This window comes from Scardinius erythrophthalmus (assembly GCF_964197995.2).
Source record: "Scardinius erythrophthalmus genome assembly, chromosome: 10".
NCBI lineage: Eukaryota > Metazoa > Chordata > Actinopteri > Cypriniformes > Leuciscidae > Scardinius > Scardinius erythrophthalmus.
Genome location: NC_138230.1, coordinates 26,641,419 through 26,785,597, shown reverse-complemented (window position 1 = coordinate 26,785,597; position 144,179 = coordinate 26,641,419). Strand labels below are relative to the sequence as shown.

Below are 144,179 nucleotides of genomic sequence, written 5' to 3'. Positions count from 1 at the left end.
GAGTTTTAAAATCCTCCATGGGAGCACCTACGTATGTCAGCACTTTACCATAGAGGACATTATGTACATCAGCCAGTGGACGAACCAGGATTAAGAAAGGAGCAACGCCGTCTAGATTCTCCTGGAATGACTGGGGTAAAGGTAGGACACTAATCTCTGATCAAACAAAACCATGTTTTTAGTAATAACCATAATTTCACCATAGCAGTTGAAATAAAACCATAGTAGCCACAATGATGTACTATTGTCTGACTACAGACTCCATGAAATGTGCTTTAAAATCATAAACCATAAAATGTAATATAAATTTATTATAATAAAGCCATGGTTAATTTTCATAGGTACACATAGAGGTCACAAGTTAACACGGGCATTTTTTTTTACCATACTTCAGCTGTTATGGGTGATCTTACCAATAATTTGTCCTCTTTACAAGAATACCAATATCATGTAACGAGCAAGTCTGCATTTATTAGACAGTTTAATATCGTGTAAGTTTGTGCTTTCAGAATCGATGAATCTTCTGCAGTCATTCCATCACATCTGGACTGGAGCAGAGGACCTGAACCGGAAGTTGGTCACCAGTTAACATGGTCACCAGAAAAACCGTAACACTGGCACGTGCATGCACTTCAAATAGACAGAGCAGATCACAATGGTAGCGCAATAATTCTAACCATATTCTAAAATATTTTACTAACGGAAGTCACATATATTTAAATATATTAGTAATAAATACATTTCCATGTATTTAAATCTAATAATTCTAAATAGAAGAAAATAGATATTTTACCTCTATGTAAATATATTTTGAAATATAGTAAAAATACATTTAAATATTAGATTTTGGCCCCTTTTTTATATTTTTCACAATAGTAAGCATTTGTTAATATATTTTTATTGCAAATATTTAAATATATTTATTATCTTAATATGTAAATGTTTAGATATCCATCTATATGATTACATTCATTTTCAATATATGTGCATATATTAATTTCTAATATGTTAATATATTAGTTATCTGTATTCGTAAATGTATTTTGAAAGTGTATTCAAATATTTAAGTAATGCCCCATAGTATGCATGTCTTCATTAGGGCGTAGAACCAGTAAAACTCAAAAATCTGAAAAAAGATCCACACATGAAAATCTGCCAAAAAAAAAAAAACTCACACGATTTTATTAACCAGAGGCCACAAATAAAGTGCAAAAAAGTGTAAATATTTCAAATCAGATTCCGGTATATCACATCGATAACGGTAATAAGTTTGTAAATGACCGTAGGTGTATGCTTGGAAACACATGGCACTGATTAAGGGTTGAACCAGAAAATGTTTTTCACACCTTGCATTTTTTTTTTTTTTTGCACTTTTGCACTTTATTTGTGACAATAAAATCTTGTGAGCTTTTTGGCCAATTTTCATGTGCAGATCTTTTTTCTGATTTTTCATTCACACCAGCATCATAAACTGCAGTGTATATTGCTGCCGACTGCAGCAATAGTGACAGACTTTGTTATTTAAAGAAAGACAGACATAAATAAACTATGCGTGTTTCAGGGTATATGTACAGGTACACATAATGTCTGAATACAAGTACTAATAAGAGTTAGATTCACACACACACACACAAAAAAAAATATTTTTTCTTATTATTCTTTAACTTAAAGGTAGATTAGGCAACAGTATTGTTATACTGGTTGAAACTTTCTTCACATTCTCATTATGCCGCCCATTGATCGAATGCGAGACTCCAGTTCCGTTAACAGATGTTTATTACACCATAGAACTAAAAGTTCAGATAAACAAAATAGACAACATTAAATATTGCAATCGTTATATAAATAACAAAGAATACAAAGTAATACTAACCACTTTAGCCTGCTTATCAACCAACGGCAGAGTACTTTTCCAGAAGCAATCTTCAGTCAAAAAATGTATTTTTCAGCTTATACACAGTTGAAGTGAACACCACGAATCATGTATTATAAAGAATAAAAAATGAAAATAGACAGGTGTCACTGCTACATGTGCGCTTGGTCTCTGCGCTTTGCTTACTGAGCTTACCGAAACTTTCAGCCGCTACTTCCGGTTTTCGGCATGTCAAAATAAAAGTACGTGCGCATTTCAAAATAAATTCAAAAAAGCAGCTGCATTTACACTCCCACCATCACACAATGTGTGATTCTCAACAAAAAATATATATATTGTCAACAGATCTCTGGAGGTAAATACACCTTCAAATAAAAAACAAAACAATGTCATTGAAGAGCTAACCTACTTATTCTGCCTCAAGCAATAGTACTGTTTTGTGTATTGACCTTTCTAAGTAAAGTGGCTTATGTTAGCGTGTGCCTTTACTGTCTAGTGTTGTGTCACTAAGTAACAGTTTGAGTTTTCTGACTCTTCCGTCAGCTCCATGGACGACTTCAACTACCTTCGCCAGCTTCCACTGATTTCTTGGTGTGCCATCTTGCAACAGGACAATATCATTCACTTTAGCATTTCTCCTGTCCTTGCTCCATTTGCTCCTCTGCTGCAGATTCAGCAAATACTCCTTTCTCCACCTGGTCCAAAATTCATTGGACAAGAACTGTACTCTCTTCCATCTTTTCTGAAGATAGAGATCTTCCCTTATAAACTCACCAGGTGGTGGTGCGATTATTGACGATTCCATTGTCAATATGTGGTTTGGAGTTAGGGGTTCAGGTCCTAATGGATCATTGAGATGTTCTGTAGTCAATGGTCGACTGTTCACTGTAGCCATCACTTCGTACAGGAATGTTCTTAATGAAGAGCTGTCTAATCTTCCAGCAGACTGGTCTAGGATGGATGTGAGGACACTTCTCACGGTCCGAATCTGCCTCTCCCAGACGCCGCCCATGTGACTGGAAGCAGGTGGGTTCATGACAAAGTTGCATCCCAGCTCTTTCACACGTTCTCGATCCATTTCTTTCATTAATTCTTGGAATTCATTGCGTGCACCCACAAAGTTTGTGCCTTGATCACTTCGTAGTTGACTCACATTGCCTCTTATAGCAATGAAACAGCGCAACGCATTTAGAAAGGCATCAGTGGAAAGGTCATCCAATACCTCAATGTGGATGGCACGTGAACACATGCAGGTGAATAGAAGCCCATACCTCTTCAGTTCTTTCCTTCCGTCTTTGACATAAAATGGTCCGAAGCAGTCCATACCACTATAGGTAAATGGAGGGGTAGCTTCCATCCTCTCTGGTGGAAGGTCGGACATTTTTTGTCCTTGATTACACTTTCTGAGCTTTCTGCATTTGATGCACTTGAAAATGAATGATGACACTTCACTACTACACCCCAGGATCCAAATCCCACTGGAACGTAGTTCATTGATGGTCATTCCACGACCCTGATGCTTCACCTTCTCATGGTAGTGCTTTATCAACAATCGAGACACATGATGTCCTTTGGGGAGGATAGCTGGGTGTTTGACATGAGGGTGGAGTGCTGCTTGTGTCAATCTACCTCCCACCCTCAGGATATCTTGGCTGTCCATGAAAGGGTTCAACTTGTGCAGTTTGGTTGACTTGTTCTTTTGTACCTCTTTCTTTTGTTTAAGAGCCTTGATTTCATCACTGAACGCTTCTACTTGAACTGCATGGATTATGAATTGTTCAGCCTCCATTCTTTCTTCCAGTGTCGTAGCTTCATTGGATCTTGTTTTAAGACCTTTCACCTCCTTTGCAAAACGCTTAAGTCTTGCTATGGCTCTTACAACTCTCTTCCAATCAGAAAACTTCTGAAGTCGATCTGATAGGGACCTTTCCTCATTTGCTTTCGTTGTGTGAACTTGTGCTCTTTTGATTTCTGGATCGTCCTCATTGAGGTCTCTCATCTTAATCTCTTCTTCCTTAGGGAGCTCCTTTTGCCACAAGAAACTAGGTCCCGTGAACCAGTTAGACTCTACAAGCTCCTTTGCCATGAGTCCGCGAGAGGCATGGTCAGCCGGGTTATTTTCTGAGGCAACATATTTCCACTGGCTTGGCTCTGTGCTCGATTTGATCTGTTGGATCCGATTGGCTACGAATACATGAAATCGCTTTTCATCATTGGTAATGTAACCAAGGACAACCTTGGAATCGGTCCAAAAGTATTCCTGCAGATTTTCAAACTCCATTTCTCTCCTTAGCAGAGCACTTGTCCTTGTGGCCACAACCGCAGCTGAGAGCTCCAGCCTTGGGATTGTTGTTACCTTCGTCGGTGCAACCCTTGCCTTCCCCATAACAAAAGCGCAATGGACTTCTCCAGACTTTGAAACAACCCTAAGGTAAGAACACATTCCATAGCCAGAAACACTGGCATCGGAAAAATGGTGAAGTTCACACTGTTGAATTTCCTTGGCTGCCAATGGTATGTAGTGCTGTGGTATCTCTACCGAAGACAGATTATGAAGGTCTTGGAGCCATGCTTCCCAACGCGGCATGAGGTCGTCAGGAAGTGGCTCATCCCATCCTACCTTGTCTTGGCACATCCTTTGTAGAATCTGTTTACCTTTCAAAATGATAGGTGCCACAAATCCAAGAGGATCAAAAATTGAGGCCACCGTTGACAGTACTCCTCTTCTGGTAAAAGGATGCTCTTCTACCTTCACTCTGAACTGGAACTTATCTGAGCTAATGCACCATTGGACACCAAGAGCCCGTTCTATCTTGTGCTCGCCCAAAGCCATGTCCAGGTCAGCTGCAACTTCGGCAAGCTCTTGCTTTGGGATTGTGGCAAGAACCTTCTTGTTGTTGGTAATGAATTTGTGTAAGTGGAGTTTACCGGTGTTGCAGAGGTCTCTTGCCTCTCTAACAAGCTCGATAGCTTCCTCTTCACTGTCCAAACTTGTTAATCCATCGTCAACATAAAAGTTGCGCTGTATAAATCTCACTGTAGCTTCACTAAACTTGCCTTCTCCTTCTGCAGCCAGGTGTTTGAGCCCAAAGTTTGCGTATCCAGGTGACGATGCAGCACCAAACAAGTGAACCTTCATGCGGAACACTGACGGTGGAGCTTCCATATTGCCTCTTTCCCACCACAGAAATCTGAGATAGTCTTGGTCTCTTGGTGCAACATGAAATTGATGGAACATCCGCTCTACATCACACATGATGGCTACTTGTCCTTTGCGGAAACGACACAAGACCCCTACAAGGGTATTTGTAAGGTCTGGCCCAGTGAGTAGATGCTCATTCAGTGATGTATTCTGAAACTTAGCTGAGCAATCGAAAACCACGCGAATCTTTCCTGGCTTTTGAGCGTGGTAAACCCCATGGTGAGGGATATACCACGTGGTCTGATTGGTTACCTCTGACTCTGGAACCTTTTCAGCATCACCTCTTGCTATGATGTCCTCCATAAAAGCCACATAATCTTTGTGATATTGATTATCTTTCTTAAGCCGTTTTTCCAAACATCTGAGTCTATGTTCTGCACACACTTTGTTGTTTGGCAGGCTTGGTCTCTCTTCCTTGAAAGGCAATGGCATTTCGTAATGTCCATTTGGCTTTTGCTTGATTCCTTCTTTCAGCTTCCTCAAGAACTTAATATCTTCCTGCGATATTAGAACTTCTTCACTGAACTTTTCAGTAAAATCTGACTCAAAGACCTTGAGTATATCTGCTGGAGTGATCATTTCCTTGACTTGAGTTCTACAAACAAAATGAACCTCAGACTTAAGCTCAGTAAAGGGCTTAGTAGCTGGCTGAACTTCCTTTATGATGATACGGTGGCTCACACCGATTTCATCCTCATGATCATAATCAACTTCAGTGCTACTGTAGCCGATAATGCTCCAACCCAACACAGACCTTTGTGCATATGGCTGGTTTTCATTGCCCGTGATGACATCTCTGGGAATTAAGGCTTGTGGACAGTTATAGCCGATTAACAATCCTACTTCACAGTCGAGCTCCGGAGACATTTCATCTGCCAAATGTTCTAAGTGAGGCCATGACTTTGCAGTTATGCTTGTGGGAATATGGGATCTGTTTGCTGGTATGTAATCTCTGGTATAGGTTGTTGGGAGTTTGATTTTAGTGTCAGAGCTGATGCCTCTTACCTGTAGTCCTTGCACCTTTTGGCTATTCACCACTTTTGTTTTTGATGTTATCGTGGACACTTTAAGTTTTACTGGCTCTTTCTTGGCACCCAATGTTACAGCTGCATCCTTCAGTATGAAGGTTGTGTCGCTCTGACTATCAAGTAAAGCATACACTAAAACTTCCTTGTCTGGTTCCGTTGTCGTGGAGACATAGACTGGAACAATAGATGAAGTATGCGTACTGCTCTTCTCTTGAACAACTCGGTTAGAGGTAGCTTGCTGTATTTCAACTGATTCAGACTGTTGGTTCTTGTCTCCTTTGTTTTCTTTTGATCTTTCTTGTTTTATTCTTACTCCTTGCTCTTGGTCTTTCTTCCCACGATCTTGATGTAGGCATGTAGGGTGGCGTTTTCCACACAAGTCACACACACTCCTGGATGTGCAAGCTCTGGAGTTATGGCCGATCCTAAGGCAGCCAAAACACAATTTCTCCAGTTGGACAAACTTAACTCTTTCTTCAACTGGTTTTTCCCTAATCTTGAGACATTTATGGAGAGTATGGCCTTTTTTCTTGCAAAACAAGCATGTGATGTTTGTCTTCTCAATTGTGTTAGTAGTGAAAGTCTTTGCACTAAAGTTTTGATTCCGTTGATACTTAGACTGTTCTTGTTCTGTTGGTTTTGATCTTTCTTGATCAGTTGACTTCACTGCATATAATGATGTGATGGGGTTGCATGCAATTCGAGCCTCCATGTTGAGAAATCTCACAAAGTATCTGAAGTCAGGGAACATTTTGTGTCCATCTTGATAAATTGTGGCTTCTCTGTTCCAGCGTGAGCTCAACCAATCCGGGAGCTTGGCAGTAATCCTTTGGTTTTCCACACAGTCGTTGAGTGTTTGTAGACCTTGAACATATGGCATAGCTGATTCCACACTGCTCAGGAAATCAACAAACTCACGAAGATTTTCGCTGTCCTTGGGGCCAATTTTATGCCATGTATGTATCTTGTCACGGTATGACTTGGCAACTATGAATGGATTACCAAATCTGTCTTCAAGTATGTCCCAGGCAGCACGATAAGCTGTTTCTGTTCCTACAAGGAAATGGCCTTCTATAGCTCTCTTGGCTGAGCCACCAACGTACTTACGTAAAAAGAAGAGCTTTTCTTGAGCTAGCAGGTTCTTGCGATCAATCAGAGTAAAGAAGGAAAGTTTCCAATCATTGTACTTGAGAGGATCTCCTTTAAAAACTTCAGGTTCTGGGATTGGAACTCGATTAGCTGTGATTGCTTCAGCAAGAGTTCTCACAAGGTCATTGGAAGCTTCATGAGAGGTTAAAAAGGCTTGAGTGGCAGGAGCTTTAGTGGTTGGGGCTTGTTGGATGAGTGGAAGTGCAGTTGGGGTGATGACTTGACTTACAGGGACTTGAGAAAATGTGGCTGGCTGTGGAACAGAACATGAGGTGTACATGGATGGATTTGGAAGAGGGTTTTTAGTGGCTGTAACCTCATGTGGGTGATGGACTTGATTGGGCTTGGCTTGTTGCGCAGGAAGAGCTTGAGAGACTGGTGCTTGATAGGAGGGAAAAAATGGATCCATTAACCCTCTGAGGTCTGAGCTGTTTTCTGGGCCCTGGAGGTGTTCTGACATGCTCTGACATTTGTGGTTATTTCTGTTACTTGTGACATTTTCATGGCTAAAGTCTAATTACATTGTATTCAGCACAAACTCTGCTACAATAATATATCAGCAGCATGTATGTAAAAGTTTGTAGTTTTGAGATAATGACATTTATGCGTGGTTTGTGAAAATACAAAAATAAATTCTCACTGAAATAAGGTCATGAAACCCATACTGATTATTTCTTCACAAGACTTTTGAAAATTGTATCACGTAGCCTAGAATATTTTCTCTAAAACTATGTGAGAATCACCCTGACTGCTCATTCAGAGAAGACAATATATTGATTTAAAAATTTTACGACGTGTTTTGTGTTAGAAAGCAATATGCGAAGGGGCGGATCACCTCATTAATATGAAAGCTTTCCACACCTGAGAAAGACAAAGAACCTCCCTAATGGCCCTATTAGGAGCTTATCAGGGCCCATCATTCTGACCAACCTTGCACAAAGAATGAGGAGATTTAAAAAAGAATGGCTTTTAAAATTGTTTGGATTTATTTACAACACAACATAATCCAAAGATACACAACAAAAAAGCACTTATTGAAGAAAGAGACCTTTGTGCCATTCCTAAAAACATTGTACATACCTTTCATTTTCTAAGGTGTTTGATTTTCACTTTACCATGTTCATGTACAGAGACATGTACTGTGAATGTTGAAGTCAGCAGGACTCAGTGGCATCTGGGCCCTGAAAAAAAAAAAAGTGAACATACTGATATCAAGAGAAAGGCCTGCACGATTTTGGGAATACATTTTAGATTTTTCTTGTTAAAATTGCTTTTTAATTCACAGAATACACACACACACTCACACAAATGTTTCCAACAATATATAATGAACACCAGGTTTGTTGTGCCTTGTAGGTATAGGCTATGCGCAGTGCTGCATAAAATAACAATATAGCAGCCTATATATATTTTCAAAAAGATTTCAGTAACAACTAAGCTAGAGAAAAATATATTGATTATCATGTTACTTCAAATGTTTCCATTCGTTATGATGATATGAAATGAGATAATAGTAAAAACATGAAGCCGTTTGGAGCGTTTTGCTTTTCCAAAATATGATACATTCAAACGCGATCGCGATCAAAAATATGATACATTAAAACGCGATCGCGATCAAAAATATGATACATTAAAACGCGATTGCGATCAAATATAAAACATTATGGTTAGGCCTACCATATACATAGCCTATCTACGTTTGAGCAGATATCCACAAACACAGTAACAGTAAACACGGGTCTAAATATTATAATATTCACCATATATCTAGCAACAGTTCAACTGCAATGTGAAATTTATGCAACAATAGCAAACTAATATGTAAGAATTTCTTACCTTATCTTTCTTGTCTTCAAATATCGTTCTTCTCCTTCTGATGTAAATCCAATGTAAGCTCAGGCACGTCTTTCAAACTCGACGAAAAGTGAAGTGAAGTGTTTTGTTGTTGAGGTAATGAGGGCGATCGCGTTCCATGTGGAGATTTGCATGTGAATATCTTTTGCGCGAGTGGGCGTGGCCGAATTAAAAATAATTAGGAAGCGTTTGAGAAGCTGGAAATCTTGTTGGTTTTATACAAATTACTTAAACAGAGAATATTTGTTTTCGTTTTGAATCCGATCATTTAAAAGTACACACTTAAATGTTTATAAAGGTGTATGGCTCATAAATGTGTAACAAGTATTCGCTGAGTTTTGTTTCAGTTTATAGACGTGCTCAAGAAAAAAAAGTTCACCGCGACGGAGAGGCAGAACGCACACACTGTTTATTTTCTTTATTTTACAAAAGCACAATGTTTTGATTTGATTGGAAGTGGACACATACAAAAGTAGAAATACCACAGATTCTTTTTTTATATTTATTTTTTCTGTATGACCATAAATGACGGAGAAATTTAAGTTTAAAGTGCTACAATGTGGAGAAAATCCAGCAAAACGCGCCGGCGCGTTTGTCGACCTCAGAGGGTTAAAGGGTTAAGTGCAAAAGGTGGATCGACAGATTCTGAATAAACCTGCAGTCTTGCTTGAGCTGCAACATGCCCTTTAAGTTCTTCTAGCCTTTCTACTTCTCTTCTTTTCCCTTCCAACTTCATTTTTCTATCAGCACTTTCTACTATGAACTGAGCTCTTTTTTTAGCATTCTCTGCTTCAATTTCCCTTTCTTTAGCTTCTCTTTCAGCCTTCAAGATTTGATCTTCCACCTCAAGTCTTTGAATTTCTTCCTTCTGCTGATGTTGTGCATTTGTTATCTTTATCACCTCTTGCGTAGCCGCAACTTCAGCTGCCGCTTGTTTTGCATTAAGGGACAGGATGGAAGAATGTCTGGATACTTTAGAAGACGCTTTTGACTTAGCGGTTTGAGCTGAGGAAACACTAGAAACTGTGCTGTCAAACACTGACTTAGCATCAGGCCAAGATATGATTTCTGAATCATCACCACTGCGGAAACGTTGAACATTTGTATTTGCAATCCTAGTGAATGCCTGGCATGTGTCATTCATTCTCCGAATGTCAGGTTCAGGACTAGAAGTGGCTCTTATTTTAAGGTAAGTATTGTCCACGTCAACTTAAATGGTGTTGATTGCATTTACAATCTCATCAATCAGATCATCAGCATCATTATTCTTAATGGACCGTTTTAAGCCATTGATGTGATACTTCCATCTTCTGTACATCCTTACAAAACTCACATTTAGATCCTTCAATTTGTCATCTAACAGAGCTTTTCCCTTTTCAGTGAGCTTTTGTGTGCGTCCAGATTTCCTAATTGCAGGAGGCAGTTGAGTATCATTCGCACCAACCTGAGATTGTGTGTCCTGCGCTGTGTCTTAAACTTGCCCATCAGCGTCAGCTTGCTGTGATAGGGTAGTCTGCTCTTCGTCACTATCTTCTTGAAGGTCTCCACGAGTGACCTCTTCAGTTGGAAAAGCGCTTTCCTTTGAGTGTGACATATTAAATGTACAGAGTCTTAAATGTGTTGATATTTGAATGAAATGTATTCAGTTCTCTAATGTGTGCAAATATGAAATAAAATGTAAAAATAAATCTCTTTGATTACCTTAGCTTAACCTTTGAATAATGCACAATAAACACTACAGTATCATAAGAAACACACTACAATAAATGAGCAATAAAAAGGCAATTAAAGTGAGGAAAAAATAAATTATTTGTCACAGTCTAAATATGAAAAACTCACTTGCAAGACCAATACTTAGATATAAACTTAAAACATCTTATATTCAACTGGAAGAATGGTTAATTTACTTGTCTACTTAGTTTCTTACTAGATGATCAACTGCAGGAAGAAATAATGTCCACTGTTGCTTTAAAGAAAAAAAAACACAAATGAAACGTCCGTGTGCTATAATGGCAGTACTTGCGCTACTTTCAAGACACTCTTTTCGACGTGCTTGCTTGTTTAGCCTTGTCCACTTGCCCTTTGGATTCACACGAACAAATCACAAGGTGGTGTCTCCTTTACCGCACGTGGCCTGCTCGTCCATCTTCATCCGCTCGGAGTCTTCACCGACGCAGAAGTGTTCTACTATGCCGCCCATTGATCGAATGCGAGACTCCAGTTCCGTTAACAGATGTTTATTACACCGTAGAACTAAAAGTTCAGATAAACAAAATAGACAACATTAAATATTGCAATCGTTATATAAATAACAAAGAATACAAAGTAATACTAACCACTTTAGCCTGCTTATCAACCAACGGCAGAGTACTTTTCCAGAAGCAATCTTCAGTCAAAAAATGTATTTTTCAGCTTATACACAGTTGAAGTGAACACCACGAATCATGTATTATAAAGAATAAAAAATGAAAATAGACAGGTGTCACTGCTACATGTGCGCTTGGTCTCTGCGCTTTGCTTACTGAGCTTACCGAAACTTTCAGCCGCTACTTCCGGTTTTCGGCATGTCAAAATAAAAGTACGTGCGCATTTCAAAATAAATTCAAAAAAGCAGCTGCATTTACACTCATAGTAATCAATAATTAAAGTGGTCTAAATATTTAAAAATGTAAATTTTCTGTGTAAATCTCAGGGCCAAAACATGTTCTTTCAATTATTGTATTCGGTCCGAATGCAATGATAGGATGTCATACTTGCCTTTGCATTTGTATTTCCAAACCTCTGCGCACCCTGCTCGTGCAGGCATCACACATTACATGCATTTATGGGATTTTATCCATGGCAACACTATCAATGCTGAAATAAATCTGCAGCAGTCTTGTGGTACAAGTCAGATCTCTTTAAGTTGTTTATGTTCAATATTATTGTAATGTTATGTGCTTTGAGACATGAGGTAATTTAACGCCGTCTCTCGTTATGCTTTGCAGTCTCTGCTCTGGCTGTGAGCATTCATGTGTTTTGGAAGAGGCGTGGGTTTGTAAATTCTCTGAAAGGAGGGTGGGATCTTAAGCTTTCAAAGCTAGCTTACCAGTGCGAGCCTCTCTGAAATTGCCTTTAAGAATAAAGTTACGAATATTTTGTATTCCCCAAAACCTAAGAACGTAATTATCTTTTTATTTAAGATTGTTCTAAAGACAAACCTTACAAAGAAGAATTTTAATTCCTAAAAAAAAAAAAAAAAAAAAAAAAAAAAATCAAAATATGAATCATTGTAAATAACCTCTTCAAGATAGGATAATATCCAACTTCTCTCAAATCTTGCATTATTATGATTATTATATTAATCTGCAAATAATGTAAGTGCGATTGTACCTTTGAGGTTGTTTTAATTGAGTTGACGAGTGAGTCTTTGGCAAGAACCACCATACGATCAGATGGCATCCTTTTCTTCTTAAGAATTAATTTTTTTAAACTTAAGAATTTTTTAAGAGCTTCTCTTATTCTGTGATGGACCGGCCATCTGACCAGGGTGCTTTCCCTTGCCTCTGGCCTAAGAAACTAGGCTCATATGACCCGAGAAGGTTGTATCAGGATCAGTGAATGACTAAGGAAAATTCTTAAAAGCTTTATTAACTTTTCTTAATTCTTCATTTTTGTGAATCTGGCCCCAGGGTGTTATTTTTATTTCTAGATTTAAAAAACAAACATCAGAGACAAAGTTGTTTCTTCTAAGTAACCCCCAACTGCGTACACAATTAAATCTCCTGAGCCACAAAGGAGCAACCGAGCATTTTTTTCTTTTCTTTGGGGAGACAATTAAACCATTAAACTCTATGTGGAAACTCATATTTCCTGCAGATATTTGGGAAATAAATATTTGTGCAAGTAGTCATGGTACAATAGTTGTTAAAGCTCTGTTGAATTACAATTACCTCTGGCTATTACATGTAACAGTCCAGTTGTCCAGCCACAACATATTAAATATATAAACAATGTCCACTACTATTTCAAATGTCATTGCCTTTTTTGATGCTTCAGATGCACTCTATGCATGTACTAGACATGTGATCACATTACAGTCATTGTGCACCTCTATCACAGTTCACAGAGTACACAGTTTACACAGGGGTTACATCGTACAGCAGCATCATATGTGCTTTTGGAGTAATAAGTAGTGTAAACTAAACTAAAAAGGGTCACTAATAACTTTCCATATGAAGCCTCTCTTAAGAACAACACAGGATATATTTAGTTTAAGGCACATCAGTCAATCACCCAGCATCCACAGCATGACTAGCAGCAACCCTGTCCTTATTCCTGAAGCAACCATTCCCCATGCAGCCGCAGTTTCCCTTTTCCATTCACTTTTCACTTCTTTGTTTTTCATTATGAACCCAGTTTATGCAGTAAGGCGAAGATTTAATAGATAGAGGGCTACTTCAAAGCACTCCACCTGAAAGGCCATCATTCACCAGCACTGAATTAGCATTAGCAGGAGAGCTTGTGTGATTATGCAACGCGCTCCTCCCCATGCAAACAGAGGAGGTAATGGACCTCTTCAGCACTGCACAAATCATTTGCCAGAATGGATTTGGACGCAAGAAAACATACTTAGCGTGTGATGGATTCATCGATGGAAAGCTTAAGGCAAAAATAACTAATAGTGATGTCAACTTGATTACCCTGAAACATTTGCAGATGTGGGTACTAAATGCTTCGATCCATGTGTTTTATTACTGCTGAGCTGTTCTAAATAATAATAATAATAATAATAATTAAATCAGCTGGTTAGATTTTTTAGCAAAAAAGTAATAACTATTTCAGTTTGTGTTCAAACAAGAACAAAAGAAGCTTATTTATTCATTACAAGCAGGGTAGATTACTGCAGTGGATGACTCTTGTGCCTTCACAAAATACTCAATGCTAATACAAAACACTGCTGCCAGGCTCCTAAACAATACCAAGAAAACTGTACAGCATATCACACTGACTTCCAATGTCAATTCTAGTCAATTTTAAAGTACTTTTAAAAGTATATGTAAGGGTTAATCCATAGCTATGTTAGCATTACACGTTTTAATGCATAATGTAAAGAGAAAGAACCACCCGAGTTGCCACCTTGTTGCTGCTGAGTAATATAAAAACAGTGACATAAATACCTTTTATTATATGATAAATATAATGTAGCGATACAGTACCAAAGCTGTTATTTAAAATTGCAGGGCAGCGTGGACAACAAGTTTCTGTGCTCCTAAAATGTTTCTGTAGTGCGCAGCGCAATCTCCAATCCCTACTGATAATTTGTACCCGATTCTGTGTTGCTATGTCTTTGTCTTGACTATAGCATGAGCCAATAACGCTCGAGCTGTGAAGGAGCATATCACAGGTTTGACACACTTCGTCCCCTTGGAATTATAAGGTTCTATCTGACATTTTTTGTCAAAATTTAGTTATTCACATAATATTCTTATTCTGTGACCACTTCTTTACATTGTGTGATGTCGTTTTTTAAGTTGTGTACATTTTGGAACTTTTTATTTAGAAAATAAAAAGGTTCTTTCTACACAGTCAAATGGAATGCAAAAACTTTAAAGCTCAATATCTCAAAACTGCTCAGAACGCAGATAGAACCTTATAATTCCAAGGGGACGACTTAACAAATATGCCTGTCACTAAACTAGTCTGTGCTTATTTTGTTTGTTAGTGAATCAGGCATCAGGCATCTCTTTTTTAAACATGGATCTGCTGGGTCTGGGTGACCACATGAAAAGGTCTTTTTTTTTCACAACAAGGACAGAATGGATGAATTATACATGTGACTGATGACACTGATACCTGTTGTAAACAGGGCCTTGGTACATGTGGTTCGGCACTGCAAGAACATCTCCCTGTACCACTGTCTGAGGCGTCTTATTGACAGATTATTGCTCTTGCCACATCTGCAGTCCTCATGCCTCCCTGCTGCAGATCTATGACGTTCACACAGGTGATCATGGACCCTGGACCTTTCTTCTGGTGTTTTTCAGAGTCAGTAGAAAGGTCTCTTTAGGGGGCTGTTTGCATGGCACCGTTTTCAACTAAAAGCTGAAAAGTTGTTCTGTGTTCTGGCCATTAATGTGCACGACAATAGCATTTTGAGGGCCAGAAAATGCAAACTTAAAACAGGTTTCAAAGTGCAAGTTGAAAACGATATGCATTTGTTGGAGTTTCCCGTTCAGTCACACAATTTATGGGAGGAGAGTATTTGAATGAATCATGCAAGGTGATTTACTAAGGTTTGGAATGGTCAATTTACTGGTATTTGCGACATTATTTACTGCCCAAAAAAGCATGTCTTGGACCAGACACAAATTTGCACTGCTCTTGGTAGATTGTGTTGGTCATTATGGAAATGATCGGACTGCATCTGTGTTTTTTAATTTGCGCGTCATCAGTAGATCATGCACAGAACTTTCCACTGCCATTGGAGCTGTTTTTGGAATTGCACTTTCACGCTAATTTGCTCTGTTTAGTAAATCTGCCCCTTAGTGTCGGAAACAGGTGCATGTGCAATTATTGTTTATAGCTGATTGAACAGGCATTTAAAATATTGTTTAAACCCTTTCCAATAATATATATATATATTTTTTATAATATATATATATACTTTGCGATTAATTTGAGATGTTTAACGCATAAAAAAAAAATCAAAAAAACAGTATATATATATATACACTCACCTAAAGGATTATTAGGAACACCATACTAATACTGTGTTTGACCCCCTTTCGCCTTCAAATCTGCCTTAATTCTACGTGGCATTGATTCAACAAGGTGCTGAAAGCATTCTTTAGAAATGTTGGCCCAAATTGATAGGATAGCATCTTGCAGTTGATGGAGATTTGTGGGATGCACATCCAGGGCACGAAGCTCCCGTTCCACCACATCCCAAAGATGCTCTATTGGGTTGAGATCTGGTGACTGTGGGGGCCATTTTAGTACAGTGAACTCATTGTCATGTTCAAGAAACCAATTTGAAATGATCCGAGCTTTGTGACATGGTGCATTATCCTGCTGGAAGTAGCCATCAGAGGATGGGTACATGGTGGTCATAAAGGGATGGACATGGTCAGAAACAATGCTCAGGTAGGCCGTGGCATTTATCCCCAATTGGCACTAAGGGGCCTAAAGTGTGCCAAGAAAACATCCCCCACACCATTACACCACCACCACCAGCCTGCACAGTGGTAACAAGGCATGATGGATCCATGTTCTCATTCTGTTTACGCCAAATTCTGACTCTACCATCTGAATGTCTCAACAGAAATCTCATTTGAGAGACTCATCAGACCAGGCAACATTTTTCCAGTCTTCAACTGTCCAATTTTGGTGAGCTTGTGCAAATTGTAGCCTCTTTTTCCTATTTGTAGTGGAGATGAGTGGTACCCGGTGGGGTCTTCTGCTGTTGTAGCCCATCCGCCTCAAGGTTGTGCGCGTTGTGGCTTCACAAATGCTTTGCTGCATACCTCGGTTGTAACGAGTGGTTATTTCAGTCAAAGTTGCTCTTCTATCAGCTTGAATCAGTCGGCCCATTCTCCTCTGACCTCTAGCATCAACAAGGCATTTTCGCCCACAGGACTGCCGCATACTGGATGTTTTTCCCTTTTCACACCATTCTTTGTAAACCCTAGAAATGGTTGTGCGTGAAAATCCCAGTAACTGAGCAGATTGTGAAATACTCAGACCGGCCCGTCTGGCACCAACAACCATGCCACGCTCAAAATTGCTTAAATCACCTTTCTTTCCCATTCTGACATTCAGTTTGGAGTTCAGGAGATTGTCTTGACCAGGACCACACCCCTAAATGCATTGAAGCAACTGCCATGTGATTGGTTGATTAGATAATTGCATTAATGAGAAATTGAACAGGTGTTCCTAATAATCCTTTAGGTGAGTGTATATATATATATATATATATATATATATATATATATATATATATATATATATATATATATATATATATATATATATATACTAAGGCTGGGGGAATTAACGCGTTAATCTTTGCGATTAATTTGAGATGTTTAACGCATAAAAAAAAAAACGCAATTAACAGCACTTATGAGCGGGACAGCGCAGCTTTCATGAGCGGGTCTTTTCCCGTCCGTGTGTGTGAGTGTGTGTGTGTGTGTGTGTGTGTGTGTGTGTCGGCGCGCTGCTGCTCTCTGCTCAATGATCCACTCCATGTTTGCGCTGCGCATTCTGCTCTGTCCTTAACGGTCCAAACGCTCCAATCATGTACTGATAACGCACTGGAAAAGCAAAGTTTGCTCAAATAACGTGAAATTTCTCTTTCGTAGACTTCTGTTTGCAATAGCCCTACTGAGCTGGTATAGTCATGCTGGGCAACAATGGTAAAATTACCTGCTCTGATCACATGCTCTGGTAATAATAGTAGGAGGACTATATTTTATTTTAATAATTAGTAAAAAAAATAATAATAATTGATTTAAATTTAAATTGATTATGTTGATTGATTATTGAAAAAGAATAATATATTGATATATTGATGTTTAATATTTTAATATAGGGTTATTTTCTGTTCCTTTTTTTCCTGTGTTGTTTAATTTAATAAGGTGATTCTAAGTTTTAATATTAATGATTACAAGCTTGGGGGAAATGCAATTAATTGCAATTAATTATTATTTATTTATTTATTTTTTATCGATTCCCAGCCCTAACACACACACACACACACACACACACACACACACACACACACACATATAAATTGAACTTAATGCCTTAATTTAAAAAAATTAGGAAAAATCCAACCTTTAAGGACACCAATTTTCTTTGTGAATGAATAATGTATCGTAAATAAATAAATGTTCTTCCTTAAAATATAGGGTGCATAAGTTTGGACACCCCTATGTTAAATTCCCATAGAGGCAGGCAGATTTTTATTTTTAAAGGCCAGTTACTTCATGGATCCAGGATACTATGCATCCTGATAAAGTTCCCTTGGCCTTTGGAATTAAAATAGCCCCACATCATCACATAGCCTTCACCATACCTAGAGATTGGCATGGTTCCCTTACGAGAACGTTCTCTCGTACTGCGTTGCAAACGCTATGGGAAAACTCCTTTTCTCGAGAATATTGAAGCCTTTATTTTAAAACGCATTTGCTACAGCACAGGCGAGAGCATCAGACCCACGTGAGTGAGCTGATAGGCTGTGCTGTGGGCAACTGCACGAACCAATGGCGGATAGACAGAAGCGCGCGAGCCAATCAGGGCGCTTGGCGCTCTGTCACTGTCAAGCGCGCGAAACTACACGTGACCATAACATATAAATACAGATAGAATCCGCCATTTGACAGATTTAATCTCCTTCAGCTCGACTCACCTCGTCGCTGATTTTCTCCGGTCGTAAGAAGCCCTCGTCGTGGAAAAGCCGTCCAGCGGAACAGCTTCGCATCCCGGCATCTCGCCAGCTGAGCGTTTCCCTGTGGCATCCGACGAAAAATTATATCCTTTTCATTGCATATTTATCTAAAAGAGCAAACCGCTGTTTTCACAGCGCGGCATAATGCCTCTCTCCATCTGTGAGAGCTGCGGGGTCTCCCTGCATGCATCCGACGGACACACCCAGTGTGCGGCCTGCCTCGGCCCTGAGCACGCCGAGGCAGCGCTCATGAAAGGCGGCTGCCAATTCTGCGACGGGATGCCTGTCTCCGTTCTCCGTTCAAGGCTGTCTTCAACGGTGACCGATTCCGCCCACCTTCCGTCTTCGGCGCCCCACGAGCCCCGTAGGAAGAAGCGGCGCGATCAGAGGCGTCCTGAGCGCGGTGAGTTTAGCGAGTGCACGCCGGGCCTTTCTCCTCGTGCCTCGCCCACGCCTTCTTCGCCTGTCCTGTTCTCTCGGAGCGAGCAGCGCCCCTCGTCTGAAGCGGCTGGACTCGTCTCTTTCGGCGCATCTCCGGATGACGTCGATGACGCACTTTCTATGGCGGCATCTGAGAGCGAGGATTGGTCGGGCTCCGCGGACCCCGCCCCCCCCTCTCAGCTAGAGTTTTCTGATACTCGAGCGAGCATTGACGCCGAACTTCTCCGTGTCATGTCTCGCGCTGTTGACGAGTTGGGACTCGATTGGCTTTCTCCAGCTGAGCCCGCCAGAAGCCGCCTCGATGAATGGTACCTGCCGGGGCGCCAGCAGGCCCCTCGTCAGCGCGCCGCTCCATTTATGCCTGAGGTTCACGAAGAGCTCACAAAATGCTGGCGCGCGCCCTTTTCAGCGCGAACGCGCTCATCTGCCTCTTCTACGCTCTCCACTGTTGACGGCGCTGAAGAGAAAGGATATGTGTCTCTCCCCCCACTGGAGGAAGCGGTCGCTGCACACTTATGCCCCCCCACTGCAGGTAGTTGGAGGTCTAAGACGGTGCACCCTTCTAAGCCGTGCAGAACTACTTCGGCCATTGCCAGCCGCGCATACGCTGCCGCCGGTCAAGCCGCCTCTGCACTTCACGCCATGGCGACGCTTCAAGCCTTCCAGGCCAAACTTCTCCGTTCCATGGATGAGTCAGGCCCGGACCCAGACACATTTAAAGACCTCAGGAGTGCCACGGATCTGGCACTGAGGGCCACGAAGACCACCGCTCAAGCCCTGGGCCGCAATATGGCCAGCCTAGTGGTAATGGAGCGCCACCTCTGGCTAAACTTAACCGAGATCAGGGACGCGGATAAATCTGCCTTCCTCGACTCGCCCGTCACAGCCTCAGGTCTCTTCGGCCCATCTGTCAGCGGCTTCGCCGATCGCTTCACTGAAGCTCAGAAGGCTTCCAGCGCCATGAGACACTTTCTACCAAAGCGCTCCAGCTCAGTCCAACGGCGCCCCAAGAGCACGCCGCGACCTGAGAAAGTGGTGTCCCAGGTCCTCCAGCCCCGCCCAGCGGCTGAGACCAGTAAGCACATGAAGCCAGCGAAACGGTTCCCGTTCCCTAAGCGCCAGGGCCCGCGGCCGAAGCTGACGCTCAATCACGAGCCCAAGAAGCCGTCCTAACCGGCACAAAGAGGGGTCACTGTCCCGCTGCGGCCGGACCAGCCCCAAAAATCGCTCGACTACTGCTCACGGCTCCCTCTTCAGTTCAGGCGGCTGCAGCAGTTCTAAATGCAGTTCATGGGCCCGTCACATGTCACGCACCCCTGCAAACAAACGCTGTTTTAACAGCGACCCACACAAAGCACAAATCGAGCATAATTTCTCACATGCATACATGTCAGTCCGAGCCCCCCACTCTGGGTGTTCCAGATATGATAATGCCTCTAGCTCTGCGGGCTCTAGCTTGGCAAGCTATCCCCGGAGTTTCAGTATGGGTGATGAACATCATAAAGCATGGTTACTCGCTTCAGTTCGCCCGCAGACCACCGCGTTTTCGCGCGGTTATACAAACCACGGTAAGGGGCACATTGAGTCATGTCCTCCGCACCGAAGTGTTAAGTCTGCTGGCGAAAGGGGCCATCGAGAAGATCCCCCCTTCTCTGAGCGAGTCAGGTTTTTACAGCCGATACTTTCTTGTTCCAAAGAAAGACGGCGGCCTGAGACCCATTTTAGATCTCAGACATCTGAACAAGGCTCTCATGTCACGGCCGTTCAGAATGCTCTCGACCAGACATATCCTGGCGCAGATTCGCCCAGGCGACTGTTTTTTCTCAGTAGATCTGAAAGACGCTTACTTTCACATTCAAGTGAACCCCCACCACAGGCCATTCTTGAGATTCGCCTTCGAGGGGCAGACATACCAGTACACAGTTCTTCCATTTGGACTGGCACTAGCGCCTCGTACATTCACGAAGTGCATGGATGCAGCTCTCTCCCCCCTGAGACAGCGGGGAATGCGCATCCTAAACTACCTCGACGACTGGCTCATACTGACCCAGTCAGAGGCGGAGTCACATACTCACAAAGCCTGGCTCCTCAGCCATCTAGAATGTCTAGGGCTCAGGGTCAATGTTGCAAAGAGTGTTCTGTTGCCCAGCCAACGTATCACGTTCCTGGGAACAGTTCTCGACTCCGTACTTATGAGAGCATGGCCCACACCGGCCCGTGCTCTAACGATTCAGCAGCTCACGGCATCGTTCATAGAGGGCTCTCTTGTACCCCTCAGAACGTTTCAGAGGATCCTTGGCCTGATGGCCTCTGCATCATCAGTACTCCAACTAGGCCTACTGCGTATGCGTCCTCTTCAGCTGTGGCTGGCTCCTCTGGTGCCACCCCACGCCTGGCATTCAGGCCACTTGATTATCAAGGTGGACCAGCGCTGTGTTCAAGCCCTGGCCCCTTGGAAAAACGCCAGCTGGTACCAGCAGGGCGTAAGCATGGGGGTAGTTTCAGAGAGGAGGATGATTTCAACAGACGCCTCCAACTCCGGTTGGGGAGCTCTGTACGAGGGCAGGCCTGCCTCCGGCCTCTGGTCGAGCTCGGAGAAACGCCTACACATAAACTGCCTCGAAATGAGAGCAGTTTTTCTAGCCCTAAAAACATTCCTCCCATACCTGGCGGGACACCACGTGTTGGTACGGACGGACAACATGTCGGTGGTCTCTTACATAAATCGCCAGGGCGGCCTCAGGTCCCGCAACCTGTTTGCCATAGCCTCACAGCTCTTGCTATGGGCTCACACCAATCTGCGCTCGCTCAGGGCAGCTCACGTGCCAGGCACGTTGAATACAGGAGCAGACATGCTCTCTCGGGGCAGAGTTCCCCCAGAGGAATGGTCTCTCCACCCTCAGACAGTTCTCCTACTCTGGGAGGTCTTCGGGAAGGCAGAAGTAGATCTTTTCGCCTCAAAAGACAACTGTCAATGCCCAATCTTTTTCTCAAAGAGCAGGGATGCGTTGGCCCACGACTGGCCCAACCTTCCTCTCTATGCGTTCCCCCCGGTCTCGATGCTCCCTCAGGTCATCGAACGGATCAGGAACACGAAAAGCGCAGTGCTATTAGTAGCTCCTCTCTGGCGGACCCAGGTTTGGTTCCCAGAGTTGATGCAGCTGTCTGTAGCAGACCCGTGGCCAATCCCAGTGAGGCGCGACCTCCTGACTCAGGCCAACAGGACAATCTGGCATCCCCGTCCCGACTTATGGGCCCTACATGTATGGCCACTCAACGGGTACCCCAGAACCTCCCAGAGGGCGTCCTGAATACTATAAAGGAAGCTAGAGCTCCGTCTACCAGACGCCTCTATCTCAGTAAATGGTCAGTGTTTTCCAGCTGGTGTTTAGCTCGAGACCTCGACCCATACACTTGTGAAGTACCAAGAGTACTGTCTTTTCTACAGGAGATGTTGGACGCGGGTCGCTCCCCCTCCACTCTCAAAGTGTACGTGGCAGCCATTGCTGCTTTTCACGTATTGGAAGCCGGGGCCTCCTTAGGAAAAAGCGACCTTATAGTTCGCTTCCTCAGGGGCGCCAGGAGGCTTAACCCGCCTCGGCCACCGTCTGTTCCGGCCTGGGACCTCTCCTTGGTCCTGCGGGCTCTTAAGGGACCTCCCTTTGAACCACTTCAGTCAGCTGATCCTAAGTCTCTCTCTCTGAAAATCGCCCTGCTTCTAGCACTGGCGTCAGTAAAGAGAATAGGGGATTTACAGGCGCTGTCTACCAGCGCTTCCTGTCTGGAGTTTGGTCCTAATGACTCCAAGGTCATTCTTAGGCCAAGACATGGATATGTTCCTAAGGTGCTCTCAACTCCGTTCAGAGCCCAGGTTATTTCTCTGTCAGCTCTCCCCTCCTCCGAGGAGGATAGCGATTCTCTCATGCTTTGCCCAGTCAGAGCTTTGAGAATTTATCTGGAGCGTTCGGCCTCTTTCAGACAGTCTGAACAGCTCTTTGTGTGTTTCGGGGGCCGATCCAAGGGCCTCCCGGTCACTAAAACCACACTGTCCAGATGGATAGTTGACGCCATTGCCCTGGCTTACACCTCACTGGGCCTCTCTTGTCCCATAGGTGTTAGAGCTCATTCCACGAGAGGTGTTGCCTCTTCGTGGGCTTGGTCAAGTGGTATTCCCATTGAAGACATTTGTGCGGCGGCCGGCTGGTCCGCTCCGTCCACATTTGTGAGATTCTATAAGGGCTAAGTGACTGGCTCTGGCCAGATCCGATGAATTATAACTTTAATGTCCCTGCTTTGCAGTTACAGTCTTTTCAGTCTAGACTCTGGCTCTGCTGACCCAGACTAGTTTGATATTAAACACACGGCTATCACCTTGTGGGTTAAATGACTGGCTCTGGCCAGTCTTTATTACGGATAATTGATGGGCCCGATGTTCGGTCTCTTTTTATCCTGGCTATTCTGTACTTCCCGGAACTCTGGTGAGTCAGAGCGGCCAAAAGATTAATAGCACGGCGTTTTAAATGGAAACGTTCCCATAGCGTTTGCAACGCAGTACGAGAGAACGTTCTCGTAAGGGAACGTACTGGTTACTTTCGTAACCTCGGTTCCCTTAGAGATAAGGGAACGAGTACTGCGTTGCCTTGCCGTGCTATTTTTCTTATGGCAGGTTTGTCGCTTGAGTCGATTATACCTGTCAAATGGCGGATTCTATCTGTATTTATATGTTATGGTCACGTGTAGTTTCGCGCGCTTGACAGTGACAGAGCGCCAAGCGCCCTGATTGGCTCGCGCGCTTCTGTCTATCCGCCATTGGTTCGTGCAGTTGCCCACAGCACAGCCTATCAGCTCACTCACGTGGGTCTGATGCTCTCGCCTGTGCTGTAGCAAAAGCGTTTTAAAATAAAGGCTTCAATATTCTCGAGAAAAGGAGTTTTCCCATAGCGTTTGCAACGCAGTACTCGTTCCCTTATCTCTAAGGGAACCGAGGTTACGAAAGTAACCAGTACGTTTTATTTCAGTTAGCCGAATTGATACTTTGCACGTGACGTCAGTTGTACTGGCTGGCGGGCAAGAACGTCATTCTCTAGCAACGAAAACCAGTAAACTAATCAAGGATCTTGCCAGGACGTTGCCAGTTTTAATATACAAATGTTGGTGTTTTGAGGTGTACACGACATGCCAGATAGTTGATGTGCGATTGGATGCACTAACCGCGTTTGTTGCCCGCCAGATATCACGTGACTGCAAAGTATCAATAGCTGGTTTGATTTGCATTGAGAGACGATCTTATGGAAAGTACTCCATGCCCATCTCTAGGTATGGTGAAGGCTATGTGATGATGTGGGGCTATTTTAATTCCAGAAGCCAAGGGAACTTTATCAGGATGCATAGTATCCTGGATCCATGAAGTAACTGGCCTTAAAAATAAAAATCTGCCTGCCTCTATGGGAATTTAACATAGGGGTGTCCAAACTTATGCACCCTGTATTTTAAGGAAGAACATTTATTTATTTACGATACATTATTCATTCACAAAGAAAATTGGTGTTAATTTTAACTTAAAGGTTGGATTTTTCCAAAAAAAAATTTAATAAGGCATTGAGTTAAATTTCCAAAAGATGATTTGTTATTCCTCTTTTTAGTCAACTTTAGCATGGGTGTCTAAACTTATGCATAGCACTGTATATATGTTTATATGTGTGTGTGTGTATATATATATATATATATATATATATATATATATATATATATATATATATATATATACACATTAATATGTTTATATGAGGACAAAATGTTGTCTTCTTTCACTCTGATTGACTAAAAAAACAAAAAAGAAATAAACAAATATGGAATCAAGCAGGAAACACCATTTTTCATGGATAGATGGATACCTTGATTATATATTGAACTCAAAATGCAAAAGACATTTCCTGTCAGCACACTTGTTTACACTCAAAGTGCAACTCTGACATGAAATTGAAAAGCTGTTATTCAAATCAGACACAAGTCAGGCGAGTAGCTAATAATAACAGAATAGAAAATAAGAATATGTGTTGGACACACACTGCACAGTAAGGTATAAGAAGCAATTTTGGTCCCATATATTTGTGATGTACAAACTCTGTGGCAGATGGAATGGACGTGCAGCTAGGGCAAAGGCAGGAAGGAGTACAATCAATGCATTTGGGACTCACCCCAGCAACACACAAACACAATTACACAGCAAGTCAACTCATTCCGGTCTGTTGTGTCTGTTGAGATTAACAAACGTGCTTGTGTCAGTCTGTCCTTCAGTTATGCCACCTTTGATATCACATTGTTCATCAGTGTTTCAAAGGACCAAGTCACCACTTTAGTTGAGGGGCCACACACATGATAAGGTCATTGATAGATAATGCTTAGTTAATGATTACTACTGTATTTGAATGTCAACAGAATTCGTGTGCTATGAGCTGTGATTGGTCTATTTTGGGGTCTGTCCAAAACAGTAGTCATCATTGTGACGTCATCATGAACAATGTGATATTAATGGTGGCATAACTGTGAACAAAGAAAACATCATGACCATGCGTAATAAATCATAATTCATGATGATGTACTCCTCTTAGTTAATGTTTTAATTAAGGTGTTGTTCATCCATGAAGTCATGAATGAAAAACGTTGAACTAGTGTTAGTTCCTGATGATTCATGAGATATTAATGCATGAATTAATGCATAATTCATGCATGAATTTATACATGAATTCATGATAATTCATGTACCCTTACCGTAAAGTGTTACCTATATTCCTTTTTCGAATTGACTGAAAAACCACCTCAAGCGAGCGTAAACACATTCTTGCGATATATGGGTGTTTTTGCAAAATTGATTTGTGCAATTTGAAGGGTAATGGAAACCCGGCTAGTGACTGAGTTCTGGACTCGTGTCAAAACTCCCGTAGTAATCAACGAATCTCTTATTTACATTGTGTTTGCACAGTTAGTTATGATGAAAGCATTCATTAGTGTGCAGAAATCAAGTTGCTATGACGAGACGATCACTCCATTCATGCGCTCAACATGTCTGTGATCGGCTCCAATGCTCATCACTGCAACCTTTCATGTCACGATATAAATATAATGCCATAGATCAATAGCCTGGTTAAAACCAGACCCTTCTCAGTTGAAACTGAGTGTAGGGTCTGGCGAAGCTATGTAGACAAATCATTTCCAAAGGGGCGTGTCATTTCCATCACACCAACCGACGTAGCTCAAATTCCTCTGGGCGCAATTGGATAGTCTTAAAACCAATCAGATCGATGAAGGAGATGACGTATGCTTCGAGTGTTGTTCTTTGCTCTGGTTTTAACGAAAACGGTAAGTTTAAATCGCTCAAAACAGACGCGATAACTGATTCGTTTATATACTGTCTATGATTCGAACGAGTGATGTTCCACGGCGGCATCCATCTTTGTAATGAAATCTCCTTCAGCGTCGCTGCGCTGCCGTCATCATGTAAATCCCTCCCCAAACGTTTCTGATTGGTGCCGCGATTTCGGCGGCACAGAAATGAGTTTGAATGGGCTCTTCTCCAGACTATCCTGGAGAGAGAATTAAAATTCGCCTGAAGTAGTCTGGGTTTTCCCAGGCTAATAGATCAACACTTTCAACACTTAAATCACATAAATCAATTTATTTAATCTTTAATCTTTAATCTTTACTCGATTAGTTGAAGTCTCAGTCACAGAAGTCTCACAGCAGACACGCCCCTTCAAACAGCATTCAAATCAGAGGGTTAAAATCAGTGTAGGGAAATTGGCTTTTATTTCTAAATTATGACAATTTTGATGTAAAAATCATACTAACATTATAAGTGCACCACAGGAAATAAAACAATAAAACAGTGCAGTTCATGACCCCTTTAAAATTGAGTTTGAGTTGACACATGGAGAGATTACATTCTAAAATGTCCACTGTGATTGAGCTGAAGCCCAGAGACACGGTCGATCAGCAGCTAGTAACTCAGCGGTTTGTTGTGTGATCAGCAGGTAATGAGTAATGGATCTCTCATTAGGTTTTGAAACAGTCGACCCCTCAGGCTCAGGTCAGCACATTTGCAAGTGTGTTTGGCGTGTTCATTACTAACACTATCACACTGGATTCCCAGTGGATATTTTTCACAGAGACACTGTTTTTCAGAGAGTGCTGCTAGAAAAACACTGTATGTGCATCCCACAGTGACAGCAAATTAACAACTTTAATGATGATTTGTCGATTTGCAGATTTCTCTCCATTATTTACTTTTTCTGTTTTGTTGGTTGCTTTTAATTTCCTGACAGCTGGAGGTGTCTTACCCTGGAGTGTTTATTTTTTTGTTTAGCTTTTTTTTTACTTGGCCGGTCCACTGAGTGCACCTACAGTACACTAGCTTACTGAAGCTACAGTCACGACCACTCTGTCTAAAGAAGATTCCTGAGACTCTGATGATGCCCAGAGGCTTTAACAACAGACACAAGAGCGAAATCATCCAGACGAGTAGTCCTCAAACTTTTCAGGCCTCTACACAAATCATACCAACCAAGTACCACCATGTCAAAACATTAAATGCAATCTTAAATGATTTGTTCACCCAAACATGACAGTTCTGTCATCATTTACAAACCTTTGTGTTCCAAACCTATAAGACTTCCATTCATCACTAATGAAAATATATTTTTTAATTCTTTCATTGCTTTTGTCCATCCAATGAAAGTCCACACAACCACAATTTGAACACTTCAAAAAAGTATGAAAAAAATATATTGTTAAAACAATCCATATTAATCAAGAATTGTCTACTAACTATGTAAAATTACATGAATAGATCATTATTTAATTTATGCTGAATGTCGTGAACATTTCAACCACAATTATTGTTTTTAATAACATTAACATTATGTGGTATTCCCTTTTTGGGGGACCTTTGTCTTGCAAGCAAAAAAAAATGTTTGGTAGCATTTTATGTATCCTAACTACATACAAATAATATGTACTTGTTTATAAGAAAGCAGCAGTGATTTTGCCAAAGTATGCAAAAAGTGTGAGAATATTATTTGATTGTTTTAATGATTACAGAAAGACAATAAAGAGATGTTTTATGTTTCTTCCACCGTGTTCTCAGTTTTGACTCTTTGTGTCTCAAATATTTCTCATTTGTGTCTACTTTTATTTCTCCTAAGGAATTTTAGGAGAAACATTTGAGACACTGTTGATACTAAAATGAGAGATGTTTGAGAATCACAACTAAGTCTCATGAGCTTAAAAAGAGCAACCTCTGAGCAATAAAATATTCCTATAATGGAGTCTTGAAAGAGATTGCAGCAAGACAATAAAGAGATGTTCTGTTTCTTCTACCACATCCTCAGTTTTGACTCTTTTTCTCTCAAATATTTCTCATGTCTCATTTGTGTCTATTTTTATTTATCCTAAAAAATTGTAGGAGAAACATCTGAAATGCTGTTGATACTAAAATTAGAGATATATGAGAATCACAACTGTCTCCTGAGCTCAGGAAAAGCACCTGAGCTTACATTTTTCCTTTGGGAACATACTAAAAGTTTTCAAAAAAGTTATACATGTAATACTTTTTTTCTTTTTATGCAAAGATTTGCCAATCAAAGTAGTGGCCATTTACATCAAAGTCTTAAAGGAGACACGCCCCTTTAAATGTAAAATCAGGATGGAAATGGCCTTTTTTTTCTAAATTATGACCGTTTTTGATGTAAAAATACTTCTAACATTATAAGTACACCTCAGTAAATAATGATAAAAAATGCAATTCATGACCCTTTTAATGCTGCCATCTGTTAACACCCATTTATTCAACATACAATATGACTCTGTAAATGGTTGTTTGTGCTTAAGACTTTGCTGCAGATTTCAGATGTTCAAACATACTGTTAGATGATTCATAGCCTGTGGTTATGCTATAGAATACAGTGAGAAATATTACTTATGGCATGTGAGTAATGGCCTGAGACCCTGTAAAATATCACTGTACATTATTCAGTATATCGAAAATCTTGAGACTGGAGTCCTGGCGGAGCAGCAGATGCTCATTTTGCAACAATATGTTTACATTTAAAGTTATATAATGTTTTACTTCTATCTCTTATCTTATATAAGTAGCCTATGTACACATACTTAAAAAGGTCATTATCAGTCTAAAGGCTTATAGCGGTATGTCAGCTGTCACAAATATCAGATACAATTATGTCTTTTCCTCAAACAATGCTATGAAATGGCTTCAGAAATGTTTAACTCCTTTTGTGTGCCATGAAAAAGTCTAATCATATTAATTTGCAACACTTGGTAAATAAAATAATTGTCCCACAGTGTCCAAATTTACATGTGACCACAGATTTGCTTTAGCATTTGTGTTTAAACATTTTTTAATCAAACTCCCAGGTGTATGACTGCCGCTTTATAGGGATTACTTGACAAGCTAAACTCCTGAGACTGGATTGAGAAAATGAAACACATTACTGAGGGAAAATCTTGCCAGTCCAGCATATTTTAATGAGGCTCACATCAGCATCAGTGACAATGTGGATTCCCCACAAGATCAGGAAGCCTGCAGAGACCCAGAAATGACTGCTTCATTGCCTCTGCAGACCTCATTTCCCCTTAACAGTGATATGCTTTCTCCAAATAACAACAACAACAACAACAACAACAACAACAAAGACAGTGTACTAACTCATCTGTATCTGTAAAACAGTACCATACAGCAGAAAGACTTAACTTCCCCAATGCCAGGGTGTTGTGTGTGGTTCCTGAGGGGTTCTGAGAGTTTTTAGGGAATTGCTACAGTATGCAGTTACTAGGGTGTTATGGGTGATAAAAAGCTGGTTGCTTACTGGCCCAGAGTCTACAGCTATATCTAAAATTGACCCCTATTATGCTCTATTCCATACATTAATTGTTCACCATCTTCTGATGAGACGCAGGAATTCCCGTGCTGCAATCCTCACAGTGCATGGGTATATTCTAGCGGGTGGTGTAGTGCATTATTGGATTGTATGTGTGCACTTGATAATGGCCCCTATGGCTTCGGTAACCACATAAGGAAGTAAGGGGGCGACTTTGGGCACAGCCAGTGTCTTTATGATATTCTGGACTCTAGATATGGCTTTGGTCCTTCTTTTGATGCAAGTCTCTTTTTGGTCCATTGTGTATTTCTCCAGGTGAAAATTGTTTAGAAAAGTAATAGCACACCTTTCCTCAACAACCTGCACTATTTGATGAATAATCCATGCTAATAACAAAAAGTCAGTAGTATTTAGCTGGTCATGTAATATCAACATGTCAGCCCCATTAGAAGTACAGTGGTTTTCATCTCTTGGGAGTGCACATCATTTTAAATAGATTTCTAAATTTGATTGTTCATTTTAAAAGTTACTCGGTGTACATTCAAGTAACTCTATGAAACCCAAAACTCACAAAATACTAAATTGAATTATTGATAAATAGTATGGTAATCAAGCCACAACACGAAGCTAAGTGGATTTTCCCCCCAATAATTTTACAATCCAAAGTCAATTATAGTGGTCTGCTTATCACGGTTACAACATCTCAGGTATTTTGTTTTTTTTTCCAGGTTTTTGTCTTTAAAACACTCTTGTGTCATCAGTGAATATGTAAGTTTAACTAATTAAAAAATAACAATATTACAATCTTGTTACTGAAAAGGCAGGTAGCTCTTAAGAAGTGAAATGGTTTTGTTAATAATTATGATAAAGTTGCAGGGCAGCTTAAATTATTTTCATCTGTGTGTGTGGAAGTGTCTGTAAGTGTGTGTGTGTGTACATGGAAGAGAGAAAGAGTAGAGATATTCTTTGAAATTGTCATTTTGTCATGTTTGTTATGTTTACTTCAGTGTCTTTGTTATTTATTTATTTTTGTCTTTGCTGTGGTGGGCTGCAATAGTCTTGAAATAAATGAAATAATTTGGAGAAGTAATATAGAACTGTAATTGTTGTCAAGACCTGCCTGGAACGTCTTTAGATGTGCATTCACTGAAAAACGATCGCACAACTTAAAACGTTGGTCAACCAATTAGAATTAGATGTCCAACAGCCCCGTGGGTGGTAAAAACTTGTGTAGTTCCTTTTTATGTTCACTCAGTGCTGCATCAGTATCTATGGGAACACCCTCTGGTGTGACGATTGTCTGAAGCCTGTACAGAATTACATCAATTCAGATGGTGCAAGCACCGACCACTGAGGTATTGCGTCATTAGCTGGCTTTACATAGACCCTAATAATCCGATTGTAATCGGACTAGTAGCGTTGTCAGAATAGAAAAGTCACATATAACCATGTCAAGCAGAATGAATTGGCCAAATCCAATTAAAATGTTATTAATGTTGTAAAGGGTGGTTTAAATCTTTTCTAATCCTATCAACAGAATACGTCAACAATTGATCGGATTGAAAACTGAAACTAGAAAGCACTGTGCATGTGCAATGTCGTTATTGTTGAATAGTGTCATAAATGACTTCCATTTCATTCAAAAATTCCGCTCCCACTCATCGTCTTTGAAGTAGTGCAGGACAATGTCTCACCAGTCCTTGCTTCAGACTTCCATCCACAGACACCTTGTTCTGGGCATGGGAAAGGCCGTTTTTACTACTTCATAAATAAAGCAGCATGGCGCAAAGCTTCATATGCTCATCGTCTCCTATTTAGGACCTGAAGTAGATATCCAGCTCCTTAAAACAAAGAAAGCGACTTATCTCTGTGAAAGCTTCAGGATGACAGTGCTTTGTTCTCATATCTCCTTCTTTTTAAGTTAAGAAGGGTGATCGGCTAACCCCGTTGCTCTAGCTCTGCAGAAGTTAGGTTCTTGGAGTTCTTATGTAGAACTGGAGGCCATGGAGAGCAATCCAGCTGAGTTCTCTCTTTATCTTTGGCTCTATCCTGATCACATGCAGAAGATTCAATGCTGCCACATTGAACTCTGCGGAGCTCTGAAACATTTTGTCTCGTCCAGGCCTTGGCTCCTCAGACATTTACAAAATCTATGGATGCAGCTCTGGCCCTGTTGAGGCACAAGGGCAGAGGTGTTGATCAGACTCTGGCCCTCGAGATCTACTTTCCTGCAGAGTTTAGCTCCAACCCTAGTCAAATACACCTGAACAAGCTAATCAATTTCTTCAGGATTACTAGAAAGCTACAACCAGGTGAGTTTGATCAAGTTTGGAGTTAAATTCTGCAGGAAAGTGGCTCTCAAGTGCCACAGTTCCCCAGCCCTGCTCCAGGGCATACGGGTACTGATTTGCTTCAACGATTGGCAGTCCAACGTCAGATTTAGTACTCAATCTTTTGCTAAGGATGGGTCTGAGGATAAAAATTTGGAGAAGTGTGCTACCACTAAGGCAGCAGATGGCTTCTGCTGATGGTTCTAAAGGTTGGTTCTTGATCTCCTGCTGCTTCTGCGGGGAACCTCCTTGGGAGGTTCTGATCAGAAAGTACCTTCTTTCTCTGGCTCGGGGCTCAGGGATTTTCTATCCCAGGCTGAAAATTGGGTTTGTTTTGACCTCTAAACAAAGCACTTTGTTAGATTCGGGCCTTTCACCTGAACCACCACGATTTTAAATGCAAGAGCCCCTTCCACAAGGCATCTTTATTCTTGAAATATCGTCTTTTTACATTGTGGTGCATGTAACAACTTGTAGATCCAGTTCACTGCTCTGTAGGTTCAGTGCCAACTTTTCTACAAAAGCATTTTTTCTGCGAGTGTGACCCTAGCTTTGCTAAAGCAGAATGTGGCAGCAAGTGCTGCCGAGCAAGTGCCCATTAATGGTTTGCCTTTGCCTTTTAAGTGTGGGGTGAGATTGATTGATTGATTCACTTCTGTTGCAAAGATAATTAGTTATTAACTTAGGGGCCGCTAACACGACACCGTTCTAACAGAAAACACGCTCAGGCCCCTCATCCGCACAACATCAGTGCCTGGTGGCTCGAGAACGCAAACCCTGAAATAGATTCCAAGGTGCAAGCCTTGAAATTTTTGGAAAAAAAGGTTATCTCTGCGCAAACTTCAAACACGCAAAACCGCAGACGGCGTGCCCATGCGCATTACGTGTTTAGTCTAGGTATGCATGTTTGAATATATATGTGCGCAGGCATGTAGTCTTTCTTTACAAACCAACCCTCAACAAACTATACTTGTCCGGCCTTAAAAATGTATAATAAAGAATTATTTATCGCTTCAACATAGCCACGTGAGGTTTGACATTCTACTAACTATAAGTAACTTTGCAACTGCATGTCAACTAGCAGTCTTTAGAGTGTTAGTAGACTGTCTGTTTAATAACTGCTAACACTTTATTTTGATGGTACCCCAACAGACATGCTACTGACAGTAAGTAACTTTGCAAATACATGCCAACTTATTTTACTTACCCAAACCCTAACATCTAACCCTATCCTAACAGTCTCTGTCACCTTTATTTATATAGCTTGGAATTTCATCGTTCATTCATTCTTTCATTTTAGTTATTGCTATTGTTCTTGGTGTGCATACAGGCCATAACTGTAGGCTGTTTATGGTTGCCAAGCAACTTAACAACATGCATTAATTTACTGTAGAATGTGCAGTTACAATGCATTTATCTTCATTTTGCAAGCGGCTCATTGCATTTGAGTCAAAATTATATTATTATAAATGAAATATTTATATATTTTTGCACAAAACCAATTGCTGTTCTGTTTTGAATGAAGAAACTTTCCCATTATGTCTAGTCAAATCAAGTTAAAGTTTTCTGAATGTTTATGGATGTTGTCAGACAGTTGGAAATGAAACCGAAAAGGAGACGCCCACCTCCATCGCTAAAATCAATCCAGACACACTGATTCTATAAACCTAATTCTCTGTCATCCGAGAATATGGGAATATGAAATCAAACTTTTCTTTTCTCTTTTCTATTTCCTTTCATCTTCACATTCTCTCATTTTTTCCATCTTTTCTATGCTCTCTTGCAATCTGACTTTGCCTCTGTATTAATCAGACGACAGTCAGGCACTCTGCAGGGTGAAGCTTAATTCCGTTTACCAGCGGTGTAATAAAAAGTAGAAGAGGAACTTCAATGAGCCTTTTTAAAGCCATAGCTCTCAGTTGACCCTGTGTAAATATTAAAGCTCATGTATCAGCTACAGCAGCAGTACCAATGATGTGATCAGGGCCGGAGTGGGGCCACTTTTCAGCCCTGGAGTTCATGCCCAAGACCGGCCCACTTTTTCCACGGTGGAATTCCAAATTAGCACTTTTTCCAATTTGGATAAATGAAGCAACAGTTCAGTTGTTACTATTGTGTAGTTGGTATTAATACCATAGTTCAACAAATAATGTAAAGGTTAAATAATAATTCACTTAGACTTTATAAGAAGCAATTGCGATTTTATATCACACTATTCAGACTAGGCTATATCTCGCAATTCTGTATTTCTGACTTTAAAAAGAAGCAATTGCAACTTTATATCCCGCAGTTCTGACTTTATATCTTGCAATTTCTGACTATAAGAAGCAATCGACTTTAATTCACACAATGCTGACTTTATAACACGCAATTGCGACTTTATATCTCACAATTTTGACCATCTCGCAATGCTGACTTTATAACACGCAATTGCAACTTTATTTCAGGCAATTCTGACAGTTATATCTCGCAATTCTGACTTTATAAAACGCAATTGAGACTTAATATCACGCAATTCTGACCATCTCGCAATGCTGACTTTATAACACGCAATTGCAACTTTATTTCAGGCAATTCTGACTTTATAACACGCAATTGAGACTTTTTCACGCAATTCTGATGTAGGCCTATTCCGAAATGTAAACTCGCAAGTGTGAGATAAAAAGTCGCAATTATCTTTTAAAACGTTTTATTCTGTGACGCAAACAAGCTTCCATACCTCCTGGCCTCTTCCTCCCAGCCATCCTCCCTGACGCGTACCGTTAAGGTAGGGCCGGCCAGGCGCGGTAGGCGCCGGCGATGCCGCGGCCCCGCGGCCGCAGTAGCCTACCTAAAACGTTTTGGAAAAGACTGGCTGTGGACCCAACCAACTCTATAGTAGGGGAGGGGAGAACTCCCTCACATGGTACAACCCATGCAGAGGCTGCGCGCTGCAGTGTCAGAAGGCGGAACGTGTAATGTTACTAACGTGACATTGAAATGTGAAAGAAAAAAAAAAAAAAAAAAAAAAAAAAAAAATCCTCGACCGGCCCAAAAGTGAAGCGGCCCACCGGGAATTCTCCCGATTACCCAATCCGGGCCTGGATGTGATGATTCATTTATAGATGAAAGGTGAGAATATTTTGCTATGACAAGTGTTATGATATAACTAAAAAATTCATTTCTATCATACGATCTATCTGCAGTTCTTTCTTCTGCAAAGTTAGAATATTTTAAACTTACATGTGAAAGAGTTTTTTTTAGATATCTGAAAGTAATTTATTACTAGTCGAATTACAATGTTAGATATCATAAATTGGATTTTTGATTAGTCAAATCTCATTTAAAGATATCTGCAATTTAATTATGGATATCTCAAGATGATTTCTGACAAAGAAAAACTTTGAAGATATCTGCATTTAGCTTTGAGACTGGGAAGAATTTCAACGTAGATATCTGGGTTTAACATTCTTATTGGTCAAAATTACTTTATCGATATCTGAAACATGCATGCAAACACACCTTTGCTAAGCCCCACCTTAAACATTTTATTAACCAATCCTACCTTGGAAACTACTGTTATCCGCCATTTTGTCTAATTATGGTATAATAAAGGTCTTGTATGTTTGGGTCATTTTACATCACATACAACCTACTGTACTAATCTATGAGATTAGTGTGTTAATACAACAACTTTTTCAAATCAGCTTTTACCTTTTTGTGACTGGGTCTGCCTTAATTGCCTCTGAAGCATTATACTTGTCCATCACGTGTTTATGTAAATATGGTAAACAAACTAAGTAAATATATTTATGGATAGTCAAATCATAGTTTTATATGCCAATTCCACCTGCCATATCAATGGGAGAATATGACTAGTCAACATAACATTGTAGATATCTTGAATGTATATAACAAATAACATTGTTATATATTTAATGCATATTATGACTAGTCATAATCACGTGGATATCTTGATTCCAATTAAGTCAAAATTGCAGAAAATTTTACTAGTCAAAACTAAATTACGACTAGAGCCAGGTGTATTCAATGCTAAAATGGCTTGCCATAAACAAACTTAAACAAGTGACTTTAACTGTGCAAGACAGATAAAAGGATAGAGACAGTGTATGGATGAGAGAGTTGAAGAGGTGTTTGGAGAGCAGTGGAAAGCCATTTAAAATTCATGACACAAGAAAACTTTAAAATGTCATGATGGGTGGGCTGTTAATAAACATATCAATAAGGGAGCCACAATGTTATGCCTCTTTGCAAGCTTATTAATTAACATTTCAAAAGCTTTCGAGTGCACATAACAAGAGATTTAACTGAGATGAAACCACAGCTGACAGACACGATTGTTTATACTTCACGGTTTAAACACAAGATGCTACAAGAATAAGAATAAATATAGTGGTTGATCATAATTGCACAACTATTCCAGAACAGTTAAAAACATACATATATCACATATTCAAGAAAATCTTGATCAGACAGGAAAACAATGGAAGGCAATGGTTAAGGAAACACATGACAAGTAGTAATTTTGAGCGAATCTATACTGCCATCTACAGACCCCAAGTAAATAATGCAAATAGCTTTATTGCTAATCATATGCTGTTACTTTAGCTGGTTTCCCCAAACACAGTCCAAAGACATGCAGGTTAGGTAGATTGGGCATGCCAAATTGGCCGTAGGAGTGTGTGTCCATCCATCCGCTTTTAATTTAGCTAAGGTAAAACACAGGCGGCACATAGTTCAATATCAGGCATCAGATGGTGTAATACCATGGTACTTCGATATATATATAAAAAAAGTGGTATTACCATAATACCAAGACTAAAAATCACTATACTTTGATATCTGTACCTTGATAGTGATTTATTCTCATATTCTTATAGTACGGAATTACAATGGAATGTTCCAAACCTGACGTGATATAAAAAATTAGGAAAAATCTGACATGTTTGTTGGTGTTAGTGAACACATTAATGAGGCATCCAAGGGACAGATATGTTCCATGCATCAGTACACAGGGATGTCTTATGTAAAATTATAATAATACAAAATAAATGAACCAAATGATACTCACAGTTTAGGTTTTAATTAATGGTGAAGTGAATGTACATGTATTACTTGAAAGACCTTTTTAAAATACCTTTACATAAAAAATTAACTATACAGCTTTTCTGTATCAGATTATTATATCACTTAACCTGTAGCCATACTGTTTGCACCTTATAAAAACAGGATAGTGTAATACTATAATTACAATTAAAACAAATGTTTGATGTCAGGAAGACGAGATATACAATATAATCAATCTACAGCATGTCTCTATACAGTGCACAGGCCCTCTTGGTGGCCTACAAAACAAAGTGTACCATAAAACCAGCAGTGACATGGGGAAAAAAAATTCACTTTTATGTACCAGTCAAAAATGCACCAACATTTTTCACAATGACTCCATGATGTAACATCAACCATTTTGTTTTAAATTGTTCAATGAACTATATCATCATCATCTACATCTGAATCTTGTGAAACATGTCAATAACATTTATATTTCACCCCAATACAATACAATAAAAAAAAAAAGAAAAAAAGAAAAAGAAAAAATGTTTTGCCTAAAGAAAATGAAGCTTAAGATCATTAAAATTTTTGGCATTGTGAAAAAAAAGAAAAGAAAAAGAATTATCAGTAATATGAAAACAAATGTAATTTCCATTATGGTAGTGTGATAAAAAAAAAAAAAACATTTTTTTTAATTTTAATGCATGCTAATATGAAAAAGTATTGAATTACAGTATTTCGTTGTAATAAAGTAAAAAAAAAAAAAGATATATTACAGTAAGAATTACCATTGAGAATGTGCATTGACAAAAAGTAGAAAAAAGTTACAACATTATAATAAGAATATTTCGGGGGAAAACATGCTTAAATGTCACAAAAATAATATCACAATGCTAAAAATCTTAGTGGTTTCGAGGCTTAATTTTCTTCATGCCAAAATTGTATTTTTCTTATGATTTTGGGGTAAAATATTGCAAGTTTTTGTGTGATTAAGCTTGAAATATCTAAAGTGAAGTGCTGTGTTGTTAAAAGAGAAGAATATTAAAGAAGGTGGTTTAATCTGTGTGAACAAGTAAAAAATGATGGTAATTTACAGTAAAGTGCACATAAAAAGTGACACCGTGTGCTGACGTCCTGAGAATGTCAAAGATGAGCTTTCAGATCAACACACATCAGTGTGTGTTCAGGGTGAGAAACAGTGTTATATGCAGACTTTGTTCTGTATTACTCTAAGGTCAGGCTAAAAAAAGTTATTTCGTACCAGTGTTAAGGCATGAGTGGACAGCATTTATAAACACACATTCACCACACACACAGTCTCTCACAATCACTCGCCACTAAAAAAGTTTTATCACCAGTGTCATCATTTCTATAAAAGTATTATTGTTTGAGTACACACGCCTATTCTTGATCACAGAACTGTGTGTACCATAAAGACAATTAAAACACCCCCAATCCACACAGTTCTGTGTCCTCTTTTCCCTGAAATACTCCAACAAAGTGATCCGGCCATGGGAATCATGGGAACTCTACAGAGAGCTGGCACTTCAAAACTGCTGCCCAAAAGTGTCTGAAGTAGCAAGTACCAGTGTCCTGCACACATCCACATCACTTCCTCCTCCTTTTCACTCTAGAGAACTGAGCAGCTGGCCTGGGCACTCATCAGTATACGCTGGAGGATCATGGGAAACAGGATGCTGGAGTGAGATGGAGGCTTTTAGCTGCAGTTATGGGGGCAGCTTTTATCTGTCTAGGGTTTCCTCTTTAGGGATGCGGATTATGGCCGATGAAACCTGCAAAAGGAATTGAAAGAATAAATTACATTTTTGTTATGCACATTCAGTCCATGTGATGGTTAAAGACAATGATCATTTTCACATGCAGATTATTTTAATTATAACCTAAATAAAACGATGGCCGCCCCCTAAACTCTTTCATTAATATTCTACAATAAGCTCTGCATTTCTCCATTTCTCACTTTGTTTAATAAAAATGTCTTCTATGTGTATACTACCATTTAAAAGTTCGGGGTCAGTGCGATTTAAAAAAAAAAAAATAAAAAAAATAATAGAAGTTCAAAAGAACAGCATTTATTTAAAATATAAATCTTTTGTAACATTATTAATGCATTTACTGTTATTTCTGATCAATTTATTGCATCCCTGCTGAATATATATATATATATATATATATATATATATATATATATATATATATATATATATATAAAATCAAAGAATCCTGAAAAAAATATCATGCAAGTATCCACCAAAATATTAAGCAGCACAACTGTTAACAATGAAAATGTTGCTTGAGCAGCATGTTCAAATTATTTCTGAATGATCATGTGACACTGAAGACTGGATTAATGATGCTGGAAATTCAGCTTCACAGGAATAAATTAATATATATTTTATTTATTTTATTTTTTACTATTTTAAAATATATTAAAATAGAAAAGTGTTATTTTAAATTGTAATAATATTTCACAATAATACTGCTTTTACTGTAATAATACTGTTTTACTGTATTTTGATCAAATAGATGCAGCTTTGGTGAGCAGAAAATTAAGTGTATATAAGATCCAGAAAGTATATATAGGCATAATATGCAAATTAAAAAAAGTGCTGAAAATGTCAGACCTGGTGTATATCCTGCTTTCCTGATGAACTTCCATTTCTGAGCTCTTATACTCGTTCAACTCTTTTCTTATGGCCGCCTAGTGGAGAACAAAGAACACAAGAGTAAAGAGAAAGAACAACCTGAACACTCAGAATTAGGGGTGGGAATCTCTAGGCATCTCACGATTCAATTCGATTACGATTACGAGGGCTGCGATGCGATGCTAAAACGATTATCGAGGCGTCTTTTTTTGTGTGTGACTACTTGACTAAATGTGACTAAATGACTACTCATTTATAATGACCCATAAAGAATTTACTTCCAATATATTTTATTAATAAAACAAATGGAAGTGATTTGGCAAGTCAACTGTAAGGTTACATTTGCCAGCATATGTCCCAACATTGCAAAGAACCAACAGGAAAAGAAATGTGTGCCTGTAGTAGCAGCATACTTGTAGTCAATGAACACAAACTTCAGCATATTCTGAATTTCTAACATAAAATAATAGACTTCAAACCAACATCCTCCTGTTATAAAGCAATATAATCCTTCAGACAAAAAAAAAAAAAAAAATAAATAAACATTTTGCAATAGCAAAATCACAAACAGCTTTCATACAAAAATATAGAATTATGTTCTAGCAACTTTCATACAAAAATAATGCTTGTGGACGTACGCATTTTCTGAATAATTAGTAACATACAAAGCTGCTCAAATAAGTAAAAACACAAATAAATAATAAAGAGTCTAAGACTTGTGACTTGAAATTGTTGCTGTATACCACAAATCAAAAACAGCTTATACATCTGTAGAGAGCACAGTCAAAATGTAACTTTCTGTGACTGGCATTGTACTGATACACACTGTGACTCTGGAGGGCAGTACAGTAAACCTACGTATAATGTACGTATACCAGATCTGTTTACAGCATATTGATGTGAAAACAAAACAATACAGAAAGCAGCTCTCATACAAAAATAGAAAAAAGGCCACAACGAAATTATGCCAATTTTCCATAATTATGTTAGCTTTTAACAATGAAGGTGCTGTTTGGATTTCGCTCTCAGCCATCATGCGTCTCTGTCATGCGCACGCCACAGACTGTCCGGGGACTGCACGTCCGCGCTTCAGAATTCCGCCTTTTTGCGTTCCGTCAATATTACGTTATTATAATTTTGTTTGATTTTTTAGAAAATCGATTTTTGACATTTGTGAATCGATTCAGAATCGTCCACGTCCGCATCGCGATGCATCTAAGAATCAAATTTTTCCTCCACCCCTAGTCAGAATTTCACTGGTTGTGTGGAGTTACAGAACTACATCTTAATGATGATGTTATGTGGTCAAATCAACATACAATTCCAAGACTTTGAAGTTGGATGATGGTTGAAAAACAGTGTATTTTCAATGTCATTGTGCATTTTTAAATAAGCTTTGTTTGGCAAAGACGTCTTGCTTTATTAGACAGCAGACATTTAATTTTACAATTTACATAAGTCAAAATTGAAATGATCTTATATCGGTCACCACTAGGGGGCAGATGAGACCAGTAATTCGTTCAGACCTTGTCAGCAGGTGTAAGTTTGGTCCAGGGTTTGTCAGCACGCCGGTCATAGTCTTGAGCATGAGTGCACTCCACATACTCATGAAAGCGCAGGATTTTTCTGGCCTGGAGCTCAGCTACCGTGGGCCTCTGTGACAACTGCAGATGTAAAGACACAACAACATTTACTTTCACGTCATGCAAGATTAGTATCTACTTGCACCTCACTCAAAATATTTTTGACACAATTAGAAGCAGTTTGTAACCGTTCATGTAACTTGGTTAGTTATCGACTATATGTTATATGTTTTTTGAACTATGCATTGATAGTTAAGAAGTCAGAAGTGAGTAGTGAGCAAACTTATTTTTATTTTAATATTTATTGTATTACATTTTGAAACTCTAACAGAGAGAGTATGGCTGCTTTTATTCTGGAAAAGGATAAGAAAATTAACTTAAGTTAAATTTTATTATAATTTTTAATTACTGCTGATTACCATGACTTTAGAGACAACTTATACAGTACAGTTAAAAAAATTGGTGTCAGTACCATTTTTTTTTCCTTTAGAAGAAACTGATACTCCTATTCAACAAGGATGCATTCAATTGATAAAAAGTGTCAGACATTTAAAAGTTACAAAAATAAGTAAATAAATGTTGCTCTTTTGAACTTTCTATTCATATACTTTTTCTTGAGCAGCAAATCAGCATATTAGTAAGATTTCTGAAGGATCATGTGACACTGAAGACTGGAGTAATGGCTGCTAAATCAGCTTTGCCATCACAAAAAATAAAATAAAAAAATAATTCAAATAGAAACCTTATTGTAAAGTGTAATAATACTTCACAATATTAGTTTTTACTGAATTTTTGATCAACTAAATGCAGCCTTGCAGCATAAGAGACTTATTTCAAAATAATACTTACCGACACCAAACTTTTGAACGGTAGTGTATTCGCCTTTCAAACTAATTCCAAACATTTAAGCCTTTAGTGGTTTTCATGACTAACTTAGTCAAGTAATGAATGTGCCTTCAAACCTTTCTGGTCAGCCTGCGCTTGATTTCGCTCCTTTCTGCCCGTCGGTCCGCTTCATTCTTGGCTGAAACAGAAGAGCACGCAGATATTGAGAACATTTTTTTTTTAGAAGCATTCAAAAATTGCGACTACCAGGTATGACTGATTACCACAAATATTATGGAGGACTAGAAGACAAGGGGTGTAACTGACCTAGTAGGATATTTCTCTGCTCAAGTTCTTGTGCGGAGGGTCTCTGACTCAACCTCCTATGAGAACATACAAAAACACAAAATACACACAGTGTCAGTGTGGAAAGGACAAAGACCCCATAAAACCCCTCTGAACACACAGGCAGACCTTGTGAGGGTGGTGCTGATCTTGTTGCGGACAGCTTCCCACTGCTCTTTGTTGTTCCAGGCGATGTTCTCCTGGTCCTCAGACTGCTCTTTCTCCTGCTGACGCTCCAGCTTTAGTGCCAGAGTATCCTTTCGCTTCACACGGCTCGCAAGACCACCTGACAAGATGCACCCATAATCCTCATTAGGTGTTTTCACAAACTTTGTATTGATCTTATGTGTGAACAAAGTTGTAACATCCATGATCTAACACAAAGATGATTAAAACGCTCTGAGATAAGAAATCTGTTAGATAGAAAAGAGTTTGAGCAAAACCCTACGTTCTGAAGGAGATTACACTATTACTCCATCACATTTACTTTTAGGCCTATGCGACAAAGTCTCAAAAATATAATTTCCACCATGGACGGTTAAAAGTACACTACTATTCAAAAGTTTGAGGTCTGTATTTTTTTAAAATGTTTTTGAAATAAGTATCTTATGCTCACCAAGACTGCATTTATTTGACCTAAATTACAATAAAAACAGAAATATTGTGAAAGTACAAAACTGTCTATTTGAATATATATTTAAATATATTTGGATGTATTAAAATGTCATTTATTTCTGTAATTGGTCAAAGCTGAATTTTCAGCTGCCATTACTCCAGTTGTCAGTGTCACATGATCCTCCAGAAATCATTCTAAAGGCCCACTCACACCAAGGACAATAACTATAAAAGATAGTGTTCTAAAAATCTTTTTAAATGTCACACCACATCCTTCATACCACAACTATAACGATATTGACAACAGAGGATCAATATAGTCAGAATCACTTTCAGAATGTTTTTTTTTTCCAGCTGATGAACTTATAAAAAACATTGAGAGCCAATCAGAATCCATTCTGCTTTAAAGATTTCGAGGTTCGAGCATTTAAAGTTAGTTATCGTTATAGTTATTGTTCTTGGTGTGAACAGGATGCTTAATGTGATCTTAATATGCTGATTTGCAGCTTAAGATTTTTTTTTTTCAATGATTTTCAATGTTGAAAACAGTTGCTTAATACTTTTGTGGAAACGTGATAAAACATTTTTCAGGAATCCTTAATGAATAGAAAGTTCAAAATAACTAAATTTATTTGACATATAAATCTTTTGTAACATTATGAATGCCTTTACTGTAACTTTTGATCAATTTAACACATCCTTGCTGAATAAAATTATTTTCTTTCAAAAAATATTATACTGACCCCAAACAAACACAATGAGAGTTTTAACAGCATATTCAACTGTTTCATTTTTTAAAGTGCTGACTGTCACAAACTTTGTATGCACATATTAGTGCAGGACAAGAACAACATTCCTAAATCACAATTAGACTAGTCAGACAGAATTAAAGCATCCTACTTGTGGGAACATCCTCCTCCTCATCATCTTCATCATCATCATCTCTGTAATTAATGGGTCCGTCAGAATCGCTCTCATCCTCGTCCTCACTGTTTCCAGGGCCCGCGTCCTCAGGAATGACAGTGACTCGAGGGTCTCCCACCAGACCGCGTCGGCTGCGTGGCTCCAGCTCCAGCTGTCGCGTGGGCCGAGGGACTGGACGCAGCTTCTGCAGCTCTTCTTCAATGTCAAAATCATCATCCTCAGGCCTAAACAAATCAAAATCATTAAGACACAGTGAGCATACTGTATGTGGCATATATTGGGTAGTTGTGTGCTTTAAGATTTTCATGTAGGTCTAATAGTAGTATTCAGGTACAGAAATTGATTAATCAAATGTAAAATAACAATGTTCAGCCTCGACTCTTCTCTTTATATATTAAATATCGATTAATCCTTGTTAAAGCTACAGAAGTTAGGCTAATCATCAAAAGCAGTGAGTGATTTTGTCTTGTCTTTTGTTGTTTGATGAACATTAATGACACAGACAGCAGCATGTATATTAGTCTGGGTGTGCTCTTTGATACCAATCTTTCATTTGAAAGTCACGTGTCTAGTATCTGTAAAACTGCATTTTTCCATCTTAAAAATATATCTAAATTACGCCATATGCTCTCATTGACAAATGCGGAACAATTAGTTCATGCGTTCATGACCTCAAGGCTAGATTATTGTAATGCTCTACTAGGTGGTTGCCCTGCACGCTTAATAAACAAACTACAGCTGGTCCAAAACGCAGCAGCTCGAGTTCTTACCAGAACCAAGAAGTATGACCATATTAGCCCAGTTCTGTCAAAACTGCATTGGCTCCCTATTAAACATCGCATCAAATTTTAAAATATTGCTGATTACTTACAAAGCACTGAATGGTTTAGCTCCGCAGTACTTGAGCAAGCTCTTAACGCATTATAGTCCGTCACATCTATTACGATCTCAAAATTCCGGCCAGTTGATAATACCTAGAATATCAAAATCGACTGCTGGCGGTAGATCCTTCTCCTATTTAGCACCAAAACTCTGGAACAGTCTTCCTACCATTGTCCGGGAAGCAGACACACTCTGTCAGTTCAAAGCTAGTTTAAAGACACATCTTTTTGACCTAGCTTTCACATAATACATTATAGACTTCTATAATTTAATGTTAGGCTGCATATAGTAGGTCAGCCGGAACCGGGAACACTTCCCCAAAATCCTGATGTACTCGTTACATCATGAGAAGAATGGCATCTACGCTAATTTTAGTGTCTGTGTTTATCCCGAGGTTTTCCTGCAGCCTGCCGGATCCAGGCCGTATCCAGATCTGACGAAGGACCTTCGCCTGGACCGATGACAACGCAGTGCTGAAGTGCCAACTAGTCTCTCCCTATGGAAGATCCCACTACCACTCTACAGATAAGGCGTTGTCGGGAAAATTCGTCTCGCGGTCCTACCCCAAAGCAACAAATAAAATAAAATTCCTTATCAAAATTTATAAGGAAAGACAAGTATTTTGTTTAGGCTTGGCTTGTAGGGAATTCCAAACCTGTGTATATTCAAACGCACATAACTATAGAACCCATTCTAAATGCGCATGTGAACGCCATCAGCGTTTCTCACAGGTTCGCGTTTAAAGTCTGTGTAGAGGGAATGGTGTCGTCTTAGCGGCCCCAAATTTAATAACATTGCGACGGAAGCAAATCAATTAAAACTAACTTTAGATGGAAATAACTTAACTCTGCTGTAAAAGCCGAAACAATCTCTGTTACCTTAAATTATACGCTTATCTCTGTAAAGCTGCTTTGAGACAATCTACATTGTTAAAAGCGCTATATAAATGAAGATGACTTGACTTGACTAGTCTGCTCTCACTTTAAGACCTAGTGCATGGATTCAATATAATGAAACATCCAATTTTTATGCTGTTTATGTTCACCTAAGACATTACAGACTGTGTTTATGAGGATACTTGCAAAGAGGATTGATTGACAATTTTATGTGTATTTGTCCGTTCAAGAACAAGATGTGAAAGAGAACTCCATTTGTCTTCATGGGCTTGAATGGTTAAAAATCGTTTGAATTTTTAAAATGGCAAGACTTAAAAACTCGTTCAAGTGATACAATTTTGTGACAACTGTCACAAGTTTTTCAATGTTAGAAGTAGTACAAGGGTAGAGAACATTGTGTTCTTGGATAAACTGATATGTACACTCACAGTCGCAGAGGTTCGATAGTGACAGGAAGCGAGTATCGTCCCCCTCCTGGAGCGTCAGCGAGAAATTCTGGAGGTAATTCAAAGAGAAGTGAGTGAGCTCGCTGGGATCCTTCCGGTTTGGGCTGGACCAGGCCTGGACTGTTCAAGGCTCTCTGGATGCGAATGTGCAGAGGTAAGGGCAGCTGGGAGGGTGGGTCTGTAGTGGGGCTGGGTGGGTCCACGCGGGGCACTTCAGGAGGTGGGTGGGAGCGAGGAGGGGATGGTGGAATATGGGTTGGTGGAGGAGAGAGTGCTTCAGAGTTTGAGTTTCTGCTGTCATCTGATTGGGCAGAAGGCTGGGCAGGAGGAGGGGCAGACACAGGGGCTGGAACTGGGATGGAGGAAGGGCCTGGGGGTGGAGGCTCAGGCTGATTGGCCGAAGAGTCGTCTGAGTGGCGTTTGGTCACAGGAGTCATCCTCTTTGGGGGAATAGGAGGAGATCGCTTGACTGGGACTTGAGAGGGATCCACTGTAGAAAAAAGTAAAATCAAAATTAACTTCACAGAGAAAAGAGTTAAAGCACATAAGTTTGTACAAGGTAGGATTTTATCAGCCATGTTATTAATTTGCATGCCATGGAATTAATCAAACAGTTATTAGTACAGGATGGGGAGGGAATTTATATAATATATGATAACAGATTAAATAATATATAATAGATTCTAATATTCTGGGATATATAAGGTCTGAAACATTCCACTCTATGCAGAATTAACAGAAAGGCTTCTAGCTAGAAAAGCATGACTTTTCATAAATGGCTGTTCAGAACAAGCTGCATTCTGAATTCTGACACAAGGGACGTAACAGTGAACATCAGAGTAAAAGGCTTAGTCACACCAAGGATAACTGTTATGATAATAATACCTATAAAGTTTTAATAATCGTCCTAATTTTATGAGAAAAGGAATGTCCACACCCTAGCTGCAATGATGACAGAGGAATATTGTCTGAAATATTTTCCAGCTGATGAACGATAAAATGTGTGCTTATAATAATGTTATAGTGGTATATAGAAAGTTATATTGGTGTGGAAACGAATACAGTTATTGTACTTGGTTCTTAAACATCCTACTTCAGTGGTCAGTTTTCTCAATCAGGCCTTGGTTGTAGTGAACATTAAACCAAAATTGACCCTATTTAAGATTCTTAATACATGTTCCTGGTCTTGTACATGATTCATCAATGCGTGTTATTGTAGAGAATAACATCAGACATGTAAAGAAAATAACCGCCCTCTTAAGTCCTGATACAGTGCACATTACGTTTGCACTTGCAATGTGTCGGCCAAGCATTCACGTCTCAGTTAACATGCTTGCATGCCTAATGCGTTTAGTTCACATTTAGTTCCACACTAAATGTCAAAAACTCAATGTTAGACACTGCCACTGCCTCCAAACTTACTCCAAAGAACTTGTTAAGTGACACTCAGTCAAGTTGTATGTTCTGTGAGAGGGTGAAACGTTAGTATACAGGTGCATGTTCAGATGTCATCCAGATTGAGTCTGAATTTAATCTTCATTACTTGTTATTGGTCATCGTTAACACTGGTTACATGTGATTGTCACATCTTTTAAATAGGATGAACAGAATTTCATTTATCGGTCCTCAGTAATCGTAGTGATTTGGAGAAGAAATCAAAAAAAATGTTGAGTATGGGTGTGAAAAAAAGCATGACTCTGTGAGGTTATTAGAACATTAGGACATGCATGCCAGCTGGTGTGGGATGGGGAGACACCAGGGCTACCTGGGTGAAGCTGAGAGCCCCTTTGGCTGAGGTAGGTGGGCAGGGACAGATAGACTCCAGACTTGCCCTGCTGTCTCCAGCTGTTCCAATACTGAGGAGGCGGAGCTTTGTAATATCTTTGTAACGTTGACACTTTGGGGTGGATGAAGGATTTCATTATGTTTAGCATCTCATACAACAATCACAAGCACAGTTGGACACTGGTCTAGCTCAACAAGTGACACCTATTAAAACCTCCTGCTTAAAGGGTTAGTATAGGCTTTTATTCACATATAAACATTGACCAATGCACATACATAAAGCTCACTGAATTTGGTAAACTGAACTTAAACATTCTTGCTTGACACACAAGAACCGATTAGCTTTGTTTTCGTGCATCAATGTACATCAAAGCTTAAATTAAATCTGTTTATCATATAAAGCAATCATGTTCAAACAGATTTTTACAATGTATTTATTTACTTTTTGAAGCATTAAAATTTGGTGTAATGGACTTTCAAATGAAGGACAGAAAACTCAGGTTTCATTAAAAATATTTTCATTTGTGTTTTGAACATGAACAAAAGTCTTGTCTTGGAAAGACAAGAGGGTGAGTAAATTATGAAAGAACATATGGTCATCTGGCTCAACCAATTGCAAGAGTACAAAGGAAGACAGGGAACATTTTAGATTATATGCAACTTCACAAATTCAAAGCCTTAAAATGAACTTTACTAAAAATTAAGTGAGAAAATATTATGATTTAAATACAAGTATGAATATGTTCAGCAAAATTTCCAACAATGAAGCCAATATAAATACATTTGGGGGAAACACTCAATTGCTCAACTGGTACAGACTATACTGAAATGGGATTGTCCTGGTATCTGGACTAGGGAGTCTATAAATGGATCCTGTTGGAGAGGGGTAGTGTACTGTGTTTCTAACACTTGAGCAGCTGCTGCCTGCCTCTCATGTCACTGGGCCACAGCATGTCTAAAGTTATCTTTCCTCAATGACACTGGTCCAGCTGTCAGAATGAGATCTCATCTATTTTAAGTCAATCCAAATAAACAGCATATGAATGCAGCAAATCATGGACTGAACTCACTGAATCAATTAAACATCTAAATAAAATTTAAAGGCAGTTTTATTTAATCCATGATTTGGTTCATGACTCTTTACTGATTTTCTGAAATAGAGAAAATGAACAGGAAAAAATACATCTGGAATCCAGGTGGCTAAAAAAAGGGGGCCATAACTGTTCTGTTCTACTGTACTGATAAAGTCTGAGAACAAAAGTACAGGGAGTTCTCATGTCTGTGAGAGCAGACAGAGCATCAGCTGCTATGGAGGACAAACAGAGACACTTTGAGTCCTATAGGAACATCACGCACGGACGCACGCACGCACACAATGGTTTTTATAGTGAGCTAATGACATTTTGTAGCCCCTAACCCTAAACTTACCCATCACAAAAAAACTTTCTGCATTTTTACTTTGAAAAACAAACAAAAACAAAACAATAAATCTATTTTTGAATGATTTGATGTGAAACACAATGTTTAAAACCTGTCTAACAACAGAATTTCCTTAGAACTGTTGGCAGAAGCCAGGGCTCCTGCAGCACCCAGAGACAGGTGTGTCGTGAGAAAGAAGCTGCTCAGTGAACACTGTGCCAGCAGAGCAGCACAAACAGCACAGAGACATGTCTAAGCCTGCCCATCTCGCTGGAACACTCATCTGTCTCTCTGCTTCAGAGGGAGGGAGCAGCAGACACTAACACACCTGACTCACTCAACACATAGGCCATCATTCCTTTCTGGCGGGATTGCCACCTTGTCGTGGTGGAGAGGCTTGTGTGCTCCTGAGATCCCAAGAGCAATGCCGTCTGGAGCTATGCTCCTGGTAGGGCCACACATGGCAGTAAGGTCAAGGTATGGGCAGAGGTCCCTGACAAAGAGCAATTGAACCAAGACCACAATGGTAGAACAGGCAGAGGATGATGGCTGGCCTTAGAGGAGAGTCGCAACAGCTGGGAAGGCGGATGAAGACTACCGCAGAATAGGGCCCCCACTCATCTTGGACTCCATACCACTAGATTCTGACCCAGATCTGTCAAGGACCGTGTGGTGGCCGTCTGACCATCAGTCTCCCCACGCTAAACAAAGTCACACACAGGCGCCCTCTTTGGGAAACCACCATGAATGTTTTTGCCAGGGCGCATAAGTGGACAACACCACTCTTGAAAATGTGGATCACTTCCCTACCTTGGCAGCCTTCTTTCCTCAAAAGCTGACATAAACTCTGAGGTTAATCATCGCCTGAGTTGTGCCAGTGAAGTCGAGACCTAATAAACCAAACAAAACTTCTGGTCTACAGAGCCATTGTCCTCCCCACCCTGCTGTATGGAGCAGAGTCATGGACCACCTACAGCAGGCACCTGAGAGCCATGGAACAATACCATCAAAGATCCTTACAAAAGATTCTGAGGATCAGCTGGGAGGACAGACACACCAACATCAGCATCTTGGAGGAAGCTAACATGACCAACATCACCACTACAAAAATGTAGTACCAACTTCGAGGGACAGGCCATGTCATCTGCATGTCCAATACACGTCTCCCCAGACAGATCCTGTACTCCCAGCTGAAGGAAAGTAGTCAAGCAACTGGCAGACAAAAGAAACATAACAAGGACAATATCAAGGCCATTCTGAAGAAATTCTATATCACATCGAGCAACTGGGAACACACTGCACTGGACAGGAGCACCTGGAAGAAATCTGCCGACCCACAGAGACAAAGCGGCAGCTTTGCAAGGAGAAAAATAAAAAGGCTCAACCACCCACCAACAATTACCACTCTCCCCTGCCCACACTGCACCAAAGAATGTGCACTACAGCCATTTGAAGACCCACAAGTAGACCCAATGGAGAGAACAGGCCATAATTTATTGTTAATTAATTATTATATTGTTAATTGTCCTGTTTTCCTTCACTGTGCTATACATTACAAACACACAAAGCCTATAAATAACATTTGACACCTGTCAGTTCAGATTATTTGTCCAATGGCAGCGAAATTTCTACATTTAGTATGTATGTGTCAAAAATGTAATGATAAACTTCATTCCTTCTATCACTGCAATGGCAAATACCACCAAGCAAAGCAAGTAACAGCTGTTTGTAAAAGGATAACCTAAAAGTAGAATGTATGGAAGTTGCCTCAATTAACTTTACTTTAATTTATTTTCATTTCTTGAGCCACAAAACCTCCAAACTGCATAAATGCTAAATTGAAAATGAAAATGACTGTCAGAACTAATCTCCAACGGTTGATATCCCCATATTAAATATCTCTACAAACCTGTACTGAAAGTACTTTCTCAGATTACTGTAATTATTTCCCCCCAGAGAAATTAAGATAGAAAAAATCATTGGACCACCCCATCGTAAATGGACTGGTATATTACCTAAGAAAGCTACAATGTGAAGCAGAATTTGTGCAGATAATCAAAAGTCTGGACAAGTGAAACTAAGATATGAAAGATATGCATGGACATTATTTAAAATAATGATTATATGTTGCTAATTTAATATGTGAGTAACAATTTAAAACAAGGTTATACAGATTAAAATGAATTCAACAGCTAACATGGAATGACACGTTTACATCATATATTAATCTAGGTTATTTTTTCTGCAAACACTAATACAGTTTTAACAAGTTGTATAAAATAACATTAATATTAATGCATTATGAAAAAACAATATTACATTTGTACATTAACATTAATTTTGAATAATAAATGCTGTAAAAACATTGTATTGTTAGATCATGATACCTAATGCATTGAATAATTTTAACACATTTAACTTTAATGTAAAGTGTTACCAATATGTTTTTATTCTGTTAGAAAATGTGCAATCCTATAATTGAAATAATTGTAAAAATAACTCTTAACCAGAATTACATTTTAATGGAAATCATGTAGGTCTCTGTCATGAGAATGATTAAACTGGTACTGGTGTACTGGCAAATGAAGTAGTACGAGTAAAATGATGCTCTGATGATAAATATGAATTAAAGACCAATATGTACAGAGTCAAAACAAAACACTCCAGGACAGGAAACAATATAGCTGATTACTTAAACTATGAAACCACAGTATGACCTTACAGGATGGAATACTATCTACAGAATGACAATCCATAAGGAAGCCTGTACAACAGTCAAGGACAAGTACACTATATATGGTGATAGTCCAGCCCAGCTGCTTACAGACTGTGCAGTGCTGCATGACTGGGGTACTGAACTGAACAGGTCAGGGGTCCTAAGAATACAGTTACAGAATATGTTGTATTCCCAAACACATTGTTCTTTTTTCTTAAGATTGTTCTAAAGACAAAACGTAAAAATGTTAATTCCTGAAAAGAATGTAAAAAAAATAAAAATAAATCATTGTAAATAACCTCCAACTTGCCAAAAATCCTAAAGGTAAGATGTGGAATGAATTAATTGGGCTTTCAAATGTTCAGCATTACAACATAACTAGTCAATACATATGAATACTTATATAATACAATAATATAATCAATTCAATAATACTATGAAGTGACACTAGTGAAATATAATGTAAACAATGATTGTCCATGATGTGACATTTTGCTGAATTCAAAATGCAGTATTAACTCTACAAAAGTGACTCAAAATAGAGACCTTGTTCTAAATTATATAATTACACGCCATACATGACATGTTAACTCTGGTAGCGCTATCACAGTGAAAGTGCAAGAAAAACAGATGGCAAATGAATGCAAAATGCCACAACATCCTGAGATAGGCTCTGTTAAATAACTATTTAAAATGCAAGGTGAACTAAAAACTATGGAAGCTTGTTTTTGCCACGGAATAAAAAAAATATTTAAAAGGTAATTGCAACTTTTTATCTCACAACTCACAATTTTGACTTTTTTTTTCTCAGAATTGCGTGACACTTGCAATTGCGTGCAATAGTTATATCGACTATCATAAACTAATTGCAATGTCAGATGTGAGCTTACATTTCCCCCCTCAGAATTGTATTCGATAACTCCCGATTGCAACTTTTTGAAAAAGACTGACTGAAAAAAGACACAACTGCTGGATACAAACTTGCAATTAATTGTATTTGCAGAATTGTGAGTTTATATCTTGCAATTATGACTTTATAAGATACAATTGTGAGTTTATATCCCCCAATACTGACTTCATAACTCTCAATTGCGAGTTTATATCTTGTAAACAAGTCAGAATTGTGAGATGTGAAGTCACAATTACCTTTTTTTTTTTTTGTGGCGGAAACAAACTTCCATAAAAAAGGCGACACCAAGTGCTTATGGTAATCTGCAGGCAGCACAAAAAGACAGCCTTTGTGGTGTTTTTCATTAAGTTGATCAGCGAGCCTACAGAAAGAACCGCCATACAATCAGATAACACCAAAGCCTGTCATTTTCTTCTTACAACTTCTTAAAGTTTTATTAACGTTACTGTGGTATTAAGCAGGGGCGCCTGGTACATTTTATTTTGCTCTTTTTATTATGCTTAAATGCCGGCAGTCAGCCACTGCTTTCGTTATGTAGCTTATGTTTATTACGATTTAAGTTACATTTAACCCTCTGAGGTCTGAGCTGTTTTCTGGGCCCTGGAGGTGTTCTGACATGCTCTGACATTTGTGGTTATTTCTGTTACTTGTGACATTTTCATGGCTAAAGTCTAATTACACTGTATTCAGCACAAACTCTGCTACAATAATATATCAGCAGCATGTATGTAAAAGTTTGTAGTTTTGAGATAATGACATTTATGCGTGGTTTGTGAAAATACAAAAATAAATTCTCACTGAAATAAGGTCATGAAACCCATACTGATTATTTCTTCACAAGACTTTTGAAAATTGTATCACGTAGCCTAGAATATTTGCTCTAAAACTATGTGAGAATCACCCTGACTGCTCATTCAGAGAAGACAATATATTGATTTAAAAATTTTACGACGTGTTTTGTGTTAGAAAGCAATATGCGAAGGGGCGGATCACCTCATTAATATGAAAGCTTTCCACACCTGAGAAAGACAAAGAACCTCCCTAATGGCCCTATTAGGAGCTTATCAGGGCCCATCATTCTGACCAACCTTGCACAAAGAATGAGGAGATTTAAAAAAGAATGGCTTTTAAAATTGTTTGGATTTATTTACAACACAACATAATCCAAAGATACACAACAAAAAAGCACTTATTGAAGAAAGAGACCTTTGTGCCATTCCTAAAAACATTGTACATACCTTTCATTTTCTAAGGTGTTTGATTTTCACTTTACCATGTTCATGTACAGAGACATGTACTGTGAATGTTGAAGTCAGCAGGACTCAGTGGCATCTGGGCCCTGAAAAAAAAAAAAGTGAACATACTGATATCAAGAGAAAGGCCTGCACGATTTTGGGAATACATTTTAGATTTTTCTTGTTAAAATTGCTTTTTAATTCACAGAATACACACACACACTCACACAAATGTTTCCAACAATATATAATGAACACCAGGTTTGTTGTGCCTTGTAGGTATAGGCTATACGCAGTGCTGCATAAAATAATAACAATATAGCAGCCTATATATATTTTCAAAAAGATTTCAGTAACAACTAAGCTAGAGAAAAATATATTGATTATCATGTTACTTCAAATGTTTCCATTCGTTATGATGATATGAAATGAGATAATAGTAAAAACATGAAGCCGTTTGGAGCGTTTTGCTTTTCCAAAATATGATACATTCAAACGCGATCGCGATCAAAAATATGATACATTAAAACGCGATCGCGATCAAAAATATGATACATTAAAACGCGATTGCGATCAAATATAAAACATTATGGTTAGGCCTACCATATACATAGCCTATCTACGTTTGAGCAGATATCCACAAACACAGTAACAGTAAACACGGGTCTAAATATTATAATATTCACCATATATCTAGCAACAGTTCAACTGCAATGTGAAATTTATGCAACAATAGCAAACTAATATGTAAGAATTTCTTACCTTATCTTTCTTGTCTTCAAGTATCGTTCTTCTCCTTCTGATGTAAATCCAATGTAAGCTCAGGCACGTCTTTCAAACTCGACGAAAAGTGAAGTGAAGTGTTTTGTTGTTGAGGTAATGAGGGCGATCGCGTTCCATGTGGAGATTTGCATGTGAATATCTTTTGCGCGAGTGGGCGTGGCCGAATTAAAAATAATTAGGAAGCGTTTGAGAAGCTGGAAATCTTGTTGGTTTTATACAAAATACTTAAACAGAGAATATTTGTTTTCGTTTTGAATCCGATCATTTAAAAGTACACACTTAAATGTTTATAAAGGTGTATGGCTCATAAATGTGTAACAAGTATTCGCTGAGTTTTGTTTCAGTTTATAGACGTGCTCAAGAAAAAAAAGTTCACCGCGACGGAGAGGCAGAACGCACACACTGTTTATTTTCTTTATTTTACAAAAGCACAATGTTTTGATTTGATTGGAAGTGGACACATACAAAAGTAGAAATACCACAGATTCTTTTTTTATATTTATTTTTTCTGTATGACCATAAATGACGGAGAAATTTAAGTTTAAAGTGCTACAATGTGGAGAAAATCCAGCAAAACGCGCCGGCGCGTTTGTCGACCTCAGAGGGTTAATGTCTGCCTCCTTCCCTGAACTTAAAATTTGTTGCGTTAAAGTTTGATCACTTCAGGCACTACAGGTGAATAGGGTAAAACTTGTAACTAGCAGATATCACCATGAAACTTTCCCAGTTGATTACCTACATTAAGATGAGAAAAAAAATGTATTACAAGTTTTCTGTAATTTAATGTTTAAATATGCAAATTAGGCAATATCTAATTAAATCTGCACTAATTTGCATATATTTTAAAAAAACGAAATCTGAGTATTGAATGAAGCCAGGTTAAAAATATTTTTTTCATTGTGTTCACATTTTAGATGGGAAAAAATTACAGAGGGATTTATGGATATCTACTTTTGTTAACCTGTAAATCAGAATATACTGTCAATAGCCTTAAAAAATTATTTTCACCATGTTTTTTGGAATAAAATGTTATATAAAACAGGCTGGGAATAATATATTTACAAATCCCTCAGTAAATGTCTTCGTAATATAACTAGGTACAAGACTGGAAAGTTTGGTTTATATAGGTGGTACTGAAGTGGAGATTTCATTTTGAGAAAACGGGCTTTAAAGTTTTATCATCAGTCAATGAGATTGCGCATTCAGCCCTTTTACTTTCACGACTGGTTGCTGATAAAAAGGAAATGACCATATTTGGATCCGACAGAATTGTACAGGAGAGAGAGAGAGAGCTTTCCAGCGGTGCATGTGATGACAGGGTGCAGACAGCGATCGCGGAGCAGCATGTTGATTAAGAACGCCAACTTTTGTTTAATTTATGAGAAATCTACAGATGCAAACAGACAAAGTGTAGCAAAATAAAGACCTAAATGTGTATTTCTGACTTTTTTTCACCACAAGTCTGAAAGAAGGCATGTTATTGAAGACAAATATCCAAAAATCTCAAAATTGACCAGTAATATATTTTTTTTTTTTGCCTGCCGTGTCTCGCCTTAAAGAAGCAGTGCATACGCCTCTTTGTCGCCATCTCTGTTTGAAACCTGAAATTGCAGTTATTTGCAGAGTTATCCTCTTTACATGGGTTGTGCATCAGCGCCCACAAATCTAATGTTTTGAGGAATATATGTGGGTTGTCTGACAACACACCAGTGTGGATTTTCACTATATATCATAATTACAGTTACTATGTCTTGAAAGTATATCCAAAATAAGAAGTTTCACCGGAAAATGTCATCTGAACAAGTAACATGTCTGGCAACTGAAATAAATAAAGTGTTTTACAATAAATCACGCTAGCAATGGTGATTAAAACTAACAATAGCAAAGTTATCTCAGATCACGTCAAACCGTGCAAATTATTATTATTGTTATACTTTGTTCTCAAATTGTTAATATTACCAACATCAACATTGCGTGACTACGTGTCTTTAGTGTGTATTAGCGTTATCTGTAGATATCATTTTCTGTGCAGTCTAATCTCTGTCATACCATTCGAATTTCATCTAAATAAATTGTTCTTTTGACCACAAAAAAGCAATTTTATGTTCCTTAGAACTCGTTCTCTTTGAAATACAAAGCTTTTGTAAGTATAACGTATTCCCATGTACTGTATCTGTAATCAGATGCACATTTAAAACTAGAATATAATCTAATTTCAGTCAATTACTTGTGTCCAAAGTCTTTTACTTGACTACTGGTGATTCCCCAGTTGTCAACGATGACTGTCGTTTTGAACTTTCAGGATTACAAGCCGCCATGAAAACGACAAGTTTAATTCCTATCCAGCAGCTGTACGAAGAGGCTACAAACAATTCACCACCTGCAGCATCCACACACGTGATATTATAACCTTTATTTTACCAGGAAAGAAGCACATTGAGATTAAGAATCTCTTTTACAAGAGTGTCCTGGCCAAGACTGACAGACACAGCACGTTTGAGTTTAACAAATAACATCCAACAATACATACACCTATACACACAAGCAAATCCAATAAAAATTCAATATCACATACATAACTAGCTAAAACATCTACAGCCCGATGTTTCATTCTCCAAATCATTTAAAACTATTTTAAAAGTGTCCAACGGGACCAGTATCCTCAGTTTCTATGTACCTTGCAAACAATTCCTGGCAGAGGGAGCAGCAAATTTAAATGCCTTTTTCCCAAATTCAGTTCGTACCACTGGAACAGACAGTAAAAATAATTCCTGTGACCGGAGGCTATAGCTAGAAGGATACTTTTTACAGATGTATGAACAAAGATATGAAGGAAGTAAACCCAGGATAGATTTATAAATAAAAACATGCCAGTGTTTTTGTCTTCAGATGGACAACGCAGACCAGCCAACCCGAGCATACAACACACAATGATGAGTGAGAGTTTTAAAGGGGTGGTTCAGGATTTTTGACATTGGACCTCATTTTTAAGTCAGCCTGGTTGTTATTCATCAGTGGAGACATTTTTTTTTAAATTATCCAGTCCTTATATTTGGATAGTTAGCCGATGCTAGGCTAGCGCGAGTCAAGGGTAGATGTTAGCCAGCCATTAAAAACCGTTTTACTCTCTCCACAGTGCACCAAACGCAAATCAATTATAACACTAGACTATCGATGCAAATGTCCGTTGAGAGAATAATGTTAGAAATCAAACTTACCTTTCATCACATTGCATTAGTTATAATTTGTTCCCTGTAATCATAAGCCTTGTTTACAGCAGCAGCGGAGTGATATTGATTACCTAGGCAACCGAGTGAGCCGGTACACACATGTACTACACACACTGTAGGGCGCTTCTTTTCTGTGTTTACTTTTTGCCGCATTACTAACTGGAGCAAAGTAAAATTCCGCAGCTGCTGAGAAACTAGTTCCTTTGGGATCATTGAGATGAAAGGTAAGTTTGATTTCTAACATTATTCTCTCAACGTACATTTGCATCGATAGTCTAGTGTTATAATTGATTTGCGTTTGGTGCACTGTGGAGAGAGTAAAACGGTTTTTAATGGCTGGCTAACATCTACCCTTGACTCGCGCTAGCCTAGCATCGGCTAACTATCCAAATATAAGGACTGGATAATTTTTTTTTAAAAATGTCTCCACTGATGAATAACAACCAGGCTGACATAAAAATGAGGTCCGATGTCAAAAATCCCGAACCACCCCTTTAAGATTTGTTATGAACCTCAGTGCACCATGATAAATAGTGTCTAAAGCATGTAACGTGAGACACAAACTCAATTTTTGAACCTTGGGACGTAGTAATAGGCAGAAGATTATTATGAAGGATTGATTTGGATTTAAAAACAACTTGAATTTTGTTTTATCCACATTTAAAACTAGTTTTAATTCAATTAAGTTACACTGAACAATATCAAATGCAAGCTATATACTAGCCGGGACTACTTCTTTATGTATACGGACATGACGTAATGACGCAAAGACGAACAGCGGCAAACTCGTATTTCCCACAAAAACCGACCCGACCAATTCAATTTGAAAAAATTATTACAAGCTTACCAATGTCAATCTAAGGTAAGGAGACAGTTTTGAACACTGATTGGTTATTTATTTATTTTTGATTTTGGATCATTTTTAACCAAAAGTGTTATACCTGTCTAATAAAACACATAACATATTAGTGTCTTTGGTGTTTCCATGGTTTCCCAGGATAACATTTTTACAAAAATTTAGAATCACTATAATTAACTTCATACAAACTTCCATCCCTCACAGTCGTGTCTACTCTGACTAAGGTCTATGAAGAGAGCAGCATGAAGCCACATATAATCTACAGTAGCATCTTTGGAGCAGAAGCCAAAAACAGGACAAATATTGACTCACCTTGCAGTGCAGTGTTGCTGTTGTGATGGACAGGTTTGGGAGGGGGCACTGGTGGTTGTTTAGGAGCAGTAGGGGCAGTAGGGGCCGCAGGGGTGGAGTGGGCAGGAATAGCGGGCGGGGTGGAGTGGGCAGGAATGGCAGGCAAGGTGGAGTGGGTGGGAATAGCGGGCGGGGTGGGGTGGGCAGGAATGGCAGGCAAGGTAGAGAGGGTGGGAATAGTGGGCGGGATTTCACGGTCTCCTGCTGTTACAGGGGGAATGGGATTAGTGCGGGAGGAGTCATCTACATTTAAAGACACAGTCCGAGGAGGAGGTTTTGCAATGGGGGGAGCAGCGGATGACGATGATAATGAAGATGACGATGATGACGAAGAGGAGGGGGGTGAGGATGGGACTGGAGCAAGCTCTGAGGAGGAGGAAGCAGCCATCAGCCATTTGGGAGGGAGAATGGCCTGCTTATTGGGTGGCTGTGACTCTTTAGTGAAGGTACTTGCAGGTTTGGGCTCAGGAACAAATCGCACACCCAGTGATCCTAATGGTGAGCACAAGACACATGCACAAACATACATAAACACAGCTAACAAAATACACACAAGTGCACAGCACAGTCACAACAGCAGGCACAAGTACATCAGGCATAGCATGTTAACAGTGGCGGTGAGGTGCAGGAGCACTTTAAAGACCCCATTAACCAAAAAATGGGAGATTTATTATATCAACTTTTAAACAACATACATGGGATAAACCCATCAATATTTCCCACCTCAACGGTTTCAATTGTTAAAATCCCAACACTGGAATCTAGCTGTTTCATGGGGTCTTTAACACCATTGTGCTTTGAGCAAAACTTCAGCCACACAGTGAGCAACTGCATATCTTTTCTCTCTCTCCCTCCCCACCCAAAATAGAATTGCATGAATTGTATGGTCAAACTCTTGAAACTCTTTGGTACAGCTAAGCTGTTTCTCGAGAACCTAATATAAGCTGCTTTGAAGAGCTCAAGTAAATGTATTTGTGGCACAGACACACTACTGTATTTGTATCCTGACAGCAAAAACAAGACACCATACTGACATCTATTACAATCACATTAATTTGGAAAAACAGGTTGAAGCGCTAATGAAGATCATGTGTGATAAAAAAAAAACTTGTATGATATTTTACAGACATATAGAGGGCTTGGATATATTGAACTATCATTTACCTATTATAAAAAACTGTCAGTTCTGATCTAAGATAGTGTTCACACTGTTGTGAAAAAACAAAAACAGATTTGGACCACTTTTGCCTATTGTCTGAACGTAGCCTAATCACGCTGCTGCAACAGTTTGAGCCTCTCTACACCAGAGGTGTCCAATCCTGCTCCCGAAAGGGCCGCTTTCCTGCAGAGTTCATGTCCAACACACCTGGCTGGAAGTTTCTAGCAATATGTAAGACCTCGATTAGCTGGTTCAGGTGTGTATAATTAGGGCTAAGCTAGGTGCGTCACAATGAATAAGTATATCAGTGATATTCATCAGTGCCCTGACTACTGAACTAGGGAGCTGATTAAGACGCGCCACTAAACTCTAGCTAGGTAGTGGCCCTCCAGGTCCAGAATTAGACACACCAGGTCTACACTGAATGCTTCAAAGCTTAAGACGGAAGTAGCATGAGTGCACCACATCCAGTGTGACAGTATTTCTTTTTAGCCCTATATTTATGTGAATATTAAAATGAGTCCTCTAGTAAACTTCACAGTTTTTGGTGATGCCTTATTTCAATGTTATGAGACCACAAATCTATTGTCATGAATGAAGCGAGCTGGGTGGGAATTTTACCTGTTCGTGCCCTTGATTCTTCCTCTGCAGGTGTGTATCGTGGCAGTGTGCTGCTCTGGATGGCCTCCGATACCGGCCGCAACTTCGGTCCAATGTCAGATGAGCTCTTCTGAAGAATGTGCCGCATGTCCTGTTCTGACTGAGGCCTGACTAGTTTCCCATCAGACACCTGTTTCATAGGTTCTGGTCTCCTGACATCTCTCCTTTCTCTGTCATCTTTTCGATCTTTTTCCTCACGTCTATCCCGTTCCTCTCTTCTTTCCCTGTCTTCCCTCCTTTCAATCAGCTCCTTTCGCTCTCGATCGTCTGCCCTCTCGGGCTCATCTCGCCTTTCGTGATCTTCTTTCCTGTCTCGTGGCTGTTTCCTGTCCCTGCTCTCCCTCCAGTCTTTTTCTTCCCGTTTTTCTCTGTCATTCCTCCTCTCTTTCTCACGTTCATCTCGCTCACCTCTTCCATGCGAGTCCTCTTTATCCGGCTTCCTATCTCGTCTGTCTCTATCATCTCTACGTTCAGCCTTTACATCCTTCTCATCTTTTCTATCCCTTCGTTCTCTGTCCCTACCCGCCTTCTCATCTCGGTCGTCCCGCCGATATCGTCCCTCCTCCTGTCCTTGTTTCTCTCTTGGTAACGATCCTGCACGTCTTTCCAAGTCTGACTCTAGTCGGCTGCGTCGTTCCGTTTCAGGTGGTAACCGTGTTCGAGCGTCCACATCCAGCGGCTGACGGTTGCGACTGACATCGGAAGGTGCTCTGTTGCGCCGCTCCGGTTCAGGTGCGAGGCTATTCCTCTGTTCTTCTCCGTGTGGTCGTGAAGAGGGTGCCTTAACTTCTGATCCTGTGTCTGACCTGCGTTCTCCAGGTAGTTGAGCAGTGTGGCCATTCTTTATTGGAGGAGCTTTATGATTCACGTTATTACTCTCTGAAACATATATGGGTAATGGATTAAGACAGAAACCAACAGAACAAAGAAAAAACAAAAACAAGATGTTTCATGTGTATACATGTCAAAATAGGAAAGAAAAGAATAATCGCAATTTCCATTTTTGTAAAGTAACCTATTTTACTGTAGAATCATATAGAATTTTTTACATTATTTTAAATGACAACTCAGCACATAATACATTTAAAAAAATATGACCGGGACATGTTTATGAAAGAATCTGATAAAACCATAGGTTCCCCTTTAGTGAACTATTGACCCTGCTAGTTTGCCATACCATTCTCTGGGATATCCTTAAGTAACCCTCGCTCAATCAGCTCCTCCCTAGGTTTCCTCATCGAAATCTTCCTCTCCAGCACTAATCATTCAGAAAGAGAGCAGATATGCACATTAATCTCTCAAGCAGCAGGTTTTGCAAGATAGTGAGTTTTAGGGAATACTTAAATTCGCAATGCTTTGGAAAGTTGCATTGGTAGTGTGTATGCTACTATGTGTATGCTACTATGTGTATAAAAAAAATAAAAAAAAAGAAGAAGATCATGAGTGCTGGAGTCACTGTTTTGTATAAAATGCTTATAGGATCCTGTTACCTCAAAAGTTAAACAATTTAATAAAATAAAATCCTTTTTTTTTTTTTACTTTTAATAAAAATCACAAAATAATAGAAAAATTGCAAGTCTTATTTTTTTTTTAAAAATGTCAAATTTTTAATTTCCCTAATTAGTTGTTACTTGTTACTAATTTCCTAATTAGTAACAAGATTAGTAACAAATCAAAACATATCACTGTAACTTCCCCCCAAAAAAAGTTCATGTCAGATTTCGGTTTCAACAGTATTAGCATTATATGACAGTAATTAGACAAGAAAAGTACCTTCTGATGTTTCTTTGAACTTTTCACTGCTTCTCTTCTTTCTCCACTTCCAAGGTTTGAAGATCTTGCCCAGGTTGGAGAACTTGCCCTTGCCCTTTGCCGAAGGGGTTCCTGCTCCTGGATGTGCTCCATCACTCTCTGGCATACTATGATCGACTTCATCGTCTGGGGAGGAGGAGGAAAGAGAGATAAGTCGTTTCCAGGCCTGTAACTGGGTGTCCATTTTTAATTTTTTTTGCAGATTTTGTACTTTCACCAGGTAATTAAGTAAAAAAAAATTACAATTACAATGGCTAATTCTAATGTTGTGCATAGTTATGTAGTCAAATACTGATAAACAAACACGTAGTATTTTATATTAATACAACTTACAACAGAATGCAGTTTATATGTTAAATTTGATTTGTTTTTTGAAACATCATTTTAAACAGTTTTAAGTAATACACTTTCTATACAGTACGTAACTACGTATACAACTCAGAAAAACGTATCTATGCCAAAATTACTTTGGTTAATTAAGATAAAATGACTAATGCATGGCCTCTTGTGGATTTTTAGGGGCCAAGCACCGAAGGTTCGTAGGCACTTATTGTAATAATTAGTGTTCCTATTATTATATTATATTATATTATATTATTATTAATAATGTTATAAATATAAATATATATACAATGTTTTTTTACAGATTTTTTTAAAAGGTTTAAAGGAGGGCGTGACGAAAAAAGTTTGAGAACCACTGGCGTACACTAACGTCACTGGTAGTTCCTAAAGTGCTGGTGTAGAACCTACTCTGAAATAGGAGCTAGTTCCTCCAAAAGGAGTTCCTAGAACTAAAATCGTTCCTAGTTCCTGCGGTGTGAACACGGCAAAATTCGGGTACTTCTGCCAGTAGTTTTAGGAACTATGAAAAGGTTCCTCCAGTGCGAAAGCCCCTTATGCCAGCAGAACCGCTTGCTGGAAAGTTGGCTCGATTTTCACAAAAAATTTGCTTCAGACCATGTCAGCCAAAAGTTATTAAAAGCTTTGTGATTGACCAAACAGTTCTCGAACAGATCAACGAATTTTAATGGCATGGTGCCAAGCTGATTCTGATGCTGTAACACTGCAACGCTTTGTCAAATTGACACCAAACTTTTTATGTGTCATTGTCTGTTCACACTGACCACACAACATCAATTCGGTTACAGCGCCACCTATTGGTCAAAAGCGACAAGCAATTTTAATATAACGTGATTGTATTTGTGATTTTTCAGCCATTTTGACTTATAAACTAAAAATATATTTAATTACTCGTTGTTGCAGTTGCTCTGAAGCTCAAAGCCATGCTTGCATAAATTATTGTGGTTTTTTGTGCTTGGTCCTGATAATTGCTGCTTGCAGCTATATTTATTATTATGTTTAGAAAAGATGGAATTATTTTCAACAAAATGCATAATGAACTCGGTAATATATTAAACCCAAAAGTGTAAGAACACACTACATTGAATCCAACAACGAAATCACACTACAGAGAGTCACCATGGCTCTTTTAAATGGCAACATAATACCCACTGCACTATGTGTTCACAGCAAAAGGAAAAGGAAACCGACTCCGTTTATCACAATATGATTCAGTATATACTTAACATAATAACTGTAATTCCCTAAATATTTATAGTCTAAGATAACACAGTGTGACTGTAATATGTTGCTAAAATAGATTGACATAACAATTACAATAATTTCAACATCCTAATGAGTCACACTTACAAGTAACAACAGTGGGTAGAGATTCAGAAAGATTATATGGATACTGAAACTCTGACTCAAACAAGCCATGAGCGCACTGTGATTTACAAAAGAGGTTTACAAAACTTTTCTACTAAACCCAGTACCTGTAGCCATAAGAACAGGTCACATTGAGGAGTGTAGAAAGATGTGCTTCAGTTTAACTTTAACATAATACAATATCTAGATCTAATCATAGCACATCAAGCCAACTGGCCAGTTTCATGGTATTTCAAAACATCCCACAGGAATCTAAAAGGTGCCACCTTTTGAATGTGCATTTCAGAAGTATAAAAATAATTGGAATATAAAGATTAATTATAACCACATATCTATTCCCACCTGCTTGTTTAATTAATGCTGATGTTCAGCAATTATGGTAAAATAGATCGCTAAAGAAGTGTTCCAGGTTGTTAAAGTCTATTGACAGCATTCTAGAGCATTTATATTTGTATAATTTGTATAATTCCTAAATTAGTACAATGTGTTAATGTGTAAAAAAATTAAGTTAAAAAAAAAATTAGATAAAATAAAATTAAAATAAGATTAATACATGTTTTGTCACAAATACATTTCATTAAGTTCAATCCACTTAAAGTTGTAAAATTAAAGTTAACAATAGTTTTGTTTTGTATTACATCAATAATTTTTATCAATATGACTGGATACCAGATTTCTAGTACCCAGTATGTTTTGCATGAGACTGAATGCAGAGAGGTAAAATCTAAAATTAAGTGTCATTAAGCCTGTTTTTGAAAAAAAAAAAAAAAAAAAAAAAATTATGCATTTCAATGGCAACACTATCAACACCGAAATGATCTGCAGCAGTCAGGTGGTACAGGTCAGTGCTCTTTAAGTAGTTTATGTTCAATATTATTCTAATGTTATGTGCTTTTAGACATAAGATAGTTTAACACCTTCACTTGTGCGTTTTGTTTGTTCCCTGCTGTGTGTGTTTATGTGATTTGGAGGAGCCTTGGCTTTGGAGATCACTCTGAAGGGATCTAGCTTGATATTGCAAGCCTCTCCGAAAATTGCCTTCCCTACCTCTATTTTACTCGAAGCTGTTTTTTTTTTTTTTTTTACAATGAAGACTATCCAGTTATTTTATATTTATACTTCCATTTCTGTAGTAGGCCTATTGAACACTACTAATAGACCCACCTGAAACATGTAAAGCCATGTTTATTTAATGCGTCTCTTTATTCAGTTGTATTTATCTGAGCCATTGTTTGCAATTTGTTTATTTGTTCTTATTTTATAAGTTTAGTTTAGTTAAACGATTCAAGAAAAGATTCCCTGTTCTGTTTGTAAGCTATTGCAACAAAATTATATAAAAAAAAAGAGAGAGATAAATAATTTCTATGACGGTATATGGCAGTTTTCCCTGTGGTATCAAAAATGGTATCCAATTTCGATATTTCAAGGTATCGTATCGAAGTTAGAAATTCCAGTATCGTGAAAACACTAAATACAAACATAATTAAATCCTCTTGATGTTTCCTCCCTTACACTTGCTCCATAGACTGCACAGTACATGCAATTTTCCCTTTGTTTGAATAAAAATGTTGTAACAGGAAAAAGAAGGCTGTCCAAATGATGTCTATAAAGCAAGAATAATGTATTGAGAGAGAGAGAGAAAGAGAGACCGTTAAACTGGTCTGGAGACACAAGACAAGGCAAGGCAAGGCAAGGCAAGTTGTGTATGACACATGGGGAGGTTTGGAATGTTTATGGGTTTTGGCTGCTCCATTGGCATAGATGCCGCTAACTGACTAAAGCAAGTGTTTGACAGCACACAGACCTAGTTTACTTCACTCAAATGGGATTTTCCAATGAAAACACTTTAAACAAGGGTACACAAATCTTCAAATCAAAAACCACAAGCTCCTCTTATGAAGCTTTGACAATGACACGACATGGCGGTGTTACAACAACCTTCCACTGAGCAATAAAGACACATAATTACCACGTAGATTTGGCTGATAGGCAAAATGCAGAGATCCAATCATCTGTCCAGACCACAAGCTCTTAATGTCACATACTCATCATGAGATAAACACACTGTCTGTGATGTCTCTCTACAAGATAACTGTATTTTTACATTTCCTGTAAAGCAAGTAATTTTCTGAGTAAAATGTAAAAAAAAAAAAAAAAAAAGTAGGCCTACCTGTCAGAGAAAAAGTAACCACCGCTAGACTGTTGTGGGTTGTTGCCAGGGCATTGCTGTGTGGTTGCTAAGGTGTAATGTATATTGTTTCGCGAAAATTTATATATATCATCCACGTCCAAGCCCTACAACTATTATTATTATTATTATTTATTTTATTTTTTTTGATGTACCACTCATTTTTTAATTAATTTATTCTGCAACTTTTCCCATGAAATCAATGCAGATATATGGAATAGCCTCTAAATTTTGACTGGGGGTCTACTTACTGCTTACTGGAAAAACACACTGTCCTCATGTTGATTGGAAAAAGAAGGGCACGGTGACAAGAGAAAACAATGTGACTTGTTGTCATGGCACCATGACCTTGACAAAATGGAATAATAAAGTAATCAAAGTGAACGTCGCATAATAAGAGCACAGGCCACAATATACCCAACAACCCCAAGCACTGATCTTCACCTGACACACTAACACACACACCTCAATCAACGCTTCAATGAAGCACTGCCTCACACTCAATGAGCTCTTTGTTTCAGGAAGGCTGCACATTCCTCTCATATCAGTGACAAACGTGAGAATCGGATCAGTGTCGACTGTCCTGAAAACACTAAGCATAATATACAGCTATGTTAATGGTAGAGGTAGGACTTCACACAAGGACATCAAGGACACTGCTTAGTGTATAAATAAACACAGAGGTCAATGGAAGAAGTGAACAAGCTTGTAATGATCAAACATTAAGTGAGAGGAAACTAGTGGAGAGTATTGTGCAAACAGAAGATTCACGGCAACACCTTAAAACAATATGACAAGTCATCAGAAGGTGAAAAACTACTGAAAAACTGGTGGTTATTTGAAACCTAATAATACAACTTTTTTAAAATGTGTTTAAAAGAAGCCTCATGCCCATCAAGGCTGCATTTATTTTATCAAAAATACAAGAACAACAGTAATTTTGTGAAATATTATTGCAATTTAAAGATCTTGTGATGGCAAAGCTGAATTTTCAGCATCATCAGTTTTCAGAGCCACATGATCCTTCAGAAATCATTCTAATATGCTAATTTGCACTGCATTACATAAGCCCCTTTCACACAGCGCGTTGATCCTGGGAAATTGCCGTAAAATTGCTAGAGTGCCTTCTGTATGAACGCAAACACGTCCTGGGATTGATGCCGGGATCGATGCTGGGATGGGGACTAGAAACATTGCCAGGATCAGTCCCGGAACGCGTCTAAGTGAACAAAAGCCAGGACCAATGCCGTAAGGGGTATTTTGTTGCTCTTAAAAGAAAGTTTGTGTTCGTCATCAACAAAGAAAGAATGAAAAAATTTCTGCAAACTACAGTAGAATGAAGCCGAGACCAGGGAGCTCCTTACAATCTGCGGATTCCGCGCTGAAGCTGAGATCGTTCTCCAGCTTTGTGGAACGGTACGCGATGCATTAGTGTACGACCAAATCCGGAAAAAAATGCTTGACCATGGTTCGAAAGTGCAGATCATTAGTAAACTTAAGACGCTGTGTAAAAAAATCCACCAAGTGCACCACTACAATGGAAAGAGAGGCAGCAGAAGATTAGACTGGCCTTTCTACAACACATCCTGACGTCACGTGTCTTTACGGGATGTGTGTGAACGCACTCACAGATTCCTGAAAATCACTGGCAGTGTGAATGAACCAAAATCAAACGATCCCGGGACAAATCACGGGACAAATTATCCGTGTATTTTCCGGAATCTCTTTGTGAAAGGGGTAATATTTTACCATGACTAGGATTCAGGATTCTTTGATGAATATGAAGTTCAAAAGAACAGCATTTATTTGAAATGGAAAACTTTCGAAACATTATAAATGTTGTTACAGTCACTTTCGATTAATTTGAAGCATTATTGATAAATACAATTAAAATTTATTTTAAAATGAAATAAATAAAAATCTAACTAAAATCTAACAAAATTCAGACAGATAAAATAAAATAGAATTGCAACAAAAATAAATTTGTAATATGGTATTTTGACTGTTAAAAGTATTTTATGGATATATTTGGAACAAAATACAAGCATGCTGCATACTATTAAAACGTATATAAACACTATAAACAGCAGAAACAGTACTATGCTATTCAGAAAATAAGACCTCCTTCACAACAAAATTGTACAAATCGTTCATAAAACCATTCTCAGGTAAACCAAAGCATTCAATAGGCAACATTTATTTAAGAATAGATTTATGAATGAGGCCCAGAGCCTCTATTTGTTCACCATGTCTTAAAACACAAAGTAAAGGAAGGGCAAGGCTGCATGTTGGGTTCGAATTCATAATGCTGCAATTTATACGGTTGGAAAACAGCGTAACAAACCACTTGAGTCAGCCTGAATCAATAGACAGCACGAAAACAAGTTTTCTCCTTTAACACTGCTGCACACAACTCCTCGACCAAACACATGGTCATACATGATTAAAAAGATCCAATATAGAGACTGCTATAGAGAGCAACAGGCAGTTACAGCGAAGCACATTCTTATATCATCTCATAAGGTCTAATACTAAAGAAAGCGTACCTGACAGAAACATGAGAATTGCACAACCGCCAAATTCCATCAGAGTACATTGACCTGCCCCTGCCTGTCTCTTACTCCTTCCTTCATGTGAAACAAACGTACACCTGCAATAATTCAGACTAGCACAGTTGGCATCTGTACAGAGTATGCTTAAGCAATATCATCTGATCACCTCCAGCGTAAAAACCAAAACAGGTCTGGCACTGCTTACAAACCAAACAAAAGACACCATACAAAAGTTCCTGGATCAACATTCTGTCCAAAAACCAGCTGTAACTCACCTGTTATGTAGGTAAGATTTGGGTTTAAAGTCTGAGTACTTGCTCCTTGTCCCATAATCTAGCCCTGTACCCCCAAGTCCCGTGTGCCCCGTCCTCTGCCAGTCCCGGGGCCCGCGGCAGGGAGGGCAAAACACAGTTCCACTATTCTCGGCGAGCAGGTACTCTCGCTCTGTAATCCTAGAAGTTTGTGCTCACGCTCGCCGTTTCGTCCCTCCTTCTTACTTCACAACTTCTGTTTTGGTGGTTCGCTTGCACTTAGTCAACAACTCATGAAGGTCCCTCCCTCTCAGCAGCCCTGACTTCATAAATAACATACGCTGCTTGTCTGAAGTATGTCAGCTGGCCAGGATGCCAGTCATTCCCGGTGGCAGATTTTTTGGAGCCGACGTTCACAGAGGGAAACTCTGGAGGGACCAGAGGAGGTAGGAGCCAGTCTCTGCCTCTGCTGCTACACACCTTCATTTCCCAAAATGCATTAGATGGTGCAGTGTAACCAGAGAGTGGCTGTAACCTGAGATGGGGCGAGGTGGAGCCCTTGACTGGCAGGAAGTGACATCATAGAAGGCTCCAATTACAGTGAGTGAGACAGATAGTGAGTTGGCGTCACGGGCTGATTATTTATGTGTGTGTGGCATGAAATTAAGACCACTCACAGTATACTTACATTGATGCTGAGCACCTAGGCGTAACCAAAGTGGGAGGTAAAATTCTAGACAATTATGCTGATGAGAACTTAAATTAAGAAATACAGTGTTGCAATGTGGTTGGTATAGTCTTTACTCTCCTCCACTGCTCAGTAACATCTAATGAGAATATGCAAACTTACACTTTAAATGGGGTGAATATAAATGTTTTGTCTTTTTTCGCTCTGATCAAGAACATACCAGAATTGTATTTAGTGAAGTCTGTATTTTGTATAAATTAATAAAATAAAGCTTAATAAATATGAAATGAGATGAGACTGTGTGTCTTGGAGGCAGTACCTTCACATTATCTTCATGGCTAATAACTAACTTCTTTTCTGAACAATTTATGGAATGATTTTCAATAAACTGTACTAGTTAGTAATTTCAGTGAATGTAAGTAAAAGTTAGTTCTTCACAGGTTTACACATTATACAGAGTGAAAAGTAACCATATAGTTAATATGATGAATCTCACCTGTATCTATAAGTATATCTACTGTTTACGGAAGCCATAAGGCCATGCATTATCATTTTATTCTTTTTTGTTTTCTCATGATTTCAACAAACCAAAACAGTTGTTTTCTCATGATCGCAACTTAGGTTTTTATTGCATTTTAATCAAATATAAATGAAGCATTGGTGAGCATAGGAGACTTCTTTCAAAAACATTAAAACATAAAAAAAAAATTATGTGAACAATAAAAAAAAAAAAAAAAAAAAACGTAAATCAAAGAGAACTCCATGTCAACCAGTTACATTATGATTTAACCTCATGTAAATCCCTCTGGAAAAGGGAGTTCTCCACACAGGACATGATGTGGCTAGTGTTATCGTTACGTGTGGGAGTCTGGGATCAGAGAGAAGAGCTCTGGGACTAGGAGGAGAGAAAAGCAAGGCTGGCTGTGTTTAGTGCCAGTCAGAGCCAGGTTTTCCAGTGTGAGAGTGAGAGTGAGAGTGAGAGTGAGTGAGTGAGTGAGTGAGTGAGTGAGTGAGTGAGTGAGTGAGTGAGTGAGAGAGTGAGAGAGTGAGAGAGAGAGAGAGAGAGAGAGAGAGAGAGAGAGAGAGAGAGAGAGAGAGAGAGAGAGAGAGAGAGAGAGAGAGAGAGAGAGAGAGAGAGAGAGAGAGCTGTCAGGAGACAAAAGCCAGACAAGTGTTGAATGAACTAAGATAGATAAAACTGGATCATTAAATGGGATACAACTTAATGTTGGACATTAAATGGTCTTAGTTTATAAACCATTTTTTAAATATCTATTAAAAGATCTCCCAAATATCCCACTAATAATGACAGACAGAAATAAGACTTTACTGATCTGCATTTTAAATAAACATAGCAGACAGCTTTATTCTGCCATTGGAGCATGTTGACAGCACTGCCTTTTAAAACAGTTGAGACAGCGTACAACTGCAAAATTTTCCCACAATCAGTTTTATAACTGAAAAAGACTAAATTTGATTTATTTTTATTATTTAAATTCATAAGAAAAATTTCTTAAGATAAAAGATATTTTTGCATTTGAAATTCCCCTTTAGAAATAACTATCATCCCCTCAACAAAAAGCCATTAGTATTTTTCCATTGGCTTTTGGATAATTGCACAAAATAAGCTCTGTGACAAAAGTCAATGATTGTTTTGTTCCTCAAGATAATATTCACAAATGGACAAAACTTTTATGAATTTTGAAGCCTAAATACAATCGCTAGTAGTAAAAAGCTACAGTTAAGCAACACCACGGTCATATTACTTCACCACAACTAAGAGAACCTCAGAAAAGTCTTTCAATCTTTATTTAACAAAAATAAATAAAAAATGAAATAAAATAACACTTTTTGATAGGGTTAGGCTGTGCTCTCTTGGAAATTCTGACTCTAAATTGGAAATTCTGACTGCATTGTGTTGCATTATATTGTAGAAAATTCTCACTGTATAAAATTTGACATGCATCTCTTTGGGATTTGATTTAATGTTTAAAGATGTTTTAATTGATTTCCACAGTTTTCATAAAGTTTTTTTTTTATTTTTATAAATGTGCCTCCAGAAACTCTCAGGGCCCTATCATACACGATGCTGTCACCCCCCTTTTTGAGAATGGACATTAAAATGCACTATTCAAGCTTAAATGGTTGTAATTCAAGAATGCTTTGGAGTATAGACCCAAGTTTGGTCTTGTTTTAAAGGGGAAAAAATGCAGATTATTACTGAGGTGAACTCACTTCAAAAAATTAAAGTATGAAAAAGTTTTGGAAGTTTAAAATTTACATTAAATCAAATATAATTTATTTAATATTTTTCTATATATATTTTACAAAACATGTTTTACAAAAAAAATACTATAAAATCAAAGCCATATATCTAACCAAGTTGTGTTCCAAATTTGAAGTTGATATCACAAAAATTGAAGTTCCCATGAGATTTTGTTTAGGCGTACTACCAAATATAGCCACCGGGTGTCATTAAATTCCTTTGAATTTAACTGTATGCATTCTACCATAACAAATTAATAAATTTCTGTCCAAATATCACTTCTGTCACAAAATATGCAACCTTGAGACTCAGACCTTTCTGACAATATGTGTTTTGTCAAGATTAGAAAATATTTTGATCATAAATTATGAAACATGACGACGCCCAAAAGGAGAGGAGCCTGATACAATAATTTAAAGTACCGTTTCTATGGTAACATAATGTCCAATTTCAAAACAGTTTTCACAGGATGAATTCTGAGATCGTAAGCTTTCAAATGATACCTAATTTATGATAACTACTAAAATATATGATGTAATTAAAAAAGGCAATAAAAAAGGCAATAAAAAAGATAATATTATATTTTAGAGGATAATATGTATATTATACTTTTTAGAGGATAAGATTATTTTATATATATATTTTTTTTTTATTGACAAATACTAGATTAAATGTTTTATTATGAACTTTTAGCATGAAAACCAAATTTTCAATTATTAAAATTGTGTGCGTCGACTTTTTGTGACAAACGCCAGAAACGCCTGTTATGATGTCGGTTTTTTGAGGTGCGCTCTTGTCATAAATTCATCTATTACTGTTCCGGCATAAATTGTAACAAAAAACAATGCTGAAATATCTATTAAGGAGTCTTAGACCTTTCCAACGATATATAGTTTGTCATGACTAGATTAGGATTTAATAGTAATATAGTGAAGTAAATTTAGGTAGCCCGTATACGGGCAGGTGACAGTTAAGGGGTGGGCGCAAATACATTTGCGCCCATTTGTGCGCCCATGGGCGAGCTGGTCTGAAATGAGGTGTGTTCAGGCACATTGTTGGTGCGTTGCTATTTTGAGGCAACTGAAATAGACTGCGCCATTGACTTTAGACCAGGTTTTTGTTGGTCAATGGCGCAGTCTATTTCAGTTGTAATATATATATATATATTTTTTAGGGCTGTCAAATTTAGCGCGTTAATAACGCGTTAACGCAAAATCATATTAACGGCACTAATTTTTTTAACGCTCGATTAACGCAGCGCGTATTTAGTTTGACCCGTGACCCAACCCCTATATGGAGAAATGGAGATACACAGTGTTGGCAACTTAGCGACATTGCAGACCCCTTTAGCGATTTTTTTCCCTTCAACAAAGCGCCCAAACCTTATTTAGTTTCTGAGAATCTACCGGTACCGCCGGTACTGCCCTCTCAGCACGCGCGCGCGCCTCTCTCTCTCTCGCTCTCTCTCTCTATCTCTCTCTCTCTCTCTCTCTGCGTCTCACGCGGAGGAGCAGCGCTTTAATTCAGTTAAACACAGATATTATGTTGCTTCTCTAATTTTGCAAATATAGCCGAAATCAGAGCACGGATATTAGCTTATGTGTATTTGATTTCACCAGACGACGGCTCGATTATCAGAATTTTTGTGCAGATTAACGTCTTGGAAGGGAGAGCTGGTTATGTTTATTTGGTCGCGTTTCAGTCACCATTTCAAATTCATTCCGTTGTTTGACAACAGAAACAGTAAAATATACGTTTTATTGAGAATGTATTGATAATTTAGCTTCATCAAAATGGGCACAGAGAGAGACAAACTACAATGTAATAATAAATGCTAAATGTACATTTAGCATTTTCAGAAGAGCTGCCCTGTCATGCAAAAATCTAAACATTTTTGTGTTAGTAAATTGCTCAGTGCAAAGAAGAGAAGTAATGGGAACCTGGTATTTCTTTGTTCTTTCTACATGTGTCTAATAGACATGAACAAGTTCTTTGAAAAACATCTATGACCTTTGAAACATGTCTCGTCTTCATGCTATATTGACTATGGTTTTAATAATAAACATACATTTGCATAAAGCATCTATATTTATCAATGCCCACGTTGATTAGAGTATTACAAACTTGAAAAGTATAAATTTAAGGTATATTTAGAACAAATAAAAAATGTGCGATTAAATGCGATTAATCGCGAGTTAACTCATGACAATCACGCGATTAATCGCGATTAAAAATTTTAATCGATTGACAGCCCTAATATTTTTAAAGAGCCCGTTCTGCCATGTAAATAGCGAGTTTTCAGAAGTGGTTTTATTTTACAGAAACCAAATGATTTTCTTAAGCTGACTGTTTTTGAACATCTGCATTCATGTCTCAGAAGTTCTGAAAAAAAGTCATATAATAATTCAATGGAATCTGAACAATTATGATTCTCTTTCAGAGTATGGCAATACCAAGAGATTTCCAACAAGATCATGGGTTCGATTAGCCTGGCTAACATCAGACCTCTTTCTCATTGAGACGTGGTCTGGGAACCACATGTTCATTTTCTCATATTTGAGGCGTGGTTTACGAATGCCCAGAGCCGTTTATTGGGCGCTACGAATGTCTATCAAATGCGCCTGTACGTAGCTCATAGCCAATCGTTTCAATTTTACCAGATGACGTATGTAGAGCGACAGAAATTCGACGAGGAAGAAGACGAAATAAACTTGCGTTCTAAACTACTTAGAACACTATCTAAGGCTGCATCAAAAGGCAACTTCGCGTCTGCTAGTGGTCCAAAAACCACTAGCACAATGTTATATATTTTATTGACTTGTGAACTTACATTATTCCAAATGTTTCCAAAAACGTTGAAATCCAGAGAAATACGCTATTTTAACCAGGCCCGTGTCATTGCGTCGCCTGACAATCTTGTCATATCTGTTCTGCACTACCCTTGATTTCCGTAAAAACCATGGAAACACCAAAAACACTTTAATAATATGTTATGTGTTTTATTAGACAGGTAAGCAACTGTTTGGGTACCTTTATCAACAGAAAACTAATTGTTAAATAGCTCAACACGGTTAGTCTTATAGTTTAAATCTTGTTTCCTTGATTTACCATGAGTAACATGTTAATACCATGCCTCAGAGACAACACTATTTTGCAGCTAACATAGCAAAATCAGAAAGACCTTTATTTGTAGTAACAGTATTTTCTCCACCATACGAAATATTTTAAAATGAATTCAATTGCATGCCATTTAGCAATCCAGCTTTTAATGATATTCTAATATCGATCTAGCTTACCGCAGTGTACAAAAAGTGTCTTATATCAGCCACTGAGCGAACACAGATTAACGTTAGCCTATAACATAACTTTCAACACACTCAAATGTATTTTAGTATGATTGTTTTGACCAAGTAGAACAGTGCTGTGTTACCTAGGCCTGTTGCGATAGTCCATAAGTCGATTAATCGCACGATAAAAAAAAATGAGCTCGATAATTTTTCCGGCCGCGATAATTCCATTTGCATGCTTGTTTGTTTTCCTCCTCTCTCTCTCTCTCTCTACCAAAGAGACTGGATGACCACTCTCGCTCGGTTCTTTAGCGTATAGGAGGTGTGAACCCTCTTGTTGTCAGTTGCATGGTCTTTGTGTGGGGAGGCGGCGGCGCGGCGCTTGTCAGTCACATGGTCTTTGTATGGGAAAGCGCCGACGGGACTGTTTGCGGCTACTGCCGGGAGAGAGAGAGAGAGAAGACGCTAGTTGTGAGTTGCGACAGCGAGCCCGATCACATGAAAATGCGTATCTATACCACGAATGTTATTTCTCGTGCCATTTATACGCTAAAAATAGTTTTTGCGTGCATATGATACGCTCATTATGGCGTGTTATACGCACGCACTCCTCACCCCTAATCCTAAGTATTTTCAGTGCGTAGCATACACGCAATAAAGTGCGTCTCCGTCTTCCCGACAGTACACAATCACTTGACAAAGTAACAGGAGGACAAAGTAACAGGAGTAACAGTGCAAAAATTTTTTATTTGTTTACAAAGGTCCTAACTGTCAGTTTTGCCTGTTATGGAATGTATCACTATTTATGCCTAATGTCTAAAGCCTAATGTTTAATATTTTTTGAAGTGCAATTTTGTTTGCATCCATTTTATTTATTAACAGACATTTATTTTGTTAACAGACACTGAGAGTCCATTGCTTTCATTGTTTTTGGTTGTTTTGTTCATTTTTTTGGATATTTAAAATGTTTTCCGTTTTCAATGTTTAATATTCTTTAGAAATAAAAGTTTATAGATCGTTGAAAAGGTGTACCTACATTATTATGCCATTATAATTATATTAAATGAAAATGGTCTCAGAACGACAATATTATCGTTTATCGCGATAATTTCTTGGACAATTTATCGTCCAGCAAAATTTGTTATCGTGACAGGCCTAGTGTTACCCCATAATTTTAATTTGTCAAATAAAGTGACCTCTATGAGTAGTAATTCCAGTAGCACCTCAATGCAGTACACGAGATCCGGGGGGCGGAGTTGGATCCAGATATAAGGGGTGGAGATTGGTAGGTTTAGGGGTGGGTTTAGGGATTAAGGGGTGGAGATGGGTAGGTTTAGGGATCAGGGGGTGGAGATGGGTAGGTTTAGGTATATGTAAGGTGGGAGGAGTCGGATCCAGATCCAACTCCTCCCCGTGGATTTCATGTTCCGCAGTGAGGACCATCTCAGTAATTCAGCACTCATGACTATAAAAAAATTTGAATTTAATAGGGATGTGACGAGATTTCTCGTAGAGTGAAAAGTTTCCGTCATCACCATGACGGAGCGTGAGGGAAATTAGCAAAGTATATGCCACCGCTACATTCACATTACATAACAGCGCCCACCGCTGTCATTTTGCTGTTTAAAAAAATAAAATAAAATAAAATAAAAAAATTGTAAACTATTGTAAACATCTGCTCTGCTCATCTAGCAAGAGTTTCAGTCTCACACAGTGCAGCAGGAATCACAGCTCACTGATTGCGTGACGATGGCGAAGGATCCGTTGCACAACAGAGCCGCGTGATAAATATCTTATCTTGTAGAATGTGCGCTCAGCACCACCACTCCCTATACACAGAGTATGTTTGATCGCAAATCCTAAAGTAAGGCTGAAAGTGAAAGTAAAAATCGAGCTCCCTGATGCACACAAATTAGTCTGCATAATAGCCTGTCTTCAAATATCAAACCTATCTCTGGACTGTTGGTGGCTTTGGTCTCTGTCTGCACTTTGAATACTGAGAGAGTAGGCTCACTTTGATAATGGTTGCACTTGCACTTATTGTTTGCACTTAATAAGTTTGTATTTCTATGTTTGTGCAAAGGAATTAGGTCACACACAGCCTCAATCAAAGTTCTGGAAGCTCATAATTCATGTACAGTAAGGTCTGAAGTAGGGTTGTGCCGATGGACGATATCATCAGCCACCATCGTGATGCCACGCCCCCCACCCTGTCAGACCAGCCCAGTCTCACGGCAGTTTGTGTTCGTATGTACACCAGTGGTTGGGAACCTGGCTCGCGAGCCACACCTGGCTCTTAGGCAAAAATGTCTCATGTGGCTCGCACGGTCTCTCACCCTTTACCAACAAACGTTAAAAAAAATTTAAGATGTGCGTGTTCAGTGCTGTTCGCGAGTGTCACGAGTCACCACAGCAATCAACTAACCGCTTACGTTTCTGTGGTAACCTAACAGTTACAGCTCCTGCATTGGGTGATGGCGAAAATCATTTTAGAACAGCAGCGAAAATGTAAAAGTAGGCTATATAAACTTTAATATATCCTTTTATTGAAACAGGTGCTTTGCAGTTTAAAGAGACATTTCGAAACATTTCACCCGCTGGCCGCTGGTACTTTCACTTTTGCCGCAGAGACCCTTTATGTCCTATAAATGTGTCGTATTGTTGATAATCTGCGCAGATTTCAGTTGACGATTCTGTTTAAAGTTATTAATAATAAAACATGAATGAATGAGAAAGAAAAGAGCAGGATGTGCTTTATATTGAAAAGAAATATTAAAAGCGCGATAAGTCGTGAAAGAGAACTGAATTCTACTGATAGGATGCTGAGCGCGCGCTCCGAGCGCAACACGGACAATAGTAGTCTTTGTCTTCAGTTGCGAGCCTAAACGGCCAACACATAAACATAGAAATATTTCAAAATGCCAAACCGAGTATTCCCGTGGCGTAAACACAGTAGAAGTAGCTACACTCTCTCTCTCTCTCTCTTCGTGAATGTCAGTCAGTTGAATTTGTGGCAAAACCTTTTACAGTGCTTGTATATTGTTGTCTTTCAATGTATTTGATCATTCATACTCAAAGTAGGCTACAACTGAAATGACATTCATTACAAGATTATTAGTTAAAACTAGGGCTGCACAATTTGGGGAAAATGTCATATTGCGATAATTGAGGTCAATATTGCGATATGCGATATAATAAACAAATGGTTTCATGAGTCAACTTGCTTGGTTCTCAAGGAAAATAAATGCACACACAGATTAGTGATAATCTGCCTAAAGAAAAAAGTTCTTTAGTCAAGAGCAGTGATTGTTTTTCTCTGTTCCCTTTGTTCTTTGATTAACTTTAGAGACAGATATAATTAGTGGCTACTGTGTACTGTCCCTTTAAGACCAGCCGCTACTGTCAGAGATGCAGATCTCACACGCGCCTCATTCTCTCACGAGTCACAACTCTTCACGTTCATCATAAGACTACTCTTATGTTATGAAGATACTCGACAAAAATGCATTTTAGCATAATTGTGTGTTATTGTTCGTTCAAGCTCGAAAGAGAACTGTATTCTGGCATGCTGTTTTGTGCGCACGCACGATATTAGCGCAAGTTTTTCTGTGTGTCACAGTCAGGACATTCACAGGCAGCGCATTCATTTTTGTCTTATCGCGCATGAATGGTTTAAAAGCATTTGCATGAATAAGAGCGGGATCATGTAACACTAGCCAAAGGATGCCAAAAATTAACAGATGCTGCGTTAATTGCGTTAACAGCGCTAATTTGTTTATTTAATATAAAATCGCAGCATTTTGCGTCATATAATCGCGTAGGCTTGACATCACGATTGCGATATGATTAGTCGTGCAGCACTAGTTAAAACATTTCAAAATGCACCTGCAGACTATTTTTCCAGACATGAATTTTGTCATGGAGGATTTCTATAAAATATTGTGCAAAAATCTCGTCTCATTCTCGTGAATCTAATCTCGTGTCTCGTCTCATCTTGTGAGATAAGCGTCTAGTCACACCCCTAGAATTTAAGAGATCAAACGTTACTGTAACAAAGTACAAGTTCAGGGAAGAAAGAGGCAGATATTAAACGTAACTTTAATCGCAGAGAACAATCAACAAAACGAAAGGAGCGGCAGTAGCCGACTGTGGCATTTAAGCATGTACCAGGTACTAAAATGTACCAGGCCCTGTCCTGCTTAATACCACAGTAACATAAATAAAACTATAATACAGTAGCTCACCCATGAACATGATTTCTGCCTGAGTCCCATTGAATTGCTGGGATGAATGATTCCACGCTCATTCACAGCATCATCAAGCTACGCCTTTGTTATTGTTTTGAATAAGCGACCTTTAGCGTCTAAACTTACATACTGTGCCTTTAATAGATGTGAGAGAAACTTGTAGGCTATACAGGGCCGGCCCGAGGCATAAGCGAACTAAGCGGCTGCTTGGGGCCCCCTCGCCACCAGGGGGCCCCCCAAGCGAGTTTTTTTTTTTTTTTTTTTTTTACATATTAATTAACTTAAACAAAAGACATAAATGAATGAATGGATTAATAATTCAAGACAAGAAAATTCTGATTTCATGATCAGTACTGCCTACAACTGGTGCAGTGACTGCCAGTGTTTGAGTCATGCGCATAACCTTGCGTGCACAGACAATTCGTGCGAAAAGTCACGGTAATGTTAAGCCATGTCACAAAAATTTGATTTGATCAATGATTTATCCTTTAAGTTTAATGATATTCAGAACAGAACAAGGATAAAAAATAACTATAAACAAGCCAAAACGAATTAATTTAAAGCGAAAGTGAAAGCGGCGTTGGGCTCACGTATCTCTCTCATTAGAATCAAAATGTTTAAACATTCGCGATGGATTTGGATGGCAAACTATTCTTTATTATAGGCTTCTTTGTACTTCACCCACGTTCCAATATCGAAGAAAAAAATAATTCTCTTCACATGCGCAAAAATGTGCTTGAAATCCAATCGAGGGAAAAAATCATTCTCTTCACATGCGCAAAAAATGTGCTTGGAAACATCACAGTGGAGCGGTGCTTAGGCTGCGCAGCGTTGAATGGTACGAATTAGGCTACTACTGACTATTTAAACAGAGCAGTGTAATTTTTATATGTTAGGTTGACTATTTTTTTTATTATATTTTATTACGGCTATAACGAACAGGATGCGATATCATTGCAATGCTATGTTGTGTGTCTGTGTGTGTGTGTGTGTGTGTGTGTGTGTGTGTGTGTGTGTGTGTGTGTGTGTGTGTGTGTGAGGCGCGGACGCGATCGAACAGTGGAAACATAAAAACATATTCCGTCATGTTCATACAAGTCATCATTTAAACTGCAAAGTGTTGCAAAGCGTTGGAGGATATTTTGCAAATTATAATTTTTTATATGTTTTGTTTTCAGAAGTTTCAAAGAGTTAGTAAAAGAGTAAAGAAAAAGTTAAAACATTTTTATTTAAGTATATCTATTTTTTATTAAGTATTTATTTTGTATTGATACATAACCTCATTGTATTAATTTATAATGTAACATTATAGAGTGACATTGTGTCAATAATCGTCAAGCACAGCACAGGTGACTCCGCGTGTTGGGAGGGGGCCCCCAAATCAAATTCTGCTTAGGGCCCCCAAAAGGCTCGGGCCGGCACTGAGGCTATATGACAGTAAACAGGCCTAATCCAAAGCCTAATAAGCTCTATTGTTCTACAGTTACAAAAACAGAAACTGTAAAGCAGATACAGGCTGACAGCCCACATTTCCACTAGCTCTACATATGACCTCTTGCGTGCAGCAAAAGTCAAATGACTTACACTAGTGCCACCTGAAGGACACAGTGTGTTATTGAAATTCAATAAAATTCATTCAACTGTAAAGCAATTCATCCAAACATTAATCATTAACCCAAAAGCACAAAAACTAGTAAATAAAATAAAATGTCCCATTCAAGGTGGCCATATTTGCAACACATAGCCTATTTGTCAATGAAATTTAAACATTTGGTTCCATACAGTGTATACATTGGCATTGCTACATGGATATATTGTACTAGTACTTTTTTAGAATTTCCAAGATTGTATTTCCAGCTAAAACAACTAAAGCTATCAATATATAACAGTACCTTTGATATACAATGACTGTCATACCGAATTGTTCATACTGCTCACCCAACTCTGAATTGCTATGGCTAGTTGTTCTTTTGATACACTGATGTGAGGCTTTAGATGCATTCAGTTCATTGTGCTGCTCAACTGCTGACTCACTGGACATTAGCATAATTACAATGACGGAAGACCAGTGAAACCGTCGAGGTGAAGAGGAGCATTTAAAAACATCAACACATGGGGTGAATTGCCCATGGCATTTTTGCATCAGTAAATTATTTTATTAGAAAATTAAACATTTTATCAAACTTTGATAATAGTCTTAATCGTTTAAACAACCAAGAACATAGTGATCAAACTACACTTTCTAAAAATCACCTGCCAAGTAAATAATATTACATCAGAATATGAGTCAAACTGGGGTGCGTTTCCCAAAAGCATCGTTGGCCAACTATGGTCGCAAGTTCCGTCGTTACCAATAGAGTTCAATGGACATTGCGATGAACTTGCGACCATAGTTGGCCAACGATGCTTTCGGGAAACGCACCCCTGGACGACTAGTTGATGCGAGTATCGACTATACTGCCCTCTGGTGCATGTGTCGAATGAGTTCATTTTGAGCTTTATTGGAAAATGTATATTGGGTCAATTTAACTCAATTAAGTTAAAACAGCATTCCCTTGTTTTATGCAACATAACATGATTGAATTAGGTTACAACAACAAAATTAGAATTTATAGGTAGAATCATGAAGAAATACATCCTTAAAGCAACAACTGCACGTTGACTTTTTACAGTGCAGGGACTCATCTCAACATCACTCATTTAACAATTCATCTATTGCCAAAATTATGAAAAAAAAAGATTAGTCAAGATAAAAAAAATATTGAATATATTTAAACAAACAATTTCAGAATCATAATGCATATTTTGTGGATAAAAAAGGTCCGTCAAAACCAACAAGATTAAAGATACTCACTAACATGACTAAAACCGGGTGCACACTGCAAATCGCATAGCAAATCCTAAAAGATTTCTCTTATCCTTGGCTAAAAGTCTTTGATTGTTAGTTTGACATGTTCACCGACAGCTGATTAATGACCGTTGCGATCAAATTTTACCTCCAACAAAATTCTGGCAGTGTCAGAAGATTTGACTCACAGTTCTGCAGTGTGACTTCTACGATGACCGTCAAATTGTCTTGGTGTTTCAAGACAAGCCATGACCAAAATTAACATTAGAGATTTCTTTGTAGCCACTAGGGACGCACCGAAATGAAAATTTTGGCTGATACCGATAATTCTTTATATTTGAAAGTAGATAACCGATTTAGATAAATCTAAATCCAAATTTTTGTATAATTGTTGAGAGCCTGATAACAAAAAAGTCTCACCAGTAAAAGCCATGTCCCAAACACACAATTATAATGTTCTCATTATAATTTTGTGTAGCCTATATGACAGACTTGTGCTGCACATGTTGCACTTAACTGTATTTTCCTCTTTTGAAGTAATTCCAATCATATTTCAAGCAATTCAAAACCATCATGGTGAACAGCGCGCATCTGAAGTGTCTCAGCTGAAGGAAATAATCCATTATTTATCTGCTTTTATATATCGGCCAAATTTTCTTATCAGGCTGATAACGATAACATGAAGGGCCCTATTTTAACGATAGGCGCATGGTCTAAACCGCATGGCGCAAGTTCACTTAGGGCGTGTCCGAATCCACTTTTGCTAGTTTAACGATGGGAAAAATGGTCAGCGCCCAGCGCATGGTCTAAAAGGGTTGTCCCTATTATCTTAATGAGTAATGGGTGTAACGTGCAATAAACCAATCAGAGTCTCGTCTCTCATTCCCTTTAAAAGCCAGTTGGGCTTGCGCCAAGGCGGATTCGCCATTTACATGGCGGAATTTGCAAGCCGAAAGACTGAACACTTCTCCTGAAAGGAAACGGATCTACTCGTGCACAAGGTTAAAGCGCCCAAGCCGACCATCTATGGGACAAGCCGGATTCCAAAAATATTTTTTGTTGGTCAATGGCGTCGTGGTCTTTTTCAGTTGCCTCAAAATAGCAATGCGCAACTGAAACTATCAAAGCAAACATGCGTTGCGCCTGGCGCCGCATAGCGCCGTGTGTATGATAGAGCCCTAAAAATGAACCAATATCGGCCGATACCAATATGGTGGCCGATATATCGTGCATCCCTAGTAGCCACCATTTCAATCCCATGTGTAATGCAGCTCACTGTCACCAAACGTGTCATTGATTGATCATGTAAAACTCCGGACAAGTTTTTAATGCGTCTTGACTGCCATACAGCCTGACATTTATGACAACTGATATTACAGTGTGACATGCCTTACAGCGATGATCATGTTCGTACAGTCTGACAAGCAACAATCGTAAAGGATTATTATAAATCGCAGTGTGCACCTGGCTTCAGTTGGTATTTATTCTCTTTAGCATGCAGTGTGAAGTATTTCAAACGGTTCCCTGATCATTCAGATTCAATTTCAGTAAGTGAAGAACAAATTTATACTCCAGTGCATTATGTATTATGCGCGTTATCATCTCTCACAGAGAGTATTTTGAAGCCACTTAGACTGCCATTTTCTCCTTATTGGAAAGCATCTGGTAGTGTGGGTTTCCAGGAAATGCTGGAATCTCTGCTTCTACTACCTTGTATTGTGCACGTTATTTTTTTGACAGACAGCGATGTCGTGATCTGGATTTAAAAACAGATCGATCGTAAGGTAATAATTATGTATTTCTTAGCTGGCAAGCATTCAGTGAAGTGCTAGTTGCCCATGATTGTGTTAAGTTGATGTTTTTATTTATAATATTCCAACCGACAGTGAGCCTAAGTTTTTGATGGACGTGATAACGTGTGTAGGGGGGAACTATGTTTGTTTTTTGGGTAAATGATAAGATGTGCTGGAGACGTTCTAAATGCTTTTTGCATAGTTCATTACACGTATTTTACGGAATGAAGTTTATTTTGTGGCTTGAATAAATTGCATTACTCAGAGACTGACATGTTTGCAAATTCACTGATTTTGAAAATCAAGTACATTTTTTACCAGGAAAGGAGTGGTTTTGATGCACAAAGTTCTTTTTATTGTCTTTTATAATAAAAAAAATATTTTATTTAAACCAATGAAAATGCAGACCCTGTTGTAAATAGTGAAAAAAATCACTTTTTATCCATTATTATATGTTTTGACTTGTATACAAAAACTATTAGGGAAAACTATTAATTAAAAAAAAAATTGTTTGTTTGCTTGCTTGCTTTTATCAAACACCATACAGAGAGAAACGTGAATCAATTAGCATTAAATATATATATATAAAAAATATTTTTCAGTTTTATTTGTCATAGCAGTCTTCTTAACCACTATAGACATAGATTTTCTGCTTTGTTGTCAAGGTAACATTTAGATTCAGATAAAGTGGCGAATGATTCCAAACAGTGTGTACCAGTACAGCATAAATATGATGCTCACTTTCTAAAGGAATTCACCAATGGTACAGACAAATGTATTAAACAAACAACTACCGTATGTGATCTGTCCCAGCATTAGACACAACACTCTATCTGTATCCCTGTTCTTTCCCTATCTGCTGTCCTGGTATCTCTCTCTCTCTGTCCCAATGCTGAGGACAAGAGTCACGGGAAGAAAACAGGCCAAAACACTGAGGCGAGTAAATCCTATCAAGGAAATCTCTTGGACTGTTTCCAGATCACAGCAGAAACTCATGTAAGTAAAGAGTAACTCCACTTCCTGGCACAGTCCCTGAATATAACTTTCATTACTAACAAAAAGTAACAAGTACCATGGTATTATAATGTTTTTTGAATAAAACAGGACTATGGTAGCTTTTTGGACAGGTAGCATGGTGATAACATGGTACACCTATCACTGAATGATATGTAACGTGTGTGGGTTTTTTTAACACCTTTTTGTCTTTACAAGTTAATTTTAAATGATCCTGTGGAAAAATAATCTACGTAGCAATATAAATAGAAAGGGCATAAATAGTAATTAAGCAAGAATTAGCAAAATACTACAAAATCCACAACCGTTTTAGATGGAGCATCGTTATTTCGACCTAAATAACATCGTGTACCATAGAATAGTAATATGATACACTAACATTCAAAGGTTTGGTGTTGGCAAGATTTAATCCTTTTTCAGTTACACTTTACAATAAGGTTTCATTAGTTAAACACATTAGTTGACATGAACTAATAATGAACTGCAATTCTACAGCATTTATTAATCTTTCTTCATGTTAATTTCAACATTTACTAATTATGAAAATCAAAAGTTGTATTTGTTAACATTAGTTAATCCACTGTGAAGTAACATGAACAAACAATGAACAGCTGTATTTTTATTAACTAAAGTTAACAAAGAATAACAAATGCAGTAACAAATGTACTGCTCATGGTTAGTTCATGTTAGGTAATACATTAACTAACAAATTAATACATTAACTTGAACAAAGAAAAAAATGATAACACTTTACAATAAGGTTTTATTGTAAAGTGTTACCATTTTTTTTTTGTTCAAGTTTAAAAGAACAGTATTTATTTAAAAAATGGTAACACTAAATGTTTTTTACTCTTACTTTTGATCAATTTAATACATTCTTGCTGAATAAAAGTATACATTTCTTAAAAAAAGTCTTACTACCCACAAACATTTAAGCAGTACTGTACAAATGGAAGTATGATGGTGCATTATAATCTCAAACATCACTGTACTATGATACTGACACAGTACAGTACTTTGAAAGGTAGGCTATCACACGGGCAAATAATCACAGATCTACTGCTGTATATAGTTCTCTAAATTTAAAAAAAAAAATGTAATCTGAAACCAGTTGACAGATTATAGATATGGAATAAACAAAGAATTTCTTTGTAAAAATAAATAGTTTTTAAAGTACACAGCCATTTATGGTGAGCAATTTTACATGCTCATATGTGCTGTTGCAAAACACCTAGGCTACATAGCTAAATGAAAAGGAATACATCCCTTTTAAAATGAATAACCCAAAATTATGAAGGGAAAAACTGTCTGTACCAACAAAACATAAAGGCTGCTTCTATTTTTAAATGTTCCTCATCGTTATCAAAGAAAAGCACTTGACCCTCAATGGTAGACAACAGATATTTACCCTGTTCCTGTTTACCCTGATGTGCGGCGAACAAAGTTTTTCCTACCTGATGAGGGATACTCCTCTTCTACAGAGTTACTCTCTTTGTCCATCAAGGTAAGATTCCCCACAGAAAAACAAAGCTACAACGTGGCAAATGAAAAGCGCTGAGTTTCACCTGTGGGTGTGTCGACTGGGCAAAGCGTGATCAGATATCTCACTGGAGAGCCAGCACACCTATGCGTCACATGGTCAACCTTCTTTATGAGGCTAACATTCCTTATGAGGTCAGTGATTTTATAATGTAACACAGGATCACTATTCACCAACTACACTCTTAAAACCAGACATTGTTTTCTATGAAGTATGTGGTTAAAAAAAATGGTGTTAATATGCAACTATTCAATGGTAACAACAAATAGCCTAACAAATAAGCATTAATGAAGATTTTTGAAAAACTAATTTACTACTAATTATTGAGGTGCATGGTGCATTATTGAGGTAATTACACTCTGTGCATGTTTTGGAAAAGATGTGGAATATCCAAATAATTTATATCTAAAACAGATAAATTGATTATTAAAACATAGGTCAGTTGCAGCCCAAAACCAATTCAATCCACATGACCCTTGAATGATGACCACTGTGACCAATCACATATTTCTTTTTACTTTTTGACAAGATTTTCCTTCCATTGTCTTACCTCGGTTTTCCATTCCCACGTCAAGAACACAGCAGCAGGTAGAGGTTCCTGAGGAAATAAGAGACGGATGACTTGATTAGTAAAAACACTACGTGTGTGTGTGTGTGTGTGTGTTATATAAATATATATATATATATATATATATATATATTCACAATACAATGGCTATAATGTATTTAAAACAACAGACCTCAATTGATTGACTCAACAACCCATGAATGAAGCCAACATGCAAGTAAAGGATAATGTACAGACAACACATCATTATCGCAAAATAAACAGACACAACAAAGCAGACGGTATCACCCTGAAGGCTTTTTTTTTGTGATAATGACTATATTATCTCATCTACATATTATACTACTTACCAAATAAATAAATAGACATTCAATATTGATTTGAAATGATTCTTAATTCTTATACACTTTGATTATGTAAAAAAAAAAAGACAGTGTGGAGTGATAAGAGTCATGAAGCAATGAAACTGGTCACCTGTGATTGCCATGTAATAACTAGTCCTTTATCTGGAAAAACTAACACAACGTACTATATCTCATCCATTCCAAAACATGATAAAACTATCTCAAATTTTTAAATAAAAAATAAATAAAACAAGTAATAAAAACTCAGTGAGTGTTTTAGCGCAATTTTCTCACGTCATGGGATCACAACACTAAGAGATAGTAAATCTTTTCCTGGATTTTTTTTTTTGCGTTCCCGAGATTAGACCTTCCTTAACATAATGCCGAAAACCCGAAGTCTCTAGGTGGTCTGGTTGAGGAGTAGATAGAAGTGCAAGATTGGTGCGCACAGACAGAACAGAAATCATGAGTTAACAATCGCAATTTTGTCCGATGGAAAATTGCGCTAAAAAAACTTGCAAGCTTGCACCCATTTAAGAACAAGGGAGTCAATATAGAACTACCTTCCATCAACTATTATTTCCAATAACTTCTAAATAGAAGTAATAACACATTTTTTGTATATTTTAATCACAATATTTATAAATTAATTTTTATACTTATATTATATATTTTACATTTATTTATTACTGAATGTAAATTATAGAACATTAAATGTATGTAACATAAAAATAATGCCAGTAGTTATTTTTACAACTTAAAAAAAAAAAAAAATCCTTTTTGGATTTTACCAAAACCTGTTTTTTCTTCTTCTTTTTTTTTTTTTTTTTCAAAAACATCCAAGATGTTTTCTGTCACCTTCTGAAACTCCAGAAAACGTAATATGCTTGACAGTAAATACAGGCCCTCATGTGACTACCATCTGCATTAAAAGGTGTATTTGCTAAAACATGTCTAAATTATAATGAATAATGAATAATTATGTTTACGTCACTGCAGACTCTTATATAACTGTACCTATTCACTCAATTTTTTCCAGACGGGATTATTGCTTACGAAGCAGCATAGTAGTTCCTCAGGAAATTAAATGACAGCAATTATTTTGTAAATGTTTAACAGTGTTTCCCACAGGATTTTTTGAAACTTTGGTGGGTGGACCTTTGTCTCTCTAGGGGGGTCCGGGGGCATTTTATTGTTTTTTGTTTTTGTCTTTTGCTTTTACAGTTTAGCTCAAACTAGAATAACTTATCTGTCTGTTTTTATCTAAATGAAATGCATGTCAGCTCATGATAACATCAAAACACCATATTAAGTTGTTTTAAATGTTAAAAATATATTTTGTTGGCCTATATAATATTAGGCTACATGTGTATGAATATATACTTCATCACTTTATGTAGCCTATCATGTCTGTAAAATAAGACAAATGTTAATGAATTTATTAAATAAATATTTGTAATAATTGTTCATGTTTGTTGTAATGTAGCCTAGATAGTATACATTTTTTTTGTCTTTTTTTGAATTAGACCATGATGATTGGCAACAAAACATTCAAAACATGCTTATGCAGACGTTGGGATGATGTTATATTCTTATTTTTTCACGTACAGTATGATGGCATGTTCTGTTGATTTTGTCTAATTTTATGTTCCCCTGCATAAAGCATGCGAAAAGTACTTGAGTCAGATTGGCTGTTATAAGTTACTGATCGATTGGGAAGAGCCCTCAGAAGTTGGGGAAATTGTCTACCGCTCAATTAATAAAGGAGCTATTGCAGTTTGGCATAGAAGTCTCTGAAGAGGAGAGGACAAAATTTGAGGGTGAGTATGTTAATTGTCACATGTTGAGATGTTTTAAGAAGATCAAGGCTTTTCTCGAGGATTCTTCTTGCTGTGACAGCGGCCTTGATCCATAGACTATAAACTTTCACACCTCAGCCTCTCATACCTTATTTGTTTAATAAAAACGGTGGCCAACACTATATATTTACAGGGCTAACCATTGTAATTAGTTATCTCAGTTTATACATTTTGAGATCAAAAATGTCCTGCGGTTTGGATTGCAACATTTTGTTTTGTTTTTGTTTTGCTAACCCTAACCCTTACCCCAGTGATGGCCACTTGTACCCTAAAATATACAATTTTGTACTTTTTTTTTTCCTGACAGTGTATGACAGTATTAGCCATATTATTGTAAAACAAATGCACAGAAAAATAAATGAAACTTTCATAATTTTGTCCTAATTTCTGCAAGAGATAAACGTGAGCTTTTATTTTGACAGAAACAGCAGTCGAGCTTTTATTCCTTCCTGAAAAAAAGTTTACAATCACGTCGCATTACAAATCTAGTGAAATGCTGTAATCAACTATGCAAATGTGGAAATAATGCGTAACTGACAGGAATATTGCTCTTTGCAGTCATTTGCTAAACCACATTCATTCACTGTGAACTGAAGCGCAGAGCTGATCATGTGAGTGAAGTGCGCACTTCTCTTTTCGAAGCGCAGTCATTTGATAAGCACAAGAAGACTTATCGCGCTTTCGATTTTAGTTTGTTTGACAGCAATGCCGCAAAACATGACATGAAAGATTTTATATGTAATTATGAGAAGTTTAAATATTTTTTTCCGGGCCGCCACAGTCTAGTTAATGAATGGGAAGCACTGAAATCTATTTGTGTCAATCAATGTTGATATTGTGGCAGATAAATCAATATATGGAAAACACTGTGTTTTCATGTAGAGCAGTATCTTACCTGAGCTTATGCATTATTGAATTTGTTACATAGGCTAATTGATGAACTTTAAAACATCAACACTGTTATTTTTCTGTGTAATGCTGCAAAGCTGCTTTGAAACTGTAATAAGGCACAAATAAAAATGACTTGACGCGTATACACACCTCAAAGCACGAAACTACTCTCAACAATAAACATTATTCCACAGTTACATAATGGCGGAATTTTAAAGAGTTGCCAATTCCTTATGGCTTAATGGTTCTTTAAAATGATCAATCCCTAACACTCCTATAGTATATTATTTACACAACACAGAATTTAAAAATGATCCTAGTTGGGTGAATTAGCAAATCATACTGTAAGTGTGGTGATCTTTCTGCATGTTTGTGCGTTACTGTATTAGACTGGCTCCAATCTCGAGCCGTTCTGTGCATTTCCACGACATGCAAGGGGGTTTCAGGCTGGAAAGATCAGTTCAAATCTGGCCATAAAAACTTGTTTGTCTCAAATGGCGCAGGGGAGCAGGAAGTGGAGAGCTGTTGGTGCTATGGCAGTCCCGCTGCATGAGCAATGAAACAACCTTGAGTGAATGTTTATGTGAATAAAAGCCTAAATTTAATCTGTTTATCATATAAAGCGATTGTGTCTCTTTAGCTTTGGTGCATGCAGCTCAAACAGCAAAGCACAGCATTAGTACTGTGATTGGGACTGTCATATTACATTACAATATAGGCCTAACAAGAACACTATTGACAATTTTCCTATTCCGGTTTTCTCAGAAGCAAAAGTCATCATAGTTGGGTAAACTTCTACAGCAGTGAATGAGAGACTACATCATTAGACTGATTTATCTCATATAGGATGCATTCTGTTGAATTAATTATCCCACTAAAAAAATGCTTCAGTTTACCAGTGTTCATTTAGCTCTTTAACTTCAGCGCATGCAGCTCAAACAGCAATGCTGTAATTTGAAAAAGTAATATTAACTTTAGAGGTTTCTTATTCAAAAACATTGATGCATTATTAAAAACTAGCACTTTTATTTTTCATCAAAAATATAGTTTAAATAAAATAATTTCATTATTGTCCATGCATAGGCTATTTCAATTTACCCATGGCAAATGCATTTTGAGTCTTATAAGTAATTAATGATGTCCAATGACTTGTTTGCATTATTTAGGAAATTATCTTATGTATTTGTAAAATTATTATTTTATTTTTTTTTATAAAGAAAGTTGGCCATAGGAGTGTAAAATAATACTGTATTGTATGCTTGCTTTACAGTATGTTGAAGTGATTGGGACATGGCTTTTAATGGTGAGACTTTTGTTTTCATAATCGGGCTTTCAAAAATTATTTAAAAATGTGCATTTAGATATATCGGTTATTGGCATTCAAATTATTATCGGTTATCAGTATTGGCCAGAATGGCCAGTATTCTCATGTCGGTGCACCCCTAAAATAAACATGTATGACCATCTTAAACTAGAAAAAATAACTCTAGTGAAGAACATTTAGTTAAATATTACATAGGCTATGCATTAATGTTTTAGTTAATTTGTTACGTCTTAATTTAATTTATGAATATGAATAAATCCATTATGAAAACAAGTTATAAACCATATAAATAATTTTATTTCAAAACCGAATCAAAGTAGAAACATAATTATATCATTAAAAAGTTATTAAATGAAATGATAAATTATTAGGTAACACTTTATTTTACAGTGTCCCTGTTACACGTTACATGTAGGCTACTCACTGTAGTTATAACTATAAATTATGCATAATTACAAGCAACTGACCCTAACAACACCCTAATCCTATGTAACTGATTACAGTTGCTCATGTCTTTCATATTACCAATTGTCAGGTTATTTTTGTTTTTTGCGATTCCACAAAGCTAAACAAATCTCAGTTTTAATTTCCCTGTAATAGCAATGCTGAAATGTTGCAGTTTCATACATTATGCATACCATTTGTTTCTAAAGTGCTGTAAGGCTTCCACTAATAAGCTTCTTTAAACAGAATCTCTGTCTCACTTCCCTTCCCTGTAGTGCTGGCGCAGTTTTAAGCACCAGGCCTAACGTGCACTATGAACTCTGGAACAGCAGATGTGAAATATCCCCTTCCACCCTGAACAGGATGAAGGATAACAGATCTAATATAGATCCTTCAACTGCACAAGCTGATTGAAGTGTCAGACTGTCACTAGGGCATCTTGGATACTGGGTCACATGTGATCAAGTTCGGTAGGTGTTTACAGGCAAGTCAATCACAACTAGTTGTTAATGATTAATAAAGTGCTGGCGGGTGGGGAGAGGGGGGTTGATTAACACATGAATTGCGATTCTATCTTCGAGCGCAGTTCAGCACCCAGACAGTTTAGAGAGAGTACAGGCTTGCAATGGGGCAGAAGCAGCATTATGAATAAAGCTTACTTGACAACAACAGTTCATATCCAATAGAATATATATATAGTTAATGTACAGTTAGAGTTACCTTAATGTATAGGCCTAGTTACTGGCACACTCACGTTAAGCTTTTCTTGTGGTCCTGCTGCGTCTTATGTGAATCAGTACTTTTTACACACAAGAAACTCGTTCCACGTGGACACGCACATGCTTTCCGTGGTAATGAACAATACCCTGATCCTGAATACCCTGAATTAACAGATCCTGTATCTGAGGCTATATCAAGAATGCAACGCGTATAACAATTTTCTAACTCCAAGCGATCAGCCACTGATCAGAACTGATAATCACTTTGATATACAGTAGGCTATCTCTCAAACTGACAATATTTTGTCAATAAAACTAATCAAATTTTACGTAATGTTACGATAATTGATGAAGCTTTTATCATAGTGTAAGGTACTATCACAATATTGAAATTAGTTGCAAAGTTGTCATACTATAACAGGTTTTTTGTTGTTGTTGTTGTCTTATAACAAAAAGAACTCTGAACATTTAAATACAATAAAAACAATACGCAAAAGAAAAAGAAAAACGTAGAAGTAAAATCAGGCATGTGGTCACCTAAAGACAAAAAAAGTTTTGTTTTGTAGTTAATCAATCAATCAATTTCTCCACACCACTGCTCTTTCCTTTATTTTAGGTTGAACTAATCTTTAAATTAAATTAATAATTACATTTTCCTTATTTTTTTTAAGTTACATTTTAATGTGAGGTCAAATAAATAAAATAAAATTCCAAGTTTAGAATCAAATCTATAATCAAATATATGCATATATGGAAATTCAAAAGATTCCCACCCCTAATGATTAATTAAAGAGGCATCAGAGATGTGTCTCTCTTCAGTATTAATTCACAGGGTTACAAGGTAAAGAGGTATGGGCAATTCCAGCGTTATGGACGTGATATATGCAGTCAAAACTTTAAATATAAATTCTCAGAAAATGCATTTAATACCAATATATTGAAACGTCTGTTTATATATCCATACTCCCTTAATAAAGGAGTCCAGACATTAGAAAAATATCAGTTTACACATAGGCCTACGTTTTATATTTAAAATAAGGGAAATACACATACATTACAGACATGAGAAACTACCCACCGGATGAAGAACGGTTGGCTCTCCACAGAACATACAATATTCATTTTATATTATTTTTCGTTTGTTCGCATTTATGAGGAAAAAACAATGTTACGGACGTGACAGTTCTCTGCAGCGAACGTGACCGCTCTGAAAGCGGCACTAAAAGACTGCTTTAAAACTTTCACAGAGACCTCAAACAGGCATTTAAAATAGAGCCCGACCGATATGGATTTTTGGGCGCCGATGCCGATACCGATAAAAAAAAGCCAGATACCGATATATCGGCCGATATTATTTATGTGTATATTATAATACAGTAGCAATATTATTTATGTGTATTATATTACAGTAAGTTTGGACACACTTTACAATTGGTGTGTACAAACTTTTGATGGGTACTAGAGCCCGACTGATAAAGGATTTTGAAGGCTGATACCGGTACAAATATTTGTTGGTTTTAAAATCCGATATTCGATATATCGGACGATATTTTTTATTTTTTTTTTCAGAAACGCGCAAAAAACATTAACAAATTTCCCTAACATTAGTTTATTTGTAGTTATTTATGAGTTTTAACTAAAATAATATGATAATGCATTTTAAAAAGAAACTTGTTTCTTGTATTGTCACAACAGAACAGAGGAACATCAAAATATATTAAAGTTCTGATGAATAAAATGTATAAAAATACAAACTTAAGATTTTTTTTAAGACAAACGTTTAGTCCTTTGAACAAAAACAACAATTTCACATTCAAATTGACAACAAATTCAAATTGTCATAATTTACTCTCTCAAGTTGTTTTTTTCTTCTGTTGAAAATAAGTTATTTGGATGAATGTGGGTAACCAAACAGTTGATGTACCCCAGTGACTTCCATAGTATATTTTTCTCCTTTGGAAGTCAATGGGGACCAGCTACTGTTTGGTTACCCACATTCTTCAAACTATTAATATTAGAAAAATATTAGAAGGAAATTAATACAGTTGGAACAACATTAGAGTGCCTGTAAATAATGAGATCATTTTTATTATTGGGTGAACTATCCCTTTAAGGACAAGCGGCAACGGTTTACAATTGCTACTGTCTGTTTAAGAGCTGAGCATGACACGTCTAATGTACACGCATTTGACAAGCGGACAACCGACATTGTTTATGTAAATATTGTGTGTATTTAACAGTATTAGCACAATAATACTCGAAAGATAACTTAGTCCAGTATCCAGGCGCTGGTACTAGAAAGGCTTTTAGTGCATGTGAGCTTCACATGTACGCGCTGAGAAACGCACACGTTAGAACAGCGCATCAGTATTTAAAATTAAATGTTTAACCGACAAAGCATTAAAGCACATGCACATTATGAACTTTTGTGAACTGCAGTGTTAACATTTTATGTGAATATAGCTTACGTCGCGTTGTTCCGCTTCACTCTCGGCTTATTTAACCGCAGCAAAACTGGACATGAGTCACGAATTTTGTCATCCTTATTTGAGTTAAGAGAACTGATAGGGATGTTCTTTTAATTGTTATTCAAGCAATGTATGTCTCGTGAGTCGTTACCAACTCACCATGAACACAATTCACCGCTGATCTCACTCGCGGTTCTCTCTGCCCGACTCGGGCTGGATCAGCAGGTTGCTGAATGTGTGGCGCGTTATACACGAGTGTTGCCAACAGGGACGGTGTAGAGTGCCCTCTGGTGGACAAACTATACAACGGCAACACTCATAACATGGTTGAAGGGTGTTTCGTCCGTTTTTATTTTATTTTTGAAATATTAATTTATCGGCCGTTATAAATGCCGATACCGATAGTTTTGAAAATGCCTAATATCGGCCGATAATATCGGCCTGCCGATATATCGGTCGGGCTCTAATTTAAAACAAATAATATTCGATGATTGTTCAAAAAATTACACCCCTACCCCACATGCTCACCATCACCGGTAAGACGGTGTTCGCTCAAATACCGCTCCAACATTAAATTTCTCTGTAGGCTAATATTAGAGGTGGACCGATTCATCGGTTTTGCCGATATATCGGTTGATTGGTGGAACTATCATTATCGGCAAAAATCCACACTGATAGTTTTTCAGGGTTGCGTCAGTTGCTGGATCGGCTGAGAAGTGTGTGCAGTCATTATGAGAATGCTGAGAAGAAACTGCTGGCATCATATAGAGCGAGAGCGGCCTCTAGAGGCCCAATAAAAACTATCACTGGCTGAGTTGTTTACGTTAACACGCAAGTCTGCGCGCAGCAGGGAGATCACACATACGGAGAGCACTGACACTTCAGATGCGCGTTTAAAACACAGACAGCGAAACGGTATGAATACATAACACTAAAGTTAATGCCATTATAAAGTAGGCTAATTCATTTGTTGACTAAATGCTGCAGAGAAAGCACAGAAGTATGTTTGCTGTCAAGTCTGAGAGGACTAACATTAGTAGTGGCTACCTCAAGCGGTTAAAACAATGTGACAAAAACACACGTAAACCTTACCCAAATGTTTTATGTTGCAATTGATACCATCTATTTGAATTAGCTTATATCCAGCTGGTCACTTTTATGCATTCATTAGCCGGCGAAGTTTACTATTTAAAGCTAGTGACGTGATTGCTTTCTCAACATTGATATATTCATGTAGCCAATAGAAACATAAACAAATCAAAAACGCATTCAATTTCAGATATTGTTTTTATCACTACAATACATAGGCTAGTTATTTTGATTAGATAATCATCAAGTGTTCTAAAATAGAAGCAAATAAAGTGAGAGACTATACATGTAAAATTGGTCTACATTTATGTAATTTTAATGCGCTGGCCTTTGCAGATATTTAAATATGGCCATCTTCTTTAAGCATGATTCATATGAAATGGTAACTCTTTACTATAAAGATTACAATTTTAGCATTAACTAAAGTTAATAAATGTTGTAGAAGTATTATTCGTTGTTAGTTTGTTCATTTCAACATTTAGGGTACTATTACATTTTAAATTGAGTAGCCTATTTTATTTTATTTTATCTGTTATCTGCTACATGAACGCAGAGAGAGAGAGAGAGAGAGAGAGAGAGAGAGAGAGAGAGAGAGAGAGAGAGAGAGAGAGAGAGAGAGAGAGAGAGAGAGAGAGAGAGAGAGAGAGAGAGAGAGAGAGAGAGAGAGAGAGAGAGAGAGAGAGAGAGAGAGAGAGAGAGAGAGAGAGAGAGAGAGAGAGAGAGAGAGAGAGAGAGAGAGAGAGAGAGAGAGATGGTAATTATTGACTTTAGCCTGGATTGATGGCTCGCAATATCGCAATATATATCCTTGGAAAAAAAATATCGCAATGTAATTTTTTTTCCAATATCGTGCAGCCCTACATTGTAGTATTAATTTGGTCAAAAATAGCAGTTTCCAAAAATGTGAGACTCCAGAACGTTTTGTTTTCGTTAACACAAGGAAGAATTTGGGGGATTCACTCATGTATTTAAATGCGGTTGTCACTCCTTTACAGTGTGTATGTGGCTTTTGTTCATTTGCCTGATTATGAAAACCAGAAATATTATTTGCATGGATGATTTGAGGATCAGTCAGTCATCGGCAGAGCAAAAGGATGTGGCAATCATGCATGACAACATTAATGAAACCCTATCCTTAACAGCAAAACATGCTAGTATGCGTCATTATCTTTACTCTCTCCAGTGTAGTCCTTGACAAGTGGCAAACAGAAAGTGTAAAAATCAATGGCTGGCAAAGATTAATATATATATATATATATATATATATATTTCCAAGCATTATGTTTTCAAAACCAATATGAGTGGTGCTGTGCAACACAAAGGTATGAAAAGATGATACTATGATGAATCTATTTATGATGCTCTCTAGAGTCATGTGTATGAGCTGCAGGTGAAAATCAAACAAACACTTAGAAAACTACATTGCCTCAACAATCTGTACATTATTGTGTAGCACAAATAGACAATGGTTATAAATGTTATATTCGGCATGAGCAAGACTTCTGCGCAAATAAACTGTGCAAAACCCAAAGTATACTTTGATTTTTGTGTGTATAATAGCGTACAGATTAAGAAATGGTAGAGCTGCACAATTAATCATCAAAAGATTGCGATCTTAATTCAAACATCCACGCAATCTCATTCCTAAATGACAACGATTCTGCAATGTCTATTATGGTACGTGCGTCATATTGATGAACAATATCAATTCTTAAACCCCAAGAATTGAGCCATGGAAAGATGTCAGTAAAACAGTTTGTAAACAATAGACCTGTGTCACATAATGTTACATTTATCTCAGAAAAGCATTTCAATGACCACAGCTCGACAGTTAGGCCTAGCTCTGGAGCATAGCATTTTTGCTAAATATGCACTATATTGCATATTCAATATATTTTTAACCTGTTCTTCAATATTTAATGTAGGCCTATGTTTGAATAAGCCACTGTTTAACTGTTTATATTTCAAAAACAAATTAGAAGTAGAAACATGGTTAGGTAATTTTTTGTTTTTTTTATATATAAATTATAAGTTAACAAGTAAATAAGTATATATATATATATATATATATATATATATATATATATATATATATATATATATATATATATATATATATATATATATATATATTTTTTTTTTTTTTTTTTTTTTTATAATTATCAGAAACAGAATACAAATACATACAGAAATTTTACAAAATAAAATAATTACACACAAAAAGATGAGGATAGACGAAGAATAAAAAAAGGTAGAGAAAAGAAAGACCTTATAATTTGAAATACATGTCCTTTGGGGTATTCAGTAATTTAACATCTTTTACCCCATCTCTAGTAACCCTCCCACTCTCCTCTCCTCCCAATCCTCCAAACAATAACATTATAATATTAGAGATAGTATAAAATAAAATAAAAAATTATAAAAACTGTCATGTGTGCATTTAAATGTTTATATACAAATCAGTTGTTCAGTTTAACCTTTAATATTAATTATAGTAGCCTAGGTCAAGCAAAAAAGGGATTACAGTATTTAGTATTACAGTATTTAGTTGAGACATTTTTACCCTTTAGAAAAATTGACATGTACTGTACATACCTGATATATCCAAATGAATCAAGATCAAATTGAATCAAGATCAAATTGAATCAAGAATAGAATAGAATAGAATAGAATAGAATAGAATAGAATAGAATAGAATAGAATAGAATAGAATAGAATAGAATAGAATAGAATAGAATAGAATAGAATAGAATAGAATGTCTAATAGGGTTGGGTATTAACACAAATTTCACAATTCAATTTGATTTTGATTCACAAGCTTGTGAGTCGATTAAATTCTTATTTTGATTCAATTAATTTCTGTATCGATTAACTGGGTATGCATCAGGTACAGTGCATGGTACATTTTCTCAAGGAAAAAATATCTTCTCAACTAATGCTTTAACTATACAGGGATCCCCAGTTGATAGGCTACATCACTATAATATTAAATGTTAACATTTAGGCCTACTGATTTGTATAAGCTACATTTAAATTGCAACTTTTTAATGATACAATTATGTTTCTATAAAAAGATGTTGAAATATAATAATTTAAATGGTGGTTCTTATAAAACATGCAGATTTATTCAAACATGAAATATTGAAGAGCAGGTTAAGTACAAATACAATGAATATGCAATATAGGCTAGTGCATATATTTAATTACCGGTATTTTCCACACACTTGTCCCAGCATTTCTTGTGCTTGGCACTCTCCCCGTTCAATCAAGCTCTCGCGCTTAAATTGTGTGAATTAGTGATGTGGTTATATCCGTGGATAATACGCGGCTCGGGTGGGCCAAGTAATAAAAAAATACCTTCAGAAACATGAAAACAGTTTTTGGAAACTATGATACGCTGATTCTTTGATGAATATAAATTTCAAAAGAACAGCATTTATTTGAAACAAAACATGTGTAATGTTACAAAAGATTTCTAAGGTCATTTTTGATCACTTTAATGCATCCTTACTGAAAAAGAATTCTGACCAACACATTTTTGAACGGCAGTGTAGCCTATATTCAGTAGGTCATTCAGAGTGATCAACAAGGTAGCCTATCTCTTCATTTACCAGTCAAAGACGGAGCAACTTTCTGCTCTTATGTTTACTCCGTGCACTGTCAAGGGCTTCATCATATCTGTCGTGGTACCGGTCATGCAGCAATTATTTTACCGCAAATACTGCATCGCGCACTGTTGGCATCGAGCCTGGAGAAATGTAGCCACACTTTTGATCGACTTTTCCACATCTTTAGGGTATTGTGAGTGTGTGTGCTCGCGTCTCATTGAGTATGTGCGCGAGTTTGTGTGTGTGCTCGCGTCTCATATGAGAATGTGGGTGGACAGTTTGTGTGCGCGCGCGCGCGCGCGTCTCATATGAGTATGTGCACGGAGAGTTCCGCGCGTCTCGTGTGTGTAGTTTGCGTGTATGTGCGTGAGCGACTTTAGGCGTGTCGTTGTGCATTTCATATGTATTTGTTTGAGCACTGACGTTGGCGAGTTAACCCCTTACGTATCGAAATCTGGTACCGAAAAACAAGTCATTTTTCGATACTCGATAGCAGGGATGGAAATGAACATTTTTATTTCAAAATCTACCAGCCACTAAATGTTTTTACCAGCCACTTTCTTGTTTTTAAATGACAATGTGTAACTGCAAGTGAAAATTAATACTACAAGATCTAGGCCTACAATACTTAAAGGGATACTCCACTTTAAAATGAAAATTCTGTCATCATATACTCACCCTCATGTTGTTTCAAACCTGTATGAATTTCTTTTTTCTGCTGAACACAAAGGAAGATATTTAGAAGAATGTCAGTAACCAGAAAGTTTCTGGTCTCATTGACTTCCATAGTAGGAAAAAATATATACTATGGAAGTCAATGAGACCAGAAACTGTCTGGTTACTGATATTTTTCTCAATATCTTCCTTTCTGTTCAGCAGAAGAAAGAAATTCATACAGGTTTGAAACAACATGAGTATATGATGACAGAATTTTCATTTTAAAGTGGAGTATCCCTTTAAGCAGTTTATTTAATCTCAAGTCTCAATGAAATACTGACATTTTCTCTTTCTCTCTTATACACTCTTTCTCTCTTATATATATTTCTCTTTTTTACCTGGATGTGGCATTTGGATGATTCGTGGTATTTTATGGCTTCCAGTTTTACATTTTTAGTCCCAACAATGAAACTATTAGGCCCTGTTTACACGAGAACGCTCGCGGGTGAAAACGTAAAAATATTTGATCAGATGTGCCTTTCGTTTAGACGGTGACGGCGTTTTTGGGGCTTAAAAACTCAAAAAAGTGAAACCATCCTCCAGAGTGGAAATCTTAAAAACGCTCCACCGTGATCCAATAGCGCGTGAGGCGCGAGTGATTTCAATGTTAAGTCAATGCAAAGATGTTTTCTCTGCAGACCTCTCGCAGCTCTTAACGCCTGCGATGTAACGCCACATTTTCTTTGAAGGTGTGCCTCCTCTAAAAGTGTCCGCCGTCCGTGTGAAACAGTATCCTATTTTTATTTACCCGCCACGGTGGCCGGTAGGTGAAGCGAGTTTACCCGCCACAACACAAAATCACCCGCATTTGGCTGGTGGCGGGTGCCAATTTCCATCCCTGCTCGATAGTATCGATGCAATTCGGTCGGTACCTAAAAAGTATCGAACTCGGTACCCAGCCCTAAAATTGAGAAATTAATATTTTTAACACAGCCCTAGTATTTCTCTCTAGAAGTTATGATGGATAAAAACGTTTTCATACTCTTTTAAACTGGTTGCGTGTTTCTCTTAACCCCCTCCCAAAATTGCTCAATAACCCAGGCATCTGTTGCATCTCCAGTAGTTTGAGTAGAGATAAAGATTGAAACCCATGTGTGTTCAGATATTTCTGTAAGAACACACATCAACAAGTGACTTGACCAACACGTACCGTCATTTGAAAATAATAAGGTTAATCAATAATGCCTGCTGTTGTTTTGACAAGTTGCCTGAAAAAGATATTCGATCCCCAGCATTGATCTTCATTAACACAGCAAAGGATGCCAAAGTGAACGAAAGTGAACTGTAAGGCTGGTGCCAGTATGTCTGATTGACCCCTCGATGAAACAAAAGACCCTCATGAGAATTAACACTTGAACTACCTCCTGCATATGTAACAGGGATTTCTGAGACGCAGCACACAGTGCTGTTCACACCTCACACACTATCTCCCCTTCATTCCCCCCTTCCTCCTCACCTGAAATACACTAAAAACCTATGCAATGTAAACTATGTACAATAAGTATCTATACATGTTTGATATCATTTAAAGTGTCTCAGTGCGCCTGGTAAAATGGTCTCATTCTCCCAACCATAATGAAAAGCTAAAATATGAGAAAAGTGATGTGTCCCTTAAAGGTGTTTCCCCCCCCCAGGTCCTCCATTCAGACTGTACCTCCTGTATGTAAAACAAGAACCTATTCAAATACAAATTCTGATCTCACAGTGTGAATCCCTGAATAGGGAGCCAAAATCTAATTATAATGACAGACCCCACCATTTGGTAAGAATATTGAATTATCTGGGTATATAAGGAAAAGGTGCAGAAAGTTCGAGGAGTCTGTAGGTTGACTGCCCACACAAACGCTGTGTGTAATTTTCGTTGCCAGGTAATTTCTACAAATTATTCCATTTCTGAATTGTTGTTATGTTATGATTAACTGATGATTTTATTCTTGCGAATTGGACTTTGAATTATTGCTTCATTACCTGGTCAATAAATTGTAAACGTTTGATTTTATTCTGAACGACTCTGAGATTTGTTTTTTCCCAAATAAGATTAACGGATTCGTATATTGCCGCAAGCTGCGTCAGAGGTTAACGACGGTTAACAACTGATATCAGGGAGTTTTGCTGGCGACTTGGGTGGGTGGATGTGTTCCGATGTCTTCTTTTCTAATTTAATGTTACTTTAGATAAATGTACAGGTTTGATTAATTCAGAGCCAAAACCTACTAAAGTAAAACGATTGAATTAAGATCTTGAAGGGCACCCAAGGGGGCTATGAAAAAGTCTCTTTGATTGTTGTGCGTGTTCGGCAAAATCCTAGAGAATTAGCCAACTGCCTCAGCTCCTGATCTTCGGGACTGGCCACTTGTGTTGGAGACCTGGGTAAGGAACTCGGAGCGATATAGTCTTCCTGATCTAAGCGGGTAAAATACAAACAGAGTTTTAAGAGAATAATCAAATATTCGTTCACGTTTTAATGATGCACAGATATCATTAAAACCTTTTCATTTTTGGAGTCAGATGAAACGAGCTATTGTATGTGAGAAAACATACTACATTTAATCTTGTTGTATTGCGTGAAAGGAAAGACAGTAACACGCAGAGATACCTTCCCCGTATTATTGGAGACCTCCATTGGACCAATCAGACGGGCTTACAGAACGAAAAAATAAATAGATAAACATGTAAATAAAAAAGTGCAGATGGAGCACAAAATTAAGGTAGTAGTAATAACGAATTTGTAAGGCCTGACAAACTGGTCTGACAACTCTTAAACACTGTACAGTTGAAAAAAAAATGCAGTACAGCTGAAGTTAGCTTTAACAGTTCATGCTCACAGAGAACATGTTAAGACAAATAAGCCTAACCTCTGAGGACAAACTGACTGTTACATGTCTGTGCTTTGTCAATTCTCTGGCAACCCAGCCCATATTCAAATACTTTACAAAGTAACACTGAACCGAAACTCGCACTAAAATCATTCAATTATCAATCAAAGTCCATTATAATGTATTAACATTATTATCTTAAACAATATAGACAATGCAACAAAATGATCAACACTTGAATTATGTACAGAACATACACTGACACTCCTGCAGCTTTGCATCACCTCCCTCTAGAGAAGGAAACGTGAGCAAAAAACACCTTGGGCCACCATTTTACTGACACTGTACAAAATGCAAGAACAATCACGGGACAGCCAGTGCAGTGAATGTGCATGTGATGTGAACAGCATAATGTGGACTGCAGGGATATGATTATAAAATGAATAAAAAACATAACCAACCACATGAATGAGTCAAACATCCCCACAGTAGAGAAACTGTACCGTGCCAAAGCCTGACAAAAATGAGACGGAACTGGACTGACTGGTTGTGTAAAGTGACCTGGTGTCACTGCAGTATTTACATAGCTGTGAGAGTTTAAAGTACAAGCTAAATTTTAGCTCAAACAAGCCAGACATACAAACACATGGCACAGATCCAAAAGACTGAGACTGTCATGCAAAATACCACTTTCTGCTCCGCATTAAATTAAAGATATAGGCTAGTACTTATAGAACAGACTTTCTTCGGTAGAACACAAGATGAGTAAATATGCACAATGTCCTGTGTACAGTTTTCCACACAAAAAAGAATAAATGAGGAGAGGTTGATCAAAAAAAAAAAAAAAACAGAACAACCTCTGGACTGATCATCTGGCTGGAATGAGAGGTAGAGTTGTGTATCATCAGTGTAGCCGTGATAGAAAAAAAAAAACATGTAAATTAAAAATACATGCTAAGACACTTGAACCATGTGTTCAACTAAGTATCTACCTTTCTTACACAGAAAAACCTAATTTACGATAACCAGTCTGGATTTAAAAGCGGCCACTAAACTGACACTGCCCTGCTCTCGGTTATTGAAGCCCTGAGACTGGCAAGAGCAGCTTCCAAATCCTCAGTTTCTGCTGGATCTGTCTGCTGCTGCGTTTGACACAGTTAACCACCAGATCCTTCTGTCAACCCTCAAGACGAAGGGTATCTCAGGAACCGCACTCCAATGGTTCAAGTCTTAGGCTACCTCTCAGGTAGGTCCTTCAGGGTGTCGTGGAGAAGTAAGGTGTCTAAGTCGCAACATCTAGCTACTGGGGTGCCTCAGGTCTCAGTGCTTGGACCACTTCTCTTACATCAACATGTCATCACTAGGATGTAGGGCTGCACGTTTTCAAGTTTTTCATTAACCGTTAACCGAGGCCCTTAGCGGTTAATACTCGGTTAACCATAGTGTGCGCGCCGCAACCCCGAGATAGGCAAAATTTGCGGGTGGGACATGTCCCCACCACTATTTTCTAAGGTCGATATTGTCACCACTTTTGAAACATCTCGCGGCATGAATACCAATACAAATAAACAAAACATCTTCAGTTAACTAGCAGAGCATTCATTTCGTTCGTTTTTTTTTTTTTTTTAGGCGATCTAGCGCTGAAATGTTTTGTTTTTTAAATCAAGTGATCAAAGTGCTCGTTGCCGCTGCGATCGAGAAGGGGCTTGTAAAACGTGCTGAGGTATTATTAATTCGTGGCCACAACAATTCACCTGATACTGATAAATATTCACCAATTCACAAAAAAAAAAAGGAATAAAAAGCTGTAGTCGGCCTTCACTGAAGAGCTATCTTCACAGGGACGAAAAACAGTTTAATAATTATTATTAATTCGTGGCCACGAAATAATTCACCTGAATATTCACCAATTCACAAAATATAGGTCTTTAGCATTCACTAATTAATAGTATCAAACTGTTTTTGGCCACGTTAAATCAAAATGAGGGAGGGAAATAGTTCAACGTGTCCACGATTTATTAAAACGAGGGAACAAATAAGTCGTCGTAACAACTAATTATTTAGATCAGTGGACAGGGCGCATAAGAACAAACAGTGAGAGAGCCCCGGCCGCGCGCGCGCGCACTCTCACCGCCTTCAAACAACACGAGCGCTGTATTGCTCTCTCTCCCTCGCGCATATCAACACAGTAAAAGGTCGGAAGACCGATTGTGTTTTATAGATTAGTAGTTTGTTCATATAAAGTGTTTGATTAGCAAGTACATGTTTAGGAAATGCATAATACAAATTGTATGGGTTAATGTAACGGTAAACGGACTCTGCGGGTAAAACTGTTGTGATGAAACTGCGCATGCGCGGGGTAAAACTGCTGGTGTAAAGCTGTGGCTCTGCGGCTCTGCAGACAGATATTATTGTGCTGCGATCAGTGGCGCGGATACTGACTGACTATATTTGTTTCTGGCTCGCGCACAGCCTTCATTCTCGGACGCGCGCTTTCTTTGCCCGCTTCATATTAGAAAACTGGTCTAGCGGTCTCTGGCGGTGCAAAAATGTATTACAACTAAATTCAATGCACACCATTGACGCCACTTAACCGAGCAAAATGTTTCACTCGGTTACGCAATTTTTAACGGTTAATCGGTTAATCGGTTAACCATGGACACCCCTACTAGGATGACAGAACTGCTTGTGGTCTCAGCCAACCCAACACTTTATCACAACTTCTCCTTCAGCTAGATTTGCCAACCATAACTCCATCAAGGGCAGCCAAGAACTAGTGTTGTCAAAAGACCCGGTACTTCGGTACCAAGTCGGTACTAATTTTTTTTAAACGTCACGGTACCAGGTTTTCTCAAACCCGATACTTGATGCGCGTGCATGCCCGAAGCACGTGCAGTTGCGTCCTCTTCATAAAAGCACTGAGACATGGCGACCGGCGGTGCTGCTGATGTGGTGCTGATGTTTTGGCGCGTGCAGATTCGTTATTTCAAATGGTGCGCGGCAAGCGCGCTCATAATAGAAGCGGCGCGCTCGTTTTTCCATGTGCGCCTATGTTTATGGATGCATAGCAACGACAGACGCCAATTCTTACCAGGTTTAAAAAGCCCTTTTAAAATCAAATATGAATGCAGTTTTGGATTAAATAAAAGTACAGTCAAGTCAAATAAAACACGTTTTATCTCCTGTATAGTTTGGTAACGCTACAATAAGATACCATTCATTAACATCAAACATAGCAAACACATTGAGTGAACAATATATTTTTACAACATTAATTAATGTTTGTGAATGTTCTTTAATACAAACACTTGATTGGGCATGTTTGTTCACTTCATTCATTGTGCATTAAATAATGTTAACAGAAATAATGTTAACTTTTGATTTTAAAAATGTATTTTTAAATTAACCCCAAGGAGAATAATTGCGACAGCAGGGTTTCCCATACATTCATTAATTTGTGGCGGCCCGCCACATATCAACGCTGACCGCCACGGATTGATTCAGATTTTTTAACTATTTAATATGGGTAAAATTGTATTTTATTCGCGCTGCTTGCCCCCCCCTCTCTCTCACAAACTGACAATGGAGGCACGACTAGCCCCTCCTTCTCTTACCGCACGATCTGAATCAAAACATGAGCATGTAGAGGGCGGATTGTTGCCGGTGCTTAATGCTTATTCCCCCAGTGAAGATTCCAGAATCAATCCGGAGTTGAATGGTTAGTATAATGAACACTGTTGCTCAACATAACTCTGAGAAGTTGTCTAGATGTTAAGCGCGGTCGCGTTTCATTACAGATTCGCGCAAAACTTTTGCAGCGCGGTCGCGTTTCATTACAGATTTGCGCAAAACTTTTGCGTTTTTTTTTTTTTTTATATAAATTAACGTTACAACTATTGAGAAATGACGGCGTTTCCATTAACCGATGTTATGCGACTAAAACGTAATTTGTTCCTCTCGCGATCAGTCATTCCAAAAATCATTGCAACGGACGTTGGTAGGTTCATATCACAGCCACCTGACTAGACATTATATTATTATTATCTCCAGGTTCAGGTTGGTGTGTGTTGGTTTTTGTCCACCTCAATCTCCAGGTGTGCGTGTGTGTGTGTCCACCTCCAGGTCCAGTTTGGTGCACTCAAAAAAATGATTCAAGGCCTTCTTAGGTATGACACATTTAAATTGTGTTCACTTTATTTAAATATATCTGATTAGGAATAATACGTATATATATTTAATAAGTCTAACGTAAAATGTATAAATAGTGTCATCTATGAGATTTCATTTAATTTGGTTAACTCAAATTAATTTGGCTTCGGAGAGCGTCATTTGCGCATGTGCAAGACAAGCTCAGAGAAGAACATGCTCAGAGGGTGTGGCCGCCATTTTATCGTCTGCCGCTGCAAGGACTGCAACGTCGTATTCGTTATTGGTAAGTATTATCTTGTTTGAGTATTTGTAATAAAGAATTTATCTCACTGTAAGAGGATGTGTAACTTATATCATGATTTTGAGTGAAATATGCAACAGCAGTGAAAGTTATGCAAGGTGAATTGTTTTAAGTGTCCCTTCGATAGCTTAACTTACTCACGCAACGTGCAAATTCTGTGTTAGACCAGTCTAACGATCCCGAATTTGACTGTAACTGTGCAAAATTGGTTCTTAACTTATTGGCTTGCTAGCTGGATTGATATATCCGTCATAAAATGAATTGGAGGCTTGCGATCGCCGCGATTGTTTCGGCGCCGAGTCTATTTTTAGCTGCGTCACTCACTCACGCTGAATTGGCCACATTGCGTTTTTCTTGATCAAATTTGACCTGCCTAACATGAAAAATAAGACATTTCACCATAAAATCACGAAGTGAGGTGTTCCGTGTTTCACAATCACCATATGACATTAAGCGCTGTGGGGGAAAAAATACACGACAGGCCTTTTTTGTTCAAAGACCTGTTTAAATAATTAAAACTAGAGGTAACGTACATAAGGTAGAACTTATATCTCAATATTAAGATTACTTTGATCATGTAAACTACCTATTTACAACATCGTAGCTGAGCTGCCCAAGGTAAATCAGAGCAAGTGACAGACGGGTTAGCCTAAGTTACATCAGAACACCTGAAAAATGTGACAGAATGGACGATAGTCGTCTGTTTTTGACAATTGTAGACGATATAGACAATTGTACCAAGTAAACATTTAAAATTATTTTAAAATCAATTTAATTACTTGAGAGAATTGTAATATTAAGGGATTAGTTCACCTCAATATGAAAATTTCCTGATAATTTACTCACCCTAATGTCATCCAAGATGTTCATGTCTTTCTTTTTTCAGTGGAAAAGAAATTAAGTTTTTTGTGGAAAACATTTCAGGATTTTTTTTGTTTCGCTAGATAAGACCCTATTCCTCAGCTGGGATCATGCAGAGCCCTTTGAAGCACTTCAGAGCCCTTAGAAATTGCATTGATTTGGACTTCAACTATTTGGTTACTGTTGAAGTCCATTGTGTGGAGAAAAATCCTGAAATGTTTTCCTCAAAAAACTTAATTTCTTTTCCACTGAAGAAAGAAAGACATGAACATCTTGGATGGCATTGGGGTGAGTAAATTATCAGGAAATTTTCATTTTGAGGTGAACTAATCCTTTAAGTGAACGAGTTGGGTAAAACAGAACCATGTAAACAAAAAGCATATTTTCATGTGAGTACTGGTTCCCACTCCTAATCAACATCTTCTCTTTCACAGTTTTATGAACATGACCAGGTGAACAGCAACCTCCTATTTATAGTAAGTCATATTCAAATATTCTGATTTAGGCTGCTTGTGTCATTTGTTAAATATGGTATCTTATAATACTTTTTTATTCTTCTTTTTAGGATTGTTTCTTTTTTAGTGCAAAGAATGTGTCCATCGAAACTAGCTAGCAGGTATTTGTTTCTGCAGCATTTTAGGCAGACTCATGTGTGCTTTAGGGGCAATTTTCGCTATCCATGTCCATACACAGATTGCCCATGCACGTTTAGTACATGGAGTAAGCTTCTTAATCACACATACAAAATACATGCTAAACAGGAAACTCCAAAGCCAGAAGAATTAACAACATTCCAGTATCATGTGTGTTCATGCAAGGAGCTAGCAACAGAAAGATTATTTTCAACACATAAATGGACATCTCAGGCATAATGAAACAGTTCAGTGTATGTTTGTAGGATGTGCATTTGAAAGTAATATTTACAGTACATTTAACACCCACAGATACCGGAAACACAATCCACATTCATTAATAGACTTCAAACCCATTGTCGTCAGCCAGTGCCCATGATAGAGGTGTTCAAGAATCAATGGCCAGCTCTCTTTCAGCAGAGTGAAGTAAGTAAACATGTTATGTAGTGTTTTATTTTAGTCGATATTAGGTTCTTTTCGTAGTAAGAAATTGTTTTTTGTTGTTGTTTTTTTTCCATTTTGAAGGTGAACGCAGAGTTCATGCAGATCACTACGAAGCCACTGCAATCAATGTTCCTACAGCTGAACCACTTTTCAGATAAACTGATGCAGATCTTCAAGAGCAAAGGAGGAGTTAAGGGGCAAAAGATCAAAAACGCCCTGGCGATCAGAGACTCTGTTAGTATAAATGCATGCAATGTCTTCTGTTTTGTCTAGTTATTGTACAGCTTTCTGCATTTGGCTAATTTCAGTCTTGATTTTCCCCCTACAATAGTGTGACAACATAAACATCAGGAGAGAGTGCACCCTGAAAGGCCTGATGATCTACCTGACTGAAGATCCAGACTCTTTCTTCAAGGAGTATGTGGTAAGTGATTATTATGAATATAACAACAATTCTGTTAGTACTTTTATGTTTTAAAAGAATATATGATTGATTATTATTAAATGCTCAATTTTCATTTTAATTTCACAATAAAATATGTATTAGTGGAATAATCATTTTGTTTTATTCATTTTAATAAAATAATATTTTTAATAGTAATAATTTTGCAGGGGTAATAACTTTGTGTATGCCTTTCATTGTTCATCTGAACACAATAGAATTTGTAGAAGTTTTCAGATGTGTATGTCTATGTCCATAAAATGGAAATAAATGGCAGCCAACAATGTAATAGCAAAAGTGAAAAGTAGCAATGCAATTTGCTGATTACTTTTAAAATATAAAGGGTCAAATTCACCTGGGCTTAACCAAAGTGTTTTGTGTTTTGTCCAGGCCACTGAGGATGCAGAAAATGGGGATTTACAAAATCCAAAGAGGAGATTGTACAGAAGACATAGGAGTTGTGATCGAGGGCATTAAGGTTTTGAGGGACCTAGACTGCGTGATCCTGGCATTCATCATGCTGTTCGGTCTCATTTATGCTCTTGATCTTAATTTTCCTGACAACCTCAAGTACACCTTCAAGTTTATCCAGAAAATCCTAATGAATTTGGATGGACATAGGCTGAATGCAAAAATCCAGCCACTTAAAATCAAGCTGTTTGCATGAGATATGCACTTTTTTTGAGAACACAATGAGAATTATTTGAGAATACATTGTTGTATATTGAGTCATTAACATACTTATGCACGCACACACACACCACACATTATTATTATTTTTTAACACTCTTACATGCTTTTTCTTACACACTTTTTGTGTGTATTTCTGTCATTCTTGTCTTTAGGTATAGTTCACCCAAAAATGAAAATTCTGTCATCATTTACTGATCCCGGGGTTGTTCCAAACCTGTATAAATGTATTTGTTCTGTTGAACACAAAGGAAGATTTGTTAAAGAATATGGGAAACTTAACAGTTCTGGGCCACCATTGACTTTCATAGTTGTTATTTTTTCTTCCTACTATAGAAGTCAATGGTGGCCCAGAACTGTTCAGTTTCCCATATTCTTTAACATATCTTCCTTTGTGTTCAGTAAGAACAAAGACATTTGTACATGTTTGGAAAAAGGTTTTAAAATGTGTACTTGCATTTTTCTAAGTACTTTTCACATTAAATAACTATTGCACTATTGAGTTTTAAATAAAAACATCTCGATCAAGATTTGTCTCTTGTCTCTATGGGGTACAAAATAAGGATTTCCTAATTGTTTTTTTTTTTTTATTAAATGTTCTAATTTAAGTTTAAGAAGCATAAAACTTATTTTTAAATGTATCCATTTCATTTAAATTATTTGATCAAAATTTAGTTGGACCAACTCATTTAAGTTGGTCAAAATTGAGTTGGACTAACTCATTTAAGTTGGTCAAAATTGAGTTGGACCAACTCATTTAAGTTGCTCATAATTGAGTTGGACCAACTCATTTAAGTTAGTCAAAATTGAGTTGGACCAACTTAATTACATTTCATTGCATTAATTAGTTTTTTATAAGTTGGGGCTACACATATTTATTGGATGGAAATCCTGCCATCAATTAAATTGAGTTTGTCCAATGAGTCATTTTTTTGAGTGTGTGTGTGTGTGAGCCTGTGTGTGTCTGAGTCTGTGTTTGGGTCTGAGTGTGTGTGAGTGTGTGTGAGTCTTTTTGAATGTGTGAGTGTGTGTGAGCCTGTGTTTGAGTGTGTCAGTAAGTTTGTGAGTTTGTGTGTGTGTGTGTGTGTGTCCAGTTCCAGGTTTGTGTGTGAGCAAAATTTGCAACAAAAAGTCTGTGGAGCAGTCATAGCATAGAAATGTAGCAATGGCAAAGTCTTTATATCTGACACTAAGTGTTGGCAATGGGAATGTGTACTTGTCAATAAAAATATATGATATATATATATATACAGGGTTTTTCCTACATTGAAAATTTTTTGGCGGCCGCCAAAACGATTTTTTGTCCCGCCAAAGCCTTATTTGATCTGTAATTGGGTTTTGTGAGTGAAGCAGCTGCCTAGGCTACTGACGGTCCGGAGAGAACGATCACATCGCCCCACCCCCGCACGGGCACTCTCCGTCTTCAGTTCTGTCTTTGCTCTGTCCCTCGCATCAAAATCAACTGATGCTAAAGGTCGGAAGACCGAATCCATGTTTCACGCGGTGCATTCGGAGAATATATTTGCTGAATTAGCGCTGGGTGTGAATTGCAGTAAAAAAAAGTTTGCCTTATCTTCTCTTACAACTTGTGACAAGCATCCCGCACATGCAGCTGACATAACTTTAAATAAACGCAAAAAAAAGTTTTAAGTGTTTTTGTGTGTGTTGACAAATCTTTCGTGATGTCCTAACCACTGACTGATACAACAGCAACAGCAGCAGTGCTGACCACGACACTTGAGAATGATCACCGACACCTGTCCTCATCCAATCACAGCTTTTTTTATCACTGTTTTGAGACAAATCATTGTTTGATTTGCGAACATCCTCTGCCGTCTGGTCGCTTCCGCTTCAAGCCGGACTCGTCTCGCGCTAACGGTAATTTCCTTTCACTGTCCACGTTTTGATTTCGGCTAATCAATTTTGGCGAATGCAAACAACGTGATTATTGTTCATGAGTCTAACATCCAGCCACGCAAGAAAACATGTAATCTACCTGAGGGAATAATATGCTCAAAAAACATTTCTGATTATTATTAATGTTTTAAAGCTTTTAGAAAGTACATAGAAAGCTTTTGTAACATTATCTTAACTGTCACTTTTGATTAATGTAATGCATCCTTGCTGAATAAAAGTAGGCAATTACTTACTTTATTTTTTTTCCCAAAAAATAATCTTACTAACCCCAAACTTTTGAACTGTAAGCCTAGTGTATAATGTTAAAAAAGCTTTCTATTTTAGATCAATGCTGTTATTTTGAACTATGGTTTGTTTGTAATGTGACTTTTTTCATGTATGACATTAAAATTATTTTTAGAATTAAATACATAAATAGGTTAAGCAATACAAATGTGTTTATGTCTGATAACCTTTTAAACACAAACTTAACTGCAGACACTGAAATGACGTACACTGTGTGATACAGTGCAAATATTTTGAGTGTCCCTCATTTTCTTATAAATAACCACGATTGTCCCGCATTTTCCTTTTCTGAAGTTGGCAACCCTAACTGTCACACACACACACACATGCAGGAATACAAACAAACGCAAGCATGCACACACACTGACATCCACATGCACAGACACACACCCATACACACACACACATACAAATCCACATGCACAGACACAAACACAAATACACACGCGCACACACATGTACGCACGCATACATACACGCACAGACACACACACAGACACACACATACACACACAGACAGACATGCACATACTACTACTTGTTTTTAGGTATACACATAAACACGCAAAACAGCCAAATTGCTCCACGTCATTTCTTTTTGTGAAAAGCCAGTGCAGGCCTGAGCGGCGGTCATATTTTGTACCGCCATGCGGTAGGCTACATCTAGTTGTTAGGTCATTTTATCTAATGTTATGGAATCTTATTGTAAAGTGTTTTTAATACTACAGTTTCCATCTTTGTAACTGTGATATACACTTTAAAGGTGCATTGCGCAAGTCTCTGAGTTTTTGCAGAACTATGCCCCCTTCTGGCGACACGCGAAACTGCAACCAGAGTTGTGCACGCGGTTACGTGGAGTTTGCGTTGGGGTTTGGGATGAACTAGAAGCCGGTCTCTTTGAATCCATCTTCTACTTTTGCCAAAGTCGCTTGAGTTGTCTTCGCTGATGCGGATAATGGCGGCGAATACACAAACCTGCCAGACATAGCCAGGTGAGCGTGAACGCTAGGGCTGCACGATTCTTGCTAAAATGTGAATCACGATTTTTTTCCATGGGAATTGAGATCACGATTCTCTTGAACGATTCTAATATTTTCAACCAAAATGTATTGCACTTAAGTACAAAAACAACAACAACAAAAAACAAAGGACATTCAGTATAATAAAGTGCAGGAGTAACAAAAAGTTTCTCTTTTCTTTATTTTAGACCCCTTAAAGTGAATAATTTAAGCTTTATGTTGTTTAACATAAGACAACATTAACATATACAATAATAAATAAAAATAACTAAATAGAACCTGTGAATTTTGCTCCATTTGGCACATAATGTAGGCTACATAGGCCTAGTACTTACATCTACTGTGTTTACGGGAATACTCGACTTGGCATTTTGAAATATTTCTGTTTATTTGGCCGTTTAGGCGCGCAACCAGAGACTACTGCTTGTCCGTGTTGCGCTCGGAGCAGTTCTCTTTCGCGACTTATCGATTTCATTTCAATATAAAGCACATCCTGCTCTTTTCTTTCTCATTCATTCACGTTTTGTTTTTAATAACTTTAAACAGGATCATCAACTGAAATCTGCGCGGATTATCAAAAATACGACACATTTATAGGACATAAGAGTCTCTGCGGCAAAAGTGAAAGTAAAAGCACAGCAAAGCACCCGTTTCAATAAGGATATATTCAAGTTTATATAGCCTACTTTTACATTTTCGCTGCTGTTCTAAAAGCGTTTCGTGACACTCGCGAACAGCACTGAACATGCACTACAACTTGAAAATTATCAGGGTTTCCCATACATTCATTAATTTGTGGCGGCCCGCCACATATCAACGCTGACCGCCACGGATTGATTCAGATTTTTTAACTATTTAATATGGGTAAAATTGTATTTTATTCGCGCTGCTTGCCCCCCCCCTGTCTCTCACAAACTGACAATGGAGGCACGACTAGCCCCTCCTTCTCTTACCGCACGATCTGAATCAAAACATGAGCATGTAGAGGGCGGATTGTTGCCGGTGCTTAATGCTTATTCCCCCAGTGAAGATTCCAGAATCAATCCGGAGTTGAATGGTTAGTATAATGAACACTGTTGCTCAACATAACTCTGAGAAGTTGTCTAGATGTTAAGCACGGTCGCGTTTCATTACAGATTCGCGCAAAACTTTTGCAGCGCGGTCGCGTTTCATTACAGATTCGCGCAAAACTTTTGCGTTTTTTTTTTTCTAAATATAAATTAACGTTACAACTATTGCGAAATGACGGCGTTTCCATTAACCGATGTTATGCGACTAAAACGTAATTTGTTCCTCTCGCGATCAGTCATTCCAAAAATCATTGCAACGGACGTTGGTAGGTTCATATCACAGCCACCAGACTAGACATTATATTATTATTATCTCCAGGTTCAGGTTGGTGTGTGTTGGTTTTTGTCCACCTCAATCTCCAGGTGTGCGTGTGTCTGAGTCTGTGTGTGTCCACCTCCAGGTCCAGTTTGGTGTGTGTGTGAGCCTGTGTGTGTCTGAGTCTGTTTGGGTCTGAGTGTGTGTGAGTGTGTGTCTGTGTTTGAATCTGTGTGTGTGAGTCTTTTTGAATGTGTGAGTGTGTGTGAGCCTGTGTTTGAGTGTGTCAGTAAGTTTGTGAGTTTGTGTGTGTGTGTGTGTGTGTGTGTGTGTGTGTGTGTGTGTGTGTGTGTGTGTGTGTGTGTGTGTGTGTGTGTGTGTGTGTGTGTGTGTGTGTGTGTCCAGTTCCAGGTTTGTGTGTGAGCAAAATTTGCAACAAAAAGTCTGTGGAGCAGTCATAGCATAGAAATGTAGCAATGGCAAAGTCTTTATATCTGACACTAAGTGTTGGCAATGGGAATGTGTACTTGTCAATAAAAATATATGATATATAAACATTATATAATTATATTATAATGTTTATATATATATATATATATATATATATATATATATATATATATATATATGATATTTTTAACTTAACCAACCCCCCAGAACCCCCCCCCCCCCCCGGTCCCCGGTCCCCGGTCCCCAGTCCCCAAACACCACACCACCGCAAATAGAATCTAATTCTGTGGGAAACACTGATTATTATTATTAACCTACACTTTTCATTAACTTCGGTAGGCTGTACAACAAGGGAATTGTAATTGGCTGCTTTTTCTGCAGAGAGCCGATCTTTGTTGATGTGTCTTAATTTATTTTTTTAGTTTGTTGGTAAAGGGTGAGAGAGCGTGCGAGCCACATGATCTTTGCCAAAGAGACAGGTATGGCTCGCGAGCCATAGGTTCCGTTCCCAACCACTGGTGTACACGAATCGTCGGTCAGCCATCACAACCCTATTTTGTTATTGTGTGAGTGTGACCAATAACGCGTGAATGCAGCGTGATCTGAATGCAGGGAAATACCCGGAAGTGAATCGCCATCATTAAGAAATGAGATCGCATTTATGTCTGAAACGAGATCGTGATTTTTTTTCGATTAGCCTAATCGTGCAGCCCTAAACGCGCATGACGTCACGCCCAGTCGATTCCGTCCCGAATCCCTCTTATTTATTTTACTGTACAGGATTATAGAGGCAATCGCAGAGATCATAGAAGGGCTCATTCAGCCCATCAGGCAATTGTTTAAGCATGTATGGGTTAGAAAAACGGGTATTTTTAACATGAAAAGTTGCTTAATGCACCTTTAATATAATTATGTAAATTTAATCTAAATTAAGCTTTGGTACCGAAATTGGTACCGAGAACTAGGGCTGAACGATATATCGTTATCGTATCTATATCGAGATATGAACTTTCAAGATATTAATATCGAAAAAAGCAACGATATAGACGATATAGATTTTCCCTCTCCACGCTCGCCCTGCATACAACTCTGGCAGTCACAACAAACATCAGTTTTACGAGTGCCCTTGAATGCACCGCTAAAGCCAGCGCGCGCACACTACCAGGGACGTGGGAACTATATTGTGAGAGGGGGGGCGGCGTTTCCATGGTGACGCGTCATTGCTTGTCACGTGACACACCGCAGCAGCAACAGCGCTGAATGAATGATGATCTGCTTTTATGTCATTTTTCCTTTTTTATTCAGAATATTCACAAATGTGTTAGCTATGGCATGAAATATCTGATATTCCGATTGTCAAATACAAGTATACAAGTGGAAGTATATTGTTGTTTAACCCTCTGAGGTCGACAAACGCGCCGGCGCGTTTTGCTGGATTTTCTCCACATTGTAGCACTATAAACTTAAATTTCTCCGTCATTTATGGTCATACAGAAAAAATAAATATAAAAAAAGAATCTGTGGTATTTCTACTTTTGTATGTGTCCACTTCCAATCAAATCAAAACATTGTGCTTTTGTAAAATAAAGAAAATAAACAGTGTGTGCGTTCTGCCTCTCCGTCGCGGTGAACTTTTTTTTCTTGAGCACGTCTATAAACTGAAACAAAACTCAGCGAATACTTGTCACACATTTATGAGCCATACACCTTTATAAACATTTAAGTGTGTACTTTTAAATGATCGGATTCAAAACGAAAACAAATATTCTCTGTTTAAGTAATTTGTATAAAACCAACAAGATTTCCAGCTTCTCAAACGCTTCCTAATTATTTTTAATTCGGCCACGCCCACTCGCGCAAAAGATATTCACATGCAAATCTCCACATGGAACGCGATCGCCCTCATTACCTCAACAACAAAACACTTCACTTCACTTTTCGTCGAGTTTGAAAGACGTGCCTGAGCTTACATTGGATTTACATCAGAAGAAGAAGAAGAACGATATTTGAAGACAAGAAAGATAAGGTAAGTAATTCTTACATATTAGTTTGCTATTGTTGCATAAATTTCACATTGCAGTTGAACTGTTGCTAGATATATGGTGAATATTATAATATTTAGACCCGTGTTTACTGTTACTGTGTTTGTGGATATCTGCTCAAACGTAGATAGGCTATGTATATGGTAGGCCTAACCATAATGTTTTATATTTGATCGCAATCGCGTTTTAATGTATCATATTTTTGATCGCGATCGCGTTTTAATGTATCATATTTTTGATCGCGATCGCGTTTGAATGTATCATATTTTGGAAAAGCAAAACGCTCCAAACGGCTTCATGTTTTTACTATTATCTCATTTCATATCATCATAACGAATGGAAACATTTAAAGTAACATGATAATCAATATATTTTTCTCTAGCTTAGTTGTTACTGAAATCTTTTTGAAAATATATATAGGCTGCTATATTGTTATTATTTTATGCAGCACTGCGCATAGCCTATACCTACAAGGCACAACAAACCTGGTGTTCATTATATATTGTTGGAAACATTTGTGTGAGTGTGTGTGTGTATTCTGTGAATTTTAAAAAGCAATTTTAACAAGAAAAATCTAAAATGTATTCCCAAAATCGTGCAGGCCTTTCTCTTGATATCAGTATGTTCACTTTTTTTTTTTTTTTTCAGGGCCCAGATGCCACTGAGTCCTGCTGACTTCAACATTCATAGTACATGTCTCTGTACATGAACATGGTAAAGTGAAAATCAAACACCTTAGAAAATGAAAGGTATGTACAATGTTTTTAGGAATGGCACAAAGGTCTCTTTCTTCAATAAGTGCTTTTTTGTTGTGTATCTTTGGATTATGTTGTGTTGTAAATAAATCCAAACAATTTTAAAAGCCATTCTTTTTTAAATCTCCTCATTCTTTGTGCAAGGGTGGTCAGAATGATGGGCCCTGATAAGCTCCTAATAGGGCCATTAGGGAGGTTCTTTGTCTTTCTCAGGTGTGGAAAGCTTTCATATTAATGAGGTGATCCGCCTCTTCGCATACTGCTTTCTAGCACAAAACACGTCGTAAAATTTTTAAATCAATATATTGTCTTCTCTGAATGAGCAGTCAGGGTGATTCTCACATAGTTTTAGAGCAAATATTCTAGGCTACGTGATACAATTTTCAAAAGTCTTGTGAAGAAATAATCAGTATGGGTTTCATGACCTTATTTCAGTGAGAATTTATTTTTGTATTTTCACAAACCACGCATAAATGTCATTATCTCAAAACTACAAACTGTTACATACATTCTGCTGATATATTATTGTAGCAGAGTTTGTGCTGAATACAGTGTAATTAGACTTTAGCCATGAAAATGTCACAAGTAACAGAAATAACCACAAATGTCAGAGCATGTCAGAACACCTCCAGGGCCCAGAAAACAGCTCAGACCTCAGAGGGTTAAACACCTTTATAACGATCGCGTTAGTTGAGCTGTATGCGCGATGGGCGCCGCCGTGTTAGTTTGTGCCGCAGACGCAGTTCAGAGAATCGGATCTGAGTAAACATTGAAGTTACTTACACAATGTGTATCTGATATGAATAAAACGTGTCGAATTATAATGGAAAGGATTATTATTACCTCTTCCATAGACATCAGTGTGTATTTTACAAACTCTAAATGTATTGTTTTTTTAGTACTTACGTAGTCATATCGTATTGTATCGATATTGGGATATCTGGCATGAAAATCGAGATATGAAATTTTGTCCATATCGTTCAGCCCTACCGAGAACCGTGGATTTTCACTGGTATTGGTACCGAATACTGAAATTTTGGTACCGTGACAACACTACCAAGAACATAGGAGTTTACTCTCAGTTTATTTGCTTCTATTTAGAACACTTGATGATTATCTAATCAAAATAACTAGCCTATGTATTGTAGTGATAAAAACAACTGAAATAGAATGCATTTCTGATTTATGTTCCTGTTGGCTACATGAACATATCAATGTTGAGAAAGCAATCACGTCACTAGCTTTAAATAGTAAACTTCGCCGGCTAATGAATACATTATTATCGATTATGGTCTATTACTGAACTGATACCGAATCGTCCTTGTCTGCATCGCGATGCATCATAGAAACGATTAATTTTGACACCCCTAGATGGCGCTGAGAATGCCAGAGCACACAGCGCTCCCATTCTCCATCTTCATTAGTTTACGATCTGTTTAACAGTCCTCTCTCATACATTTTTAGATAGAACTGTTAAACAAGAAAAGTAGACCTTATATGAAAAAGTATTAGCATTTGCCATGTGGTTGATGTCCAGTGTCACTAGCTGAGCAGATATCCATAATCATGTTTCGCTTGGCCCCCTCAAAGTTGCATTGGATTTTCTCCTTGGCTTAGCATAAAGGTTGAGAGTTCCTACTATTATTAGTAGTAGTATTATGTAGTGTAATGTAGACTGAGACACTAGGCCTAGGCTATATCACAACTAAAAGAGGTTTGAGTTTCCTTTAAAGTTCAGGTACAAATGCACTTACTTTGTTCGATTTACATACTGAATATGGGTTGGAGCTCTAAATTTTGAACTCTCAAAGTGCACCAGATTTATGAATTTAAAGGCCCACTGAAGTGCTATGGAAATCGCAGCTTTTAATGTGTTGACGTAATTTAACAGGAAGCTAAGGCGGGACATATTGAATAGCTCCTCCCCCTTTTCAAATAGCCAATAGCATTTAGTTTACCTCACAGACTGCAAGTCGTACTTGACAGTACCATGGAAGCAAATTCGAGCGCTGATGATACACTGGATTCAATAGTAGAGGTGTGAATAAATTCTAGCCATTTCATTCTTAACCAACGTACAGTTGGAAAACAGAATAAAACTCGAGTGTTTGAGCAACCGAACACACATCTCCAGCCCATATTGCTCTGTGATGTGTTAACAACGGTCGCTTTGGCCAGGTGTTATTTATAGCATAGGGGGCGGGACATTTTAGATTCTAGAGAGCATTTGATTGGACAGAAGATGTGATGAGAAGCTGAGGTCCGCGGTGATGTCATAAAAATCCATGATCCATTTTAGCGGAAGTGAGAGACTGTAAGTTTTGAATGCTTATATCTCCTAAATGCGAATTTTGTAATTATTTTGGAACACAGAAGCCAAAAATGCCAAAAATGCCAAAAATGACGTACGCAAAAAAATATTCAGACTTATAAAACCGTTCGTACGCCAGAACCTGCGCAGAATTCACTTTATAAATCCCAGTCAGCGGAAGATTGTGTGCACATGCTCTCCACCCTAAAATAACCATATATGGAGCTTACAACGCCTAGTTTTACTATGCATATCCTCATCTGCATATCATTTGCATATGATTATTCATCCACGTGATAACGTTTAACGGTACAAGACACATTACATTAATAAAAATCATGTAGGCTACCTGCCTATCCTTGTCTTGTTTTTGAATACATAAATCAAATAGTGTAAAATACATTTCATCTTTTCCACTGGACGAATAGTATTTTTAATTGATTTATATTTTTAATGGAAACAGATAGGCCTTCTTGGGCATTATTTGCACGAAACTATTTTCTCAGACAATCTTGTATTATCATGATATGCAATTATCTCTGTGGTTAAAACATTAAAACACAGCATGCTACAGGAAAAGTGTTCGAAAACACCGCATCCACAACAAATATTTCTATTGATTGAATTTGAATATAAAAATTTTTGTCACTTCTCAGTAATGATTTCATGTTTAAGTGTTCTCCATTAATTTGAATGGCATATTTAAACTAAATGTTTATATCAGAAGTAAAACATAGTTGAAATCATTATTATATTCATTTAAACTGCGTCAGTTTCACTAAACGGCCCAACGCGCTCGCTGGCGCGGACATGTAAGAAGGGATGGATATTTGCTTCAAGTGACTTGGTGAGTGAAATTATATTTGTATTATCTTGTATTTCTTTAGATTTCCTTTCTAAAAGTGAACAAAAAGACGCTTAACTCCAGCTCACCATCGGGATGATCATCAGCTCAGGGTAGGGCTGCTCGATTATGGAAAAAATCATAATCACAATTATTTTGTTCAGTATTGAAATCACAATTATGTAACACGATTATTTCACATGACTTTGGGAATGTGTTGCATTTAGCCTATTAAAAAGACACGGTAACACTTTACAATAATGTTAATTAGTTAACGTTAGTTAATGTATTAACTAACATGAACTAACAATGAGAAATACATTTGTTACAGTATTTATTAATCTTTTTTAATGTTAGTTAATAAAAATACAGCTGTTCATTGTTTGTTCATGTTAGTTCACAGTGCATTAATTAATGTTAACAAATACAACCTTTCATTTTAAGAACGTATTAGTAAATGGTGAAATGAATTTTAACAAAGATTAATAAATGCTGTAAAGTATTGTTCATTATTAGTTAGCCTAATGTTAACTAAGGTAGTTAACTAATGCTAATTAATGAACCTTATTGTAAAGTGTTACCAAAGACACCTATCAACAATTCTTAAAAAAATCTAAATTTGAACATTTATTGTAATTTTTGAACTATTAAAATAAATAATGTAACAGATAATACTTCAATGAGTATTTTAATAATTCCCGCAGGTCTACCACTTATGATGCGGGAAATTCCCCCGCAAACATTGACTCACTTTAGCCTGTAGTTAGTATGAGTATCCTAAATGAATCCACACAGATTATAAAATCAAATCAATCATTTTAAAACTTTCTCCAAGACGCAATTTCACAAACCGCGCGAGTGGTCAGCGGCGCCGCGTCTTCTCTCTCTCTCTCTCTCTCTCTCTCTCTGAATGTGTTGGACAAGGCAAGCGTCGAAACTACACTCTCGCGTTCAGGAGTCGGGACATGACGGAATTGTCAGTTGCACAATCGGGCCAGCATTGCATCGTAACTAAAGTTTAGCTTATCATTTTCACTTCTTTTAAGTCTTATCAGTTTAAACATTCGAGCTGAGAGAGTTTATGGCATCGGGAGGGGCGGATGTGCGCGTCATTCAGAACAGAGCGTTCTTTCAAAACAGAATATGGCAAAATAATCGTTTTTACTCGATTGTACTATTTTGGTAATCGTTGGGAGCCAAAATCGAAATCGAAATTCAATTAATTGCACAGCCCTAGCTCAGGGATGACTGCGACATACCCGATCAGTCAGCCAACTCTCGCTGGAAAGTACCAGTGGCCAAGTGGCCTAATGTGGTCAATACTTGTACAGGAACACACAGCGCGTGGTTTCTCCGCGAGGGTCATTCCAATACTGGCCGTAATTCAGAACACAATTCCAAGAGGATGGCTCTTGGGAATCGAAATCGGCTCATGAGCCAATCATCATCATGAGCAAGGAAATCTTCACGGTCTCTGAAAACACGCTCCCTCCGTAGAGCGTCATTAGCAAGGTCTTCTAACAGCGCTAGAGCATCCATTATGATGATATGTTATATATGCACATACCTTTTTATAGCCCATTCATTAAAAAAAAATAGTAAATTCAAAGTATTTGCACCTGGTTAAGAATGCTGATAATGATAATTCAGGTTGATGCAATTTGATTTATTGGGTGATGTAATAGGATAATTTAGAAGTTTTTCATTTTAAATAGTTATTGCTATTTGGGCCAGTTGGTGTCGCCAAAACACATACTCTTCTTAAAGAGTGCGTACGCACGGTCAAGAGCATCCTTACGGTGCGCACTGATTTACGCCAAGTTTATTTTTTATAAATCCCGATATGTGCGTGGAAAAATGCGTACGCAAATTTCTATGCCCATTTTGTGCGTATGCAACGTTTATACATCAGGCCCCAGGGCTTTGAGACTTTTTCCGACATGTCTTTGTGTTCATACCAAAGCGATTTTAACTGGCAGTATTAGGCTAGCCCTTTGTTTAGTCAAAAGACGTTAGGCTAAACGTTGGCGATAAGCGCGCTCTATAATCGCCCTGGGGCCTCATGTATCAATCTTGCGTACGCACAAAAACTTTGCGTACGCTAGCTTTCACGCTCACGGTCGTATGTACTAACAGTGAAATTAACGTGAGAAAGTGTGTTCCTCCACGCCAATTTCATGTCTGGCGTACGTACATTTTTCATTGTTTTTGTCCGTTGACGACTCTTACAGGCAATGAAGTGAAGTTGCAAACATTACACAACGAATTGTTCTACAAGTCTAAGCATTGCTATTAATTTGCAATTTATAAAATAATTGACATATATTGTCACACGAGCCTTATGGGAATATTCTATCAATTATGCAATTAAGTAAGAACATATAAAAGCATATGCAAACTGATACAACCCTTAGTCTACTATGGCAATGGCAGCTTTGGTTTAATGTCCACCTTTATATCAGACCATTTCTTTTTAAGGTCATTTAGGGTAGACGGTGTACAGTTGAGACATGTGTACAGTTGAGACACCTTAAATAACTTGCGTTCGCAGCAAGCACAAGTTGTGATTTTTGCTGTGCACGTGCGTATTAGTGTCCTCTTTGATCGTGGGAAATTTGAACAACGGACGCATCTCCGATCCGAAGATAGATCTTCTAAAATTTTCTAAGATATGACGTTCACTTCACCATGCACTCTACACAATGAATAACTTATTATCCTTATGTGACTGTTAAACGTAACTGGTATCACCACAAACGTTATTCTGTGCCCTAAAAACTGGCATATTTCATGGTATTGTGTCATGCAAGGTAATTGCAAAATCTAGAGAAATGTGCGAGGTGGCCAGCGGGGGATAGTTGAGACCCATATCTAGGCTACTGTACCCCCAATAGAGTTCTATTAGGAAACACACTGTTTAGTTGTTCAGTGTTATGATAACAGATTAAACGTCATAATTGGCCAGCATAGGACGCAAATTAAAATAAAATTTGATATTTGTGATATTTAAACTGTGTAGGCTATTATTAATAAATATTGTTACATATCTTGTTCCTGCTTTATACATTTTAACCAGTGCTAATTTAAATAAAATGAATGAATGAATATAAATGGATGAATAAACAAAAATGTTGCCCGATTGTTATTTTCTTTATTTGTCTTTATTTATTATATTTACAATGAATGGTTAGTTACCTTTACATCATTAAAAATGGGTGTCTCAACTGTACCATGCACTGTCTCAACTGTACCACATATTGGTACAGTTAAGACAAAGTTGAGACAAAAAGCACCTTATTTTTATGAGCTAATTGTGGAAAATATAAACTACTTGTGGGTATTATTGATTTATAATATCTTAGTCTACAAGCTAATGAAATGTCATGGGGCGTGTCATGTGGAAATTCACTTCTTTTCAGTGTCTATTTTTGTGTGAAAAATCAAAATGCAAAAAGTGTCTCAACTGTACTCAGTCTACTCTACAGTACGACTTTCAGATCCCACCGCATTGACGGCATCAGCCAAACTCTCCCACTCATATTTTTTCCTTTTGTTATAATTCCGGAGGACAAAGTTCCAAATAATAATTTTTTTTTTTTCGTTTCTACTAGGGCTGCACGATTAACCTTTATCGCATCGACATTGAGGTTTTAACTCCCGCAATAACCTAACCTCAGGAGTCTGAGGTTTTTTCCCCCACCTCTGACATTTGAGTGACAAACCTATTAGCCAATCAAAATGGTCGAATCTCGCGTTCCTGGCTTGCTGGCCAATTAGAAATGGCAATGGAAAGTTACAAGGTTGTATGCAGTGCACCGTATTTCTGTCAGCAGCAAAGCAGCTAACACACAACGTGTAGGCTACCTCGAATTGTGCCAATAGAAAAAGCTTGTAACTGCGCAGAAATGGCCGAAATATGCGACCATTTTTTGAGAATGTGCGAGTTAAAATTTTATGTGGTCGCATTTGTGCGAGTGCATGGTCATGTAGCCTACTAAGTTAAATTCACGCATGAATTTTCTGCATTGAACTTGTTTTAGCGCCCGCCAAAGTGAATTTTTGTCCCGCCAAAGTATTATTTGATCGGTGAGTAATGTAGATGAACTGCTGCGCTTGTGAGTGACAGGGCGCATGTTTAACAGAACGAGCAGAGAGAGAGCCGGTCGCGCGCGCGCGCATTCTCTCTCTCTCTCTCTCTCTCTCTTCGGAGCCTGGCGAAAGTAAACAAGACTTCACAGTCTCCAAACTAAGCGCTGTCTTGCTCTCTCTCCCTCGCACAAAATAAATCGACACGGTGGTAAAAGGTCGGAAGACCAAAGTTTCATGTGGATCATTCGGAGATTTTTTTTCCCCCTGAATTACCGCTGGGTGTGAATTGTGCTAAATAAATTGAACTCAAAAGCGTTCCGGACATTTAACTGACAAAAAAAAAAAACTCTTTAATTAAACGAAAAAAATATCCAGTGATGAAATGTTTTCTGTGTTGACAGAAATCTTGGATGTCCATGTCCTAACTGCTGGGATAATCACACAACGCGCATGACACGTCCAATTCGCGAACTAATGACTCCTTTGAACCGATTCATTTTAATGAATGGTTAAAACAACTGATCTTTCCAACAGTGAACTCAGGAGACGTCTGAATCGGTGTATAACTAATCAGTAACACTTTACAATAAGGTTATATTTATTACATAAATTACATAAAAAGTACAGTTTTAAGCTTTAAAATAAATAAAACCAAAAAAATCGAAAATCGCACCGCAATCGCAATATTTGTCAGAAAAACCGCAATTAGGTTTTTTCTCAAAATCGTGCAGCCCTAGTTTCTACCTCCGATAGTAGCACCTCCAATTCACTTTCTGTAAAGTTTTGTTTCTTGCCGCCATTTTCTTACTGCTTTCTTTTGCCAAAGTGGACTCATTACCATATTTAAATTAATTTAATTAGGGGAGGAGACTGGGTGGGGCGTTGTGCTCGTGCATGTGCGCTCAATTTTACGTTAACTGGGATGTACAAAGAGAATATGCGTGGGATCCTTCGTACGCAGAGATTCATACATCTGGGTTTTTTTGTGCGTACGCGCATTTACAGCTTTGTCCGTACGCAATGTTTTAGTATGAATTCAACGCAAGTCTTTGTACATGAGGCCCCTGGTGTGAACAAGCCTTAAGTCTAACATATTCACACTAAAACCTAAAAAAAAACATTTACATTTTGATTTCAGGGGGCCTTTAACTTTAAAATGTACAAAATCTTACTCCGGGGGGGCATGCCCCCAGACCCCCCTAGAGGGACAGAGGTCCACCCACCACAGTTTCACAAAAATCCTTTGGGAAACACTGAGCTCCTATTGTGCTGGGTTAGTTAGACCAACTCTGAAATAGGAGGTAATTTAGTTCCGCCAAAAGGCGCTCCTAGAACTAAAATCATTCCCAGTTCGTGCGGTGCGAACACGCCAAAAAGCGGGAACTTCAGCCATTAGGGGCGAATGTCCCTATAGCCTGAGACAAAACCTTAAGTTGCTCAGAGAACTAAAATGACATCACAACAGCAATTTCAGGATGCTCACAGTGCACTTCATCATCCTAAAGAGCATCAAGAGCTCTGACCTCAACTAAACAATCCTTCATTGTCTGACAGTCATTGTTTGATGTGCTGACTAGATGAATGGAGGTTAAATGAGACACAGTCAAGCTTGAACTAGGCCATTTACTGAACAAAATCACTGCAACATTTGCAGGACACACAGCCACATTTTTCATTTATGATTAACCCCGAGTCCACTCTGTATTCTATGGAAGCTCATTTCCACAACATAAGAAGAAAATCCTGCTTTGGTGAATCTTAATTATGACATAAACTGTAATAATTATGACATACACTCTAATTATGAGATAAAAAGTTAAAATTATGAGTTAAATCCAAATTACGACCTACAACTAAATCATAGCCTTTATGAGATTAAAATGTTGAATCTGACACAAAAAGTCATAGTTATGAGCTCTATAGCCAAAACTATGGAATATACTGTCATAACTATGAGATGAAAAGTCAAATTTATGACACAGGCCACTACTAAGTCATAATTATAACATACTGTTAGTCATAATTATGAGATTAAGAAGATTAAATTGACACACTTGTAAATTTTACTTTTAATGTCATAGTTATGACATTAAGTCAAAATTATGAGATAAAGTAACAGTTATGACATAGCCTACTAAGTGATATTATGACAGAAATCATACTTATGAGATTAAAAAGACAAAAATCCTGACATAAAAAAATAAAATAACTCTAGATTTATCTTATCTTGGTAAGGTCATCATTTTAACTTTTTAATATCATATCTATGGCACAACAAATAAAAGTTATGACTTAGTATGTTATAATTTCACATTTAAAATCTCATATTTAAGTATGAAATAATGACAATTTACCAAAGCAGAAATGGGTTTCAATAGTATTAAGATGGACACCGCCACCAGCAAAGTTACACAACATTCAGTTTTCGCAGTACAAGTCATGACTTTTAAATGTAATAACTATGACAAAAAAAGATACAATTATTACTATGTCAATTTCATCTTTTTTGTCATCATTTTGACTTAGTCACTTTTGCCAATTTTTCCTTCCCTGAACTTTACAATAAACAGAGATGTCAGGACAGCACCAGTTATTCTAATTCCTGCAGTATGAGGTTTCAATGTGTATCTGGCAGAAAACAAACCCCGAGGTTGCCATTTCTGTGTGTATCTACCTGATCATTACCTGTGCCTGTTGAAACTTGCCCAGCCCAACTGAAACCATGTGGGGAATGCAATGAATTCGTGCATGTCAACGACAAATAAATTAATATGACCGAGTCACAAAACACAAGGATGAAAGTCACGACAACATAGTATAAATCAGTGTTGATGATCACATGGTGAAAAGGTGAATCACAGAACGGATGCTAACCTGACTCAAAACATAAGTCACTTTATCATTAACTAAATTACACGATAACATTATTTATACAATTATTTCCTAGACGTTTGTGTTTAAAAGATTTGCTTCGGGTGTTCACATTCTTTTTAAAATTGTTTATCATTGTTAATTATTTCCTGGTTTGCTCAGCTGATGATGTTTTGAAACAGCAACAGGTTGTTGAGCTAACGTTAATAGCAGTTAGCGGCTAATGTTTCACACCAAGTCAAAACATTAAACCATCACCTTTTATTATAATTGACGACATTTATACAACTTAAAAAACATTACCTGTGTGAATGTGTTAATAAAATCCCTCCATAAAACTTCTTAAGCCGTGAAGAGTTTTAAACGCGGGTCCCTCAGGTTAACCTTGCGGCTGTCAGTCAAACTCTGTCAGATCCACAAACTCCCAAGATGAAATGAGATGAAACAAAGAAACATCCGAAATGTTCTTGGATTAATATGTCCTAATCCAAAAGACCATCATGGCGTTGTTGTGGATTGAGTTAGTTCGGTTAACCCAATGTCAACTCGTGTTTATCGACCGCAGCAGTTGGTTGACTGTCAGGTTTCTACCTTCTCTGATCAAGCGCGAGATCACGGGTTGCCAGGTGTCTCACCTGGAATTCCTCCTCTGCAAAACCTGTGGTGGTTCGTTCTCTTCCATGGCCAGCATGTCATGTGACAAGGAAAAGCTCGAACTTGCCAGCAAAATCGTAAGGTTGCCAGGTTGCCTTAATAAATCCCTCCTTCTAAATGTATATTTTGCTAATTTATTTATTTTACATTTCATAATTACATTTTATATTTAAGTTATAACATGTTGTTGTATAATGTTAATGTTACTAATTGTATTAACTAAATATATTTTTATATATTTGTATATATGTTATGTTATATTATTTGACTGGACATCAACCATGTCATCATTACAGAATAGAAAATAAACTGGAAACTACCAAGCACTATTATTCTTATACATTTGTTCTTTATCAGTATGTGTAAAAATGCAAATGTTACATTTGATTTGATGTACATGTATTTTAAATTTCAATTTGACTTTAATAATAATAATAATAAAAGTGTCTTGTTTCTAAATATGAATTAAGCGTTTGGAGCCTTTACCCATTGCAGTGTTATTTTAGCATTATTGAAATACTGCTATAGTTTTGTAAATATGTTTGTTTTTATTTTTATGTTAAAGTTTAGTTAAAGTTTTAGTAATTTTGTGGTGTGTTTTGTCTTTTTTTATTATTATTTATTTCAGTTTTACTTCTAGTTATTTTAGTAATAAACTAAATGAAAATAAAAAATGTTGTCTTGGAAACTAAAAAAAGAGTTTACATTTTTTAATGTTATTTTATTTCAGTAAATGTTTACTTTTTTTCAAATGATGGAAATGTTTGTATGGTTTTAATTGTATTTGACTATAATAACTATAATAATAACCCATGTTCATAGCACTCACAGGACATTAATGGTTGGAAGGGCATCCAGCTGATGTGTGGAACTTGTTCCACTAATCACGCATGCCATCTAGTGGCCATAATTAAGACCACAAGCAAAACAAAAATCAATTTGTAAAGCCAATTGCTTATTTTGGTAGCATCTTCTAAATGTCTCTATAAATTTTCAGTCTAGAATAGGCCATATTAGTCAGTTATTCTGGTAATATAGTCTCTCTATTTACTTTAATCATATTTTTAAAGAAAACTACCTGTTGACCTCTCTTCCGAGGTCAGAGTTGGTGGGGGGTCTAGGAGTGTGCCCGAATTCGTGTACACAATATACTGATTCACAATAATAGAGCTGATTGAGATGCACCCTTAGAAACAGTGACAACCAAGGAAACAGAAAGGAAAAGTAGGAAACAATGAGAAACTAAAAGTCCAAAACTGATATGCCATATCCAGTTCTTTATGTATAAGTGAAAAGTCCATTCATTAGTTTTTACTTATGACAGTCTTTACAGTCACACAGGAAGTGTTTTATTAACAAGTGGGTCAGAGGCAAGCAGCTCCAAAACAAAACAAAAACCTTTCCTGTTCCTCTTTACCATCATCAGATTTTCAAATGTGATTTGAAATGTGTAGCTTGTTACAGAAAACATTCAAACTAGCATAGCATGCATACTGCATATTATGTTGGCTTATTAGCTGTTTATCATAGTATTTAAACAGCACAGAGTTTGTATAAAGTCTGCCGTCAAATGGACGGGCCCATTTTCATTTCTGCTTTTATTCAAGCTAAAAACATTTACCCTCACACATCCATCCTTATCTGTGAAACCTAAAACGTATTTTAAGAATCAGTAGACAAAAGTAGGAAAATGAAGCCAGTGAAGTGTAATGGAACATCTATAAATATGGCACCTTCTGGCAGCACCCGAAATATACACAATGTATGCTGTTTTCAACAGCCTATCCCACCAGGATTTGACTCTCTGAATGCTCTGCTTAAAGTTTAGCTTAGTCTCTGTAACTAATGTGAATTTGCTGATCAGTGTTCTGAACAGTAAAATTTTCCAATGTACGCTGTAAGCGACACAGTTTGTACAGTAGTAAACACATATGAAGGCTCAAAAGTACTTTAATAAAACTTTCGGGAAACAGGGACACAGATTAAACAGTTACAAAGCATTGGCAAGACAGGACAAACAGAACCGAAACAAGTCAAGTCAAGTCAAGTCAAGTCAAGTTTATTTATATAGCGCTTTTCACAATACAGATTGTATCAAAGCAGCTTCACAGTATTAAATTAAAATAATACATCAATGTTTGTTTCTAGTGGAAAACGTCCACGTTTGGTAATGCTGATCAATAGTATTGTTGATTGATTAATTAAATTAAATATCCCCAAATGTCCCCAACTGAGCAAGCCAAAGGCAACAGTGGCAAGGAACCGAAAAACTCCATCAGGTGACCTAATGGAGAAAAAAAAAAAACTTGGGAGAACCCAGGGTCAGTCAGGGGCCGGGGAAACACAGAGAACTTAAGTACTGGCGATAATGGGGTGCACACAGCTGAACTAAAAATGACAAATCAATTAACAACCATTACAATAAACTAAGGGAACCGGTGCAAACTAAAAACAAAGTCCAAATAGTAATAGTAATAGTAAACCAATCATATTAAAATGTGTATTCAGCCTATATTTAATCTTATAATTAATGCATAATCAGCAAGCTTGTCCCACACATGCCATAATTCATTCTCCTTTTTAATGACACACTGTAAGTTATATAACCTTAACATAAACAGACATATCAAACCAATCTGTAGGCGGAGACTGTGAGTTCCATTGAAAGTTATTGCTGGTATTACAAAGAGTTAATGGCCTTTATATAATATGTATTTATTACAGTTTTGCTCATTTGCAGTATTACACAAAGTTTCACAGCAACCCAACTCATGTAATCCTCCACACCTAAACAGTTATGCTAAATTGGCACTTCCCAATTTCTTTCTAATTCAGCATAATTAATTAGGGCCCAAGCCCTGAAAGGGCGAAGGCCCTATTGTTTCCGTAAGGATTATTTTTTTTTTTCTTCATTATTTTTTTTTTTTGCCTTTTTGCCACTTTTGGGGCCCTTAACATGCTCAAAAACTCTTGAAATTTTGCACACACGTCAGAACCTGCGGCCATCAGGGCCGGGCTGAAGCTGGTATTGGGGCGTGGCAGGGGGGCTCGACAGCGCCCCCTGGAATGGGGTCCGAAAACTTGGTCCATAAATCAAACACGCTTGCATGTAATAATATGAAACTCAGTACACATATAGATCTCATCGGGCCGAACAACTTTCGTGCTCTAAGTTTTACAAAAGCCCAACAGGAAGTCGGTTATTATACGTTGTTTGGAAAACGCATACAATGGAATGTGAAATACTCCTCCTAGGGATTTCATCCGATCGCCACCAAACTCGGTGAGAATAAAGTCAAGACATTGAGGATGAATTCTTGCGAACGGATTTTTGATATCTCGAACGGTTTGGCCGTGGCGAGGAAACGAATTTATGGCGAATAATGGGACACAGGAAGTGTGTTATAACTTCTGCATACATTAACTGATCTTGATGAAACTTCAGCAGTGTGTTCGTTGTAAGAGGCCGATCACATGGATGTGACTATTGTGAGTCAAAGTTATAGCGCCACCAACTGGCAGCAGGAAGTGTGTCACTTTCAAAATGCTTTGAAGTCACCCTCTTAATTTTACCCGATTTGCTTCAAACTTTCTGTGTATAATGTAAACACAGGGCAGATGTAGACCTGTGAAAGGATTATTGATATCTTAGATACTGTTGCCGTGGCAACGCATCAAGTTTTAATATTCTTTTCGGATGCGTTTGAGACTCTTAACATGCTTGAAATTGGATGAAACTCGACAGACACATAACACTTATTAGCCAGTAGACATGTGAAAAGTTTCAGAAACGGGCGTGGCAGGGGGGCTCAACAGCGCCCTCTTGAACAGGGTCTGAAAACTTGGTCCATATATCAAATACGCTTGCATGAATTAATATGAAACTCGGTACACATATAGATCTCGTCGGGCCGAACAACTTTCCCTCTGTCAAGTTTCACGCCAGCCCAACAGGAAGTCAGCTATTATGGGTTGTTTGGAAAACGCTTGCTGTGGAATGTGATGCACTCCTCCTAGAGAATTCATTCAATCACCTCCAAACTCAGTCAGCATGAAGTAAAGACATTGAGGATGCTAAATTGCGGACGGATTTTTGATATCTTGAACGGTTTGGCCGTGGTGAGGAAACGAATTTATGGCGAGAAAAGAGAGACACGAAGTGTTATAACTTCTGCATACATCAACTGATCTTGATGAAACTTCAGCAGTGTGTTTGTGGTAAGAGGCCGATCAGATGGATGTGACTATTGTGAGTCAAAGTTATAGCGCCACCAACTGGCAGCAGGAAGTGTGTCACTTTCAACATACTTTTGACAAAAGTGGGGGGGTTAGTTTTAAATACAGTAAAAAAAAGTTTTTATATTGTTCTCATCAAGCCGGACAACTTTCTAATTTACATTCATTAGCTCAGAGCAAAAGGAAGTCAGATATTTTGGTCTGAATGTGGATTTTTTTGCAAAATCAGCCTATGAATTTTTAGCCACTCCTCTTAAACTATTTATTTTATTCCCACCAAACTTTTTCAACATGATGAAAATACATTAAATATGCTAAATTGTGAACGGATAATAAATATCTCAAACGGTTTTGCTATGGCGAGGGATTAAAGTAATGTCCAAAAAGGAAAAACTAAAAGCCTCAAATTTTCTAAAAATGTAATTATATACCATTTATTTCTATATAAAAGTATGCAAACATCACAACTAAACATTTTATTATTTTTTTTCAATTTAAGAATGAATTTTAAGTTTAAAAACTGCCAGAATGGTTGTTTAGCCTAAACAATACATAAATAAAGTCAAACATAGTGCTATACTGCCCTCTTGTGTTCAAAATCAGGTAGGCCTATTATATCTATATAAAAATATACTAGGTATGTGACGGTGAGAATATTTTACCACCGGTTAACTGACGTGTGACACCGCTGGGGGCTTTTTAATCGCTAACTTAAAAACGAAAGTAAAATATGTTCGTCCGCACTGACATTTATATTGGTTGAGCAAGCGTTTCAAATGAATTCCTATGGAAGTAGGAATTAACTGAAAAACGTTCACTCTGTTCTGCTCGTTCCTCGCCGTGGACGCGCACCATTATGAATGCCCGTGCAGCCATGAGCATTTTAGTTTCATTTTAAAATTAGCGCCTTTCGGGGGGTGGATTGCTTGAAATTATTTTACAAAAGCACAATTTTGTGTTTTATTGCAACTGTACACAAATATAAGTTAACACTTTGCAGTTTGAATGTCGTCCTGTATAATGACGGAGTATGTTTTTATGTGTCTACTGTTCAATCGCGCCCACGCCACACACACACACGGTTTACTATCTTTGTGGGTACTCTCCATGGACTTAATGGTTTTTATACTGAACAAACTGTATATTCTATCTCCTCACACTAACCCTACCCCTAAACCTACCTATCCCATAAAACTTTCTGCATTTTTACATTTCCAAAAAAACTCATTCTGTATGATTTATAATCTTGTTTACCCATGGGGACCTCTATTTAGGTCCCCACTGTGACACGAGTCCCCATGAGTCTGTGTGCATTCAGGTTAAAGTCCCCACCGGGATAGAAAAACATGAACACACACACACACACTCCAGCATTACAATCTTGACATCGCAGCCTGTTCATTATAGCCTTAATAAAATATAATAATAAAATAGTCAACCTAACATATAAAAATTACACTGCTCTAAATAGTCAGTAGTACAATTCGTACATTCACAGTAAGCACCGCTCGCTCCACTGTGATGTTTCCAAGCAAATTTTTGCGCATGTGAAGAGGATGATTTTTTCCATCAATATTGGAACACGAGTGAAGAACAAAGCCTATAATAAAGAATAGTTTAGCATCCAAATACATCGCAAATGTTGAAACATTTTGATTCTGATGAGAGGGTTACGTGAGCCCAACACTTCTTACTTTCATTTTTACTTTTACATTAAATTTAAAGGATTTGTTGTGGAATATTTTGAGTGTATCATAAAATCTGAATAATAAAAAATAATAATAATAATAAAAAAAAAATGAATGAATGAATAAATATATATATATATATATATATATATATATATATATATATATGTATATGTATATGTATATGTATATATATATATATATATATATATATATATATATATATATATATATATATATAGCTGCGAGCAGCGATGAAGGGCCAAAGCCGGCGGCACCGCCACCCTAAAGGCACCGGGGTTGCGGTGCCACCGGCTTGGGCCCGTAATCGCTGCTCGCAGCTATATTTAACAAGTGAAATATTACAGAAATGTCTGGTTCTACTAAGAGTGTCAGTCACACATGTTGGGGTACTCTCTTAAAAAGAAATTAATTGTGAATGTAACATACTTTAATTGACAGCCCTTATGTTTCTGCAATGTCTGGAGATGTGAAAGGAAAACTGAAATCTACACCCCTGAAGGTACACGTACTCCTAGGGAATCACTGGGGTGTGTCAAGCAGGTGATCATTAAATGAGTGTCAATGGTAACATATTAATGGTGGGAAACTAGAACAAAGGAAACGTGACTAAAGACAAACAAACTAAAAGTCCATGAAAATCAAACTAAACACACAGACCGTGACATTATATACTAACTCTAATCTGACTTATATACTTACACTTGCCAAACAGTTTATTGTTAATAGGTGCACCTGTTCAACGCACATACCTCATCAGCCAATCACATGGCAGAAAGAATTTTGTAGACTTGGTCGAGACGATCTGCTGAAGTATCTGAGTATCTGAATGAGGAAGAAAGATGATTTAAGTAACTTTGAACATGGCATGGTTGTTGGTGCCAGACAGGCTGGTCTGAGTATTTCAACGGCTGATCCACTGAAATTTTCACACACAACCAGCTAAAGGATTTACAGAGCATGGTCCGAAAAAGAGAAAATAACCAATGAGAAGCAGTTCTGTGGGCGAAAATGCCTTGTTGATGGCAGAGGATAATGGCCAGACTGGTTCGAGCTGATAGAAAGGCAACAGTAACTCAAATAACCTCAAATAACCAGGTGTGGTCTTTTGCTGCTGTAGCCCATCTGCTTCAAATAATAATAATAAATTGGGCTACAGCAGCAGAAGGACACACTGGGTGTTACTCCTGTTAGAGAAGAACAGGAATCTGAGGCTCCCATTCACACTGGCTCACCAAAATTGGACAAAAGAAGGTTGGAAAAACGTTGCCTGGTCTGATGAGTCTCAATTTCTGCTGCGACATTCAGATGGTAGGGTCAGAATTTGGTGTAAACAACATGAAAGTGTGGGTCCATCCTGCTTTGTATCAACGGTTCAGGCTGCTGGTGGTGTTGTAATGGTGAGGGGGAAATTTTCTTGGCAAATGATGGGCCCTCTTAGTACCAACTGAGCATCATTTAAAAGCTACAGTCTACCTGAGTATTGTTTCTGACCATGTCCATCTCATTATGAGCACAGTGTACCCATCTTCTGACATTCTACCTCCAGCAGAATAACACGCCATGTCATAAAACGTAAATCATCTCAAACTGTTATCTTGAACATGACAATGAGTTCACTTCACTGAAATGGTGGAGTCACAGCCACTTAATCTCAGTCCAATAGGGCACTGTTGGGATGGTGGAATGAGAGATTTGCATCATGGATGTGCAGCCGACAAATCTGCAGCAACTGCGTGATGCTATAATGTCAAAATGGAAATCTCTGAGAAATGTTTCCAGAACATTGTTGAATCCAGCCATGAACAATTGAGGCAGTTCTGAAGTCAAAAGGGGGGTCCAACTCTATAGCACAGTGTGCCTACTGCCTAATAAATTGGCAAGTGAGTGTATCAATACTCCCAGTTTCTGTTAATTGGGAGGGCTCTGAAATAAAACAGTTGAGGACCACTGGTTTACAAGTTCCCGTTTCACTAGTCACACTTTTTCAGCTTTTGTGGCAAATCCTCTGACATCATTTCCAGTTTGTAGACCACGGAGAAACATTCTAAATGGCAACTCATGGAGGGATATATGACATTCCAAACTTATCAGGTCACACAGTTTAAAGTAAACAATGCATTCCTCCTAGATTTAACAAGAAGGGATTATTCATAATCTTGCAAAGAAAAGAATTGCAGACAGAAATCAACAACCAATCCAAAGTCCATTTCTTCATATCCCCTTTTATGGATCTCAGTCTATTATTGTATTATGCTAATTTTACTTGATAGTACAGTACTGTATATATTATTCATGTTTGTGTGTGGTTTTGCTTTTGCCCAAATATTAACTGCTTTGGTGATAATGATGAGTTCACACACTTCATATTGACAGTCTGAGATGTGAAAGCAGGTCAATCGATGTGTGTAAGTCTAGACTCCTAGACACACATGAAGCACTGTCCAAGACTGAAGTAACTAGACAATATGACTAGATTTACTGTTAACAATGCTGTTTAATTAACGACTAGTCAAAATCCGTCTAAAACGAGACTTTGTGACTCGTACATCTAACGTCATTGTCTGTGCATAGCTGGAAACAATACAGAAGATCTCCAATGCAAGTGTCTTTTCTCTCAATATAGTTGCTGCTATAACTGTGGTGAATTGAACAACAGAAATGATTTAGTACCTTCTACACTGAAGTCAGTGTAAACTATTAAACAAATTTTACTTCTGTTAAAGGGATAGTACACCAAAAAAGGGACAGTATACCCCCCCCCCAAAAAAAAAAAAATGAGTCATCAAGTTCATCACAAAGTAGAAAAATAATTAATAATAGACGATTACATTTCAAATGTATCCTTGTGAAAAAGTGTGCTTAGTCAAATGAAATGTTTTACCTTAAAGTAGATTTGAAATAATTATGTTTTAATATATGTGTGTCACCCAAGCAGCAACATTCTGATCTGAAAAATGAAGCCTACCCGAAAGTGTGAAAAACTGCAATACATCGAAAATCCGCTAGGGCGAGGTCCCAAAAGGGAGCAAATGTCCATAGCCCCCATGTTAAAATGTCCGTTTTCACAGCATAAATTCATGTTTTTACAGGTTGGTCCCATGGACTTTTATTGTATTTTTCGATAGGTTCCAAGTGCCTGACAACCATGAGGGCTGTGAATTTTTTTCTAACACGTTAGTTTAGATCGTATTTAGATATAAAATGTATGACAATAAGGGCGTGGTTAACTTTGATTGACAGCTTGATTGACAGCTGACAAGGCAGCGCCACGGAGAATGACAACAAAGAAGCGCCATTTTTTAATACAGTTGACATATAATATTACTGTTTCTGTATCATGAAATGTAGTTTTTTAAAGCTCAAATCTGTGGTTTATTTATAAAGATTTATGAAAATTGTATCCAGTTGTGAGATCCCGCGATGACCGGGCGCTCGGCGTTCATGTACCCCGCCTGGAACAGCCTTTCCTCTGCTAGTCGTTCTGAGGTTTGCCGCTGACTCTGGCGTCTCTGTAGTGGTTAAACATGAGATATAATTCGTCTTGTGTATATCTAACAGGCAATTTTTGGTTTCGTGAATCTATAATTTGTTCCCTGGCCAATCGTTTTGGCGAGGGGAAGTTTCATAACTTTATAAGCTATTTAACTTTACCGTTGTATGGTTAGACTAGAGCGCTGACTTTGTATGTTTGACTGAAATGTTTGCTTTATTTGTATAGCTACTTGTAACTTTACCTTTTACTTATACTTTTATAATAGCTAATATTGATAAAACTGAAATTTAACAAAAAGAGACTGGGTTGAGTTTTGTCATTTTAAATTTTAATATAACGAATATGATCTGTAATGTTGTTTACTGCAACATCTGTTGTTTAGTACAAATGCACATATTGCCTGGACCATATTAAAATGTTTAATATTTTTATATTATATTAATTACATTAATATACATAAAATGAAAAGAGGCAGGTTTGTGTTTTATATTTTGTTTTTTTATAAATAGGCAAACGTTATGTGCAGTGAATATAATCAATATGCGTTGCCTGAACCACATTTGTGTGGATATAATGTTTAAGATTTCTTTAAATGAAAACGAAAAGAGTTAGTATGGTGTTTTATAACATATTTTGTTGCCTAAAATATACACAGAGATAACCGGAGTAGCAGAGCGAGCTGAGTGGCCTTCTGCATCAGAAGGTGGCCCCCCATAAACAGCTTCAAACCTGTTCTTCAGAAAGTCTATGGGTGACGTCACAGACGCTTTGTCCATATTTTTTACAGTCTATGGTGTCACCATTATATTCAGTGTCTTTAGTTTTCATGAACTTTTAGTTGATCTGCATTCATCTCCTTTGTTCAGTTCCCGCCTCTCCTTGGTAGTTTTGGTTTCTGTCAATGAGTTCATGTGTATCAGCTGTGTCTTGTTATTATCTTGTTTGTATTCACTATTTAAGTTTCTCCTTCACCGTGATTCAGTGTCTGGTCATGTCTATGTTAAGTGTGTATTGCAAGTGGGTACATTCAGATAATTGCATTTAATTGCAAAGTGTCCAAAAACATTACATTCAGTTTGCACTTAAGTATGTTCTTTTAATGTATTATAAGTATGTTATTTAAAAAAAAAAATATAAGTAAAAGTATGCTGAAAGGGATAGTTCACTTTAAGCAGTTTCTGGGTCCCATTGACTTCCATAGATAGTAGGAAAAGAAATATACTATGGAAGTCAATGGGACCCAGAAACTGTCTGCTTACTGACATTCTTCTAAATATCTTCCTTTGTGTTCAGCAGAAGAAAGAAATTCATACAGGTTTGAAACAACAAGAGGGTAAGTATATGACAGAATTTTCATTTTAAAGTGAACTATTCCTTTAAGTGTCCATTTCATGAGGGTATGAAATTTGGTACATATTACTCTGTACTTAAATGTATAATTACACTGTAACAAGAACACCTTAAAATAAAGTGTAACCTATTTTTTTTTTTTTTTTTATCTTTATTATCTTTACAGCATGAAAAACAACATAAAATTGCTTGATTTCACTCTTATATCACAAAATAAACAACATGCAGTCAGCTCTCCACATAACTGATGGAAAGCAGGGAATTTTCCTGAAAAGTCCACTCTAGAAAAAAAACTCTAATAAATCAGACACACTGCAACAAGGTGATAACCTACAGTCAATGTTTATTCACAACAGGACAATGACCGTTTGATAATTGCTACATCCTCTCTGAGATAAACTGTGATACTTTAGCCAAAAATAATCCAAATACGGCCAAATTTAGAGTGGAAAACAGCACCCTGACAGACCCCTGAAGTGTGGCCCGCCGATATGTTTTCACAGAGGGAAAAATAAACATGCATGTGTGTCTGAGGGTGCTGTATAGCATCAAATAATGTACAGTAGAAGTATGATCAGAGTTGAGTCACACATTATTTCCCTACCTTAAAGTACCTGCCTTTATGTTACATACAGAGACAGATCAAAGCGATATTGAGCACAATGGAAACTACTATTCATTGTTTTTCATAACAAACTGTATCTCGCATTGTAAATCACATTTAAGATCTTGTAGTTGTAAGAATGATTTGACATATTTTTTTTAGAATGACCACATAAACAACAGGATACGCTCAATTTATCAGATGAAGTCCAGCACAACAGTAGCCAACATTCTCCTTATATGATTCCAATCAACTTTCACTGTTTCCATTCGGTGAAGCATTTCAGTGGAATAGCCCATGTGTATAGATTATATACATTTTGGATACCATATAAAGCAAAGTGATTCATAGTGATAACATGAACACAAGTTTTGTGTTATATTGTGTTGTTTCATACAATTTTTTTTATTATTATTTTTTTCATTCATCAAGTTTAATAGGATAGTGTAAATAGAGACGTGTGTGGAGAACTGTATTTCTGAATTAATTTATTCATTAATTCTGTTATGTAACAGAACTTTGTTTTGAAGTGAAGGCCAACATATTGATGGCACAGTTAATGCTGGTACACTATGTGTCTTCTGTAAGCCACTACATTTCAAGCCAAGTAGAATGTTTAAGTCGTGCAAAAATGATACAGTGTATGCACACTCCGGATGAAATCATATATTTTTTAGTTTTGTCTTTCATATTATTTAGTTTTGACTAGAAAATCAAAATAAATAAACAAATAAATATAATATTATATTTTACATTACTAATTAAACTAGTAGTTTACTACAGTATGTCACGGAACACTAAGTGAGAGACGAGGATTCAAGTGCAGAGGAGATTTAATAAACAAACACAGACGAAGTACAAAAACTCAGAACTCAGGTATCCAACAGACAGGAACATCAAGGACAGGTAACTCGGACAACGAACCAGCACAAGACTACAAACACAAGGAGACTAAATAGGGGAACAAACAAAGGAGGGTAACGAACACAACAGGTGGGACAAATTAACCAAATAATCAGATAACAAGATGGGAGGGGCTAGACAAGACTCCGCCAGGGCGGAGACTTTCCCTCGGGCGGCCAGGGCGGAGACTTTCCCTCGGGCGGCCAGGGCGGAGACTTTCCCTCGGGCGGCCAGGGCGGAGACTTTCCCTCGGGCGGCCAGGGCGGAGACTTTCCCTCGGGCGGCCAGGGCGGAGACTTTCCCTCGGGCGGCCAGGGCGGAGACTTTCCCTCGGGCGGCCAGGGCGGAGACTTTCCCTCGGGCGGCCAGGGCGGAGACTTTCCCTCGGGCGGCCAGGGCGGAGACTTTCCCTCGGGCGGCCAGGGCGGAGACTTTCCCTCGGGCGGCCAGGGCGGAGACTTTCCCTCGGGCGGCCAGGGCGGAGACTTCCCCTCGGGCGGCCAGGGCGGAGACTTCCCCTCGGGCGGCCAGGGCGGAGACTTCCCCTCGGGCGGCCAGGGCGGAGACTTCCCCTCGGGCGGCCAGGGCGGAGACTTCCCCTCGGGCGGCCAGGGCGGAGACTTCCCCTCGGGCGGCCAGGGCTCAGGAACTGGAACAGACACCACCGACTCAGGCACTGGAACTGGCACCAACGGCTCAGGAACTGGAACTGGAACTGGCACCACCGACTCAGGCACTGGAACTGGCACTGGAACTGGCACCACCAGCTCAGGCACTGGAACTGGCACCAACGGCTCAGGCACTGGAACTGGAACTGGCACCACCGACTCAGGCACTGGAACTGGCACTGGAACTGGCACCACCAGCTCAGGCACTGGAACTGGCACCAACGGCTCAGGCACTGGAACTGGCACCAACGGCTCAGGCACTGGAACTGGCACCAACGGCTCAGGCACTGGAACTGGCACCAACGGCTCAGGCACTGGAACTGGCACCAACGGCTCAGGCACTGGAACTGGCACCAACGGCTCAGGAACTGGAACTGGCACTGGAACTGGCACCAACGGCTCAGGCACTGGAACTGGCACCAACGGCTCAGGCAATGGAACTGGAACCAACGGCTCAGGCACTGGAACTGGAACCAACGGCTCAGGCACTGGAACTGGCACTGGAACTGGCACCAACGGCTCAGGCACTGGAA

At 37.9% G+C, this 144,179-nt stretch overlaps 2 protein-coding genes across 8 annotated transcripts; one reads left to right on the top strand and one right to left on the bottom strand.

Moving 5' to 3' along the window:
* Nucleotides 1-36,525: 36,525 nt before the first annotated feature.
* On the bottom strand, nucleotides 36,526-130,724 carry phactr4a (phosphatase and actin regulator 4a). Of its 7 annotated transcripts, XM_081377114.1 has the most exons (15): nucleotides 130,330-130,724; nucleotides 88,302-88,349; nucleotides 63,311-63,475; nucleotides 62,715-62,795; nucleotides 61,499-62,416; nucleotides 59,680-60,210; nucleotides 48,196-48,327; nucleotides 46,413-46,920; nucleotides 44,183-44,430; nucleotides 42,797-42,953; nucleotides 42,650-42,705; nucleotides 42,460-42,521; nucleotides 41,441-41,578; nucleotides 39,894-39,970; nucleotides 36,526-39,044 (listed from the first exon to the last, which is right to left on the bottom strand). In XM_081377114.1, exons 2-15 carry the CDS (start codon nucleotides 88,312-88,314, stop codon nucleotides 39,029-39,031), a joined length of 3,102 nt encoding a protein of 1,033 aa, XP_081233240.1. In that variant the 5' UTR covers nucleotides 88,315-88,349; nucleotides 130,330-130,724; the 3' UTR covers nucleotides 36,526-39,028. The 7 variants fall into 7 exon arrangements, with proteins under 7 accessions (XP_081233240.1, XP_081233242.1, XP_081233239.1 ...); XM_081377116.1 differs by lacking the exon at nucleotides 48,196-48,327; XM_081377113.1 differs by lacking the exons at nucleotides 88,302-88,349; nucleotides 130,330-130,724 and adding an exon at nucleotides 70,093-70,569.
* On the top strand, nucleotides 108,976-111,937 carry LOC308696869 (uncharacterized protein). Its single transcript, XM_081375786.1, has 6 exons — nucleotides 108,976-109,030; nucleotides 110,344-110,385; nucleotides 110,854-110,967; nucleotides 111,067-111,219; nucleotides 111,317-111,409; nucleotides 111,818-111,937. The coding sequence occupies exons 3-6, from the start codon at nucleotides 110,917-110,919 to the stop codon at nucleotides 111,902-111,904; spliced, it is 384 nt and encodes a 127-aa protein (XP_081231912.1). The 5' UTR covers nucleotides 108,976-109,030; nucleotides 110,344-110,385; nucleotides 110,854-110,916; the 3' UTR covers nucleotides 111,905-111,937.
* Nucleotides 130,725-144,179: the final 13,455 nt, after the last annotated feature.

Coding starts and splice junctions, on each gene's coding strand:
- phactr4a (XM_081377113.1), bottom strand. CDS start 70,147: ATGGGACAAGGAGCAAGTACTCAGACTTTAAACCCAAATCTTACCTAC. Junction 62,417..62,714: donor TAAGGATATCCCAGAGAATG/GTATGGCAAACT, acceptor TATATGTTTCAG/AGAGTAATAACGTGAATCAT. Junction 48,328..59,679: donor CAGCAACACTGCACTGCAAG/GTGAGTCAATAT, acceptor TCCACCCCAAAG/TGTCAACGTTACAAAGATAT.
- LOC308696869 (XM_081375786.1), top strand. CDS start 110,917: ATGATAGAGGTGTTCAAGAATCAATGGCCAGCTCTCTTTCAGCAGAGT. Junction 110,968..111,066: donor CTCTCTTTCAGCAGAGTGAA/GTAAGTAAACAT, acceptor TCCATTTTGAAG/GTGAACGCAGAGTTCATGCA. Junction 111,220..111,316: donor CCCTGGCGATCAGAGACTCT/GTTAGTATAAAT, acceptor CCCCTACAATAG/TGTGACAACATAAACATCAG.